The sequence below is a fragment of the Podarcis pityusensis genome (assembly GCF_964106645.2).
Source record: "Podarcis pityusensis genome assembly, chromosome: 4".
Taxonomy (NCBI): Eukaryota; Metazoa; Chordata; class Lepidosauria; order Squamata; family Lacertidae; genus Podarcis; species Podarcis pityusensis.
The window spans coordinates 37,004,251-37,148,429 of record NC_138027.1 but is presented as its reverse complement, the minus strand read 5'-3'; the positions used below and the strand labels follow the sequence as shown (position 1 = coordinate 37,148,429).

At 43.0% G+C, this 144,179-nt stretch overlaps 1 protein-coding gene and 1 long non-coding RNA gene across 8 annotated transcripts; one reads left to right on the top strand and one right to left on the bottom strand.

Moving 5' to 3' along the window:
* Window positions 1-42,059: 42,059 nt before the first annotated feature.
* On the top strand, window positions 42,060-91,901 carry CD47 (CD47 molecule). Of its 7 annotated transcripts, none has more exons than XM_081002759.1 (11): window positions 42,061-42,273; window positions 46,222-46,575; window positions 60,050-60,139; window positions 68,865-68,966; window positions 72,067-72,159; window positions 72,999-73,094; window positions 75,386-75,478; window positions 78,867-78,898; window positions 84,369-84,393; window positions 85,031-85,058; window positions 88,224-91,901. In XM_081002759.1, the coding sequence occupies exons 1-10, from the start codon at window positions 42,225-42,227 to the stop codon at window positions 85,054-85,056; spliced, it is 960 nt and encodes a 319-aa protein (XP_080858885.1). In that variant the 5' UTR covers window positions 42,061-42,224; the 3' UTR covers window positions 85,057-85,058; window positions 88,224-91,901. The 7 variants fall into 7 exon arrangements, with proteins under 7 accessions (XP_080858886.1, XP_080858885.1, XP_080858884.1 ...); XM_081002758.1 differs by having other exon boundaries at window positions 85,031-85,062; XM_081002756.1 differs by lacking the exon at window positions 85,031-85,058 and having other exon boundaries at window positions 84,369-84,397.
* On the bottom strand, window positions 80,256-84,234 carry LOC308475636. Its single transcript, XR_013985320.1, has 2 exons — window positions 83,245-84,234; window positions 80,256-83,199 (listed from the first exon to the last, which is right to left on the bottom strand). It is a non-coding gene; the product is annotated as an uncharacterized lncRNA (long non-coding RNA).
* Window positions 91,902-144,179: the final 52,278 nt, after the last annotated feature.

Sequence of the window (144,179 nt, the reverse complement as noted above, 5' to 3'; positions counted from 1 at the left end):
ATTCAATAAAAAAATCGCTTCTGATCACTAAAGAGACCAAAGACCGGTTTTCTTAGTCATTAACTAACACACACACACACACACACACACACACACACATTTTGGGTGTTTTGGCATCTCGTTCCATTTTAATACCATTGAAGCATGAGATAATTTATAATTTTGAAAGGTTATTCACTTTATCTTGGTTCTGGGCAAAATTCCAGTTGGGGTGAGCTACATAATTATTTTCCAAATTCAAAACAATTATGTCACGCAAGTTCAATGGACTTATGCTCTTATTGATTCTGAGCCTGTAACACTCGAAACATTCAGAAGCATAGGAAGTTGCCTTGAACTGAGTCAGACTATTGGTCTATCTAGTTTAGTACTATTGACACTGACTGCCCAGGGTTTATGGACAAGAGTCTTTTCGAGACCTATGTGGAGATGCTGAGGCTTAAGCCTGGGACCTTTTGCATGCAGAGTTCGTGCTCTGCCACTGAGTTCTACCACTAAACTATGACCAGCAATCGACATCAGCTGGGGAAATGATTAGTATGGCATCTTGGTAGTATGGATAGAGCCTCCAGATGATTCACCCCATACTACAGTGGTACCTCAGGTTAAGTACTTAATTCGTTCCGGAGGCCCGTACTTAACCTGAAACTGTTCTTAGCCTGAAACACCACTTTAGCCAATGGGGCCTCCCGCTGCTGCCACACCGCCAGAGCACAATTTCTGTTCTCATCCTGAAGCAAAGTTCTTAACCCAAGGTACTATTTCTGGGTTAGTGAAGTCTGTAACCTAAAGCGTATGTAACTTGAAGCGTATGTAACCCGAGGTACCACTGTACTCCTGTAATAGATAAAAACAGGAATGGCAAACCATGTGAAAAATTCCCAAACAAGCCTACGAGCCTTGTGGTTAGTACATGCTTCCCACGTGATCCCTCCCTTCCCTGTGAACTCTTCGTTTCAGAAGTGGAAATAAGTGGCACCCTTGAGCTAGTCCTAGAGACTGGGTTGGGAGGGATTGTTGTCAGATGCAACACTGCTTTGAAGAAAATGGCAGTGGAAAAGAAAATTCAGGGGTTAATAGAACGGGAGAGGTGGGATTCTGTGCTCTCACCAAGAACACAACTCATTTCTCTGTCCCTAGGTAAGACAATATCACTAGAGTTTGTGGACACCAGAAAAGATTATGCTACAGTTATGTAAGATTATTGGTGGCATTCAATGTGCAAAAGGATTGCCAGTAGTGCTCCTCATGCATGTAAAGGTAAAGGGACCCCTGACCATTAGGTCCAGTCACGGACGACTCTGGGGTTGTGGCGCTCATCTCGCTTTATTGGCCGAGGGAGCCGGCGTACAGCTTCCAGGTCATGTGGCCAGCATGACTAAGCTGTTTCTGGCGGACCAGAGCAGCGCACGGAAACGCCGTTTACCTTCCCACCAGAGCGGTACCTATTTATCTACTTGCACTTTGACGTGCTTTCGAACTGCTAGGTTGGCAGGAGCAGGGACCGAGCATCAGAAGCTCACCCCATCGCAGGGATTCAAACCGCCGACCTTCTGATCGGCAAGTCCTAGACTCAGTGGTTTAACCCACAGCGCCACCCGCGTCCCAATCCTCATGCATGACTACCACCAAATCTGTTCCAAAAGGTTGGAGGAAACCGCAGAAGATATTTAAGAGCTGGGAACAAGGGGGGGGGGGGAGTGTCATTATGCAAGGAGAAATCCTTCCAATTACAGAAAATTAGCCTAAGATTGAATACAACCTAAAAATCTGTGCTTGGGTTGTGTGTTGCGGAAGGGGCGGAAATGGGAGAATATATAGGAATGCAAAAGTTTGGGGTGAGCATTGTCTACATTCTCTGGAATCTCCTTAGCCGCCTTTGGGAAGGAATCACAAAGACTGGGTGGGGGGTGCCAAATTTAACCTCTACAAGGCTCCATAGTACCCAAGCCCACCACTGCTGTTACATGTAACTTGCTGAAAGGTTTGTAAATCTCATGGGTCTTATGTTATTATTCAGCAAGCACAGCCATGACTGGATGGAGGGGCCAATATGATATAGTGGCCTCAGTTACTCTTCTGTGGGGGCTGATTCAGCACAATTTTATGGCATTTCAACGTATTGCCAATAAAACTGAAATTTCTGGTAAGCTATTCGTTCCTGGCTGCTTTGCCACCATAAGTTTTCCCTCTTAAGATTATTCTGTTTGGGTACTTAGTGTTTTCACAGCATCTCTATGTTGCCAAGAGCTTTAAAAATGCCGTTATTTAAAGACTGTTTTAAAAGGTCTGCATACTATAAAGAGGCCATTCTGTGTTAATAAGTGGGAAAAATGCACTTCACATGCTGTACTGGAATTCCTGCCAGCAACAGGCTAGCTCTCACTTTCTGCATCCATATACCAAGGCACAGTTTTCATTTGTTTCAACGAACTAGCATTGCTCACACGACTGTCAATGAGTTTGGCCTGTCAGTAAGAAGAGCTCTCTTTGTATCCCATTCATCGGGTCCAGGCACTGTTTTAGTTTAGAAAGGTGTGTTGCTTAATTCACATGGGGAACCCTATTGCAGGTATTAGTATTGCACAGTTTGAAGCGACTGGAGGCATAAAAACTGAGCCCTTTTGGAAATAAAACATTGTTAAGGCCCATGAGTTTATTTCAAAACTTTACTTACAGAACTTTCTTCAAAACAGAACGGAAACATCAAACAATACATCCAAACAGTTCCATAAGACATATGGCAGCTCAAGGCATAGGCTCAGCATCTTAATGAGAGAGCCAGTGTGGTGTAGTAGTTAAGAGTCTCGTAATCTGGGGAACCGGGTTCACGTCTCCGCTCCTCCACATGCAGCTGTTGGGTGACCTTGGGCTAGTCACACTTCTCTGAAGTCTCTCAGCCCCATTCACCTCACAGAGTGTTTGTTGTGGGGGAGGAAGGGAAAGGAGAATGTTAGCCGCTTTGAGACTCCTGAAGGGGAGTGAAAGGCAGGATATCAAATCCAAACTCTTCTTCTTCTTCTTCTTCTTCTTCTTCTTCTTCTTCTTCTTCTTCTTCTTAATAATTCCAACAGACCTAAAAGCAGAGGTGGTTCTCTTCCGACAGCCTGCATTCGAGCCTGCATCCTAACTTAGGCTGTTTACCTGGAGATCTTCATTTACATCCTTACTCTCACAGAGCCTGGGAACAAAGACCTTCAGCCACCTCCCTTTCTAGGTGGTGAATTTGCAATTCAATACCTCTCATGTGAGCTAAGGTTAAAAGCCACATCAGAGCTACCAGAGAACAATAACAGTTAATTATCAACCCATCAAGGCAGCTCAGAGAGCCCTTTTTGCTTTCATTTGGCTTCAATTGAATCTTCCAGCTAAACCCTTTCTGCAATACACACAGGCATTCACATTTCAGTGTGAATTAAACCAATTACAGTGGTGCCTCGCAAGACGAAATTAATTCCTTCCGTGAGTTTTTTCGTCTAGCGAATTTTTCGTCTTGCGAAGCACGAAATCCCATAGGAACGCATTGAAATTCAATTAATGCGTTCCTATGGTCAAAAAAAGTCCAAAGAAAGCCAAATTTGGTACTACAAGAGTTTATTAAGTGCTCTTTAAAGTCACACATACTGTAAAGAGCATTTCAAAAACTGAAGGAACAATAAATTAAGTTTCTAAACATGACAGAAAAACATTTAAAAATCAACAAAGTGTACAGTACATTTTCTAAGACTCTGGGGGACAACTCGAAGAAGGTTCCTCTTCCACTCTTTGCTTCTTGCTGAAGAACCCCCTCCCCAACTGTTCCCCCAGCCGCCCACCACACAGAAATTCAAATCCAGAATTTTTTTAAAAAAACAGCAGAGTGGCCCAATGGTCACAGAAAATCATAAAAATGCAGAAAAAAACACACAAGCTTCCAGATTCTTGCAAACCCCTCCTCAACTGTTCCCCCAGCCACCCACCACACAGAAATTCAAATCCAGATTTTTTTTAAAAAAACAGCAGAGTGGCCCAATGGTCACAGAAAATCATAAAAATGCAGAAAAAACACACAAGCTTCCAGATTCTTGCAAACCCCTCCCCAACACCAAGTCCTTGAATTCCAAACACCCCAACCCAAAATCCAAACCCCCCCAAAAAAAGTTTTAAAAGTTTAAAAGAAGTTTTGGAAAAGCTTCAAAAATCACCAAAGTTTTCAAAAACCTCAAAAAAGGCTACCACACCGCGTTCTATGAGTTGCTCCTTGAAGTCAAGTCGCAACTGTATTAACGGTGTTAAGAAAAAGGAAACAAACTTGCAAGACGTTTTCGTTTTTTGTCTTGCGAAGCAAGCCCATAGGGAAATTCGTCTTGCGAAGCAGCTCAAAAAACGGAAAACCGTTTCGTCTAGCGAGTTTTCCGTCTTGCGAGGCATTCGTCTTGCGGGGCACCACTGTACGGTGGTACCTCGGGTTAAGTACTTAATTCGTTCCGGAGGTCCGTTCTTAACCTGAAACTGTTCTTAACCTGAGGTACCACTTTAGCTAATGGGGCCTCCTGCTGCTGCTGCGCAGTCGTTGCACGATTTCTGTTCTCATCCTGAAGCAAAGTTCTTAACCCGAGGTAATATTTCTGGGTTAGTAGGGTCTGTAACCCGAAGCATATATAACCCGAGGTACCACTGTATACATAACAAACCCCGCATCAGGGTTACTGTCATAGCCCATGCCAATTCCAGGCTTGGGGCAAGATGCTCTCAGTGGGTCCTCCTCTCTGCATGGGCTTCTTTCCTCCATGGCTTGTGCTGCCCCTGCAGAAGTTGCTCAGTGGTAGATAAGGAAGGGAGGGCTTTGGGAAGTAGTAGTGATGTATGGAAGTGAGAGCTGGACCATAAAGAAGGCTGATCGCCGAAGAATTGATGCTTTTGAATTATGGTGCTGGAGGAGACTCTTGAGAGTCCCATGGACTGCAAGGAGATCAAACCTCTCCATTCTTAAGGAAATCTGCCCTGAGTGCTCACTGGAAGGACAGATCCTGAAGCTGAGGCTCCAATACTTTGGCCACCTCATGAGAAGATAAGACTCCCTGGAAAAGACCCTGATGTTGGGAAAGATTGAGGGCACAAGGAGAAGGGAACGACAGAGGACAAGATGGTTGGACAGTGTTCTCGAAGCTATCAACATGAGTTTGACCAAACTGTGGGAGGCAGTGAAAGACAGGAGTGCCTCCCTGTTTTAGCAAGGGGTGTGGGTAGGGGGCTGGGGGGGGGAAGGAATTAGGCCCATCAGCCATAGTTTTTAAGGAAAATAGCCTTGGCTTGCAGTCTGTGTAGGTGCGTATTCCCACAGAAATGCTCTGGCAAATCTGCAAGCAGTAAAGTCAGTTTTAAAAGTGAGGGAAAACATTAACATCTTTTTTTTCATCTGTTCTGGCCTCTTCCATCTTATTTATTTCTTGGCCTGTATGTTCATCGCTCCTCTCTTCTTCCATATCTGGAAACCCTCAGGCACCAACAAAACTCCACTGATATCTGAGAAACAGCGCACTGACTGATCACACCTATAATAAAACCAGACAGATCTTTGTCTACCCATGAGACTTACAAACCTTTCAGCAACTTACATGTAGCAATTTTTGACTCTGGAGATGGAGCGAATGCTGTTCAATTCCATCTGTTCCAATTAATTTGGATTAATAACAACAAAAGCAACAACAAATAATAATTGCCTAAATTAGAATTTTGCTGGAAGACAAAGTGGGTGATTTTCTGCTCCTAATTCATAAATGGCACGCAGGTACCCAAGTTGCTTCTGAAGTGAGAGAAAGATGCTGAGCTGATGGATTTGGGCAAATATATATTTTGGACTAGTGAGAAACCATTGGCACCTCCAGTAATTACAGGATGCTGTTCAACTTTATATTTAACTGAAAAGGGGTAATAATCACCATGAGTTCTCAAAGGTATATTTCTTAACCATCGCTGTATATTCTAAGCCTTTGTCTTTCATTGCTTTCAGACTGTAGCATTTTCAGAAATTATGTGAGCCTGTTCAGGAAACAGATTAAGGCGGGACCTGGATTGAGCATGCAAGTTTTGCCCCACAATTCATATTACTGTCTGTGAGTTGGGGAGTGCCTGTTAAAGTGAGTCTCTATTATTATTATTATTATTATTATTATTATTATTATTATTATTATACTGCCCTATACCCGGGGGTCTCAGAGCTGTTCACAGAATAAAATCAAGATCTAAAACCACAAAATACATAATAAAAATAAAAACAACAACCCAATAGCTCTATTCACGGAGGCTCCTTGCACATTTTAGAATCCTGAAAAATCAGGGTTCTAAAATGAGCTGGAAGGTTCCATGAGCACGGGAGACTCCTTGCTTTGCAAAGTTGCCCTCCAGCTCAGGGAAGTTGATGGGAATACCATTGCATTGGAGGATGGTGCTACCATACTTATCCTCACAGCTGCCTGCTCCTTGTATGTTCATTTAACATGCTGATGGGATGCCAGAGGAGGGCTAACTTGTGTAGCACTTCCAGGATTATTATCTAATCAGGGGTTAATTGTTTTTTCACCATGCCATCCTGTGTTTTCAACTGGATGGGCACACACATATTGCAGACAATGGTGCCATTGCTTATCTGTTCCTCTTGGGCATGTGAAAACAAATGAAACACAAACAGACTTCTGTTTTCTAGTGCTGACCAGGTTAACCCTGAATGCCACTCACTGGTGCCTTTCACCCCATACTGAAATACAGCTGCTGCCGAAAGATCAGGGTTTATCTTTCATTTATATTTGGCTGGCCAGAAGTACGAGATAGGCAGGCTATCTGCTGACTGACAGGGACTCGATTCTTGCAATACGTATTATTCTGTTTGCTTGTATTTTTGATGGCATTAAAAATAACTTTTTCCAGATGGAACAATTAGCTGCTGAAACAATGGTTGTTTTAAAAAAAAATCAGTGCAGAGGCTGAGTGCAATGCTGTTTTACTTGAAAACTTCACTTCCTGATGCCCCTGTGTAGGGGAATGAATGGGAAACGAAAGGCACCCTGCACATGCTCAGAGGCACCATCACCCTTGTTACTGTGTGAGTCCTCTTTGGTGCACATACTTAGGGGTCCCCTTGTGAAAATAGTGTAATGTGATATTGAACTTAGATCAGGGGTAGGCAACCTAAGGCCCAGGGGCCAGATGCAGCCCAATCGCCTTCTAAATCTGGCCCACGGACGGTCTGGGAATCAGCATGTTCTTACATGAGTAGAATGTGTCCTTTTATTTAAAATGCATCTCTGGGTTATTTGTGGGGCATAGGAATTCGTTCATTCCTCCCCCCCCCACCAAAAAAAATATATAGTCCAGCCCACCACATGCTCTGAGGGACGGTGAAAAAGGTTGCTGACCCCTGACTTAGATCGAAGAGCTCTGGTTTTGTATTCCTGCTCAGCCATGAAAATCCCTGGGTGGCATTTAGTGAGCCATAATCTTTGAGTCTAAGCTACTTCACATACCCCACAGGGAAAGTTTGTGTGTGTGTGAGAGAAAGAGATGGAGGAAGAGTCGGAGTCAAGAATAGCAATTCACAGGTTTTGTGAATGCAAGAAAGACCCTGTTGGATCAGACCAAAGGCCTTTCTCTTCCAGTGTTCTGTTCTCATGGTGGTCACCACCAGCATTCCTCCAAGAAGCCCACAAGCAGAACCTGAGGACGACAGACCTTTCTAGCTCTTGTTCCCTAGCAACCAGTATTCAGAAGCTTTGTGAGTGAGACGTGGCACCCAAAGTTCACTGGATGTCCTCTATACCTCAGACAGGCGCAAGAACAAAAAGAGGGCACAGACACCTCCAAGTGCACAACACAAGTTGTACGCTCGGCAGAGACAGTGGTGATGGTCTTGTTGGTGGCCGGGTGATATGGAGAAGTAGGCCGCAGGTTTAAGAAGCCTCTGTAATGGCTTCAGAGCAAGCATGAGGCAAAAACAACTCCCTTGTTTTCAAACCAGGAGGGGAAATAAGTCCATGCAGTTTCTCAAAAACCAATCCCCGTTTCTCCTTTCTTTTGCAAGCAGGTGTTTCCTTTCTTTCCCTTTTCAGGTGTTTGTTTTCAGTGGCGGCTAGTGTTAGGTTGTGGGTGAACATATCAGACGATACAGCGATTCTTCAAACAGCTCTTCTTTATTCTGAGGCCAGAACTGAACTGAACTGAAGGGCTCAGTCAGCCTGCTTATATAGAGCTCCAGTACCTTGTTACTGTAACAACTTTCTAAAACTATCCAATCACTGAACGTCACTTTCAATCCTTCATTTGCATTCAAACTATCCAATCACTGAACGTCACTTTCGATCCTTCATTTGCATAACTATCTACAGTATCCCCCTGCTGGCCCAGGGTGAGAACTTCAGTACATAACAGCTAGCATCTGTTGGAGCTGGTAGGGAACCCACCCAGTAGGTGGAACCAGAACCAATGACAGGCAGAACCAGCTGTGGCCACATTCATACCTTGCAGTGATACCAGTTTAAACAGTCGTGGCTTCCCTCAAAGAATTCTGGGGGCTGTAGTTTCTTAGGGGTGCTGAGCGCTCCTCCCACAAAGCTACAATTTTCAGAGTGGCTTAACATTTGATCCCTCTTCACAGGGAACTCTGGAAATTGTGAGGGGAATGGGGGGTCTCCTAACAACTTTCAGGACTCATCACGAACTACAGCTCCAAGAATTCTTTGGGTGTAGCTGTTTCTGTTTAAAGTGGCATCATAGTGCTTTAAATCTGCAATGTGAAGGTGGCCTGATTCTAATTTTGTCCCTCCGCCTCCTTTGCTGAGTTCTACAATGGGCAACACTGGATTTAAGGAGGAGGAAGCTGACAGGCAGAGCCACCCTCGTATTGCTTGTAAATATGATGGTGGGGGCTGGCTGAGGGCAGACAGAGGTTGCCGGGGCAGTGCCCCATTCATCCTCAAGGACCAGCCTCCACTTCTGCTTGCGCTTGAGCCTAGTTATACCTTCAGGTTTACTGTTCTCTCTTCTGCTGAGAGTTCCATTGCTCCTTTCCTTCCATGTCTCTTCCCTTCTGCCCTGCTGCAACCCATTATTTAATTCTATTTGTCCTTTGCCAGCAGACTTTTTCTGTTGCTTTGTTTCCAGGGCTTTATTCATCTGAAGAACTATCATGACCAAATTGATCCCCTCGCCCAGCTGACGTTAGCAATTCATGACTTGTTCTAATCCCATCTGTTGTCTAATCCTGCCCTTGTCACTGTTTGTCGAGGCTCTGTTGTTGTTCCCAACCATATTCACAACCCTTCGCTGTTTTCTACAATGTGTCACATTGACATTTCCCTTGCAGATCTACATTCCACAATGAGAGATGTTCTGCATCATTCACACTCAACTATATTGTTTCTCCTTCAGTTGTTGAAGGTCATTTCCCAATATGTTGCTATTTTTAACAACATGAGTTTTAGCATTATGTGAGAGGGAGAAGAACCTCCAACCACTTTCTTCAAACCATTGTTCTTCAACCTTGGGTCCCCAGATGTTGTTGGACTACAAATCCCACCCAAGAGTGTAGCGTTCTGGGGTTTCAGGGGGTTGAAGATCCATGACTATTTCTGCAGCAGGGTCTCTGTCTACAGCATCCAAGAGCCATCCCGTTGGCATGAAATGGTTCTTTTTAGCCACCATATGCTGCAAAACAAAGAATTTCAGAACACTGAAGGTGCTTCAGCTTCAAAAGAATGGTGTGCAAGTTCTCTTACACACAACGGAACTTCACAAAGAATACAACTTAAATCACTCTGAAAAATTATATTGGAGCACTCCAAATCATTTCCCAGGTGCCTGTGCAGAAGATCCAGCTGAAAGGCAAAACATGGAGATCTGCATTGAATGTTGCAATACATCCCTAATTATTGTTATTGTATGTTGTTGGCATCCATCTGTCTTGAAAGACAATGGAGTGCACCTCCAGGGGTGAAGTGAAACTGCAGTGCTAGCAGTACCAAAGTGACCTCCCCAGGGTGCAAGCCTGGGCAGTGTATATGGAGATCCTGGGTTGCAACCCTATCAGCCTTGCTGATGTGATCCAAAGGAAAGCAGAGCAAAATGTTTGGCACCAGCTGGCTGCAGAAATTGCCAGAGGAAGGTGTACAATGGTGTCATGAAACCATCTTAGGGACTTCATTCCAGATTTGTATAGGGTTTATTCCTTCACCTTTTCCTCTCATGCAATACAGCAGAATTTAATATCAGAGTTTTCCTTCTCCTAGATGGACTACCTTCCCAGGTTCATGAACCCCATCTGCCCCTCATTTCCCTCTATAGCACATGCAGAAACTGCCTTCTTGACCGTTGGGCCCACTATTGGTCTTATCCATTCAGTCCACTGGAGCTTGTCTTTGCATGCAGGGGAACTGCCGCATACCAGCAGCTTCAAGGAGCCATATGTGTAGAGCTAAGTGCTGGGTCTTCAACATCAACTTCGTTGGACTGGTCATATTGTTCAGATGGCTGAATATTGTCTTCCAAAGCAACTACTCTATTCCAAACTTAAAAATGGAAAGCGTAATGCCGGTGGTCAACAAAATAGGTTCAAAGACTCTCTCAAGGCAAATCTAAAAAAAATGTAGTATAAACACCGACAATTGGGAAACACTGGCCTGTGAGCGCTCCAGTTGGAGAACAGCCTTTACCAAAGGTGTCATGGACTCTGAAGACGCTCAAACTCAGGGAGAAAAGGAGAAATGTGCTAAGAAGAAGGCATGTTTGGCAAACCCTCACCGTGATGAACTCCCACCCAGAAACCCCACTGTGGGAGGATGTGTGGATCCAGAATTGGCCTCCACAGTCACTTATGGACTCACTGTTAAGACCGTGTTCCTGGAAGATAATCTTACTCGGCTATGAGTGATCGCCAAAGAAGAAGACCCCATACACCCCTTGTATTATTATGATTGTATTACTACATAATCTTAGAAGGGGTGTGGCTGTGAGGGGGATCCTGCACTTCTGAATTTGCCGCCACACTCCTGCTCCCATCATCCTTAGCAAACTTAGCCAATGGTCAGGGATGACGGGAGCTGTAACCTGACAACTTGTTGGTGATCCATTGTTGAAGAATATTGCTGTATGCCATGCTCTTCTTCTGTCTACATCCCTGACACCCATTTCCCTCCATTTCCAGTATTGCCTTTCCTGTTTCCTATTTTAGATTAGAAGACCCTTGGGGAAGAGACTGTTCTTATACTTTGTAAAAGTATCTGGTGCGATATGAATGAATAATAATAAGGTGGCAGAAGTCAGGAAAAGATACTTTGATCTGTGGAACAGAAAGCCTCCTCTGATCCAAAACAACGTATTGGTGAGACAGAGAGAGAGAGGGAGAGAGAAGGGCTGCAATGGTGCAGCTTTTTAAAGGAAGGGGGAAGGAAAGCCTGAATGAAAGGAATGGAGGGATGCACGGCCAACACAGCGAAAGCCAAGCACAAATTGGTGCAGTTCCTGTTTATTTCGATGGCAACTGCAGCAGAGTGCAGCAGAAAAGATTTTAAATGAGTATGAAAGAGAATGGTAATGAGAGAGGGTGGGGAAAATTGACGGGGTTAGGTTAGGACAGTGACTATGAGACATCAGAGAGAGACACGCAGGAGTAAAAGGCATAATTAAATGATTGGAGAAAAGAGGGGGGGTTGAAAAGCTGAAAACCCTGTAATAACGATGTTTTTCACACAGCTCTTCCAGCTCTTTTCTGTGAATAGCTGGAAATGTTCCAGTTGTTATGAAGAGGGATATTACATATCTGCTGCAATCACAAAGAGCCTGTTAAGATAAGTGTTGGCTGATACAAGCAGTAGCTTTTTTCCAGGGTCTACCAGCTGGGATAACACTCCCATTGTTTGCTTGATCCTTTGCCTTCTTATGTTCCTAAAAGGGGACAAATCCCACAGTAGCTCTTTCTCCTTCGCAGTGGTTCCCTCATGCTCCCTCCCAGGTCCTTCTAGGGATAGGCTGTCTGCAAGGTTTTTTTCTCTCCAAAGCCTTCGGAGTTGTGCGTACAGCAGCTTCACTGAGCAGCAGAACAGGATTTGAAAGAGTAGAAACCATTCAGTTCAGCGAGAAGAGCATCTTTTTGCAGGTATTCCTTGCAAAAAGAGACACCTCAGAACTACGTGAACATTTGTGAAGCAACCAGAGACCCAGTGTTGGACTATGACCTCTGAGACCAGGGTTTGAGTCTCCACTCAGCCATGAAACATACTGGTGACCTTGGTCTAGTCACCGTTTCTTAGCCTAATCTACACCACAAGGTTGTTGTGAGGACAAAATGGAAAGGAGGAGAACCTTGTAAACCACCTTGAGCTCCTTGGAGAGAGAAAAAGGTGGGATATATATATATGTAATAAATAAATTAAAATAAACAAGCATGAAGCAAGATTATGGTACCTTAGAAACAGAGGCTTCATCTTACAAAAGCCATGATCAGTATTTGTCTGAATTACTGCTCAAACCCTTTATCCTCATCAGCACCAAAAATACTGAAGAGTTTTCTGGCACCTTGAAGAATAAGAAATTTGTCATGGCATAAATCTCTGTGGACTCATGTCTACTTCCAACTTCAATTAGTATGGAAAAGTAAAATAGATTATATTATTATCCCCAACAGATATTAATCCTGGATTGTATGGATTTTGGTAAGACAAATTCTTGGTTTTTTAATGACATGGCAACCTCTAGTATTACTAGTTGCTGCCACATTTTTTGGGGGGGCACATAAGGTCACTTCTGCTGCCCATATGGCACCTCTTAACCTGCCACCTTGATGCTGCAGATGATTTGGGGGGGGATTTTGTTCAGTTCACATTTAACAGTGAGTAATTGTAAAGGGACCCCTGACCATTAGGTCCAGTCGTGGCCGACTCTGGGGTTGCGGCGCTCATCTCCCTTTATTGGCCGAGGGAGCTGGCATACAGCTTCCGGGTCATGTGGCCAGCATGACTAAACCGCTTCTAGCGAACCAGAGCAGCGCACGGAAACGCCCTTTACCTTCCCGCCAGAGCGGTACCTATTTATCTACTTGCACTTTGACATGCTTTCGAACTGCTAGGTTGGCAGGAGCAGGGACCGAGCAATGGGAGCTCAGCCTGTCACGGGGATTCGAACCGCCAACCTTCTGATCAGCAAGTCCAAGGCTCTGTGATTTAACCCACAGCACCACCCGCGTCCCCTTTAACAGTGAACCTACCTCCTAATTCACTCCTGAAACCATAAAGGAGATGAAGCACAGCCTTCCTTCAAGAACTGCACCTCTTCCAGTTTTGAAATGCAGTTCTCCAGCTGAGTAATGTGTACAAAACAGCATATACTTGGGTAAAGTGTGCGTTAAAAACTGCATATGTGAGTGAAAAATAATTGAACAGAAATGCATTGAATTGGCGGTGCGGCGGGGAATATGCTTTGCAAAAATGTGTAAATTGCACACAAAATGTGTCATTAGGAGAGATTTGCACGAAAAGTGCTGGTGAATTTTTATGAGGACATTAGATTGGTGTGGAAATGTAGATAACTGAATTTAAGATTGGAAATAGGAGATACTGACAAGTTCACCCATTCCTACTCACAGGTCAGCGTATACAGAAGGGAAACCTAAAAATCCTCTGACTTGAGAGGTAATGATGGATCTGTAATGGATGCTTTAGTTGAGATTGCTGCATTGCATTGGGGTCCCTTCCCACTCTACAATTCTATGATTCTATCCTATGATGGCAGGGTCCCCGAACCATGCATGGTGTCTGTGCTCAGACAGAGCCAGGATCTATTCGGTTTGCGGCTTTGGAAACAAACTCTGCAATGCTGATTTTAATCCAGTCACCTCCAGGCAGCATATGCAGAGAACGGAGCTGGAGAAATATGGTCACAGTTGTCAAAATCAGTAAAGTAAACAACTCTGATGCCACGTTCTGCGCAAGCTGCAAGTGGCAGGAAAGCACTGCTGGAAGCTCACTGAAGAAGGGATTACAAGACGTAACAGTGATACTTGGCACCGGGGCTTTGAAGAAGCTTCTGATTATAAATATAGAATTTGCACAAAGGGACACACATTGCTCCTGCTTCCTACAGGGCCCTTGCAATATATCTGCAGAGGACCTCTTGTAAGGTCCAGGGCCATGTTTGGTTGGGACAGGGGGGAAAGGTCGGGGGGGGCGCTACTCTGATGCTGCAGCCACACATTGGAGCGGCCTACCTAGGGTGGCTCCCACTGCCCACCCCTCCTTGCCTGCCTTCTGCTGCAGCACTCAGACCTTTTTTTATAAAGAATGGCCCCTTGGCCCTCAAAGGCTGGATATTATTATTGTAATTTGCAGTCAAACCTCGGTTGTAGAAATGTTTGACAACCGAAAACTGAAAGCGGAAGCCTCAATACAACAGGGAAACTCAAAACGGAAGCTCGTTTTGCTTCTGAAAATCGTTAGTTACTTCTGGGTTTTCAACATTTGGGAGCCAAAAGGTTCCAAAGCAGAGGCATTTGGAAACAGAGGTCTGACGATATTAAATTTCTATCCTGCCCTTCATCTGAGTTTCACAGGGTGGTTTACAATACAAAAACACAAAAGTACATAACAAACAAACAAGCAAACAAACAAAGTCCCACCCCTGCCTCCCGCCCGTCATACAGCTTCAAAATCCATAGATTGTTTAATTAGCCCAAGGCCTGGGAAAAGAGGAATGTTTTTTGCCAGGCGCTTGAAGAGATGTAATGAAGACACCAGGCAAGGCAAGCTTCCCCAGGAAGAGCATTTCACAAATGGGGAGCCACTGCAGAAAAGGCCACCCTCCGGGTCTTTTGTGGAGGAGGCACATGAATAAGGGCCTCAGTGGATGATTGCTTGCCTGCCATAACAATTGCCAATCCTTACCATTTTCAACAAATGGATTTTTTTATTTTGTTTTATCATGCCTCTTACTGCAGTTTTTAAAAATTGATGGTTGTGGTTGTTTGTTTGTTTTTAAGCTGCTTTGACCTATTCGAGGAAAGGCTAGGTAAAAACATTTTAAATAAATAAATACATTTGGTCTCCTTCCAGTCACTTTTCTCCCAGTGAAGGTCGTTGCCAGCTGTCTTGTTCTCTGCCCTAACAAGCTGGTGGTTGATATTCCCACTTCCCCTTCATGTTTTAACCTTAGCATACGATCTATCTTGAGTAGGCGCAAGTCAAAAGGGAGACCTCTCTGACTGCCATTTTTGAAATGACCCTTGAAGGAGTAACGCAGCATGTTATGAACTGAGGAGAAATATGCGTTCTTATGTATTTTACAACTGCATAGCATTCTTTCTCTTGTGCATTAGATCTAATTTTAGATTCATCGAAAATGCTTTATTTATGCATTAGATATTATTTAGCCTCCTTTGTTGGCTGCATTTCAAAGGCTTTGAATGAAGCAATGCAAAAGGAAATGGAGGAAGGAGGATTACATAAGCAGACAAGTGGCTTAAGGACTCCGATTTATATGCTTTTGAAAACATAGAACAGGGGTGGCCAACACATAGTTAGGGGGCTTCATCCATCTCAACAAAGCAGTCTTTTTCTGGTAATTCAAGACCCATTTGACTTTGGTAGTGGAAGCAAAAATTAAAAAAGCAGACATAACACTGGGGTGGGGGAAGCACCCTGAAGGGGTTCAAAAAACCCTCCTCGCCCATCGTCAGGCAACAAATCAGCTGAGGAGGGGAGGGTGTGTGTGTTGTGTGTGCTTGCAGAAGTGTGTAGACAAATATGGGGTAGCCACACCCACTTTTGGCATGCGGCCGCCAGAACATTGGCCGTACATGAATTCTGAGACAGTGAGAAGGGGGACCATCAGAACCATCAGAACCTGCTGAAGGTAAAGGTAAAAAGGTAAAGGACCCCTGGATGGTTAAGTCCAGTCAAAAGCGACTATGGGTTTGCGGCACTCATCTTGCTTTCAGGCCAAGGGAGCTGGTGTTTGTCCACAGACAGCTTTCCAGGTCATGTGGCCAGCATGACTAAACCGCTACTGGTGCAGAGAGTACTGTAATGAGTGCCAGAGCACACGGAAACGCTGTTTACCTTCCCACAGCAACGGTACTTATTTGTCTAGTTGCACTGGCGTGCTTTCGAACTGCTAGGTTGGCAGGAGCTGGGACAGCAATGGGAGCTCACCCTGTCGCAGGGATTTGAACTGCCAACCTTCCGATCAGCAAGCCCAAGAGGCTCAGTGGTTTAGACCACAGTGCCACCCGCGTCCCTAGAACCTGCTGAAGAGCCTGCTGGATCAGGCCCATAGCTCATCCTGTCCAGCATCCTGTTTTCACAATGGACAACTGCACTCAAAGAGGGGAGTGTCAGTTCCAGACTATGACCTCACTTGTGAGCAAAGAGCAAAATGAAAGTTATAGGAGGAAGCTTGAGCCATGTTGCATATATTGATGGGAATCCCCAAAGGTTGCCTAATTACAAGGGCTGACTCATGTAAATAGACATTTCCCCGCAGTGAATGACATCATGATTGTGTTCCCTTAATAAAAATCCCAGTCACAGCATCACATCCAGCGCAAACGATGCCTCTAATCCAGCCATTATTTATCCTCTGCAAGTGATGGGCTCCCTCCAGCAAGCATAGTCTGCCTCAGTTTAAAAGAAAGTGCCCACTTTTGCATTTTTTCAGAAATCTAAGCTCAGTCTCTGCCAGGGACAGGAGACACCTCTTGAACATGACCTGAGGGGCTAAGGAATGCAGGTGACTCTGCTGCAGTGTGAGACAGCGGCTGTACTTGTGCCAATTCATTACCTGAGCCTGTTGTTCTTAGTAACCCATCCCCAGACAGCAATAATATCCCCTTTCCCAGACAACAGTGAAAGACCCTTTGGCCCCCACCCTGCGTTCAGCTTTCACCTGTGGCTCTTAGAAGCTGTCAGCATGTGACAGCAACCACACCCCGGGAGCGGCTTCAAGTAGCCGGCTAAACCAGGTGAGGGCAGCCCAATGGGTCCCAAGCCCTCAGTGAGTTAGGGACTTCTGCTGCATGTGAAGACAGGCTCTGGCAGATTGAGCCAATAGTGGTTCCAATGGTCAAGAAGGTGGTTTCTGCACATGCTGTAAAAGGAAGTGAGGGGCAGATGTGGCTAGTCAGTCTGGGAAGGTAGTCCATCTAGGAAAAGGAAAACTCATATTGAATATTTACAGATAAATTGAAAACAGAGAAAAACATTGGCAGAGTTACAGTGGTACCTCGGGTTACGAACTTAATTCGTTCTGGAGGTCTGTTCTTAACCTGAAACTGTTCTTAACCTGAAGCACGACTTTAGCTAATGGGGCCTCCTGCTGCCGCTGTGCCGCCACCGCAGGATTTCTGTTCTCATCCTGAAGCAAAGTTCTTAACCCGAGGTACTATTTCTGGGTTAGTGGAGTCTGTAACCTGAAGCGTATGTAACCTGAAGTGTATGTAACCCGAGGTACCACTGTATTGTACTAACCTGCAGTTTCATAAGAGTATACAGTGGAACATTGTGGCGGCCTGTCCTTTAGGCAAAACGGGTCACTGGTAGAAGCGCCGTTGTGCACATGTGCAGACGGCGGTAGCCACTTCTGCGTGTGTGCAAATCACAGCAAACCCGGTATTTACTTCCGGGTTTGCCACAGTCGCAACTTGGATCAGGCCCAAGTAGAGATGGTCATAAGTAGAGATTCTACTGTATATTTAAAGAAGATGAATAAATGAGTAAATTGTTAATTTGGATATGCAGAAGATATTAAAAATAAATTTAAGGGACTGTAGAAAGAGGGGGAAGGAAGTCAAGTTTTGAAATGTCAAAATGATTGTAAAATTAGTGAAATAAACAAACTTGAAAAGTATAAATATTTTTTAAAAACACACACATGACATTAGCAACAACAAAAAAAGGAAAAGGAAAACCTCTGTTGCCTTGTGGGATAGTTTCAGGAGAAGAAAAGTTAAGGCGTAAACTCTACACAAATCCGGAGCGGAGGCCCTAAGATGGCACCTTGTACGCCTCCTTCTGGCAACTCCTGCAGCCAAGCTGGTACCAGATGGATTGCTCTGCTTTCCTTTTGACCACATCAGTGTGGTCGAGATTGGGGGTGGGTGTGTCTTGTAATCTGGGCAGCCCAGGACCTCCATACACACTGCCCAGGCTTGCACCTCGGAGAGGGCACTTCAGTGCTGTTAACATCATGGTTTGACTCCACCCCCAGAGGCACACTCCATTGCCTCATGGACAGACAGATGCCAACATGTTGCTGGCTATGCCACCCCACCTCTAGCACTGCCTCCTGGTCCCTAAAGGCAATGGCAGCAAGATCTTTTCCATCCATATTTCTGTGCTACGCTGGCTGTAGTTTGGCCTAGTGAACCGCCACTGCTACTGACTGCCACTGGTCTTAACAGGAGCTAAGTGGTGCCAGTAGTGTGAGAGACTCTCTTCAAACCTCTTTTCTAATAAGCAATTCAAATTGCAAATCATTAATAATAATAATGCCAGTTCTGCTGGAATGATTCATTTTGTAGATGTTGATGGGACAGACTCACTCACATTTATCCATGACATAAGTTGATTTTAGTTACATTAATCATGGGAAGATAACATCCGGCCTGTACTTTGTTCCACAGTTTGGCAGAGAAGGAAATGAGGAAGACATAAGGAACGGAAAGGGAAGTTTTGAAATGTTAACCTAATATATATGGCAAAGAAAGCAGATGAGCACATGAAATTCACCAAACAGTCTGGGTGTGTTTGCTCAAATACTTTCGAAAAAACAAGCCATTAATTAATTGCATCTGTCAGACAAAACTAATGGTTATTTATTAATATTTATAAACTGACACAAGAATGCTGGGAGACACACGAAAATTTCAAGCAAGAACAAACTGCATATTAATTCCCATGAATTGTGTTTCCCCTCCTGAAAATCTATTTCACAGCAAAAGGCACACAATCTTTAGCAACCCACTGCTAAAAAACTACCCACTGGCAGAGCGGAGGTACAGCTTCTTGTTGTTTCTTAAATAGTGGGTGAAATCTAACCTCTCAAAGCTGTTTGAATCTAAAAAGGAAGTTCTTTTTTTGACCAAACAAAGTAGGAGGGACCCAGAACCCTTTTTAGAATCAGATCAGGCTTCCAAAGGCACTTGTTAAGTCAGCCAAATTTAACAACAGAGTTAGAGGAGCGACTAAATTAAAATCAATAGTGCTTATAGCTTATGATGGGAAGATGCTATAGCTCAGTGGCAGCATGCATGCTTTGCATGCAGAAGGAAGCTGGCTCAGGCTTCCTTCCTGTCTCCAGTTATTAAACCAATCAGGTAACTGCTTGAGGGTGAAGACCCCTGCCTGGGTCCCTACAGAGCTGCTGCCAATCAGACAAGACTGAAATGAAACGCCATGGTGCATCTGCAGCAGCACAACCGGACACCTTTGTCTACCCCAGCTTCAACAAAACATATCTCTACAGCCACAGCAGGCACTGCAACCATCTAACAGCTTGACTTCACCCCAAAAAGCACACTCCCCCATTGTCTCCCAAGACAGATGGATATCAGCCACCCTTTCTCCATGAAGCTCAGGGTGGCATACGCAATTCTGCTCCAATTTATGCACACAACAATTCTGTGAGATAGAACAGATGTGCGTAACAGGCCCAAGGTCACCCACTGAACTATATGGCTATCAGGAAATTTGACTTTCATCCAGTTCCACACACTAATCGCTACACCATTGTTTGGATAAGAAAACTTACCTTGTATGCACTTGGTCTCACATGACTGGTACACCAAGACCATGGACCAAGTGTGTTTATATACAGTCTGCATGTAAAGCACAGGAAGCCGCCTACCACCAGGCCAGGCCACTAGTTCAGTACTATGTTTGTCAGATGTAGGGGAATCTTTGCCCCTCCAGATGCTGCTGAACAAAGCCACTTCCGGCCTGCCCAGGAGGTGGGGTTGCGGGCTTCACGCCCACCCCCACTTGAGCGGGGGCTGGTTTCAGCCCCCGCAAGAGCAGGGGAATCCCGGCCGTGTCTCCCCCCCCCAGCCAGCCAATCGGTTGGCTGAGGGGGGTGGCCTGCCCTATTTAGGGCCGGCGCAGAGGGGGCTCGCCCTCTTTTCGATGGCTAGCCCCCACGTTTTCCCCCCCTCCCTCCCTGTGGGTAGGCTTTAGGTAGGTCTCTGACTTTGCTATGGACTTTGGTCTGTCGCCACAAGGGGCATGGTAGGAATTTTTCCCAATTGGCAATTTACAGCCATTTGGTTTTTCGCCTACCTCGTAGCAACTCGTCACAACTCCTTGGCATTGGCGGTTAGGCATTGGTAAGAAGGGGTTAAGAGGATGTGGGGGGGGGAATGCCATCACCTCCCCCCAGTGAATGAAGGGTGGTCCGATAAAGGACTCTGGGGGGCGTGGCCCTGTCCGAAGCCTATGGAGGTGTGGACCAAAGGCACGCCCCCGAGCGGTGACCCGGGGGAGCTCCTAGTTGACGTGCCTCAGCAGGAGACTCCCCCTCTATGGTGTTAACCCTTCCCGTGTCTCCAGCAAATGGGCTGGAGCCGGATAGTCGATAGGACCAGTGCCTAAGCCAATGCCTCTCATTCCTGAATTCAATAAAGTTGTGGCCTAATTCGCCCATTAAACCTTAAATTTGGTGTCTTGTGTTTTTATTTACCCTGGTGGGGGGCGGGAACTCGCCACGCAACAACTCTCATCAGCCCCAGTCAGAATGGTCAGTGGTTGGGGATGATGGGAGCTGTCCTTCAGCAACATCTGGAGGGTCAAAAGTTCCCCACACCAGGCCTGACTGTCAGTGGCTCTCTGTCCACCCTCCCTGGAGCTGTGGGCAATTGGAACTGGAAGCTTCTACATGAAAGGCAGATGTTCTATTACTCATCTATGGTTCTTTCCCAATAATCATCTCAGTGTGTGGATGTCTGTATGAATACTCCCCAAATGCTCTGTCTCCCAAGCCCTTTATTGTGCAACATGGTGATCATACACGTTCCATCACCACATGCTGCCATTTGTCCCGGGGGAATTTTCAGCATGCGGTTACAGTTCTAGGTGCTCATTCATTTGCAAAAGCCAACCTGAACTAAGTTCAGTATGCAATAGCAGGACACATGGTTGCCTGCCAAGGACTGACGTGGCTGCGTGTTGGGATGGGTTGTGACTTCCCCCCAGCCGCCAGAATGTGCTGGCGTCAAAAGAGGCCCTCTGTCATGAGAACTGCTTCGTAAAGCTCTTAGTCAGACCACACTTGGAATACTGTGTCCATTTCTGGGCACCACAATTTAAGAAGGATGTTGACAAGCTGGAACGTGTGCAGAGGAGGGCAACCAAGATGATCAAGGGTCTGGAAACCAAGCCTTATGAGGAGCGCTTGAAGGAGCTAGGTATGTTTAGCCTATAAAAGAGAAGACTGAGAAGAGATATGATAGCCATCTTCAAATACCTCATGGGCTATCACATGGAGGAGGGAGCATGCTTGTTTTCTCCTGCTCTGGAGGGTAGGACTTGAGCCACAGGCTTCAAGTTGCAAGAAAGGAGATTCCGACTAAACGTTCAGAAAAACCTTCTGACAGTAAGAGCTGTTTGGCAGTGGAACAGACCCCCACAAGAGGTGGTGGACTCCTCTTCCGCGGAGGTTTTTAAACAGAGGTTGGATGGTCATCTGTTATGGATGCTTTAGTTGAGATTCCTGCATTGCAGGGGGTTGGACTAGATGATTCTCAAGGTCCCTTCCAACTCTAAGATTCTATGATTCAAGGTCTAGTAACTCTTTAAAAGGGATTTACTTGTTGTGCCCACATGTGAATGGGTTTGATTATTTGAGTGAACATTTAGAATACACGTACATCCCTTTGAAGCCCACTTGGGAATGTGAATCAGTACATGCAAGCCTTTGAAACCAACACGGCATGCACACACGTGACATCCATGTTTGCATGCACACCAGAGTTATACCGGTGCTTCCTCATCCAGCAAGAAATTGGTATTATGAAGCCTTAGGAAGCCTTAAACATGTTGACCTTCATAGCTGGATCAGAGACACCGATGCTGTAGGCGTGGATGAAGCAAAGTCAAATGGGTAATGGCATCCCAAATACCACTCCTCAGATTAGGTCTTTAAAACCTGGATGTTTTCAACTTTGCAATCACAGGAGTCATACCTTGATTGCGGAGGACATGGCCCACTGCTGTCTTATTCTTCAGTTTCAGTGACTTTGTTTTAACCCAGACCAAGGGTTCTCAAAACTCATCATGAATTGAACAGCACCAAGTGGAGAGAGGTTTTGGGGGGTAAGGAGAGAGTGGAAGCAAGTTACTAAGGCAACCTAAACAGAACTCAGCAGGCAGCACTTGTGCACATAAGCAGAAATGTGAGAGAGACAAGGAATCATAAGGAATTTTCATAATTAATCTGCATTTGTCCAAACAAACATGACTAAGAATGCACATGACTCCAGGAAACACACTGCTCTGCCTTTATTTGCAAATAAATAAATAAATAATATACAGCTTTTGAAAACTACAAAAACCATGCAGTTAATTTAATGCTCCAGTCAGGTCTAATTATAATTTATCACTATCACCAGTGGAAGGAAGCACAAAATAAAAAAGGAGACGGCGCAGCCTCCATAGCATGCTCTAAAAACCCCACGGGGAAGCAACAGCCTGAGAAAAGAAAGGAGGAAGGAAACAACTTGACCTGTAGTGACCTTCCCCAACCTGGTGCCCTCCAGATTCTTTGGACGATGACTCCCATTAGCTCCAGCCAGCACACTTGGGATGGCTGGCCCACAGTACACTTGAAAGACCTCAAGGGAAGAAGAAGCTTGCAGAAAGAAAGATGTTGACCCACTAGCACTTCATCCATCCATCAACACAAGTGAGAAGCCACCCGGGTAGCCTGGAATTGATGACATTGTCCAAGGTCAATAAAAGTCAGTATTGGGGTCAGCTGCCCCTATGAATCCTGCCACCTGTGGTGATCACTGCACCTTGCCTCATGGGTGGGTCTGAGGAAAATATGGCAGGCAGTTTTTCTGGAAAGCTTTGAAAGTGGTTCGGGCTCCTCCTGTCTAAATCTGCCAGTCAATCCACCCCACCTACTACCTCAAAGTCATGTACAATAAACAACATCCAAATGCATTATCATTTGCTGCTGCTCTGGTTTTTAAATCTGTAGCAAACAAAACAAAATCCTGTGCTGGTGCCTGGTTTCCAGATGTTTTCGACTATGGCTCCCATTACACCTGACCATTGACTATGCTGGGCCAGACTGGTGGAAGCTGTGGCCCAGGGACATCTGGGGGAACCTGGTATACACCACATCTGCACATTGTACTGTGGTGTACATGCTGTGTCCTCTTGTACAGAAAATAACAGCTGCCCCTTTACTTTGCTATCTGATCTGCAATTTAGTGTGCTGTATGTTAAGTTTTAAAACAACAATAACAAAAAACTTAAAAGTTAGAGCCTAGAATAATAGGATCTAATATTTGCTGGTAGGGAGCTCTATATTTTAGGTTTTCACACTTCTTTGGTGGGTGTGTCAGATGACAGAAATGGCCCCTGGTTGCATTTTGTGATGTACCACATTATGAGGGGCTACTTCCATCTGTCCCCCATGTTGGAAGTTATGCGTCTGGATTTTGGTGCAGGAGGAAATGAACCAGCAGTGAGCAGAATGATGTAGGAACCATGGCAGATGAAGGTGATGGACTACATGGAATTGGCGGAAATGACTGGCAGAATCCGAGACCAGGAATCGGTGGAAGAAGATTGGAAGAAATTTAAAGACTATTTACAGAAATATTGCAAAATTAATGAATGTTAGAATGATGTTGGAATGAAGCTAGGTGGTTTAAGCAGTAACGCTATAAAGGTGTATGTAAAAAAGGCTTGATAACAGATGAAAATTTAAAGTTATAGTATATTAAGTTAAAGGATCATGAGAAAACAAAGAGGGAAAGAAATTGCTGACTTAACTAATTGAACTGGGATACAAAAAAGGGAGGTATGAGGAGGTCAGGGAAACAAGGATATGAATGTAAGCTATGGAAAGATTGATCCATTATTCTTTTTTCTTCTTCTTCTTCTTCTTAAGTGTCTTTTATTCTTGTATTCTGTAGTTTGTATTTTGTATTTTTCCTGTATTTTTACTTTTTGTTTTTGTGTAATTCTTTTTTTCTATGAAACTTTAATAAATATCATTTAAAAAAACAAAACAGAATGATGTAGGAACCAGTGACCAGTGGAGCTTGTGGTTGTGGGCAACATACCAGCTCTCTTAACGGTTTGTTTCGCGGAAGTTCTGTGCCAATGTTCTGTTTTGGCACCATAGAAACTGTTGCCTTTTGCATACGGCATTTCCCCCTCGGAAGCTCATAAATTCTCATGAGTCTCCTCAATTCCTTAAGCTTGTAAATTCTCTTGGCTACCCAAGAAGGAACTCCTTGTTTCTTCTCTCTCACCTGTGAGCTCTTTCAAATCAGGGACAGTGCTATTTGAGTGTTTGGCAAACTTGATTTGAGTATATCCTGGGCTCCAGAAATAATAGCAGGTTGCTTTGATTTCCTGACAATGCACTCGCTGGCTGAGACATGCTGCTTGCACAGAGGGGTGCATGCTGCCTCTTGCTCGCTCCAGCTGAGCACCTCTCTGTTTGCTAAAAGAGAGCGAGGTGGAGACAAAAACCACCGTCTCGTTTCATATTATGTGTGTGTTGGCATGGCAGAAGGGGGTGTTGTTGTTTGTTGTTGCGTGGGTCTGTGCAGATAACCTAGTCCAAAAAGAGAGAGAAAGAAAAAGTTGCAGGATGCCAAGGTCTCCGGAGAACACTGACTTGCTAAGGGCGGTATATACTGAGAAACGGATCCATACAGTCACTTACAAGTACATGCATGACTAGAGACTGTTGTGTGGAGAAGAAACCAGCTGGGAGTGATTTCTGTAGGTGTAGTTGCCAACACTCATCAACAGAAAAACAAAGAGGTTTTAATCAGGAAATCTTCCCATAGCTGTACCTAGGCATGCACGAATTCTCTCACAACACACTCTTGACAGGCCCGACCCCTCCATCTGTCTCCTACTGGCGCTGTATCCATAGCATCAGAATGCCTCGTAATCTTTAACACAGTTATCCACTCAACATCACTCTATAAAGCTGGAAACTTCTATTTGCCTGGTTTATAAATGATGAAGAGTAAGTGGCGCAGAGGCACGGAGGCCATAATTGTGGCAGAGATAAGGGGCCGCATTTGAACATGGATAGGCCCCCATAGTAAGGGCTCCTTAAACACCTCCGCAAACTAACTCGATTTTATACTGTCGGCAGCACAGTTTCTGTACAGATATAGCTGCACCACTCCTCACACCTGCCCCACAACGCACACAGCTAAGATTCTCACAAGCAAGTGGGTCAGGACAGGAGTAGAACGACAGGCACTGGCAAGGCGGGCAAGAGCAGCATCCATAATTTAGGCGCTTCTGGAGATGTTGCTGAGGGAAGAAATAAGCGAGGAACACTAAAATGCAGCTGCCTTTTGATTGCCTCCTTCAGCTAGGCATTAGCGGAGCAGGAAAGCTGGTAGCCGATGAGACCAGCAGGACACCAGTCGCTCAGACCTTTCTTGGGCGGAATCATGTCCAATTAAAATCATCTCAGTGCATTGTGATCTGCTCAAGCTCTGCTCCCGACCTCCCAGACTCTTGCAACCATGCCAGCTGATAACAAATTACTTTGGTTCACTAGAATCTTAGGGCAGAAACAGAAGCATGCCTTTTAGACGAACACACACAGACTGCCAAGCACTGCAGGGGGAGGGATTGCTAAGAATAAAAGCCATGTACAAGAGGGACCCAGGAAGGCTCTCAAATAGAAAAGAGAAGCTTGCAGAGAGAAATGACAGGTCGACAGGTTGGGGTCGTCCAATGAAGCTGGTTTGCAGCAGTTGCAGGACAGACAACAATAAAGCATTTCCTCAGACAATGCAGGGTTGGGAAACCTTTCGCACCTACAGCACCCCTGATGCTGCTGAACTACAGCTTCCATCCTCCCTGACTGTTGACCGTGCCGGATGGGACAGGTGGACATTGTAGCCTGAGAACATATGTAGGACCACAGATTCCCCATCCCTGACAGAATGCCGGCTTAATCCAATGTAATTCTGTACAGGAAGATGTGGCAATGTCCCCTATCTAAAGTGATTGGATCGTTCCACGGAGGAAGAGGGTAATCACTGGCTATTAGTCACGATGGCTGCATGAAACTTCCATGTTCAGAGGCAGTCTATCAGTGGATATCAGCTACTAGGAAGCAGCAGTGGAAGAAGGTCGTTGCCTTCATGCCAAGCTTGTAGCCTTCTCAGGGGGTCATTTGCTTGGTCATTGCAGGAAGCAAGATGGTGGACTGGACGGATATTTGGCCTGAGCCAGGTTGGCCCTCCATGGTGAAAATTAAAGACATTATCCCATGCCTGAAATAATTTTTTTAAAAAACAAACAAAATTGGTTTTGGAATTCATCTTATGAGGCTGTTGAAGTGTAGGTGAGTTCCCACAAGGCAAGACACAGAGAAAATAGCAGGAACCTTTATTGAACTAACAGAACTGGACAACAGGGGCAAAGCAACTGCTTATATACATTTCTGAATGCCTGGGCCAATCCCACTTCTAGTGTGATTGGCTATCTAAACTTCCAAGCTGCAAATCATGACTCAGAGTTTAAGGGCCAATGGCAGAGTCCTAAATCCTGAAATGTTCTGTGATTGGATATCATGTATCGAATCAGAACGCGGGGGCTCAGAATCCTTAGTCCAGACTCAATCTCAGCCAAACACAGACCACTGAATACATAACAGCTGTAATCCTTTACCTTCTTTTCTGGAAATTTAGTCTCATTGACCTCAGTAGGATTTATTGTGGGGAATAGGATTGCTGTGAAGCTGCTATCTACCACTCCTCTCTTATCATGGGAATCTGCCTGCATGACTCAATCTTTTCCAGGTTTTCTTTTTAAGCCACAGGAGTTAGGTCCAGCTCGCTCACTATCCTAATGCAATTAGGTTGCCAACTGTCAGTTGCTAGAATCTGTGAAATATCTGTCCAGCTGAAGGCTTGCCTTTACGGTTCTTTTGTGATATGAAGGCATTAAACAAGGTGAATCTTGATATCTTGACCATACTCTTGTCCGCCTTTGCCCTACAGCCTTCACCAAGAAGCAAACAGTTCTACAAAAGAGAAATTCCTATCACATAAGAAATATTTTAAAGGGGAAAACTATAAAATACAGTCTCATCTTTTACCATTATGAAGCTATGAGCGGTTTGTTCTCTTCTTCAACAACAACAACCAAATCAATTACTGTACATGCCTAGCTCTGGAACTGCTAGATAAAACAGTGTTACATGCCACCTGTAATCCTGGCAGCCTCCCCCTTTTTTGCCTGATGCCAAACATCTTACCTTTTGTCAGGCTACTGACTCTGCTATCGCTTGTCTTTGTTCTTGAATGGCACCTCTCTAAGCCCAGCTCCTCAGGAGGCTGACTAGACTTCAAACCCCACAATTTAATAACTTCAGAAATTATGGCGAGAACCTGGCACCCAGGAATTTTAGGGGGACCTTGCACCCCGAAAAACCCACAACACTAATAACTACTGTTGTTGTATAAAGAGGATGATAGTAAGAGTAGCAATAGAAGCCAAGAATAAAATATAAATTGTTAACAGATCTTAAAGAAAGAGGTGGCTTCACCTTACCAGATATAAAATTATATTATGAATCCTCTTGCATTTGCTGGATCCGGGATTGGATATTATTAAAAAATACAGATTTACTAGATTTAGAAGGACATGCAAATAGATTTAGCTGGAATGCATATCTATGATATCAAAAAGCAAAAGTACATAAAAACTTCCAGAATCATATAATAAAGAATGCAATTTTCAAAGCGTGGGAAAAATATAAGGATACCTTAGAACAAAAAAAATCATGGTGGTTTTCACCTTTGGAAGCAATATCAATGAAAAAATCAAATACAAAAACTGATTGAGCAACATATAGAGAGCTGTTAATGGAAACTGATAATCAATTAAAATTGAAGAAATTTCAAGAAATAAGAGGGAAAGTAACAGATTGGCTACAATACTTCCAGTTAAAAGAGGTACAGTATTTAAAAATGACAAAAAAGGATTTAATTATGAAATTTCAAACTTTCGGAGAGAAATTATAGAAAATGATAATAAAATAATATCAAAAATGTATAACATATTGGTGGAATGGGAAACCAAGGATGAAGAGTTTAAGTGTGTTATGATAAAGTGGGCAATGGACGTGAGACATAACATTATATATTAGACTGGGAAAGACTATGGGAAAATGATATAAAATTCATGGCATGTACCTTACTTAAAGAGAATTTTATGAAAATGATGTACAGATGGTACCTACTGGTAAAATTAGCAAAAATGTATGAAACACAAGAGAATAAGTGTTGGAAATGTGAAGAAATAGAAGGTATGTTTTATCATATGTGGTGGGAATGTAAGGTTATCAAAAAATTGGGAAATGATATATAATGAATTGAATTTTTTTTTTAAAAAAACCTTTGTTAAAAAATCTGAAGCTTTTCTATTAGGAATTACAGGAACTGATTTAACAAAAGAGTATAGAACTTTGTTTATGTACGCTACAACAGCCACAAGAATATTGTTAGCGCAGCATTTGAAAGAAGAAGAAGTCCCTACAGAAGACGATTGGCAGACTAAGTTAATCGAATACGCGGAAATGGCTAAATTAACTGGAAAACTTAGAAATCAAGATGATAACAAATATAAAAAGCTTTATTGCATATTTACAAAAGCAAATTTTGTAATTTTTGCATATTTAAACAAGTCAACACGCTAGCAGGATTAAAAAAACACACACACTTGTAATGCTATGGACAATGTAATGTTATGGACAATGTTTAAATTAGGAGGTAATTAGTGATAAAGCTTTGTTGCTGACATGCAAAACTGAAAATAATACAAAAGAACCGGGGTGGGGGGAGTGGAGGGAAGTCAGGGGATTCAAGGAATCCCAAAATATGGAAGTGACATTCAGAATGTATTTAGAAGTTGTTTGTTTGTTTGTTTGTTTGTTTGTTTGTTTTTCTTTGTTCTTCTTTTTCAGTTCTTTTTTTTTGTTTGTTTTCAATGAAATGGTTGTTATTGTAAAAAAAATTTTAAAATTTATTTTAAAAAGATAATAAGAGTAACAACAACAATTCCCTTAAAGCAGGGATAGCCTGTGGTCCTCCACTGAACAATTTGTATCATCCGATCTAACTTGGGCTGATATTGGAAGACCCAGAGGTTAGATACCATTGTTTTAGTAATAATAATAATAATAATTTATACCCTGCCTATCTGGCCTTGATACAATCTGTATTCATGGTTTGTTTATTATTGTTAGCGGCTTTGAGACTCCTTCGGGTAGTGATAAAGCGGGATATCAAATCCAAACTCTTCTTCTTCTTCTTCTTTCTTACCTTTTATATCCTCCATGAAGTGCAAGGTGGCATACAGGGTTTGTCTCCTCCTGATTTTATCCTCACAACAACCCTGTGAGGTAGGTTAGGCTGAGTGACAGTGACCCTCCCCCCAATCACCCAGTAAGCTTTAGGGCTGAGTGGGGATTCGAACCCTACTCTCCCAGATCCTAGTCCAGCAGTCTAACCACTACACCACACAGGGAAGCAGCTCCACCCTTTGACATTTCTAGTTTTTATTGAATTCTGAAGGCTTCCCCACCAACATGTAAAGAAAGTGATAGGTTATCTCACACACCCAGTGAAGGAGGATCGCCTGCCTGCCTGCCTGGGTTCTCTCTTCTCCCTTACCTCTCTTCCTATTTTACCATCTAATTTCTTCAGGAGCTGGGAGGGAAATGTACTATGGAGCCAGGCTTATGCTAGGCTCTCCGTTTCCTATTTAAGAAGCAGCACGTGGCCTTTATTAGCCTGCCTTAGCTGCACAGCAAAGCCAGGCTTTGTCGACTTCTTCCATTTGACACAATAAAAAAACCCAGAAGTTTCCTAACAAGTGACTACTTTTACTTTTGTGGGGAGTAGAAAATAAAACCACAACGTAGGAGCTAGGGCTGCAGCCTGAGGAAAAAATTCAGCGTGGAAAGAGAAAGGCCTCCTAATTCTGATTCCTGCTCCAGTGTGAAGAGAAAATGAACTGCAAAAGTGAGCAGCATGGTTTTAACAGCAAAATGCCAGCCTTCTGTATGTCCTAAGGAGATTTAGAATCAGAGAACCAGAGGGTTGGGACACTCAGAATCATCTAGTCCAACCCCCTGCAACACAGGAATCACTGCTGAAGAATCACATTCCATTGTCAGGCAGCTTGAACTGTCAGAAATGGGTATCCTAATATTTAATCAGAATCTCCTTTCTTGTAATTTGAATCCGTTGGTTCAGGTCCTACTCTCTGGAGCAGCAGAAAAGAAGCTCACTCCATCTTCCATGCAACAGCCCTTCAGATATTAAAAGACAGCTATCCTATCACCTCTCAGTCTTCTCTTCTCCAGGCTAAACATATCAAACTCCCTCAAACGTCTCTCAGAGTAATGGCTTCCAGACCCCTTTTTTCATCACCCTGGTCCCTTGAGAGCCAGTGTGGTGTAGTGGTTAAGAGTGGTAGTCTCGTAACCTGGCGAACCGGGTTCGCGTCTCCACTCCTTCAGATGCAGCTGCTTGGTGACCTTGGGCTAGTCACACTTCTTTGAAGTCTCATAGCCTCACTCACCTCACAGAGTGTTTGTTGTGGGGGAGGAAGGGAAAAGACAATGTTAGCTGCTTTGAGACTCCTTCAGGTAGTGATAAAGCGGGATATCAAGTCCAAACTCCTCCTCCTCCTCCTCTTCTTCTTTTTCCTGCACACATTCCAACTCGTCAATGTCCTTCTTAAGCTGTGATGCCCAGATGTATCCTTAGTAAAGGTAAAGGGACCCCTGACCATTAGGTCCAGTCGTGACTGACTCTGGGGCTGCGGCGCTCATCTCGCTTTATTGGCCGAGGGAGCCGGCGTACAGCTTCCGGGTCATGTGGCCAGCATGACTAAGCCGCTTCTGGCAAACCAGAGCAGTGCACAGAAACGCCGTTTACCTTCCCGCCGGAGTACCTATTTATCTACTTGCACTTTGACGTGTTTTCAAACTGCTAGGTTGGCAAGAGCAGGGACCGAGCAACGGGAGCTCACCCCGTCACGGGGATTCGAACCACTGACCTTCTGATCAGCAAGTCCTAGGCTCTGTGGTTTACCCACAGCGCCACCCGTGTCCCTCAGACGTATCCTTAAAAACAGCTAAAATAATGTGGCACATCACCCCAATCTCTGAGCAAGGATCATGTTTCCTTTCAGACTGAGGGGCAGCGGAGACTGTGGTGACTTTATGATATATGGTTTATTTAGACATATATGAGCATGTGATGGAGAATTTCACAGCATTAACATGCCAAATTGGCCTTGTTTTAAAAAGATATATTGATATTCCACTCACCCAAGGTTCTTCAAGGCAGCTAATACTGAAATAACATGAGCAATTAGGAAAAATAAAAAAGTAATTTTGTATGCAAATCTACGTTTTAACTGATTCATTCAACTGATTAATTGGCTAAGAAAGCTTTAATTGGACAGCAGCCCTACATTAATTACGGTACTTCATTAACTAGAACAAAATAGTATCATCTTAACGCTTGAGGGTCAAGCTAGACCACTTGTAAAATGGGCGGGTGCTTTTTGTGCATGTTTTGGTGGCAAGAACAGGTAGCTGGGGAGAGAATTTTACTAAGTCAATGATGTGAAAGAAAAGGGTTAAACTCCTCCTCCCCAAATGTCATTGTTCCAGTCCTGATTCCTCCCCTCCCACCTCAGTGGAGACTTAAGTTTTTAAAAAAATCATTCATGTGAAATGCATTCATTTATTTCGGAAATCATCCAGTGTGGCTCTGAATCCTAATAACTATATGGCAAAATTAGCCTAAATTGAGAAGAAGTTCTAAACATAATCTCTGAGGGCGTCAAGCCAGGTTTTTTTCTTATTAAGTGCTGTTTAATATTTCTCCTGTGCTCCTCCCACCCCATTCTCCGTCAATTAATGAGAAAAGAAATTGCATTCAAAAATTATCAATGCAGAGAAAATTTCTGTGAAATTCTCATGGGTCAGGTGCAGGGGTTTTACTTGTGCTTACACTACTTTTGAGGTGGTATGGGGTATCTGTAAGTATCCTTTCTTCATTGCAGAAATCGTCTTACTAATGGTCTGCTCTCTGCAGCCTTCCCAGGTGCCTGGGCTTCAATTAAAGCCCAGGGGAAATGTCCTGAGACAACTCTTCCCATGGGGATTTATCCAGATGACAGAGGTCAGGTAGCCAGGGAGGCTGCAGAGTGCCAGACAAATATTTACTGGGAAGAAACACCTTTGGCCAACTTGCCACAATAAGCAGCTCTCAAACTCCTCACACCCAGCAAAATGGTAATAAAATACTAAAGTTCTAACAAAGTTCTAACAAAATACTAAAGTCCTAACAAAGTTCTAAAGTGCCCTGAGAATTGAGAAAACAGAGTTTGGCACAGCACTTACATTTCAAAGATTGTGCTGAACTGAAACAGGAAGCTAGGCTGATAATGGGTTACCGAAAAGCAGAAGCATACTCATAAACCATCCAAATTACCACCTCATATTACGGGCAACCAGAATTACTTTATTAAAAGAGGTTCTTGTTGTTGTTGTTGGAGTTTAGAGTTACAAACAAGTCCAACTGCTAGCTTTGTCTTCCAGGCTTATCCATATGGACCAACAAAGAGAAACTCCTCCTAAACATATGGCTTGCTATTTATCAATATTCTTAATGAGAGTGACAAAAACCTGTAAACCCATTAATCTGGACATAACCTTTTAAACGGGGGCAGTGAACCTCTGGCCTGTGCACTAGACCCAGCCTGCAAACCATTGTTAATGGGCTGTCAGCTCCCTGGCAATTCCCCCCCCCCCCCCCCAATTTTATTGTGAGTTTCACCTGACCAAGCTGTCACTGTTGAGAGAGCTCAGCAAAGCGCTCTGGAAACAGGACTTTGATCTGTTCCAATTGTGAAACACTGGAGCAGACGGGAATGCCTTTCCTTTCCTGTATGTACTCATTTTCACAACCTTAAGATATCAATGACTTCCCTTCTTCTCTTTCCACGGTTCATTTTACATATCACAAATCCCTGCATATTTTACAAAAACGATATCATTCAGTCTCCCATTATAGCATCCATCAAAACTTATTTACACTGTTGAATTCATCTTAATGCTGCCAGCATTTTCAACTGCACACAATTACTTCCTGTATATTCAATAAACATTTTCCAATCTTCTCTAAACTTATGTTCTTCTTGTTCTCTTATTCTATATGTTAAGTCTGCAAGCTGCGCATATTCTGTCAACTTAAGTTGTCATTCTTCTTTGGTTAGGACCTTGCTCGTTTTCTATTTTGGGTCTAACATTGGCTGCAGTAGTGGCATACATAAATAACCTTTTTTGACATCTGGGAATTTCAGTCTGAATTATCCTCAACAGAAAAGACTCTTTTTTGGGGGAAAGTACTTTTAAACATTTCCCCCCCAATTCATTATGGATCATTTCCCAATAATCTTTTACCCTTTTACAAGTCCACTACATATGAAAGAATGTTCCCTCCACCTCTTTGCATCTCCAGCACTTATCTGATTCAGTCTTATACATCTTAGCAAGCCTACTCAGAGTTAAATGCCATCTGTAAATCATTTTCAAGTAGTTATTCAAAGAATAGCATGCTGCAAACTTCAAGTCACTTTTCTAGAGTTTTCCCCAGATGTTAAAATCTATATTGTGACCTATACCTATTGCCCAGTGAGGGATGGTAGAATCTGTCAGTTTGTTCTCTGATTCCTATTTTTCCAGTCACAAATTCAGTTCTCCATATTTCTTCAACCATTTGTGGTTGCCTTAAAAAAAAAATCCTTGTGAAATCTCTTCAGCATTTCAGTGTGGATTTCTCCGAATAAACACATTTGTGTATGCAGTTTGGAGAAATCGAAGCAGTTTTTCACAATATGATGCATTTTTGTATGTTATTTTTGCTAATATTTTTTTTTTATGCACTCTTTCCCCTAAAATGTGCATCTTAGTAAACATTCTTTGTTTGGAGAACTGCATCACAAAATTCAGAAGTGTGCGATTTGGGTCTCATTTCAGAGGGTGCAGATTTCATAGATTCAATTTTAAATGCAAACTGAATCATATCTCCCTCCCTTCAAACCTGAAGGTCCTGTATATGTTGTGAATTTGTATTCTTTGTGTTGAGGGGGGTGGTGAGCATGTGGTATGTTTATGTTTATTGCCACATTCCCCCCTTTTCAAGAAGCTTAGGAGCTGGTTTACCTGTTCCTCTAGTTTAAACACCTGTTCATTGAACTGGAGACCTGCCAGCACTATATCTGAGTCCTTTGAGTAACCCTGGAAAGAAAGATTCAAAAGCACACACAGGATTATAATAAGCATTATTCTAGGGATCTGTGGGCACCTTGGAGCTGATTTAATCCAATTGGACGATCAGGGGCCCTTAGCTTAGTAAATATGCAATCTCCCAGTTGCTTGCTGCCTGAGGTAACTAAAACTACAGTAACAGGTATGTTGGTATATTGGGGGGGGGTGTGTGGAACAGACAGGGTATATGTGTGAACTACAGGTTCACGAGGCATAGGCTGGAATTATCTTCGGCCATGTTGCCTTTCACCTCAAGATGTATTTCCACCAATCATATACATCATTACCTCATTTCATGTTTAATACACATGCACAATAAGCATTGCTAACTAAGCTTTGATTCTCACCTAGATCAGTTACATAGTGTTAGTATGCATGTCGGGAACCTGTGTTACGTGTAGCCATTTGCACCATGTATCAACTTATGTTCTAGCTTATGAGCTATATCTTTGTGATTTAAATACAGTCATACCTCAGGTTACAGATGCTGCAGATTGCGTTTTTTGGGTTACAGACACGCCGAAACCTGGAAGTACCGGAACGGGTTACTTCCAGGTTTCGGCAGTCGCTCATGTGCAGAAATTGTGCTTTGCGCATGCGCAGAAGCACTGAATCACAACCCACGTGTGCACAGACACTGCGCTGCAGGTTGTGAACGTGCCTCCCACACGGATCACGTTCGCAACCTGAGCGTCCACTGTATTAGCTGTCCTTCTCTCCCAGTGGGGGACGGCATCTTGCAAAATCATCAGTTTCTTAAAGCAACAAGTTACCATAACTTCTCTATTAGAAGCATATTCAAGGATTTATAGTGGTTTACATTATTACATTCATTATGGCCCTTTAGGCCACTACCACAGCAGGTGCTCCCACACCTCACTGGGTTGTTGGGGGGATTAAATGAGAAGGAGAACTATGTACACCTCCTTGGAGAAAAGGCGGGCTCTAAACGCAATAAATAAATAATAATAAATATTGAGAATGATTGCATTTACAGTGGTACCTCTGGTTAAGAACTTAATTCGTTCCAGAGGTCCGTTCTTAACCTGAAACTGTTCTTAACCTGAAGGACCACTTTAGCTAATGAGGCCTCCTGCTGCCGCCGCGCCGCCGGAGCACGATTTCTGTTCTCATCCTGAAGCAAAGTTCTTAACCCGAGGTACTATTTCTGGGTTAGCGGAGTCTGTAACCTCAAGCGCCTGTAACCTGAAGCGTCTGTAACTCGAGGTACCACTGTATATACCACATTTTCCTACAAGGAGGTCATGGCTGCATCCCTAGATCTCTGCCCCACCCATTTTATCCTGGAACATAGCTGTCAACGTTTCCCTTTTTTAAAGGGAAATTCCCTTATTCCAAATAGGATTCTTCGCAAGAAAAGGGAAAAGTTGACAGCTATGCAACCCTGTGAGGTAGGCTAAGAGGCACAGCATGATGGCTGTGCGGGGATCCGACCCTGGAACGCCCTGCTGTCATGCAAATAACTTCAACTGCTATCTCGCTACTGTTGTGATGTTGCAAATAAGTGCTAATTTCCTCACAGAGCTACAGCTGTTAGTTAATAGTCCCCGTCCCCCCGTTGATGAGCACATTTGTTGCACAGCTGCTTTGCTGAGTGGCAAACCCTTCGGAGAGGCACGACCAGCAACTGGTTGTGTGTACGTGCCGCCGCTCGTCGCCGAGCGTGGGTGTGCTAGGCAGCCGGGAGTGGGTGGGCTCTGAGAGCCTGCCTTGGCAGCAGGGAGATGAGTGGGTGTGCTGTTGCAGCTGCAGCTATCTGGACCCGGCAGTACACCAAGCTTTGCACAGTCATCTCATCACAGACAGACCGTGCACTGTGTGTGACTGAGTGCAAGCCCAACGCTGCCACACACAGAGACACACAAACCTAGCTTCCTTCTCCTGTCTATTCACTCATTATCTCGGGAGCTGAACTGAGACTCCTCGCCTCCCCCCCGCCCCCAAATCCTTGTCTCCTTGGCTGCTTCTCAGCTGGGCTCCATTTCTGCTGGCTACAAATGAGCGCCTTTTGACTCCCACTGCCGAGAGGAGGCTGGCTGAGTCTAGGCATCAGCTTCCTCCCCGCCCGCTCCCCGCTTTGCAAGCTCTCCCCTTCCCATCGCATGGCCTTTTTACAGCCAGCTGGGCTGAATCGCTTTAGGGGACCCTGATCGCAGAGAGGGAGAGATCTCCGAGTGCTTCATGACTTTTCAGGCAGAAAACATAATTAATTTGGGGTCAGGGGGCAAAGAAGCCTCCATCGAGGATGGGAGCAGGGAAGCAAGAACCCCCCACCCCCCACATGCCCTAGATCACAAACTACAGAATTATACATTTTGTTGCTTGTATACACTGAATAAGGCTTCTAGCAGGATTTAATCTGAGCTAGTCTCAGTCCTGAAACCAGTTTCTTATTGCCAAAAAAAAAAACAAAAAACCTTGGCAGTGGAATACAAGAGAACTTTGGAGCATGTGCAGTGAGCATTTTTTCCCTCATAACACAAAAACCAAGCCCCTTAGGACCTGCAGCTTCTAGGCAGGCTGCACTTCCTGCTATCATTTGTTTTTATAAATTAACAACTGTACTTCTATTACAGCTTTGTACAATTGGTTTACCTTTGTTCAAATTGTATTTTCTGCAGTCTATTTATACTTCTAAGGTTTTGGCTGTGATCCTAGGCATAGCTGAATGAGAGAAAGGCCCATTCAACAGATTGGAATTGTCTTCTTGAGGAAAAATGCATTGTGTTGTGCTCTTTGCCAGCTTATTTTACAAAGGTGCCAGCAGAATGCAAATGCTGAAACCATATCTCTCCACTTAACCTATATACGGGCACAGTTATCCTCTGCAATAAGCAGAATGGAGTGAACAATATGTCTTGCATAATTTTATTCAATTTATATCCCACCCTTCCTCCCAAAGGAGCCCAGGGTAGCAAACATTCACAATAGAACAGATTTCAAAACATTCTAAAATCAGTTTAGAACATTTCAAAAACAATAATCTCAGAGTTGCCAGGAACAGTATCTTTCAGACATCAAGTACGTGAGTAAACAGGAATGTTTTAAAATATTCATTTATACCTCACCTTTTAGCCCCTGCCATAAAGCACATCGCTCATCCATTTCTTCCTATCCTAGGTTCAATTCTTCAGTTTAGGGGTACAATTTGCTCCTTGCTAATACGAGTTGCACACCTGTTCAGACCGTCTTCTAGAGCTTCATTCTATTATTTCAGTCAGTAGCTGTCAGGCAAACACCCATATTCCAATATCTATATATTATACAAAACATTTAATAATAATATTTCTTACCTGCCGGTCACCATGAGATCCCAGGGACCATTACAACAATCTAACAATACAATATTAAATATTACAATTAAGATAATAAGGTGGGCTGTAAAAAAAATTATGAAAGTTCCAGAAACACCTCTGTGGGGAGGGAATTCCAGTTTAGGGGTTGTCATAAAGAATGCACTCTCTCCGGGCCATCAACCCCCAAACTTATGAGAGGTGGTGGTGGTAAAAGTACCAAGCCCCCTCCCCCCATGATCATTTTAACACCTGAGAGGGCCTGTAGGCTAGGAGGCAGTCTTTCACATATGTGGGGCCTATGCCAATCAGGCCTTTAAACATTTTGAATTGGGCCTGGAAACAAACTGGAAACCAGTGCAGCTGTTTTAAAACAGGGGTTATGTGAGTTCTAAATGGAAGCCTGGCCAGTGTATTTTCATAGAATCATGGAATTGTGGAACTGGAAGTGACCACAGGAGTCATCTAGTCCAACCCCCTGCAACGCAGTAATCTTTTGCCCAATGTGGGCCCGAACCCATAATCCTGAGATTGCGAGTCTCGGGCTCCACAGACTGAACTATCATGCGCTTTGGACTAGTTGAAGATTCCAAGCCGTCTTCAAGGGCAGCCCCATGTAGGGTGCACTGCAGCAATCCAGACTGGTTTTTAACCTACTTTTCTATTTGAAAGATCACCAAAGCTTACAGTAGTGATGATGATGATGATAGGTTATGAAACATGATAAAACTACCAACAAACCAAACAACCAAAAGAGAGCAAAGCAGAGCAGCAGATTGCCTTGTAAAACAGCAGCAGAAATATTGGTCTATAAATATGGCATTCCACAACTGTGGCACTGTGACTGAAAAGGCTGTCTTGGAAAATGATATACCGGTGGTATTTAAATCCTAAGTTAGCAAAAATGTATAGGACAAGTTCAAATACTTTCTGGAAATGTAAAGAAAAAGAAGGTACCTTTGATAATATGTGGTCCACTTGTAAGGTAATAAAAGCCTTCTTGGAAAGGATATATAATGAAATGAAAAAGAAAGCTTAAAATAACTTTTGTTATGAAACCAGAAGCTTTTTTTATTAGGAATTACATGTAGCGTCATACCAAAGGACCCGAAGAGACTTTTTATGTACGGAACAACAGCCACGTGGATGCTACTAGCCCAGAGATGGAAAGAAGACGAAGTCCCTACCAGAGAAGATTGGCAAACTAAGCTGATGGACTATGGCAAAATGGCAAAACTGACTGGAAAAGTCAGAAAACAAGAGGACAATTTTTTTTATTATAGAATGGCTAAAAAATATAAGTAACAGTACTTAAGTGACCACTGTAAGCAGATGGAAACAAGAGCACGATTTTTATTCACTTGTAGTGTAAAATTTATTATGGACAATATGGTTTGATAGAAATTCTGGATCACGGATGAATATGCAGTTCCAGATGTTTAAATTGAGACTCCATGGGGGGATGGGGGGGAGTCCCAAGATTCAGAGAATCTCTTTATTTAGATATGTATTATTTTGTTTATTTACATGTTGCATTTGTAAAACCAATAAAAACAATTTCACAGAGGAAAAAAAAAATTAAAAGGCTGTCTTGGACTCACCTACTATACCTTGGGACAGGGGGACAGGATGGGACATGGGACAAAGCTTCTGATCTCAATCTGAGTTTTTGGGAAAGTGCGTATTGGAAAAGGCAGTCCTTATCATGACCGCTTCAGGCTTTAAAAGTCCAAACCAACGCATGGAATGGACTCAAAAACAAACTGAATCTAATGAAGGTGGAACAATATTGGGTGTACGTCAGGGGGGATAGGGAACCTGTGGCCCTCCAAATTTTGTATATACTATGGGTTGCCCTCTCCCTGACCACTAGCTGGGGCTGATGGGAGTTGGAGTACCACAATGTCCAGATGACTGCACTATCTAGATGACTGCAATGTCTAGATGCCCTTCCTATTCCTGGCATGCAGGGAACTCCTGTTTGTATTCTGGCAGTTACATTCTGAACCGGTAGAAGTTCCTGAGCACTCTTCCGAGTGAGCCCCATGTGGAACATAATGCAGTAGTCTTTTTTAATATGTCACTGTGACATGAATTACAGTGGCCAGCTTCGTCTTCTCAAGGAGGGGCGAGGCAGGAATACCAACTCTCCGGGAAGAGGGATTGAAAACTCTGAAAACTGTAGCTCTCTGAAGGAAATAGGGGTCTCCTGACAACTCTAACCCTTAAGCAGACTGCCGTTCCCAGGATTCATCCAGTTCCCAGGACACATGGATGTCTCCAGTGATATAAAAGTGCTTTAAATGATGCACTTTGATGCAGATGTGGCAAGAACGAGCTGGGTATCCCAGCCCTGGCATTGCCCACCCCTTGACGCACCCCGTTTTTGCCCTTTCCATCGGAATAACTTCCATTAGTTATGCTTGAAAGGACAGCCAGAGTGTTCCTGGCTGGAAGGGTTGGAAAAGAAGATAGCTTAGCAATGAATATATTGTGCAGTGTAATTAGATTTGTCTCTGTGTACTTAATTTACATTTTATGTTATGGCTGCAAAATGTCATTTGTGCACTTTTGTAAAATACCCTGGAATTACCGTATTTTTTGCACCATAACACTCACTTTTTTCCTCCTAGAAAGTAAGGGGAAATGTCTGTGCGTGTTATGGAGGGAATGCCTACGGGTGGCATGCCTACGGATTTTCCTCCGCTAAAAACTACGTGCGTGTTATGGTCGGGCGCGTGTTATAGAGTGAAAAATACGGTATATGGTTCCCCACCCCCATTTATTACGAGAACGGGGCTTAAATGTTAGAACGGCCTGAAACTTGTGCCGTGCAGCAGATGACCAACAGTCTCCAACGTGGCTGAGTAGCATCTAAATGAGCCCTAATTCAGCCTTGTAAATGAATGCATGGGGTGGGGGTGGTAGAGGAGCAAGAGACAGCACTGCCCCTCCTTCAGCAGCCTGCCGCATGTCCAGGCTGAGCAAAGAGGATTCCCTCCTCTAGCAGCCAACTAGGTTTCTGTGGCACAGAGCATAGATGGAATTTGCCCTTCGCCCACCAGTCCTCCCGTCTGCCTACCTGCAATTCCATGCTCTCCCCTTCCTACCTACCAAGGCTACTAAGTAAGTAGTATGCAAGGCTGCCTTAATGCACTGAAAAGGGTGTGCTTGTGTTAGATGACAGTAACAAAGTATCTGGGGAAAGGGACAATAAAGAACATAAATATCCCCATTATTTTGGTTCTGATGTTCCCCAGCACAACCTGATTGTTTTCAATAGGGGAAAAATATATATAGTTGTCAACGGGCGTAATAATTCCCCACATTTAACTTCAAACGTTTCAAAAGCGTTGGTTTAATTAAACTTTATTGATGATGATAGAGTCACAAGGCAGCAGGCAAAGCGAAGGTAGGCGAATTGGATGCGAGATTTAAAAGCTCTCATCTTCAATCTTAATTTCCCAGGGAATGATAAAGAGCGTATTTAGGATCGGGCCACTGAAGGTCCAGAGGACGGGAAAACCTTTTATCAGCATATAGGCTTCACGCAACTTTTTCCCCCCAGTGTTGAAAACGCTCGGCAGTCCTTCCCGCGCAGGCAAGGCAAGAGGCAGCGCCTCGACCAAGGCGATCTCCGCAAGCTGCGCGGACCAGCGCCCGTTCCCATCTCGCCCCAGGCTGCATCCACTTAAGACGGGCGAGGCGGTATCCTTGACGGCGCCCGCCTCGCGCAAGTTTCCGTGTGACTCAGAATTCCTCCTCGGTTCCTCGCCAGTTGCTCGGCGTTGACTCCGAAGCTGGCGCGCGGCTCGGCGCGCTAGAACCGCCCAGGACTCCGCCAACCGCCGGCTGGGAGACTCGGGAGAGCGGTCGTTAGCAGCGTCGGCTCCGAGGCGGACCCACCGGACTCACCCCCACCCCCAAAATCAACCCCGTCTGGGCAGCAGGTCCCGACCGCCCCGCTCGTTTCCGAGCCGAAAGGGAGAAGGGATTTGGGGAGGAGCGCGCGGCGGCGGCGGCGGCGGCGAGGAGCACCGGGCTCGGCTTCGCCTCTCTGGGGCCGCGGGCGCGGAGGGCTTCCGCTCTCCCCCGCCTCCTCCGCCTTCCCCTCCCGCGGCGGAGAGCGAAAGCAAAAGCCGCGTGTGGCCCCGCCCCGCGCGCTGCGGCTGGAGGGAGCAGCGGAAGCTCGTCAGGCTGCGGGTTGGGCGACTCCGGGTCCCCGCTCCGGCTCCTCCGGCGCCCCCGCCCGCTCCCTCCCTCGGCTCGCCAGGAAGAATCAGTGCAGCGGAGAGCGGCGGCGGCTTGCCCACCCCGAGGCTGGACATGTGGGCGCTGAGCGTGTGTTGGGTGCTGCTGGGCACTCTGGGCGCCGGTGAGTTGCCTTGGCTCTTTCTCTCTCCCCTTCCCCCCCCCCCGCCCTCCTGCCAACCCTCCGCGGGGCGTTTAACTGCCCGGACGACTTTCGCCCCTCGCGTCAGAACGCGGGAGCTTCGCCCTGCGCTTTTTGCGCTTCGCAGGTGGAGCAGGTTTGGAGTAGTGGCGGCGGCGCAGTTCTCTCTCTCTCTCTCTTTCCCCCGCCCTCAGGCCCCAGGGCAGGCAGGGGGTTGGGAGGGGGTGGGGGTCGAGGATGGACCACCCAGGTGCGCGGCTGGCTGTTCTTGGCAGGTGGGAGCCCGCGCCGTCCTTGGCGAGGGAGCCGCTGCTGGTCCCACCAAAGTGCGCAATGACGGGCAGGGCTTCGCTTTGCGCCACGTCCCCTCCCTTCGAGCGAGCCCGCTGTTTAGGCGGGCGCTGGGGTTGATGCGCGCTGGGATTGGCTTCCCCCCTTCCCGACGCCTGACGCTTTCCATAAGCTCCGCTTCAGGATTCCTGCTGCTCGGAGTGTGCGGGGAAGCGGAGCCGACAGCAGGCTCTCGTATGTGTGTGTGTGTGAATGAGACTACGAGGTGGGAACTGGGGCGCTGGCAAGCCTGGCACTTGCCGTGCCTGGAACCAGGCGGGAGACATGGAGGGAATGTCCCTTTCCCCTCTCCCCTCCCTCCGCCTGCTTGTTTCCGAGAAGCGGTGCTTCCGTGGCTGCTCTTAGGAGGGCCGGGCTCCCGCTGGCGTTTTCGCACCTAATCATCATCGGCGATGGCTGCTGCCCTTGAAAGTACCCACCTAAACTGCTGTGGCAGCGGGTAATCCGTCTCCCTCTGTGTGGCTGCTGTTCCCTGAAAACTTCGGAGGACATGTGCACAGCAGTTACGCACAGCTGTCGAACTGGAACGGGGATCCCGTGTGGAGAGAGGGGCATGGAGTGGGATATGGCAGGGAGAGCATTCCTTTCCCCTGGGCTGCTTCCTTCTCAACATGCAGAAGTAATCTGCGGAATAATCCATGCTGGGCCTTTGTCGCAGCCGGTTAATGGGGTGGGGTTAACCAACATGCCTTGTCAAGCAGCACACAAAAGTTGCCAGCCTGCAGGAAGAAAAATCTTTTTTCACTAGCCTATTGGGGGCTAGCAGAAGAGGGGGACAGAGAGCTATCTCTTTAGCACCATCCCACTGCATTTCTGTTCTGGGCACAGAAGAGGGCCTTGCCTGCTCACTCACCAAATGGTATTCTGTGCATGGTACTTGACTGCAAAGCAGTTCCTTATTGCCTGTGGTTTCCTCCTCCTAGCCTGTGGTTTTCACGCTGCTAGAGTTTGTGAGCCTGCCTCCATTCCCTTGTCCGTGAATTGCAGAGGTCGGAGGCATCAGGTGAAGCAAACTCTGCTGTTGAGCCTATAGCTTTGGTGACCCTTCAGAGGACCCACATCTGTTGGCCTGCAAGCTTTCCAAGTTGCTGGGTTACGCAGGCAGTGCAAGTGCTCAAGTTACACAACATGTGCCGCTGTCAGCCACCTACAGGTTTAATAAATTATATGCATCAACCTTTCGGCTCAAGCACGTAAGCAGTCTGTAGTGTGTGAGAGAGTTAAAGTGGGAGTTTTGAAGAGGAACAGAAAAGGCTAAGCTGGGTTGCATAGAAGATGGGGACTAGGTTAGCTCAACATAAAGACCTAAAAGTTAATGATATCAAAATTGAAATCTGTAAACAACTAGTGCACCTGCTTTTCAGACAGCAGGTAGGACACCTTCAAATCATGTCAGCTTTCTGTGGGCAAAAATTTCCTACTCTGTTACAAGATGTAGCAGTGCCCACCAACTTGGATGACTTTTAAAGGATTAGGCAAATTCATGGAGGATAAGGGTTTATGTTCTACTTTCACTGCTGGAGGTAGTATTCCTCTATATACCTGCTGCTGAGAATCATCGGTGTGGAGAGTGTTCTTGCTTTTGAGTCATGTAGGCTTCCCACTGGCATCTGGTTGGCCACTGTGACAATAGGATGTTGTACTAGATAGGCCTTTGGTCTGATCCAGCAGGCTCATCTTATGTTCTGACCAAGTGGTCTTGTCAACATTAAATAGAAGAAAAGAAAATTAACAGAGCAACTTTGTCTATGCAGATATGCCAAGAGACCCTTGCACTGGTGCATTTCCTGCATGAATTAACCTGCATCCTAATGGGTCCTGCCTGCAGGGGGGCAGCCCTTTCATTGACTCATATGGGGTCAATTTTAGTTGCACTTGAAGGTTTGGTGGTGTAAATTACACTAAACTTTGTCCGTGGGACTAGGAAATTTGGATGCAGAGTAACTTTGCTAATTCATTTCTTTGCCCTGACATGCTCATTGCATACGTTGGGCATACCCCTTCTTTGCCCTTTCCACCAGCAACAACTTCCAGCATGGCTTGCCCTTAGCCGGTGTTAATAGTTATGTTTGGATAAATCATAAATGCTGCTTTAAGGTCAGCTCAGCCAGGAGTGGGAAGTATTCCACAACCCAACCTTGCTCAGGAAGAATGATTGGAGATTAGAAGTGCACCACCTGAGTATTTTTTTGTGAGCATTCCCAATATCTTTCTTCCAATGACCAAGGAATGGTGCTTTAAGAGTTTTCAAATGCTGACAGTTGAAGGGAAATCTCAAAATAATGCTTTTAATTTGGTCCAAGATTCTTACTATCTGTAAAGGAGAGAAGGGGTTTAGGCTGCAGTCCTGTCTACTCAGAAGTAAATCCACTTGAGTTTGATTAGCGTTGTTGTTGTTGTTGCTGCTGCTGCTGTTCCTGTTGTTTAGTCGTTTAGTCATGTCCGACTCTTCGTGACCCCATGGACCAGAGCACGCCAGGCACTCCTGTCCTCCACTGCCTCCCACAGTTTGGTCAGACTCATGTTTGTAGCTTCGAGAACACAGTCCAGCCATCTCGCCCTCTGTCGTCCCCGTCTCCTTGTGCCCTCAATCTTTCCCAACATCAGGGTCTTTTCCAGGAAGTCTTCTCTTCTCATGAGGTGACCAAAGTAATGGAGCCTCAGCTTCAGGATCTGTCCTTCCAGTGAGCACTCAGGGCTGATTTCCTTAAGAAGGGATACGTTTGATCTTCTTGCAGTCCATGGGACTCTCAAGAGTCTCCTCCAGCACCATAATTCAAAAGCATCAATTCTTTGGCGATCAGCCTTCTTTATGGTCCAGCTCTCACTTCCATACATCACTACTTTACTCCTGGGGTAAATGGGGTTAGGACTGCAGACTTACTTTCAAAACAACTCTCTTCTGGGGAATTAGAATTATTTGAAACCAGGTGAGGCCTGTGACAGTACTATAGCCTTGGGGGTCTCAATAATTTAAACACCATTGTAAGCCACAAGATGATGCTCAGGCCTATGAAGTGCCAATAAGTCTTTGAGTAGCTAATAAATTGACACATAGAATTGTAAATCTCTGAAGTGTAGAAGCTTTGTGAAACTATAGGACAGCAAACTTATATTGTCTGATATTGGTAAAACAGAGATGTTCCTAAGCTGAATATTTTAGAAACTCTTGCCTGTTTAGGCCCCACCTTCTCTCTGATATGATTAAGATGGCTTGACAACAGTACTGGTACAAAGCAATCACAACAAATAATTGGGAGTGTGGGGGGGATTATCCCAAACATTGGAATATCAAATAATGCAGAGGAAAAACTGATAGCTGGCTTGTTTTCCCTTTCTGTGCTGCTGTTACCTGATGTTCTTCTGAGGCAGCGTTAGTGATGGAGTAATTAACAAAAGTTTCCACAATTTTGGCTAATAGTGGCACAGTACATCCAGAACTGTTCTTAAGTGGCCCTCATTCTATGAGTTTGTACAGGGGTAGTCCTCAGCAGAATGTACCTTCCAAAAGTTATCAACACTAGCATGGACTTAATTCTTTCTGTTCAAATAAGTAACAGTTGTTTTTCCTTCTTGCAGGTTCTGCCCAGTTGATGTTTAAGAAGATTCACAATGTTTCCTTTGATGTCTGTAATACAACCGAAATTATCATACCGTGCATAGTTACTAATCTACAAAGGTTCAGCAGAGATGAAATGTTTTTGAACTGGAAAATAGATGGGAAAGAGTTTTTTACTTATGATGGCTATGAGAACAGGTATTTCAGAAACAATACTTTTTTGAGTGTAGATCTACTGGATATAGCGAACCTAACTGCTGGTGTTGCATCAATCAAGATGTCTCTAAAGGAAGCCGTTCCTGGAAACTACACGTGTATAGTAGTAGAAAGAAACAGAGAAGGAGAGCATGTAATTGAACTTCGATATGGTACACGTAAGTTATTTGTCTTGTTTTTATCTGTTCTGTATCAAGACTGGTGCTTTTAAAGGCCGATGTATAATTTATCTGGATTCTTGGGTGAATGACAAAGTAGCCAGGGGTCCACACATTTTAGTTTAGTAGCCAGCTAGAATTGGTGCTGACAATGGAGTCTTTCCCTCCCCTGAGACTTCTGTGGCTGCTAGAGGAGGGCAGGGTGGGGTGGGGCTCTCTATTGAGCTTTACAATGGGCAGTGTGCCCAGTGTGGCTTCTCATGCTGTGTCTTGCAGACAGAAGTTTCGTGTTGCACTGAGTTTTGGCGAATGTGTTTCGGCTTGCTCAGCACAGCACAAGAAACGTTCCACCAAATCCTCTATGACTTGGGAAGAGCTTTGCTGGAGGTTGGAGAATCTGTTTCTTGGTGTTCTGCTTCCTAGAGGGCCAGGATCATTTGTAGCTGGCAAGCAAGTTTGTTGGGGTGCAAGAAGCCATGTTGGCAGGTAGGTGACAGCGGATTTATCTGAGATGGTAATGTTTCAGGCATGCTTGAAGAGCTCCAAAAGGATCTCCTCAAACTCGATGAATGGGCAATGGAATGGAAAATTACAGTATAATAAATTACAGTGGTAATAAAGTGCCATATTTTTCCGTCTATAAGATGCCCCCATGTATAAGATGCCCCCTATTTTGGGGGACTCAGATTTAAGAAAATGGGGGGAGATGGCCAGGTGTATAAGACACACCCTAATTTTTGACATTATTTTAAAGGAAAAAACCTAGTCTTATACACGGAAAAATACGGTAAGTGATTTTAATTTTAATTTTTGTCTGTGGCACAATGCCATTACAAAACATGGGATTAATGCAAGTACCTACAACCACAAATCTGAAGCCGTGCTAGGACAAACACCAGGGAAGCAGGCGTAAAACAAAGCACTAATAATATATAACACTAATAATCATCAATACAAACTGAGGTTAGGAGCAACATCAGAATACCATTGTCACTGGTCCTCTTTGCCACTTATCAGGAGGGGCAAGAATGTAGTGATGTCAGGGCTGTGCAGTCACACCAGTGGAACCAATCCAGTGCTCCTGCTGCTATGCCAATTAGCCCTGACCTTGCCTTCACTTTACCTCTCCCCATTCATGTAAACTAGTGATGACCCTGCCAGGAGACTGTTTCCTCTTCCCTGCCAGGGGAGCCACTCCTGCTTGCATCTTGATTTTAGACAGTTTTCTTTTATCCTTGTGAATTCCACAGTGTATTTAAAGTACCTGCACCCTTCGTTTCGTTACCAAAATCCAATGCAGCTCATAAAACGCATCCAGTCTGAAAACCACAAAACCAAACAGTGCAGCAGGTTAAGGTGGCTGCAATAAAATATCATAAACCTTTTCTCCACAAGAAGGCGGCATGCACTGGGTTGCAGAGTCCCAATGTCCCCATATGAGGTTTGTAAACAGCACAGTGGATGGCAAAATAAGGAAGGGACAATATGTATCTCCTTGTAAAGTTGGGCTGGATGGAGGAGAGGTTTCAGCCCCTCCCCCTCCCTGGCACCATGATTAAGATGAGCATTGTCCCTCTGTCATTCATTGGATGTTCAGTGTGGTAAGTGGAGGAGAGTCAAGCAAGCCATAGGCAAGGTGGCAGTGCCCACTTTTGGCAATGCTTGCTTCTGGTGGTGATACATCATTCAGGCTGAAGAGGCTTAGGCTGCTGGTTTGCATTCATGGTGGCTAGAATGGTATTTTCTCCCACACCGGGCTACCCCTTCCATATACAATATAGTAGGTGAATCTTAAGAGGTATCCAGAGCAGTGTCTGGTTCTTTTTGTTGGATGAGCTTCAGCTGGTATGTCTCAAGGATGTGGGAAAGGTGCTTGGATCAATGCAGGTGGCTACATGTGTCCTGGGCCCTTCACATTGGCAGCTATGGGATATGCTAGGTTGGCGAGAGCCAATAAAGTGAAGCTCAATCTGGGTAACACTGAAGCACTGTTAGCAGGTGGTTCCTTTGACTGGGTAGGTGGGATTTAAGCTGTTCTAGATGAAGTTGTGGGGGACACGGGTGGTGCTGTGGGTTAAACCACAGAGCCTAGGACTTGCCGATCAGAAGGTCGGCAGTTCAAATCCCCGCGACGGGTGAGCTCCTGTTGCTCGGTCCCTGCTCCTGCCAACCTAGCAGTTTGAAAGCATGTCAAAGTGCAAGTAGATAAATAGGTACCACTCCGGTGGGAAGGTAAACGGCGTTTCCATGCGCTGCTCTGGTTCGCCAGAAGCTGTTTAATCATGCTGGCCACATGACCCGGAAGCTGTACGCCGGCTCCCTCGACCAATAAAGCGAGATGAGTGCTGCAACCCCAGAGTCGGTCACGACTGGACCTAATGGTCAGGGGTCTCTTTACCTTTTAGATGAAGTTGCAGTCCCTACACCACAGTAGGTATTCAGTTCGGGGATACTTCTGGATCCACTACCATCACTAGAGGCACAAATTGTGCAGAGTGCCTTCATCATCTTTAGTTGGTGTCCCAGCTGTGACCCTATCTGGACAAGGATAGCCTAGCTTCTGTTGTCTACGCTCTGGTAATCTCTAGGTTAGGTTGCTGCAATGCGTGATATGTGGGTCTTCCTTGAAGACAGTTTGGAAACAGCAGCTAATGGAGAGTTCAGGAACCGGATTGTTGACTGGAAGTAGGAGGTTTGATTGTATAACTGTACTGGCTGCCAGTTCATTTCCAGACTTAATTCAAAGTGCTATTTTTGTGCAGCTCAAGACCTCAATATCTTAGGCACTGGTTTGTCCCATGTAAACCTACCTGAACCCTATGTTCATCACCTGTGTATTCCTTCCAGTGGAGGTGTGGAGGGTTGCAGCATGAGATGGGGCCTTCTCGGTTGTGGCTCCCTGACTGGAATGTTCCTTTTAGAGAGATGTGCCTCGCACTATCACTATTAGTTTTCTGTGCCAGGTGAAGATGTTCCTATTCACTCAGACATTTTGCTCTTAGTTGGTGCTTATGTTTTTATATATTTTAAAGTGTTTTAAAGGTGTTTTTACTTTTTACTTTGTTGTACCACCGTGAACAGTGGTTTTTATCTATGTATTTTTATTTTGTTCCGTTTTATTGTGGTTTGGGGTGGGGATTGGTTTTGTTTAGGTATAATTGTTTTTGGTTTGGTTTGTTTTTCTATTTTGTAAATGGAGGCTTGTATGAGGCTTGGGATTGCTACCATGGAGGGGCGAGGGAGGTATGGTGGTGGGGGCAGATGTTATAGGCGAAGGGGATCGAGATACGGATATGCTCGTACCCCTTCCAATCTGCGCCCCATCCCGAGGGACGAGGGTAGGGTGAGCAAGGATTACTCACCTCCGTCACTGGTGTTGTGCAATGCCAGGTCTATAGGCAACAAAACCGCCACTCTGCGAGATTTCTTTACCTCGCAGGGGGTAGACCTGGCTTGTGTGACGGAGACCTGGGTGCGCGAAGGGGCAACAGTTACCTTACGAGAGATGGCGCCCCTGGGTTTCTCCATCCTCCACCAGTCACGGACTGTGGGCCGGGGGGGGGGAGTGGTGGCATTATTAATCCGGGAAGATTGTTCTTTCAGGGCTCTACCATCGCCATCGATCCCCGGTATTGAATCTGTTGGCCTAGTGTGGGGCTCTGAGGTGAGCTTGGCTGTCTGGCTGGTGTACCGGCCACCTAGCGCACCATCAGCCACCCTGTCAGGCCTGCTGGAGGCGGTGGCCGGCTGGGCCTTTGAGTTCCCTAACCTATTGGTATTGGGGGACTTCAACATCCATGCTGATGCCACTCCCTCCTCACAGGCTCTGGACCTGGTGTCTTCCATGGCGACACTAGGGCTCTCCCAGTTTGTTTCAGGCCCCACACATCAAGCAGGCCACACGCTGGATTTGATCTTTGGTGCAGGTATAGATGTGATCATGTCTCCTTCGATGAAGGTGCCATGGTCTGATCACTGCGCTCTGAAAGCCATGATTGACTTTCCACCCCCACCCTGCTTTGGTGGCGAGCCAATTTGGGCTCGCCCGCAGAGGCTGATGGACCCTGATAGATTCCGTCAAGCCTTGCAGGACCTTGCTCCCCCTGGCAACTCATTGACTGAGCTTGTTGAGGGCTGGAATATCCAGCTCCTGGCAGCCATAGATGAGATCGCACCTAGGTGCCCTCTGCGACTCCGCAGAAACCGGGCTCCCTGGTTTACCAAGGAGCTTCGGAAAATGAAGCGGGACCTCAGACGGCTAGAGCGAGTATGGCGGGGTGCCCGTGACGGAGCCTCAAGAACATCTTATAGGGTTTTTACGAAAACCTATGAGATGGCAGTGAAGGCCGCTAAGAAGTCTTACTTCTCGGCCTCCATTGCATCCGCTAGCTCTCCCCTGGCGCAGTTATTTAGTATAATTAGGTCTTTAACGTCCCTTGAAGGACAGCCAAATTTAAATAACAATCTGACACACAGCTGTGAGGCATTTGCAAGCTTTTTTGCAGAGAAGGTCCTGTTGCTCCGCCATGACCTCCCTGCCAATTTGGATACAATAAAGGAACTGGAGGCCCCTCGACTGTCCTTGGGTCCAGTATTGGACCACTTTGACCGGATATCCCCAGCCGATGTGGACAGACTTCTCCGAGCTGGAAAGCCCACCACCTGCCCTCTTGACCCGTGCCCGTCTTGGCTGATTAGAGCGTGTCCAGACGAGGTGCGGGCCCCCCTGGGGGATATCATCAATTTGTCCCTTGGCACCGGGATATTTCCAGGGGAATTGAAGGAGGCAGTGGTGCGCCCGCTCTTAAAGAAAACATCATTAGATCCCTTAGATCTATCCAATTACCGCCCGGTTTCGAATCTTCCATTCCTGGGTAAGGTGATTGAGAGAGCGGTTGCTGAACAGCTTGGTAGGTTTCTGGATGAAACATCGGCTCTGGATCCATTCCAGTCCGGCTTCCGCGCTGGTCATGGGACCGAGACGGCTCTGGTCGCCCTAACAGATGATCTCCGCAGGCAGCTGGATCGAGGCGGGTCGGGGCTGCTGATTCTTCTGGACCTGTCAGCAGCCTTCGACATGGCCGATCACGAACTCCTGGACCACCGCCTTGCCGACGTGGGAATCCAGGGCACAGTCCTTCAATGGCTGCGCTCGTTTCTCTCTGGTCGGGGACAGAGGGTGGCGCTTGGGGGGGAATTGTCATCGCACCACTCCTTGGTGTGTGGAGTGCCTCAGGGTGCGATACTCTCCCCGATGCTTTTTAACATCTTTATGTGCCCCCTCGCCCAGCGTGTCCGGAGTTTTGGGCTGGGTTGCCATCAGTATGCCAATGACACCCAACTCTTATCTGTTGATGGATGGCCATCCTGACTCGGCCCCAGGCACACTGACCAGATGTTTGGAAGCTGTGGCTGGATGGTTACGTGGAAGCCGGTTGAAGTTAAATCCTTCGAAGACAGAGGTCCTCTGGCTGGGACGGGACGATATGGGGTTGGGGGGGCAACTCCCATCTCTTGCGGGGGTGCAATTAGTGCCAGCACCATCTGTTAAGAGTTTGGGTGTAATCTTCGATACCTCCCTCTCTATGGAGGCGCAGATTACAGCTATAACAAAGGTGGAATTTTTTCATCTCTGCCAAGCTAAGCAGTTGGCCCCTTATCTCTCTCGCCCTGACCTAGCCACTGTGATCCACGCGACGGTCACCTCCAGACTGGATTATTGTAACTCGCTCTACGTGGGGCTGCCCTTGAGACTGACCCAGAAACTCCAGCGGGTGCAGAATGCCACCGCGAGACTCCTTATGGGGTCTTTGCTGCAAGATCACATTCATCCGGTACTATACCAGTTGCACTGGCTCCCGGTGGAGTACAGGATCAGGTTTAAGGTGCTGGTTTTAACCTTTAAAGCCCTATACGGCCTAGGACCTTCGTACCTACGGGACCGCCTCTCCTGGTATGCCCCACAGAGGAACCTACGATCTGCAAATAAAAACATCCTGAAGGTCCCAGGCCTCAGAGAGGTTAGGCTGGCCTCAACTAGAGCCAGGGCTTTCTCGGCCGCGGCTCCAATCTGGTGGAACGCTCTGTCACAAGAGACTAGGGCCCTGCGGGACCTGACATCTTTCCGCAAGGCCTTCAACATAGAGTTGTTCCACCAGGCCTTTGGTCAGGGCCCAGCCTGACTCCCTCCTCTGGCAACCTGCACAGAATTTTGCTCAACGGTTGCCATTAATTTGATTTTAATTAATTTTTATAATGAAATGTTTTTAGAATGTTGGATTATTTGATTGTTTGATTATTTGATTGTTGTTAGCCACCCTGAGCCCGGCTTCGGCTGGGGAGGGCGGGATATAAATAAAATTTATTATTATTATTATTATTATTATTATTATCTTCTATTTTTTAGTAAGTGACAAATAAAATGAATAAAATAATCCTCACCATATGTTTCCAGAGGCAGAATTTTAATGAATTTAGTTAGGCACCCAGTTTGAGACAAGCCATAGATATGCGGGTGGGGGGAATCCTCTTAAGCAGGGATGGAGGGCCTTGTTCTGTCCATTTGTTTACCTGGCAAACTGACCTAATTTTTAGCTCCTGTACAAGAATTGGAGCATAATTATTTTTCAGATTATCCACTTCTTGGAATTGTGCAGTACAATTTTTGCCTCAAAAAAGTACACAAATCCATTATAAAATGTATATTTTAGAATAAAATATGCTTAGAAATGTGTGTGTTGAAATAAAATTTGCATTTAAATGTTTTTAAATGCGAACTTTCATACAGATTTGGGGGGTTTTTAATAGAAAAGTCAGGTTTATGGACAGAATGGATTTTTGAATGAATGGGTGTGAAATTGTCAGAGACTGGAAGTAGACTAATCGCTACTTCTTAGGAGACTGTGTAACTTAGCTAAATCAACAAGGCAAACTAATAGCATCCAGTATGAAGTAGAGTGAGGCAGAATATGGACAATCTCTCTTCCTCTGGGACTCACAACTCAAATAATGATGAAATAAGCTTTCACAGGCTAGTCTGTGAGGAACAGCCTTGGACCAGGTGTGGGCAGGATGTCCTCCCAAATCAAAGTAGAACAAAGGCTTATGAGAAGTCTAATTTCATTTTTGTTCGAGTTGGAGATCAACCTGCTTAGGGATGTACTGTAGCAATGTCCCTTGACACCCTGAGTTGGGCAACCACATTTGGACAAGAATGAGGAAGAGCCTTTGTGCTGAGAGTGGAATTAGCAGAGGTAGAAATGTCAGTTTAGTAGTGCTTTGCAAAAGTAGACACAGACACCCAGGAAGCAGCCTTACAAAACACCTTCAACAGGTGCAATTGAGTCCAAACTCTTTGATACTGGGCCTCTCTGAGTGAGACCATCCATCAGCCTCAGCCAGCATGGTCAGGGGTTATGAGAGCCATATTCCAACAAAATTTGGAGGCCTTCATGTTGGCTACCCCTGAAATACACAGGACTTGGCTAGTTGAATCAGTGGCCTCACTCGGTATAAGGCAGTTTGATTATGCCCTTATGCTTATTCATTTCATATAATTTATGTACTGCTTGATTTTTTAAAAAACAGCAAGCTCAATGCAGTTTGCAAAACAACAACAACCCAACAATAAAATTACAAGGAAAAGACTATTGAAAGCAGCTAACTAAATCATAAATCAGATTAAAGCGCATACAAACATTCTGCATGTGTGGGTAGCCTTGTGTAAACAAAAATGTTTTTAGCAGGTGCCGAAAGGAGTGCACTGGATGCATCCGCCAGATGTGAGTAGGCAGGGAGTTCCAAATTGTGGGTACTGCCACACTAAAAGGCTGATTTCTTACAAATGCGGAGCCTTATGGGGCACCAAAGGCCAATGTAAAGAGAGATGTCTTCAGCACATGGCGAAAGTTGTTTGATGAAAATACTAGACATGCATGCCTCTGTGGAAAGCGAGTCCCACAATTTAGGGGCTACCGCAGAAAAGGCCCTCTCGGGTCGTCATTCCTTACACTTCTGAGGGTAGTGAGGTACAATGTATCTTGTCTGTATTGAGCTAATGCAGCAGCAAGAGCTTTACTCCTATGTATATGTACATCTTTCTTCTCCATGGATATTGCTGTTTTGGCTACAGGTGCAATGCAACTTGAACTGGAATTAAAATATAGGCTGATTGTTCTTTTGGTTCTTGAGTTTTAAAATGTGTTTATTATTCAGTTCTAATGGAATTAATCAGGCTGAATTATACACATTTGTAGAACTATGGGATTTGAGATTATCGCTTGTGGTAAATGTCTTGATGAGTGTTGAAATTGATATAGAAATGTATATTCCTTTCCCCCCCTTTTGTTTAATTTTCTTTATTGTTGAAACGTTTCCACTTCCAGTTCTTGACAACAAAATTGTCCTTATTCTCAGAAGTGATTTTCCTGAATCTTAGACAAAACATACCTTTAAAATGTAGTTGTAAAAGCTGCCCAAGCTCACAAAGGAAGCGTAATGCCACCTTCTGGTTAGAAAGGAAATGGCAGTGATGCACGGGGGCATTCCTGAAAGCATGATACACCAAGAATTTCAAGAATGTTCAAGTAATGGCAACTCAGAATTCTAATACTTTGGTAATCAATTCTGGAAATGGAATTGACTCTAAAAGTCAATTTACATTTGGCCTGCAGCTTGTTTATAACCATTAGTTGAATTTTGGGATTTTGTTATTCAAGAATTCTGTGTAAGAAATGGCTAGATCAAATTATCCTACTCTGAACACACAGCATTATTTCATTCGTAGACGGTCTGTAATTGTCTGCATTTGTATAATGTAGCTATATGAAGTGCAGAAGGATAAGCAATTTTAGCTGACTAACATGATAGCTCAATTTACCTTTAACAATTGACAGTGTTGTGTCACGGTATGTTTCGAGAGGAAACTGGAGCCATGATTCAGTTCTGACACCTATTTGGGGGCAGAGAAAGACTCTTCAGTGCTCCTTAACTGCACTGTAACTAGCCATGAGCATTGAAGCATTTTTGTACTAGTGGGGTCCAAGGTAACGGTAAAGGGACCCCTGACCATTAGGTCCAGTCGTGGCCGACTCTGGGGTTGCGGCGCTCATCTCGCTTTATTGGCCGAGGGAGCCGGCGTACAGCTTCCGGGTCATGTGGCCAGCATGACTAAGCCACTTCTGGCGAACCAGAGCAGCGCACGGAAATGCCATTTACCTTCCTGCCAGAGCGGTACCTATTTATCTACTTGCACTTTGACTTGCTTTCGAACTGCTAGATGCCTGTAATAGTGACTCATACCTGGCCATTGGGCATGATGGCTGGTGCTGGTGGGAGTTGGAGTCCAACAATATCTGAATGGCCACAGGTTCCCCACCACTGCTAAAGATTCTCCTGGACTCTGTGGTTTGTTTTTGTTTATTAGGAGTATTTATTAAATTTGCATGCTGCCCTTCATCCGAAAATCACAGGTTGGTTCGCGACATGAAAATACAAAATGAGAACACAAAACACATAATAATAAAAACAACAACAAACCAATAACGCCCCTCCTTCCTCAAACAAATCAGCCAAGAGAGACATTTCCCCTGCAGTAGCAGTGCCTCAAGTGCCTGTTGCTACTATTCCTAATGAATTCTGTACAGTGGGTCTTTTAAAGAAAACCAAATGGAAGCAGCAACACTGCTACCACCAGTAAATATTTTAGTGGTTTGTCCATCCACTCAAAGCCTTTAGAGGCTGGTTCTGGGTCCCAGGCAGCTTGTTCCCCATCTGTATTCTGAACTGCTAATTTGGATGGAATTGCTAATTCTTCTTTCAAATGTTTTTTGATGTAGCCTAGTGCAACTAAATTGCCAGCATGAACTGATAAGAATGAAGAACTGTGTTTTCAGCTGGGTTTTCTTAATTTTGAAAAAAAATATGTAGCTAGATTTCTTTTAATAAAGTAAACTCAAGGTGGCTTCCAAAAAAGTTCATTAAAGACCTAAAGCACAGTAGGAGCAGTTCAATTACCAGAATGAGTTGCATGCAGTAAAAACCCCAAGGGGAATTCAACATAAAAACAAGGAGATTTAAATTTAAAACTCATATTAAAAACTTGCCAAAATCAAAAGGTCTTGACAGCTTGCCTTGAGCTTCAGAGATAGGGAGCAAACCAAGTCTTTTTAAAGAGGGAGTTCCACAAGTTGCTGGATGCTATAGTAGAATAGGCCATGTCTCACACTCAAGCCAGTTGTCCTTCTGAATGTGGTGGGATGCATTGTTTGACCTTGAATGTTGAATGCAGTGGGCAGACAGGATCATATGGCAGGATGCCAGAGATGCCTTGGTCCCAGATCTGCAGAAGCAGATGCTTTCGGAGGTAGCCCTATGTAGCATGTGCTACAGTAATCCAGTCTGGGCATGGCCAAGGCATGTATGTCACTGGCTAATCGGCTTTATCCAGGAAGGGACATAAGTGATAAACCCCCTGCCATAGTACTCCTAGCAATGGCTGCTACCTTAGCGTTGAGGAACAAGGCTGGGTCCGCAACCTCTCCCAGCCTTGTGACCTTATCATTCCAAGGGGATGCAAGAAGAAGACAAATCTCCATTCCCAGATCATGCAGATGTGTAGAGCAGACTTCTCTCTGCAGATGTGTTACAGACCGTTCCATAGTCTCCACTTCATGTATTGTTGATAAAGGCCTCTGCAAGAACATTCATTTCGCAGCCCTTAATGAGCTGTAGACCTTTTGTCTGTATGATTACACTCTTTCCACCAGTTCCTTTGCATAATTTTGGATGTTTCATGTTCCCTCTTTTCCATGTTTGTTTACTCTTGTAACTTGCAAGTGCTAGTTCAGTTCTGTTGTGGCCTTTAAAGTAGATGGAATCATAGAACTGTAGAGTTGAAAGGAATCCCAATGATCATCTAGTCCAACCCTCTGCAATGCTGGAATCTTTTGCCCAATGTGGGGTTCAAACCCATGACCCTGAGGTTAAGAGTCATGCTCTACTGACTGAGCTAGCTTAGATGTTGCTTTTTTTTTTTTTTTTTTGTCACTGCCGGTTCTTCAGTTTAGATAGATAGATAGATGGATTTAGCCTTTGAATTGAGCTTAATGGCTTTGTTGTGGGACCTGGCTTGTACTAAGAATTTAATGCCACAAATAGCACTGTTCATAACTAGTGAGTAGCTGACAAGCTGCTGAAGTGTACAAGCTGAATCTGCTCCTGGGTATAATCAGTTTGTTCCATTCAAGAAGTTTGATTCTTTCCTGCTTACTTGCATGGCCAGATTTATTCCATTAGAAAGAAGTAGTCATCACAATCTGGCAATAGCAGTTGTAGAAGTTAGGTCATGTTGTGCTCCTTGAATTGTCATTGTGTTTCTGCACAGTATTCTTGCATTTCAAGGACTGGCCTGATCAGAAGTAAAAAAAATTTGTGATCATGGTATCTCCCCTGCCAGGTAAGTCTGTCTGGGACAGAAACAAGAATTTGTTGGAAAGGAAAACACCGTGGTGGGTGTCACCAATTGATATGTTAACAGTTAAAAAACTGAACGTAGAAGGGAGAGGGGCCACCTATGAGGAGATTCTGATGAAGGCTGAAAAAGGTTGGAAATAGAAGCCTTATGAATGTATTGCTGGAAAATTGACAGGATGGTTGCAATACCATCAAGTCAATGATGTTTTTAAAGAGGACAAAAAAATAGGATTTGAAGACAAAAAATCGAAATTTCAAATAGACATTATAGAAAGTAAGTCTAAACTACTTTCAAAAATGTATAATCTCCTATTAGAATGGAATACAAAAGACGAACTTATAAAAGAGGCTATGATAAAATGGGCTATTGATCTAGGACACAACATAGACTATGATGTATGGGCCAAACTCTGGAATGAGAGTATAAAATTCACCGCTTGTTCTGCCTTAAAAGAGAATGTTATGAAGATGGTCTATCGTTGGTATCTTACTCCCACCAAATTGGCAAAAATGTACAGCACTAGTAGTAAAACTTGCTGGAAATGCAAGGAAAAGGATGGCGACTTCTTTCATATGTGGTGGTCATGTAATAAATTAAAAGAGTTCTGGGAATCGATTTATAACGAGTTAAAAAAGATGTTTAAGTATAGCTTTCCCAAAAAGCCGGAAGAATTCTTGCTAGGTTTGGTGGGAGAAGATATTAAGAAGACTGATCAAAGATTATATTTGTACACAACAACAGCAGCTAGAGTTCTGATAGCTCAAAAGTGGAAGCAACAGGAGATGCCGACAATAGGAGAATGGCAGATAAAGCTGGTTGAATACGCTGAGATGGCTAAATTGACACACAGAATTCGCAATCAGGAGGAGACAAAGTACCAAAAAGAATGGTGTAAATTTTTGATCTATATAAGTGAGAACTGTACAAATTTGAAAACTTTGGCAGGATTGAAGTAAATCTTATGTCATGTTGTAATATCTAATCAAAGAAACTGTGAACTATAGAATAGAATACGAAAACTGATGGAAGGGAAGGACGGAAGTCAACAGCTCTACGGAGCATAAAGTAGGATATATGTAATAAGATTTGATGTTTTACTGGTGTTGGTGGGTGATCTTAAATCTCAATAAAAATTATTTATATAGAAGTAAAAAAAATTTAAGTAAGCATGCCAAAGGCTAAAATCCATTGCAGTGTTTTTTATCTAGGGTCTTGCTTTTGTTAGCCAAATAGCTTTACTTGGCTTTGCAGAAGAAATGTGATATTATTTTTAGATTATGAAGTTCTATGTAAACTACCATGGTAGTATAGAGTCTGTAAGTATTTGGGATGGATAAGATGCCACTGTGGTACAACTTGTTCTGAGTCTCAATTTGCTAGTATATTGATCCAGATTTAGGCATGAATTAATTGACTTTGTGGTAGACATGAGATCAAAGAAGAATAAAAGTAACAAGTTCTTGATAACTTTTTAATAGCATCTTAAACTTGTTTCAATTTCCTTTGATAATAGCATACTTGAAGGCAATCAACAATTAAACATTCATATTTTAATGTGTGTGCACATATTTAATAACTTTACTCAGTTGTACTAGTGAATGGCATATAAAGATTTTTGATGTAATCTATCAATAGTCTGTTCCATGTCAAGGACTTTTGGAATGTCAAAATGAAACTAGAGAATAGTTTTCTAATGTTCAGTCTGTCCCCCTGGAAATGAGCCAGTCTGTTGAGATGGAGAAGCTGTTACTCTTAAGATACTGGGTGTAGGGGGGCATGCCCAAGGGAGAACAGTAAAAATACACAATTCTGTCATTTTATGAAAATGAAACTTAGAAAAATGACAGTTTGGACTGTGAGTGTTTGGTTCCTCCTGTGGTCTCCAAAGTAAACCCCAGAGCTAATGTCGGGTCAGTATATTAATTAATACAATAAGACTTGCTTGTTTTGTGTTGCTAAATCAAACTAAAATTTGTATTTTTTACTATATTTTTCTTATAGCATCTTGGTTTCGACCAACGGAAAGTTTCTTAGTCATTGGTGCAGCCATATTGGCGGTAGCATTGTTTTTGCTACAGGTTGGCTATGTTGGTAAGTACTAAATTCTTTATTCCTTACCAATGCTAAATAGTATTTTATCGTAAAATGCTTTGCATGTGCCCAACAATGGAGTAAAAAGAAGTAGTAGTTAATGCATTATGTTTAAAAAAATGTGTAAGATTTCATAGTATGAGCAGTTTATGTAGCTTCTAACATTTTCCATTCTTGGAAAATTACCAGGAATAAAAGATTCCATTGTAATTAATTTCAAGTCTGATACCCTTTAATATGTGACTTCTGTTGATGGTGATCAGTACCTTTTTCTGATGATCTGTTGTAGAAAGGAAACTTGTGGTTATCGATGACTGCTTGTTCAAGATCTTAGCGGTACAGTGAACACAGAACACATTTTGCTTCTTTCTAGAAGGATTATTATTTTGTAAAAAAAGAAAGCTAGCTCCGAGTCTGGGGGCCCTACCACCTGTTGACCCAATACCCCAATCTCAGTGGGCCTGGCTAGACTTGGAACATTGGAATGGCTTTAGCTTGAGGAACTGGTTTGGCAACCTTTCTGTCCCACCTCCACTCTTCATTGGGGTATTGGCTCTGTGAGCAAGAAATAGGTGACTGCTCCTCCCTTTCTTGATGATCCTCAACTTGGCCATTTAATTTTGGGGGAGTTATTTCCTATGCCTGCCTACAAATCAGTCCTACTGTGAACAACTGGATTGAAAAATAATCTGAAAATAGGTACTTGCACAGCTCATATCCCAATTGCATCTTGCTAGGAGACTTCCTAGACTGGCGTCTCATTCATCACTACAGGAAACAGGATGCAGTACTTGATAGGCCTTTGATCTGACCTAGCAGGGCTCCTGTTGTATTCTTAGTGCTTGAACTGTACAGCTGCGGATAACATTTCAATAAAGGCTTAAGCAGCACTAGCAAAATGCAGGGTGTGAAATGGAGGTGTCGGGAGATTTGGGATCTTTCAGACATGTTGAGGGGAGTCAGGGGAACAGAAAATTCATAGCAACTATGTGCTAGACATCTAACCTCAGAACTTAGCATTTCATGTTATTGAAATATAAATATAACAGGATTATTCCAGTGACAAATATGAGCCAGAACAGTGTTGTTGTTGTTTAATTGAATCCCAAGAGAAGTGCGGAAGCAACAGTAGATACGGCGTTGCTGATTGCATTCAGCCACAAATTCTGGTTTTGTTATCCTTTCAAGTGACACTACCCAACAAAATGCCCTATGCAAGTAACAATCAGCTCAGGGTGGAGATACAAAAGACTGACAACAAATGCCCACGCGCCACTTCATGCACCACTCGCCCTAAAACAAATAGTAACACAGTGATGCCTCAGAGTGGTACCATTGCGTAAGTTCACCTGGAGGTTTGAGGTAGAATATTCTCAACATGTGGGTGACACCCAACTCTGTTTCTACTCCACATCTAGTTTAGGTGAAGCAGAGGAAATGCTAAATCCAGCGTCTCGCTGTGCTAGTGGGCTGAATAAGGGCCAACAAATTGAAGCTCAGTCCAGAAAAGACTGAGGTGTTCATCTTGTGGTTGACTGGGTTGCACTCTGCTGACGGATTATGTTTGCAGTCAGTTGTTTCTCATTGATTCATCATTGTCAAGCACTAGTTGTTTGGTGCCACAGAATGCTTAGACCAGTGTTGTCTAGACAGAGATAGCCTTGCTCTGGTGAGTTCCTGGTTAAACAACTGTAGTACTTGGTGCTGCTTTTGAAGGTGTTGCTGCTAGTTTACTAACTGGGACTGGGTACCATGATCACATCATGCCCTTGCTGCATTAGTTGCACTGACTGTGGCTGTGCTGTGCTGAAATCTGTCTTCCATTCTTCAAAAACAACCACCCCCACCCCCGCAAAACCAACCCCCTCCCACTGTGAAATAGGCTTCTAGGGTGGCTACTTTTTTGCTGCATTTCTGGGGTGATTTAGAACTTCTTAACAATTTTGGTGGGAATAGGGTTGAGTGTACCTTATTGTTGTGAGTTTTTTTAGGAAGTGCAGTCACCTGGTGAGGTTTCAGAATGCAGACCACTGGGGAGACTTGTAGGATGAAAGAAAGCATGCTCACAAACCGCAGCAGCCACCGTGTAAATAAGGAAAGTGCAACAGAACTCTTGTCCCATGCCCATTTCCCCCCTTTGATAATTTTTGAATGCAGTTTATTTTATTATTAATTGTTATACAATGAGTTTGGTTTTTAGTTTGGTTTTCTTAAAGGAGGAGATATTTTCAGCACTCGACTAATCTCTAGCTCCAACTAAAAGGGCAAAACCAGCAATTAGATGAAAACCCTTCTTTTTGCATGGGAGAATTGAAGCATGGCCTGCCTCTGCATACACCTTCCTATGCCTTGCAACCAAAGGGCTTCTGTGGGTGCCCTGCCATCAGAGGCAAGGGAGATAGCTACCAGGAACAGGGCTTTCTCAGTGGTGGCTCCCAGTTATGAAAAAATTTCACAAGAGAAGCTTCCTTGACATTATCATTTGGGTATCAATCAAAGCCTTTTAATCCTTTGTGGGCTCCATTACTGTTTTTCTTCTGTTTATTGGTATAAAATTAGAGCAACCTCTTTAATAAGTAAATAAGCAAAGTTAATCGCTCAGGGCTTATGCAGACACACATATATAATAGTATACATAGCTCAAGACCAAGAACAGAGCATCAGAATACATGGTACATTGCCATGGTATGCTAGTTACAAGATTTCCCTCACAAAATCACAGCAGTATAGATTAACGCGTGATCTCCAGAGATCGTCAATCACTTTTGCTTCCCCATGGCCTATTTTTAAACATTGGCAGTCCTGTATGACATTTAAAAATCTGTAGCATCCAATAAAAATGGAGTGATGCTTAAAGGGGAGTTACTTCTTTCCTAGCAAGCATTCTTGCTGAATATGGCAGACTGTCTCTGATTGAACAAAGGCCTTAGAAGTAGATCTGGTTACTCCACCATTCTAGGTAATAATTTATGCTGTACTGATTCGTGTACTGTGATGTCCGAATGAGCCCACACCAATGCTCCATGTAGCATCTGGGGAAATAATTTACCCTTGTAGAGCTCTATTAAAGGACAAGGAGAAGCTCTTTGATATAAAGCTTCAAAGTTGCTGTAAAGAGAAGGTTACAGGATGGGGAGAGAAAGATTTAACTGAAAGAACTGAATTAAAGACACAGATAGAGTTACAGCTTTAATAGTTTCCCCCCTCAGTTATTCAAACTTACTTTAGCTAAATTGTATTTTTACACCGAGTCCTATTTTAAACTGCTGTGAGAATTTTAATGAATACCCATACTAAATAATAGATTAGTATCATTCGGTGTTCAGTAAAGTAACTTTTGGCATGGGGAGACAGCCAAGGCTGATCATCATTCCCAGATAGTGGAATACATTTTCCGTGAAGTGAAAACTTGCTGAACAGCCATATAATAAGGCTCTCTTTCTGTATCTGACCTTACGAGCCCATTTTATGGTGTCCATTAACATGTTTCTCTGAATGAGCCAACGTTTCCCCACAGGCATTTAGTATGGAATTGCCATGCTTCATTCACTCAGTGTTACAGAGCATCCACACAGCACCGTCGTTCATTCATTGTCATCCTGGATTTTCTCTGGGTTCATACGGAGTACTTGAATGGAAGGAGTACTTGAAACTTCACAGATGTATTTACCTTTAATGCACTCTTCAGTCTTTTCTAAAGGGTGCAGTTTTTCCATGACAGACAGGATAACTGACCCAAGCACACCTTGGCACACCATTACGATAACATTTGTGTTGAGCACCATTTTTTACTTCATTTTTAAAATACACCTTTATTTAAAAAGTGAAAGAGAAATATTCCTATGACACCATACTGCTGTGGAATTATTGTAGTAGAGTGTTACAGCGCTATAGCTGTATTATAGCTAATAAATTAGCATTATAGCAGTATGGTGTTTATAATGCTATACCTCTCTGTCATTAAAATATTTGTGTATGCGTGTTTATGATCATTAAACGATCAGTTTTAAGAAATGAATGGGAGTCATATAATGGCATCCACCACAATGGTTAAACTAAATGAGTGCTGGAGTCCCCACACATAGCAACTGGGTCATGCCCACTGGTGCACAAAGAACATAGCAGGATGAACATAGGAACATATGAAGAAAAAGAAAAAGACATAGTTGCAGGAACCCAAATAACGACAAAATAGATGTGATTACTGAAACATAAGCATGTGCAAGTATATATATATCAGATACAGAATATCCAGTCAGTGCCTGCTACATAAACAGCAGTGAAGCTGTTGTCTTGTAGTTGTTAATTCAATTTATATACTGCTCTTTATCAAAAGATACCAGGGCAGTGTACAACGTTAAGAACACATTACGGAGCATCAATAATAAAAGTATAATAAAAAGCATAATAACAAAAAGCATAAAAAATGATCATAATAACAGCAGCACACACATACACCCACACCCACACACACCGCTTTAACAGGCCATAGATTATTTAATGGCTAAAGGCCTGGGTAAAGAGGAATGTTTTTGCCTGTTGCCTAAAGACATGTGGTGATGGCACCAGGCAAACCTTTCTGGAGAGAGCATTCCACAGTCAGGGAGCCACTACAGAAAAGGCCCATTCTCATGTTGCCACCCTCCGGACCTCTCAGGGAGGTGAGACATAGGGAAGGACCTCCAATGACAAGTACAGGGTCCGGGTCAATTTGTATGGGGAGAGGTGATCCTTAAGGTGTTGAGGTCCTGAGCCATGCAAGGCTTTATAGGCTTTACAGGGCCAGGAAACTAATTTGAAGCCAGTGCAGCTGGAGCAGGATTGGTGTTATATGTGTGCTCAAACTGTCTTGTTCTGTTGAGCATTCTGCTCATTGAATTTTGCACCAGCTGAAGTTTCCAAACCTCCTTCAGAGGCAGCCCCGTGTGTATTGCATTGCAGTAATCCATCCTAGAGGTTACCAGAGCATAGGCCACAGAAGTTAGGCTATTCAGATGGGGGTGTAGCTGGGCCACCAGCTGAAGCTGGCAGAAGGCACTCTGTGCCACCAAGGCCACCTGGGCCTCAAAATGACAATATTGGATCCACAAGCACCCCAAGCTACTTAAGGATAAAATGGAGTATAACCCCTTCAAGAGCAGGCAGTCTTCTACCTATCCAGTCTAGTGAACCACCCACTAACAGTGCCTCAGTCTTATCTGAATTGAACTTCAGTTTATTGGCTCTCATCCAGTCCATGATCAAGGGAAGACCAGAAAATTCAGGATTTTCTCTTGTTTTGTGCTTCTTCAGAAACCAGTTGAAGAATTATATTTGTGGATGGCAGCCATTTATCCTCTTATTCTTTCTTTCCTTCCAGACCCCGCCCCACCCCCCAGACATACTTTATTCCTATACATTGTGATTCTGCTACATGTACCTAGGCATTTGAATCAATCCTAGAGGGTTGTTACTCCAAGAATGAAGAGCCCAAGTGAAGGGTTTTCAGTTCATAGGCAAGGGGTAAATATATTGAAATGCATGGCCTGCTGCTACTGCTGCTTATCTGGGGAACCCCTCCTTTTCGGCTATGCACATAGAAAAAAATGCAACACTGTACTCCTAATAATGTGGAAAGTCGATTTTAATTCTTTCTGTGGCTTACAAAAGAAGAGCAATGATTGGGTAGTGCTAGTAGCCATCTGTTTGGCAGTTGCCTGTCTCTTTTATTTGCAGGATTTAATAGGTAATATTTTCGTTCAATTTGCTTCTGAAAATTCCACATGCCCTTGGTACGTATGTTGAAGCACTTGAGAGAACGCAAATTGTTATTTATAATACTGTGTAATTTAAAATGTCATTCATAGGCCAGTGCCTGTTGCAGTGGGCATTGTGAACATTGAGGGAGTTTGTAATGCTAGATGTGGATCTTCAAAGCTTACTAATCACTTTAGACATCACTTTGTATACAGTACATATTATTAAGCTAAAAACAGTCCCATTGTGCTGGAGAGTACTTACATCTGTGTGATGTAATGTTTCTTGGGGATGCTAACCCAATGCCTGTAGGCATTATTTCATGGCACGCTGATTAAGTAAACATTCGACAGAGTAGCAAAACAGAGCATTTCCAATTTATTGCTGTGCTGCAGAGGTAAACTATAAGACAGCTACTGCTTTAATGTATCAGAAAACATGAGTATAGTGAGAGGTGATTACTGATAGCTGTTCAGCTTTTAAATGCTGCTCTTTAGAATTCTACTTACAATGTTTCTTTCTCTCACACACATGCTTTTTAAAACACGGAAATCATGCTGTGTCTTTTTTTTTTTTTTTTTACCACGTGCAACATCTACAAAGATGATTCTGGAACAGAGAAACGTACCTGGCAGTTTGTTAACAGTGCCTAGGGCAGAAGAGAGCACAGCTGGTGTTACTGAGCGTACAATTTTTCCAACTTCTTTTCTTTGGAAGGCTCCCAAAGTGCTGTATAAACCTATGAACCATCAGTCTTTGAACCAAACCACTTCTGTAACTTCGCTAATTTAACTGGGTGTCTTTAAAAAAAGAAAAGGAAGAAGACTGGCATGTTCTGTTGAATAGGAAGGAAGAATTTAGGATCTGATCTGTCTCACACATGAAGCTAACAGCAGACGAATTGAACTCTATGCCGAGCAATTCTGATTTGAAATAGAATCTTGGAGAATACAGCAACACATAGACAGAGCTGTAGATTTTGCTTGTGGCCAGTATTGTATGGCACAGGTGGAGTGTTTGCTGCTGGGATGAAGAGGAGTGCAGGAACGCAGCATCTCTGAAGTGGCCTCCTATTGACATGACAGAAAGTAGTAATGGGGGCAGGAAGTCTTGGAGGGCATAGTTGCAGTTGTCCCTTTTGATATTGCCAGTTTGAGTTGCTCGGAGTTTTATAGGTTGTGTAGATGATTGCTACAGATTTCACACAGCCGATCCTGAATCCGCTATTGTATGAACCTTTAGTGGAGGAGTTGGAATTTTTGTTTCAGTTACAAGTGTAGGATGAATAATGTGTGCCAGTAGTAGAAAGGGGCAGGCAAACCATTTGAATTTAACACAGAGGCATCTAAAGCAAATGAGAATGTTCATAGCAGGACATAAATGTATGGCAGCAGCATGGAGGGGAGTAGTGTTCATGGAGGCAGCCATTCTTTTCAACATATTCTCATAGAGCAATGGAAAGCCATCACCCCACTTGCATGTGCGTTCAAAGCGTGTAGCAACAAAGAGACCAGGCTTTAAGGAATCCAACTATCCCTAATTGCATGCAATAACAGAAGGAAGCCAACATTTCTGTCAGGGGACTGCCATCGGAACAGGGAAGGGAGGCAGAGGGGCAGTTGGGATACAGGGAACCTCCGAAAATCTTGCAAAGCAGTTCCTCTTCCTGCGGTGGGGAAAGCCACACCTCCAGTGGGGAAGAGGGGAAGGGACCAGAGGATGCTGCTGGGAGCCCCAGCGCCTTACTCCGTAGTCTGAGGTTGGGAAAGGCCACACCTCCAGGGTAAAGGAGGGGAAAGGGCTAGAGGATGCTGCTGGGAGCCTCAGCACGCCTCCTTGCCAAGCCGGCCAGGAGGGAAGCATGCCTTTTCCGTCGCCCACCTTGCGCAAAGGTGTAAAACGCAAAGAAGGAAGGAAAAGGCTGGGGGTGACTAAGCTCTTATGCTGGGGAAGGACCTGGAAACGACCACTCCCAGATTCTGCTAGCGACTGAGGCAGACATGAACTTGTGGTTCTGCACTGTAAATAGTTTTGCACCAAAATAAAACGTGTAAAAGACAGGTCAGAGTCATGACTGGTTACTCACGAGCAACCACCATTGCCATCTGACAATTTCCAGAAGCCTAAAAATACATTTTACAAACTCTTAGAATTGCGGATACCATTTCCGCTATCCTCGTCTCCCACTTCCGGTCTTGCCTCTTTAAAAGCCTTTGGTGGAATGCAACCAGTTTGCACTAGGCACATCATTCCCATTTGGCAAATATGTGGATGCTTTAGATTATGCATAAGTGTACAAATAAGCACCGTAGTAAATTCTGAACTGCAGATGCTCTTTATGACAACTCACACAGCCCGCCCCTTATAAGACTATTTTACAAAGCTGAACTTTTTACTGATGCAGACATTGTGGGTTCGGTAATAAGGCATTTCCCCTCCCCTCATACCTCTTTGAGCCTTTTCCTGAATTCCACCCTGATGAAGAGTTCTGGCGGACCTAAAAGCTTGCTCATTATTTTCTGGGAAATTGTTTGGTCATAAAAAGGGTCTTTTTCAGAACAATGGTGGCATTTTAGCCCTTAGTCATGCAAGCTAGTGTAACTTACCTTTCTTCTGATTAGCTTACTTGATGGGTTTCTCTTTGGGAGAAGCTGATTTATTTGGCATGCAGAAGATTGGCAGATAGCACCCCAGAAGATAATTACCTTTGTTGTGAAGTAGGTGGTAGTGCCTCATCCTTGCCTGTCCCTGCTTCACTGCACCTCTGTAAGTGTGGTATGGAATGATTACAGCAGCATAAACATGATTATGTAGTTTTATTTATAATCACTGCTGTCCAAAATCACTTGCAGAAACGTTCAGCATTTATATTCTGTTGATGCTTTTTCTTCCAGTAGATCATAGAATCAGATGAAATGTAAAAGCAGTATATTTGTGTTTAAGTACTTTAGTGTTTAAATTCTCCTCCCCTTTTCATTTTTACTTAAAGCTGTGAAGTTTGAGATGAGTCTTCTTAAGAAGATCAGCTTTGGTCTTGTAGCACTAATAGTCATTATTATTGTTGTGCCTGGTGCTGCTCTTTTGGTCAAAGGTAAGTGTCAAAAATTAATATCATTACTACTTTCCATCCTTCAGTCTGAAGGTTCCAAGGGCGGTACATGGTTAAATATCTCAGAACCATAAAACAATAATACAGTGGTACCTTGGTTCTCGAACTCAATCTGTTCTGGAAGTCCGTTTGACTTCCAAAACGTTCGCAAACCAAGGCGCGGCTTCTGATTGGTCCCAGAAACAATGCCAACAGCCGAAACAGACGTTCGGCTTCCAAAAAGCATTTGCAAATCAGAACACTTACTTCTGGGTTTGCAGCATACGGGAGTTGATTTATTTTGGAGCCAAGTTGTTCGGGAACCAGGGTACCACTGTATAGTCCAAACAGAAAAAAACAAAAATCAGAAATGGCAAGCAATCATGCATCCAGGACCTCTCAGCCTGCATTTTAGGCCTGGGGAGACAAGTATGTCTTCAGATGACATTTAGGGGACAAACAAACCTCTGTGGGGAGGGAATTCCACATCCGTAGTGTGCCACATTACTCTGCCATGATCTATGGATATCAGTGGTACCATGAGCAAGTCATGCAGATCTTAAAGCATGGACTGACCAGTAACAAGGGAGCTGGTCCTTCAGATAGTTGGGTATTAAATAGAGCTAGAGCTTTGTCTACCAGTGGGTGCACCTCAGATTGGTTCCAGTAGCAGGCAGATAGCCAGTGCAGATTCTTGAGGACAGGTACAGGGTGAGTCCTTTAAAAGAAGCCCCGTGGATACAGAGTACACATGTTCCATGGGGCCTCTTTTAAAAGACTCATGATGCCACTTTGCAACATCTGTCAGTAACCTGGCTGCCATGCTGTATACCACCTGCAGTTTCTGGACCACTTTTAAGGGCAGCACCACATGGGGCATGTTGCAGTAGTCTATTGGAGAGGTTGCCAGAGCTGGTGAACCAGCCAGAACTGGACATAACCACTGAAGCTACTTGGGCATCAGTAGAGCTCCTTCAAGCTTTGCAGAAGGTTTTATATACCAGGTACGGGAGATGAGAAACCTGTTCAAATAAAGGAAAAGGGGAAGTTATTACCTTCTGCACAGGGAAAGGGAAGGAAGCTTGTAGGCCTCAGATGCACCCTTAATCTAATAATAATAATAATAATAATAATAATAATAATAATAATAATTAATTTATTTATACCGCACCTATCTTGCTGGGTTTCCCCAGCCACTCTGCGTGGCTTCCAACTGAATATTAAAAACACAATACAGCATCAAACATTAAAAAACTTCTCTAAAGAGGGCTGCCTTCAAATGTCTTTTAAAAGTAAGATAATTGCTTATTTCCTTGACATCTCCTGGGAGGGTGTTCCACAGGGCGGGCGCTACTACTGAGAAGGCCCTCTGCCTGGTTCCCTGTAACCTCACAGCCAGGGAACCGCCAGAAGGCCCTCGGCGCTGGACCTCAGTGTTCGAGCTGAAGAACGGCACACAATCCTGCCCCTCCTCCAGATTTTGTTAATGCTAGGAAATAGTTCTCTCCAATTCACAGCTCATACCAATTCATACCAAGTAGAAGTGAGAGGGACAGTTTAATCTAATAGCACCTAGATTTGTATGCACAGGGCCAGCAACACTGGTTCATTTTCTGGTGCTCTACTTGGATCTGATTTAACTTGTTTGTTTGACTTTTATTTACTAAATTAAAGGGGGGGACTTACTAATTGTATTCACTGTATAAATATTTTTTCTAGTAGTCAAATATTTAAATCAAAGTATTCGGTTAGCTAAAAAAAAGTTAATAAAGCATACTTATTGTAGTTTAAATGCTACTTTCAAACAAGCCCAGAGCTTCATTTTGTTTTATTTAACACATGACAGTTCAATAGCATGCTCTTTAAAAAAGTAAAACATAAATGCATTGAAAATTGCTAACAGACTAATTTTAGCATGCCCAAAGAGCTGTGAATTGGAGAGAACAAAATCTGGGGGAGGGGCAGAATTGTGTGCCACTCTCAAACTTGAACAATCTGTGACTATACCAGATTGTGAACCGTGAGCCTAATTCTCTAAGTGATGCTTTTCTGCAACCCCTTTTAATTTCCATGGGAGATTTCAAGGACAGGCTTTTTATTGTTTGCATGCACTCACCTTCTTCCTATTGTTAATCCTTTTCTTGTTCAGTATAAATTAGTCATGTCAGAAATAGCTAGGAGTGGTAAGATGACTGAGTACTGTGGCCTTAGTTTGTTTTTGCTTTGATTTCAGATGTGGGGGATAGTTGGCCATCCAAATGTTGCTGAACTACAGCTCTCATCGTCCCCGGGCATTGGACATAACTTGCTTTGAATGATGAGAGTTATAATTTAGCAACACCTGGAGAACAAAAAGGTTCCCCACACCTGCTGTATTTCTTTCGCTGTGCAAGCATTATGTGTAAAAGATCAACAAGAATATGAATTAAGCTAAGAGGCTGAGGGGGGCATCACATGTTCCAAGAAAGGCCTGCAGTCTCCATTGACAAAGTTGGTAACAGTTAGAATCTTAATCTGAATGTTAGCTTTTCAAGTAAAAGAGCACCTTTTTTCTGATTTAGTAGTCTTGATATGAATGCTTTTGTTATGTGACTAGCTTGGGTGGTTCTGGAGCGCTGTTTATTACATCCTGTTATGGAAACAGTTCTAGTTTCCTCTTGCAGAGGGCATTTAAGTAGGTCACCTTCATAATTTGCTGCCTCTTTTAGGATATGGTAAACACTGTTACTTTAAAGGGGTAGGACTCTTGTGATTGTATCACTTAATTTTTATTGTCCTTGAGGCTGTCCAGTACTGTTCCTTTCTTAAGAACTAGTAATAAATGGTCAAAATAAAAAAATCCTTCCAGTAGCACCTTTAAGACCAACTAAGTTAGTTCTTGGTAATAAATGGTGTATTCCAAGAATACAATGGGTAAAATAATATATATTTATTTGGGGCACAAATGTGTTGGGGTGTTCTTTTCCTCTAAATCAATAACTTTATGGGTTGCAGGATTTAAGAGCAAGAGGTAACATAGAGTCTAGATCAAAGTAACACTTGGCTTGCTTTCCCTGAATAGTAACTGTTCTTTTCCTTTTTTATTTCATTTGGCTTCTTGCAGAGGGCTTTACATTAGCATCTCAATTTGGCCTTGGCTTAGTTGTACTCCCTACTATCCTTTTGGTGCCGCCTCTCTTCTTTGTGTTTCAATCAGGTGAGAATCTGTTACTAACTCGTGAACTTGTTTTCATAATCCATTGTGGTGAGGGAAGAGGAAGTAGAAAGGGAAGAACCCCTAAGATTTGTAGGGTTGTAGATCTTTTTAACAATGCTAGCTCCAGCCCTGTACTGGAGAACCTCTGGGAGAAATTTTAGCATTACAGTCATGCCTCGGAATTCAAACCGAATCCGTTCCAGAAGGCCGTTTGACTTCGTTCGGAAACAAAGGCGCGGCTTCCGATTGGCTGCGGGAGCCAAAATGTTCAAGCCACAAGGCGTTTCTCAACCAAGGTACGACTGTATTAAGGTGTAGCTTGTGTCTGCGTTGTGGCATTTCACTGCAGATGCTGGAGAGAGCGAACTTTTGTTTCCTCCTTTGCCATTCACAGAAGTGTGGTGATACTTGAAGCCAATAGATAAGTTGGCCTCATCTGCCAATGTTCCCTGACAGAGACAAGAAGCTAAGCTGCAAAGATTGTTTAACTTGGTAAAGATAAGTGGATGAATCCAATACTCTGATTAGCTCTGATATAAACATGTGTGCACCTAAGTGCGGAAAGTTAGCTGGATCGAGGAATGCAGCTACTTGTCTTTGGTATATCATTTCTGTTTCAATATACAGCGTTGTATGTACTGTGATGTAATAAGATAAATTAAACGAGACAGCCTAGCTGTGGGAGGTTTTTTGGTTGTTTTTACTTAACATTCCATGTAGCACACGTTCACACTGGTTTCAGTTACATTTCAGAAGGTGTTTACTTAGTTCCATTTTTCACTTATGTATCTTTTTGGTTTTGCCATTCTTTTCTCAATAACGTATGATTATTTCCCCAGTTTTCGAGAAGCCACCGCTCTTTGCAATTATTCTGATAATTCTGAAAGCGCTTGGATATTTAATTGCTGTGGCAGGTTTGGCTACAAGTTTGCCAGGTGAGCAATGTATTTTATTTTATTGAAATTCTTTACATTTTTTGTTCCCTAGAAATTACTTACCCTTTAGACTATCAAGGGGAATCAGCTTGCTAGCACACTTAACAAATATCCTACAAAGCAGCTTGTCTGCATTATGAAATGCACAAAGGGTTTGTGAAATCCACACAGGATTTCAATTTCATTGTTCCGCAAGGGACAATGACAATAAAGATATCGTAATCGTAATCGTAACAGGGTTTTATAGAACAGGGATCTATGAGGACTTGGAGCTACTATTTTATCTCTTGAACAATTGCCTGAAGGTGGTGTTACCTTCTAATTAGAATAGCTATGCCATGTACTGGGACGCGGGTGGCGCTGTGGGTAAAACCTCAGTGCCTAGGACTTGCTGATCGTAAGGTCGGCGGTTCGAATCCCCGCAGCGGGGTGAGCTCCCGTCGTTCGGTCCCAGCTCCTGCCCACCTAGCAGTTCGAAAGCACCCCTAAGTGCAAGTAGATAAATAGGTACCGCTTTATAGCGGGAAGGTAAACGGCGTTTCTGTGTGCGGCACAGGTGCTGGCTCACCAGTGCAGCTTCGTCACGCTGGCCACGTGACCCAGAAGTGTCCTCGGACGGCGCCGGCTCCCGGCCTCTTGAGTGAGATGAGCGCACAACCCTAGAGTCGGTCATGACTGGCCCGTATGGGCAGGGGTACCTTTACCTTTACCATGCCATGTACTGCTGCATTTTGTAAGTAGGAGCTAAAGGGTTTGCATTAAATTGTTAACTTTGTAATACTGCATATCCTAAAGATTCACTCAGAGCTACTGCTGACCTTTTTTGTAATTATTTTAATTTGTGCCCACATTCTTAGTGTGTGTAATGTGTTTGTGCGCCTGCCCGCGCGTGCACACACACACACACACACACACATGCAGTTTTCACTTACTGCAGCAGAGAAAATTGTGAACATAAATCTTTTCACATTTAGATGCATTTCTTTACTCTTAACAGCATTAAACATCAGCAAGATGACAGAATGTGTGAAATGACTGAGTTTCAAATATTTAAAGGTTGTCTTTCTAAGGGTGGCCAGCCAGAAATAATAATAGCATACTAGACATCTAAATTCGCGGTGCTATTTTGGTGGGGGCGTGGAGATTGTGCTTAGATTTGAGTTTAGAAAAAGCTGCCTCTGTGAAATTACATTTATTGCAGCCTTTTAAAAAATAAAGCAATAGAGCTGCTTTTTTTTTTTTTTTGTCCTAAAACCTTGTTTGAATAAATTATCTTTAACTGCAGGCATCCAGTCTTCAGCCCTTTCCACTGCTCTAAAGCAATATTCAATGTTTGGCAAATAAAGCGGTAGTAGCTCTGTTCTAATGGCTCTGTATGCTCGCCTCTTATCTTTCTTATTAGATAAAGGCTAGTTCAGGGTTGCAGTGACTCCTGTGGATTGCAGATACTCATTTGAGATCACAAAATATCTGAAAGGAGTTTGATTTTGCTATGCGGTTTCTAGTCTTTTCCTTTGGCATTAGTGAGAGGTCCACCACCACACCACACCACCCCATACCACACCAGCCCACAAAATTTGGGGTCTCTGATTAATGAAGAGGAAATTGATTGTATGCATTCTTAAATTTCAGCAAGATTACTAAGCTTTGTGTAACTGTGTATCAAAGTCATTGCATAGAATTTTGCAGAAATTTTTTTTTTAGGCTCACGGTGACTCATTTTAACACAAGCCTATTCAACAAGTTCGTCAAGTGTGTGAGTTGTTCTTTGGCATCCAGCATCTAAATATTTCCTCCACACTCACCATTTTGAGTTTAAAAATAATTGTGTTTGTATTGGGGGTTTTTCCCCCCTGTCCTAGATGGAAGTAACATCTGTTCTTCAGTCTCCTGTCAATAACTTCATTGTTAGTGAATAATATTTTAATTTCACTAAACTGCATATTATCAAAGAAGATGTTTGTGATCCAGGTTTTAGCATAAAAGCATTGAAATTATGAGTCTTGGAGACCAATGCTTGCAAAAAATTAAAATACAGCCAAGTGTATTTGTTTGCTGTTGGTTTTTGACCCACAGTTCCTTAATATTTTTCTGCATATTCCTTATGGTGGTTGATGCATGTAAAAGATACAGCAAAACCTGACACTTTCTGTAGCAGTTAATGTGCACATTGGTGCAAGATGTTATGGCTGTAGATCTTTTCCTAAGTGTTGTAGTTACACTGCCAGACCAACTCAGAAAATAGAAACAAAAATGCTAACCTAAATACTCCATTTTCTCTCTCTCAACAGAATGCCCACCAAAACAAACTTCTCTTGTGATTGCAGGCTTAGGAATTATGGATATTGTAGCAGCAATTGCTTTCATTTATATGGTTGTTATTGGTAAGTACTATTTACTTAGAGTATACGTGAAATGCTTTATCTTAAAATCAAATGAATATTCAAACAAAGTTCTTGTTTAGTGCCGTTTCGGAGAGGATTGACCAGAAGATCACAAATGCAGGTTGCCTTGTGTACGAGCAAGGGGAACCCTCACATCCAGGGGCCAAATGCAGCCTTTCCAGTGCTTCTTTCCAGCCCTCAGGACTCTCCCCAGGTCACACTGCTCACAGATCCTGTTCTGTACCCTCATTGAGGGCTCTTGACTGGCTGAGATGTGTCCTTGAGCTATGATAATGCCCCTTGCTTGCTTGCCTGGATGGAGGATGTGTATGTGGGGGGGGGGGTGTAGATAGAAACCAGTGTAGCTGAAATGTAGCCTCCTGTACAAAGGGAAGAGTTGCATTCTTTGTTCTACCTCTGGCTCCACCTACTTTTTGCCTTGGGTCTCGCCCACCACTGGCGTGCAGCCAGGGAAAGTGGCCCTCAGACTGAGAAAGGTTCTCCATACATGGGGTGATATCATGCAAAAAAAGTTCCTTTACCACACGAGTAGATTTGGGGATGGCACATGGGGAGAGGAGAGGGAGGTGAAGTACCAATGTGAAAACAGAAATCCTTGGGCTAATGGAACTACTTTGCTGGATATTGCACCTAGCCTATCAGATAAATACTTGGGGCACTGTGTAGCATTGTTTTGAAGGAGGGATGGCAGTTGACAGTGGATCTCACTGATTTGTCTCTGTTTGCAAGGGTTATATTGGGCTGTTTTTAAGTCCTGTGCCATGAGTACAATGAGCTGCCTTCCATTGAGTGGTGTGGAGCCTATCATTCTCCTTTCTTTCAGAAAAAACTTTTTACGGGAAATAGAAGGTGCTGATGTTGATCAGTAGGGGCACATATCCAGCAACTGAGTTCTATAAGGCATCTTGTGATGCATTCTAACACAGATCAATATTTTTGGTCTGGGGGATCTATTGATAAAAGGAAAGCAATCAGCAATCAAACTTGGGGGCACATAATCAGGTCCCAGGCTTACTTGTAGTAGAACTGTAGTTCAACATTGGGCCCCAGATGTTGTTAGCCTACAACCCCCTTCATACCTGACCATTCATTCAGCCGGGGATGATGACAGCTGTACTTCCAATATCATTTTGGGGACTCAAGACTGAAGAAGCAGTATGCCTGCATTGTAAATGAAGGGAAGGTGAGTTTGCTGATTGGAGAGAAAATGGGGTTGGGTTGGGTAGGCAGTTGTTGTCTATGTATACCTGAAAATATTTGGTTTGGATTTTCTATGTGTGAGTTATGTGGATGAAGAATGTGAGGGTTGCTCTGGCACAAATGCTGCTTAATAGGTATTCAAAAAATAAATGAAATGAAAGTTTGCAAGCTAGACAGTAATAATACATCTGTGCGTATCTTGCACATAGGCCTTGAAGTCTTTGAGCTGAAATAATAGATATCACATGGTTAAAACTATCCAGAGAAGCATGTAACTTGGCCCATGGATATAACGGGGCTTTCTGATTCTTAGCTGCCCCCCCCCCCCCATGCACAGCAGCATCACTCTTTGAAACTATGCCTTGGAGGCTGCTGTTCAGAGGAAAAGGTTAAGCCCTTTAAAGTTTTTCTAAGCTTTGTGGGTGCTTCAGAAGGAAGGAATGCTTCTGCACTTCTTTCACAAACTTATTGAGGAGGTAAACATGAAGAGATTGGAACTGCATTCACACAATCTATTCCAAAAGTGTTTTGTGTACGTAGCTTTTTGTTCTATGTATCCATGTCCCACAGTTGCTTCTGATACAGGTGTGAAGGGAGAGGACTAGTACTGTGTAATTGTGATCTTCTCGGCTGGGTCATGCACTATGACCATGATTCCATTGTTTTGTCTATGTTTGTGTGTGAGAGTGCATCTTTTTTTAAATTTTTAGTAAACTTATGTCCTGCCTTTCCACCTGAAGACTTCCAAAGGTGGCTAACAACATAAAATTTTAAAAAAGCAATTATCTGCTGATAGTGATAGATACAAGAGCTGAGCAGACTTCTGCTTTTTGGAACCACTTTGTGTTTTGTACTGGAACTCCAGCCTATATGTCCACCTCTAGTTAGTGTTAAAGGACCATGGTTCATTTTATGTCTAAGAAATTGTTCTCAGTGACAGAACTGATGAGGTCTCAGTCCTTCAACACAAGTGCACTCCTGGTTCCTTGTTAGCTTTCTTCATTTCAGCAGCCTAATTTAGTTGCGGGAAGTTGTTGCTACTGTAAAAATAAAAATCGAGCACCGGAAACCCTTGCCAATCTAATGTCAATTGCCCATGAGTCTACTAGTACATTGTGCTCTAACTTCTAACCATCACTGCTTTAAAACAGGTAAAGTGGGCGGTAGCAGGTTTGTTTTTGTTGTTTTTTTAAGCCCACAGCAGCAGCCAAATAAATTAAGAAATGGCAGTTGGAATAAATAAGTCCGTAAGAAGTGGTGAAAGATCGTTAGTGGTGAAGAAACAGCCAGGGACAGGAAGGAAGGAAGGAAGGAAGGGAGAGGAGGATAGAAGGAGAGACAAATATAGTCACACATTGTAAGATAAAAGCCAAAGTGGGTCTTCCAGGCAGGTGTGTGTTCTGCATCTGAAAAAGCTGAAGGCTACTGCTGTGGAATCCATGCATGCATGGCTACGAACTCTGCTTCTTGGCTTTGGGTCGTAGAGGTGGAAAGTCCTGCATGTGTACCATTTTCATTCTGTATACTGCATTCCAATAGCAAACGTGAAAAGGGAAGGAGGGACATGTGGTTTTAACCAAAGATATAAATATTGAATCCACACAATTCGTGCTTTGAACATGCACTCCTGGAAAGCTTGCAAGAATGCAGGTCTGGGCCAAGAAAGTGACTTTGCACGAGCAACCAGAAGAAAAGCTTTGCTTCTGTCACACTCCTGCAATGTTTAAAAGATAAGCATGGGAAAAGCAAGGAGGATGAGACGGAGACACAAGTTAAGAAGTAGAAAGGAAAAGAGAACATATTAGACAATGGCCTCATTGCAGGTAATGCTAAAACCATGAATTGTCACATGTTTCCCTCTTGCCTCTCCTCCTGTGTGATTGGAAGGAGTTTGCTAGCCTTTACTTTCTGTTTCACAGCATCTCTCAGCAAACATCACGTACCAGTAGGAGGTGCTGGCTTAAACAAGCTGTGCTTCATGCGCAACAACTGAAAGTAAATGTTAGTAGCCATGTAGGAAGAAGGCAGGAAGGGGACAGAGCATGAGTCCAAGGCTTTGGCTGACATTCTTTCTTGGTCGTCTTATGTCCCTGCATAGTGGTGATTAGATTTGTGTGCTTTGAGTATCCAGTAAGAAATTGTGCTATATTTTTACTTGTAACCATAGGTACCAGATTCAAAGATCATCAGCCTCCAAAGGTAAGCTTAAAATTAATGCATACGGGGTTGCTGGATGACTCAGGTGATACATAATGTGATTCTGAATCTTTCACAATTGGTTTGATCAGATTGGTAGCAAGTAGAATCACGGCAATGAGAATTCTTGCCATTTTAATAGGTTATGTAGACATGCAACCCTGGCTTGCCTCATTATTCATTCAACTCTTTATTCATTCAACATCTTTTCCCATCTCCTTCATTATACAAAGACTACAGAGTGGAGACTTGAATTGCAGCTTTACCACTCATACATTGGAATCGTTAAGAATGGGAGAAGTAACCTTTTTTAAAATAAAAAAAAAAGCTAGAAAATTTTGAAACATTTGAAAAATAAAATCAAGGCAATGCATTTCAGGTAACTTGTATACTACAGCTTTGAACGGTGAAATGGTAGTAGATTAAAGCCTAAAGATTAATCTCAGGCCCCAGTTCAGCACTTCAGAGAGTAGTTCAATTTGACTCTTGATTCCTTCAGAGGCTGCTCAGTTCACCTCAGGTCCCATTTTCCATTTGGTGAAACCAAAGCTTTGCTGGGTTCATTTTCCTGCAAGGACAGCTTTTACAGTTTTGGAGTGGTTAAAAAAGAATGAATCCAATCTCCTCTACTTTGTTGTGGTAAATTTGTTAGGGGATACTGTGTCTCTTCAAGAGATATGTGCTTCCCTAAAGGTGAAAACCTGCCAAATTTCAGAAACATAAATGCGGGAGGGGGGTTGTGCTAGGTGCCTTTTAAAGGGATTTGCTTTCCTCCTTGTGGTTTTGGGGGAAGTTATTTTTGTATGAAAATGGCATACTTTCCTAGGAACACCTCTACAGCGTAACATGCAGAATTTCAGAAGGATGGGTGCTTGGGCTAGGGGGAGAAGAGGAGTGGGGGGGGGGGGAGAGCCCTGCTTCAAGCTTATTGCTCTGCTCAGTTGACCCCAGAAAGTCTCAGAATCGAAGTACAAAGCTGTGTGTGCACGTGCCAGAGGCCAGCAGCACTAGAAGAACTAACAAGAACAAGGATATTTATTTCTTCAGCATTCTTACCCCAAAACACTGCAGTTAGAGTCCACTAGTAAAGGATCATTCCCCCCAATTAAAACCCAACCTTGTCAGTCACAAATATATTCTCCCCAGCCCCCCCCCTTCCTTACTCTGATTTTTTTATTTTCTTATCAGCTTGGGGGGAGAAATTTACTGGAGGCCCATTAAACTGCTCAAGGTTATTCGGAGGGGCTCACTTGAGCTCAGCTAAGTTTCTGATCTTTCCAAATTGTTCTGATTTGGCTGAGGATTTGTGCATATGCACAATGCTAATAAGCCCTCCTCCCTATTCTTTTTTTTTTGGGGGGGGGGGAGGTGCTTCACCGCTCCTGCAAGCTCCTTATCAGCTGCGACACTAGTGTTGGCTACTTTCTAATGTGTAAAGATCAGCCCAAAGAGGGATTGACAGGAGCCAGTGTGGCTCTCTTACCCTTCATCCCTGCTTCCTTATATAGACGCACTGTCACTCAAATATGACTGGAAGGCAAAAAGATGCTGCGCTTGAAGTTTGCTATTAGACTGTTTCTCATGAGCGGCGGATGGGTTGGTAAAGCTGTTTATTCACTGTGCCACTTTAGACTGCAGATGGGGCTAATATGATTGAATGCTCTTCTGTCAACAACAACAACAACAAGAGCCTTGCACAAATAAAAATTAATGAGAATCATTCTAAACTAATCTTTTCCCTGACATGTGAGTTCTTTTGGCTGATGGTTGGGGGTAGCAGGTGGGGAGGAGGAACATGGAAAAGCATTCAGTTTTGTTAGCTGCTTGAAGTGGTACAATATATAAATGGATTTACCCCCTTTTTTGCTATGTTTGACATCTAGGCCTGCATTATTTTTTTTTACTCTGGTCTATACCAATGGAACCGGGATATATCTATCTATCTATCTATCTATCTATCTATATATATATATATATATATATCCTGAAAGCACACTTGAAAGGTAAAGTGAAACGGCAGGTGCTTCTAATATTTCTTCATCTGTCAGACTTGAGCCCTTGCTTGAAGTTTCATTTTCTCCCCCTCTGGCAGTAGGAGAAATTGATAGCCATACAGCTACTGTTAAAAGGAGGAGATCCAGTCCTTTCCCCTGCAAATTGTAAAATCCGTCTGTGCAGGACGGCCTTTGATCTATCATGTAAGCTGCCTGGGTTGCACTTCACACTGTTATGGATATGTCAGGTTGCAAATAAGACACCTGCCCTATGCCCTAGTGCAGACCTAACATTTATGCCAGTGGCTAGGAGATCAAGAATGTACCTTAAGCTTCCACACACCCTCTTTCCATGTCCCATTAGGCCCTAACCACAGTTCTTTTACAATGGGAGTTTTCAGACTGGCTGCAACACAATCATGTTAACCATGGTTTGTTTATTGATTTCTTTTTTTTAAAAAAATGTACAGACATTCTCTCCCCACCCCATGCGTGTCCTACTCATGTGCGACGGCTTTTACACGGGTTGCTGTGAAATAAAGAAATAAAATTATTGAAATGGCGCACCTTCCCTCTCTCGGAGCTGCTGCCTGCAAGTTGCTCAGGTGTTACTGCCCGGGTCATCTTCCCTCACTTGGTACTACTGCCTGGAAGTCACTCTCAGCTGCTCGCTTGCTGCGATGGGAGGGATTGGAGGGAAGGCTGGGAGCAGCAGCCCCAAGCAAGAGAAGGCACACTGGGCAGTGGCCCCAAGCAACTTCCAGGCAGCAGTTCCGGCAGTGCACCCGAGTCTCTCCCTCCCCACCCCACATGCCCTCCCTATAAAAGTTGGGTGCTCCTCACTTTTTGCGATTTCAGTTATGTGCACGGGGGCCCCACATAACTGGTGGGATGCCTGTATACATAACCCTTTGGTTAAAATCATTTGAGGTGCATAACTCTAAATAAAAAACAGTAATAACAAACCCCATAAACAATTAAAAAGTGTTGGGAAATGCAACCTTTAATATAGCCAGCTGAGAGAGAAACATGTATGCAGCGAGTAGTGACAATCCTGGCCTTAATTTTTCCTTGTATCCATTGCAGATAATACACTTTGGCTACTTTGATTGGTCTTTTATCAACTCCTTGCCAAATTTAGTACACTTCAAATGTATTTTCCAAGTCTGACGCAGTTTTCCTGAAACCCTGGGGTTCTTTTTTTCTTCTTCATACCAGGCAAAATTTATTAGTATTTTTTTACCAGTTAATGGTTATTTCAGAAGATACTGGCAGTGGTATATTCAAAAAATAAAAACTGTCTTTGAGACTACTGTAATTTCTGGGGCAGACCTTTTCCTCTTGCAAAATACGTTTAAACATCATGCATGAGTTTTTCATGATTAACTTTAGTTAGCTTTTCCAGACTTTGCATAAATACTTAATAGGGAAGTCTCTCCATTAAATCAGATATTTTGTTAATTTTTTGTTTGTTGTCTTATCTAAGTTAAAACAACCCATCCAGTTTGTAAAATTAATTTTGTAACAGAAATCACATTAAATTCCTTAATTGGGTACAGTAGCTTCTCAAAAGAGTTATTTGAATAATATATAAATAATGCCACAGCATCTGCTTATGAATTAATTTTAAAATCCTACTGTCCCATCTTAATGCTACTTACTGCCTGCTTAGACCCTGGCGCTTTGGCTCAAGGATCAATAGTTAGGGGGAAATGAATTTAAAAATAGGGTAAACTGAACGTACACCACTAACTGAGACAGAAGTATATGAGTTAGTATATATCTTCAATATTCCTGTGGAAAATTTCCCTTCCAGATCAGCATTTTCCAGAATCAGGTACAAATAGCCCTATTCTAAATAGTCAAAAGCTTTTTCCACATAAAAAAATATAACCCTCTATGGTTTTTAGATTTAGTAATCACATGAATTATATTCAAAAGATTCCTTATATTCATTTCTAATTTATGTTTTCCTTAAATAAAACTTAACTGATCTTCTGCAGTATACTTCCCAATGATTGTGTTGCCCAGATTTTAAACTCTTGTTTTAAAAGGGTGATGGGTTGGTAAGATTTGATTCCAGAAGCATCTTTATCCTTTCTTAAGGATAAAGAAGCCTATGTTTTCGGAAAGGTTTGTTCTTGCATATCTGCATTTAATGCCCCCAGAAGAAGATATGACAATGCATTTCAAGAAAATATTATGATATTTAGTAGCAAAATCATCTGTTCTTGTTTTAGTAATATTTTAATTCAACAACAGCTGTATAGAGCTCAATAACTTTAACTGGCCTTTGACAATTTTCAATATCTGTTTTTGTTAAACAGGACCGTTTAATGTTTTCTAAATAGGAACTTATTTTCTTTCAAGAGGGAGAATCTGAGGGCTACATAACATTTCCTTAATTCATATGCAGTGTCCTTTGGCTTTGTCTGAGCCCTATCCCTGTTCTTCAATCCTGAACCATGTTATTAGATTATTTTACATCCATAGATGAAAGTAATCTGTTTGGCTGGTAGCCTTCTTGAAAAAAAATGCCTTGAAATGTTTTGGGTGCAATTGATTAGGCCAATTTGCTTTCTTGGGACTTCTATCTTGCCTACTTTTGTCTTAAACATAGGCATATTCTCCTGCCCCTAATTGTTGAATTTGACTGATAAGATCCTTCAAATCCTTTCCCCTTTTGTTATTAAATAGGCCACACTATGTTATCAAGACCCTCATCACTGATTTTGAGGCCTTCCAACCAGTGACTATAGTAGTCTCAGAAGAATTATTATTTCAGAAATATTTCTGCATCTTAGCAGTCACAATCTGATATTGTAGTAATAAATTCTTGACTTGCCAACAGCTTTTCCTGATTGGGTCTTATCACATGTCTGCTCTGTTGTAATGAGAGCATATCTTCATATGTGTAAGTTCATAGGTACAGATGATCAGAAGAAGTTGAGAATGGAAGGATGAGTAGATATCACACCGTTGTATAAATACTGGGAGAAGGAATGCTTAATGTTCAGAAGCCTTGGAAAGAAAAGCCTACTTTTAAGGCTGGGGTCTCATAAAACATCCTCTTTGCTCCAGTAGGCTCCAAATGGAGGGTTAAGTGTACACTCCTCATTGCACTGGGATCTACACTCCATGTGTTCTTTCTCTCTTGTCCAAATCAGCTCCTCTGGGAGCTAAGGGACTAGCAATCTTGCAGTTTGGGGGAGGGGGGATGAGGCTGTGAGCCAACCTGTGGGACACATTTTCTCTCTGCTCTTGACTACATGTTGTCATTACTGGCCCTAGAGCTAACAGCCTGCCATTAACCTAATTAATGTTTTGCTGTTTCTTGTATTTGTTTTGTAGAATCATTATTTATTGTATATGTCAATTAGAGTCATTTAATTTGGGAGATCCAAGCTAGACATGAAGACATTTATATTTATATATATATATATATATATACACACATATATATTTTAAATATTTTACAGAAAGCTGTCGAAGAACCACTTAATGGTAGGTAGTAATTGAAATTTTGATCTATATTCAGGGACTTGGTTTTTGTTCCAGTCCAAAAATTAGTTTGTGGGGCTGTATAAAAGATGTATACAAGATAATGAAAAAATATTTCTGACCTTAAATTATTGGTTTTTCATAGATCTCTTATGGGTATTAGAAAATAGTTTATGGCTCTGTAATTCTTGGTTTATCTGGACCTTTTCAAAGTTCAGGTGGCTTTTTTTTTTTTTTTTTTAGGATAAATACCACTTTGATCTTATAAATTCATTTGCCAAAAGGAATTAATTTCTTAATGAAAGATTTGTTCCTTCTGAAAAGTAGATATGAGTTATCTTTTGCATGGGGTTCACAAGTTTCTAGGATAGTGCTTAGCAAAACTTGGGGGTTTTTTTTGTTTTTTGCCTTTTGGTCTCTGATTTCCTCATTTGATCCAACTGGTATGGGGGGAAATCCCACTGAATGCTGATGTAGAATCAAGAGAAAGGCTGGTTGTGCATCAGACCCTCTAATTTCTTTTCCATTACATGGAACTCTTGCATGTCTTAAATTACAATATATTTTAACACTGTTCCTACTAAACTGCTGTTTACTCCTTGCTTCTCTAACTACTAATGTTTTGCTTGGTTTTGCAAAGATGCGAAAGGAGTGATGTTAGAATGATGGTAAGTTTTGCCTGTATTTATTAGCTTTGCTTTTCAGTAGAGCTATGGGATTTTTCCTTTGTTTTGATTTTTTCCCTTTTTCATGAAACAGGAGGCACACTTCAAAGCATTAGTATTTCTAGTTATTAGTTTTTCTAGTAAGACACAATCCTTGAATGTTTCATCAGAAATAGTCCCTGAGGTCCAGTTTTTCTAGCTATGAAATAAGGTGTGTGCGGGTGTCTCCAAACAGTGGCGGTTTATAGTCACTTTAAAGCCATTGGCAAACTTCCTTATTTCCAGCATCTTTACAGATTTTAGTTTTGCAGCTGTGGCTCCATAAATCCATTTGCTGCATCAAATGGCCCTGGTCCCTTATTAAATCAGGCAGGGGGCTTTGCAGTCCACAGATTGCCCTCCCAAAATTTCAGTCAACTGCTGAGCCCCAGAATGCAATGCAACGGAGAACAGTGATAGAAAGGAGCTTCTTTCTTCTCCAAAGCCAATAACAATATGAAGCAAATCTCCTACATCTTCCCCAGCCCCTTTGGCAAATGCGGATGACTAAGGAAGGAGTCAGCAGCGGGCACAAATATAGGCTGGTTACTGAGCCAGGGTAAAACTTGTAGATGTCCGTTTGCCTCCCTTGAGAGGCTCACAGCCTTGTAGCAAAGAATGCAGTTCACAAATAGAACATATACTAATGGCAAACATATTATCTGAGTGTGGAGCTTGTGGAGCCAAAATTACGACACCCTCACACAAGAGGGAGGTTATTAGCAGTCCCAAGGTTTGAGAGAGAGAGAGAGAGAGAGAGAGAGAGAGAGAGAGAGAGAGAGAGAGAGAACCTGAAAAGGGAGAAGAGGGGAATGAGACAGAAACAGTCCAATGAGTACACAACATGCTAAATGGCTAAAGTACCGTATTTTTCACTCTATAAGACGCACCAGACCACAAGACGCACCTAGTTTTTGGAGGAGGAAAACAAGAAAAAAAAATATTCTGAGTCTCAGAAGCCAGAACAGCAAGAGGGATCGCTGCGCAGTGAAAGCAGCAATCCCTCTTGCTTCTGGGATAGCTGTGCAGCCTGCATTCGTTCCATAAGACGCACACACATTTCCCCTTACCCTTTAGGAGGGAAAAAGTGAGTCTTATAGAGCAAAAAATACGGTATATTGAGTGGAGGAATTGGATTGCAACATCTTGAAAGAAGGTAGGACTGACTGGAAAACTGAATGAGAGCCTTCTACTGTGCAAGGATTGCTGCAGATTCCACTTGGCTGCGAATGGCCTACAGGCAAAGTTGCCAGGCACACACACAGGGTCAGGGGGAAGAGTTTCCTGCAACATTGCTTAGCTGGTGGTCAGGAACCCTGACCATGAACACCCTTCCACACTTCAACATTTTGAATTGCCACTTTATTCCTGTTTTTTAAATTACGTTCCTTCCTTTATAAATAAAGGCAAAATAGTATTAGTGGTGGATGTGATCAGACAAAATGGTATTGGTAGTGGATGTGATCAGTCTGTTAGACTAATGCTTACTAAAAATACTGATTTTCCTAATTTTGTCATTAATCCACAGGGAATTGAGCGGGGTAGGAAATAATTGTTCATGTTTTACGTACTTCATTAATCTCTGGCTCGCTATTTAGTTCAGTGGCTTCTGTATTAATCTTGATTTCATGGGAATCGAGATTAATTAATCTAGGACTGCAACTGAACTTGCAAGTAATTAGGTCTTAGTCATTCATGCAATTCATCAATGAGATAATCATGAGTGTTTAATCTGTTTGTTCCAACTGTTTGTGCATCTTCTTAATGCTAGATTCAATGAGAATGTAAGTAAAATTCATTAAACCCCACTTGTACTGTGTTAAAGAGTCGATGGGGATACTTGAAGTGTAAAATAAGAGGACATTATTATTCAATTTATATCCTACCTTTTTTGCAAGGAGCTCAAGGGTTCCCCCCTCCCCGTTTTTTTCTTCACAGCAACCCTTTGATGTAGGCTAGGCTGAAATACTCAGTCTGGACTTGACTGTCCTCTTCACACTCTCTCGTTAGTACTTTGTCTGTCTTTATATTCCCTTCAGTCAGAAGACAGTTCAGCTGCACAAAAATTATGCTCTGTCATCCCAATGTCTTGTTGATTTTTAACTAAGAATGAGCGAGTCCAAATGGAATGTCCACTAAAGATCTGCCACAGTTTGACCTTTTTGGTTCCACTACCCTGTCTTAAGAAGCTGGTCTCCAGTGTCAACTGACATCATGGAAAGTCTTGCAAGGCATATAGACACCCCTTTTATTAATTGTGTTAGCATAACTCTTTCTTGTTATGCTAACTGAAGAACAGCTTTTATGCTCCAGGTCTCTCTTAGAAGTAAACTGCCAATCTTTTTGTCTCATTCAGAACTATCTACAAATCAAACCCTTTTTATAACAGAACATCATTCATTCACGTAACCTAGCCATGTCACTGTTTCTCCACATGGACATACAAACCTGCCTTGTACTGACATCTCATTTGCACATAACAGTAAGCCATGGTTAATTAAACTACGGTTTATTAAACCGTAGTTTGACCATCCAAACCCACCACCTTAACAATTGTTTGTTTGGTATCAGCAAACCACATTCTCAAGCCATGATTTATTGTTGGCTTGTGAAACTGGGTTTGTGTTAAGGAAGGCTTGTGAGTACACCAAGCCATAATTAACTCTGGTTTGTTTAGCCACCCCACCCAAGATGTTTGCCAAGCTACAAAGGAATAGCTAGAAAACACTAGATCTTTACAGGACACCCTGAAGAGCCACTGGCAGTCAGAGCCAGATGGACCAAACACATCATGCTAAGCCATGATTTGTTTGGCTCTCCAGGGTGTGCTGTAAAGATCCTTTGCATCACATGACAATTTAAGGGTGGAACTTGGGACCTTCTGCATTCAGTCTTACACTTCAAATACATTTGCACATCCTCGAATCGGTTTGTGGAACTGAAAATAGCTGCAAAAACCAATTGATGCTGATCTTTCATAATGTTTATTGTGAATGCCTATTATTCCTATCTCAAGCAACCTACCTTAAGTTCCGAAGGCACTTACTTGATTTATCAGATTTAACTGTTTGTTTTTAAAGTGTCCCAAATTTCAGATAATAATTTTGTGATTTATTTTTCCCTTCCCAGCAAAGTAAAGCAATCTGGCAATGGACATGGAAACAAGTGGAGAAAGACTTTTGTTGATACACCGTGGCCTTGATGATGCACTACTCAAAGAAAAAGAAAATCAGGAAATTAGTTGTTTTGCATGTGTGGAAAAGTGCTGTAATGACTTATGAGGTAACTTTATAGTCACAGGAGTTGTGGTAATGTTTAAAAGAGAAATGAGTGTATGCACGTGAGTTTATTTTTATTTCTCTCCTTTTTGATTAGATGAGGGAAAGAATACAAAGGACTCTCTCTCTCTCTCTTTTTTTTTTTTTACCCACCGTTTTGTGTCTCTTTAGTGCTGCACTGTTGAACTGCCACTTTTCATAAAGACCAGACTTCATGAAAGGACTACTTTCCAACATAACAGTGTTTGGCACATTAGCGCCTTTCTGTCCTGGGCCAATTTCTGTGATGCTATACAGCAGCTACTTCTTACATGAAGTAGCACTCCTAGCCTCAAAACTGGGGAGCAGTGTTGAAGGAAGGGAAGCAGAAGAGTTGCTCATGAGTCCGCAGTTCTCACTCTTTCTTTTTTTACTTTTTAAAAAACTTTTTTGTACATATAACTGTTCAGTGCTAATGTATTTGCTCGACCTCTCCCTACCTAGTTGTCCCTCAAGTGTGTTGAACTACAACTCCCCATCAGCACCAGCCACACAACCATGCTGGATGTCGCTGACAGGAGTCACATTCCAAAACATCTGGAGGGGTCCTGGGTCGGTGAAGGCTGATTTATATTACGAAACAAATGGTTTTTTTCCTGGTAGCCTGCAACATGGCCAGTACCGGCCCTATATTTAGAAGAGGTTAAGCTTAAGCTAGCATTGGTATGACTGAAAGTTATTGCAGGGTCACAGAAGATAAATCAATGGGACCACTTACACAAATCTTTGTACTGCATGATAAACGATTCTATTTTTTCCATCTTGCTTTTACACACTGACCTGGTTCACATTACAAAAAACAGTGGCCAAGTGCAATGACCTGGGTATGCAGGCTCCCAGGGAGGAGACGATAGCTGCCTTGCTCTTCCCTAGTTGTTTTGCTGCTGCATTGCACACCATGGTGTGGCTTAGCATGTTGTCCCATCTCAGGCTTGAAGGCTAGTTCTGCAGGGCAAACTGCAAACCAAGAACACACTTTACTTGCAGCTCATCATTAGTTTTGATAAGAGTTAAACCAAGAGCCTGGGTTAGATGGCATGGTGAGTCAAAACATGGCTTAGCTCAGTGTGGTCCAGCAGCAGAATGACCAGAGGAGGGTAAAGTGGCTGTGATCTCATGTTCGCTCTAAGCCAGTTTGGCACAATGTGCAAAAACTGCCTAATTCCAATCTTACCTTTTTGACGTTTTCTATGACAAATACAGAAACAATATTCAAATGAGAAAACTATTTATTAAGCACTGTTCATACCCTATGTGGTGTGAATGTGAGTGGATACATTACAAGATGAACAGATATTGTTTGTATTATAATATTTTTGAAAAACGATCGTCATTAGTCTTTTCTAAATAAGAGCCTGGTTTCCAACTCTCTCAGATGATCACAAAAGTCCCATCCACACACTTCCTGTTAGTATTCCTGCTGTATATACTGTAATTCTTTGTGTGCTTTGGTGATCAGTATTGTAGTCAAAGTAACTTTCTCTTTTTTCCTATTCTTTAATTAAAATGCTCTTTAAAATTAAGGACCGAGTTCAGCTTTCGTGGCACAAATCCCAATTTCTACACTGCTGAATGTAGTAGTCCTTTAATGTTCATGAGGCTGAGAATCATCCCATAACACTTATGCTAATTAAATCCTATTTCTTTTCCATCTCCTGCAGTTGCCAGAAACTTATGCGCAGAAACAGGAGTTGTTCTTTTTTGGTCTATAGATTGCCAGCATTCCAAATTAAGCTGCAATTTTTTTTGAAACTATGATTTATGTGATCTCATCTTTCAGTTATTTACATATACAGGGTTTATTATTTATTTTTATTAAATTTTGTATACTGCCTATATCCATAGATCTCAGGGCAGTTCACAATATATAATTACAATATAAAAACACACAAAATACATAATAAAAAAGGACAGAAACAAACCAATAATCCCCGCTTCATTCAAGAGTATTTAAGGAACTCTGTTCCTGTTTCCATCCCACTAAAATATTCTGTGTAGACTCCATTCAAGAAATTGCATTAAAAAAGCATTGTGTGCTCTTCTGCACCTTCCCAATAAGAATCTATCCACTTTAAATGGACTGCAAGATTAATTGTATTGAAACATAGCGTTCTGAGCCCCTAAATTGTGGAGTTTCCCTTTTGGAAGTTCAGGTCAATTTTGTGAAATGCTCTTTATTAAAATGTTCAGTGGGACTTTTGCTCAGTCTCCTGATAGCCCTCTCCCCTCAAATAAAACTGCGTTTCACATCTACATAGCTAAAATGTTTTATTTTAATCTAGTTAGCTGATTGTTACTACCTGAACAACCACCACCACAATGAAGGCTGAGAGCATAGACTTCTTGAGTAGCTGAAGGCCTGATGATGCTAAAGGCAAGTTCCCCACACACCCCACTCATTGCCACATTCAGTACAGCAGTTAATGAACAAAACATTTGCCTGAATAAAGGGGCTTATTAGAGAGATCTGATGCAGTTTGGTTCTCATTTTTTAAATGGCTGTGCTCCCTGGGAGCAGGAATATCATAGATTGCCTCTGATTTTGAATATTTGCCTTTGCTTCTTTTTTTATTATTACTCTGGTAGCGTTGTTCAGTGCTCATATTCCTGCACTGGTTTCCAAAATTTATTCTTAGATTTCTGGGTACTATTGTTTGATCCTCTGATAACTACCACACTGGGTAAAAGGGCTACATTCTCATGTCTGCCCCTAACTGAGGTAGGTATTTGAAGATCATAAATATTCATGTAAAGATGGCAGGATTAGGTGGTAAGCTTGTACATTGGCTTTAATTCTTAAGGTTTGGGATCTTGGATCTCTCTTTTTAAAAATTATTGTGCATGTGTTTGAGGTCCGCCATCCTGAATGCAAAACAAAATTCAATATATCCCATTAGTTGGTTATCGGTCCACGTGTTCCGTAGCATCGTAGTAAGTTGATTCATTGCTGATGCATCTCATTTCTGGAGCATGCAGAAAATGAGAATTCTGCAAATTCATTCCATGCTATATTTGAATTTGAAGTCTAGTCCTGCTGTTTGCCTTGCAAGACTATATGATTTTGTTTGAAAAAGCACTAAAGACAACTTATGTATCCCACAAATGGGTAAAGCCAAATTCTTTCCTGTAAATAAATATTCCTTCGTCTTACAGAAAGACTTTGATTCTGATTATGCCCGTTTGAAAATGTCATAACATGTACAAGAGGGTCCTGTGCTTTAAATTTCATATGGCCATCATTCAGAAGAGAAAGTTTTCCTAAACTAGTCCTTTATTTTCCCCGATGTTTAAGAAACCAAAGTGGTTATGCCTGTTTTAATACTTGTGATTGGGGTTTTCTTTTTCTTTTTGTATAAATATAAAGCCAAATCTTTGTTGTTTGACCATTTGGAAAAATCTCCAGTCTTTTAAACATAACAGTGTGTTTTTATTTATTGAACATAGCTTTGTAAATCAACTATATAATTAAAATAAAAGTGTTTTAATTTTTTGAGGGTCTTTCTCCTTGCGTTCTCGAAGTTACTATCAATTATTTTTAGGCCAGCTAGGCTACGTTTCTTTCAAATTAACCCTGAAAGGTTTGTTGCAAATAGTTACTAATTCAGTTTTTCACAGTATGCTTAACCATGCCCCCTTTTTTCCACTGAAAATATATTAACATTAAAACAGAAATGTCAGTGACACAGTTTTCAGCCGGTGAGTTCAATGTTATGTTCTAAATTAGCATATTAGCACTAAATGTTGAAATTTCTTTAAAACCATGCAAAGAAAAAAAGCTTAAATAATTAAATTTCTGGGAGCTAGTGTAAATATAATGGAAATAACTTAGCAAAATGTAAAATGCTCTCTTCTATTCTGTGGAGAGATCATGGTGAGGTGCATTTTAAGACATTGAAGTTGGTACTATACATTAATCATTCAAGGCATGTTATAGTATTATGGGGGGGGGGGAGTTGGCTAACTTTTTAATTACTTGACCTGAGAAACGTCAGCAAGACCTATGAAGGAAAAATTATTTTCAGATCAGATGCTTGTCAGATTCACACCTTTTAGCAGTTACTTTTATGGCACATCCCTTCTCAGGTTAAAAATTATTCAGAAGAGCTTCCATAGAAAGCAAATATTTTATTATGTCTGGGACATCTTGGTGTTTTTGTAGGCAAGGTTTGAGGAGTTCATATAGTGACAAGAAGGTCTGTTTGGGTGGGGCATAATTTATTGGTAGGAAAATGGAGGGAAGGCAAATGAGATTTCAAAGATAGAATGCCTGATGTTAACAGCTGCAGATCCATTAGCATTCCAGTTTTAAATAAAATTGAGTCTGATTCACCTCATGCTTCAGAATATGTTGTTTGAGACTGAACAGTTTACATATTTTACAAGGGAAAATATAAGGTATGTGAAGTGTAGGTGACCTTGTAACCGAAGCAACACAGAAAACGCAGGTGCATGTTTCCTGAACTTCTCCATCCTCTTGGCATTGGTAGTACAAAAGCTTCCTTAGAATTCTAGATTTAAAAAAACACACAAAAAATCCTTTGCTGCCAAGAGCAACAAAATAATAAAGCACATCTTGATGTGTTTTGTTTGTAAAAATTCAGCCCAAACTGTTTCTAACCTTCTGCTGATGTTTCTCTTTCTCCCACTCCCTCCATTCTTGTTTTACACTTGACTGTCTTATATTGCAATTTTCTGAATTCCCACTTCACATGCTTACATTTTCTGCCTTTACTTTCCTGTCAGGCATGCAGCATTAGCATATTACCATAAGCATACATTGGACTTGGTTAATCCAATAAATTATCTATTTATTTCATATATTTATGTATCATTTAATAACAGAACAGTTTCCAAGTAGTTTACAAAACCCCCCACAAATTAATAATGAAACTATAAATTATTATTATTTCTCCAGCCACTCTGGGTGGCTTACAGCATATCTGAAAACATAAAACATCAAGAGTTAAAAACCTCCCAAATAAAACAATAAAATTCTCAAAAAGCATAAACTTGACAGCGCATTTTTAATACATCTTGAGAGTCAGGGAAGTGACTAACTAGCCTGACCACAAGCCACCCCTTTTTCCAAATGCTGCTGCTTTCATGCTAGACCTTGCTATGGCCATTGTTGGCTGCCATGTTCAAGGCTGGGCAGGAGTTTTTCCACTTGACAAATTGGCACCAGCCACTTAGTTTTTGCCCACCTCTTAGAAGTCATCACTACTTTGTGAGGTTAGGCATTGGGTAAGCCTTAGTCTTGGCTGGAGGGGAGGTTGTAGCCTCTGCTTGCCCTCCTTGGTTAAGGGTATCCCATTAAAGGGATCTGTGAGGAGTTCCTTCTGTTTGACACCCAGATGGGAGCTAGGGCCACAGAACTCCAGCAGGGACCCCTCAGGGGGTACCCCTATTTGATGTAGGTCATAGTGTTGCGAAGGTTACCTGGATACATGTTTAAGGTGTGCTCAAAGACTACAGACACAGCAACTGGAGAAAAGAAAGTAAAATTTATTGCTGACAGCAATAGGTCCAGTGGAGTTCTCTCCCAAGGACTGGACCCTGATCATTTGTGCTCTGAGCTTATATACCTTTTTCCAGATAGCGTTAGGCATTACATATTCATTGTTGTTGTTGTTGTTTAGTCGTTTAGTCGTGTCCGACTCTTCGTGACCCCATGGACCAGAGCACGCCAGGCACCCCTGTCTTCCACTGCCTCCTGCAGTTTGATCGGACTCATGCTGGTAGCTTCAAGAACACTGTCCAACCATCTCATCCTCTCTCGTCCCCTTCTTGTGCCCTCCATCTTTCCCAGCATCAAGGTCTTTTCCAGGGAGTCTTCTCTTCCCATGAGGTGGCCAAAGTATTGGAGCCTCAGTTTCACGGTCTGTGAGCACTCAGGGCTGATTTCCTTAAGAATGGATACGTTTGATCTTCTTGCAGTCCATGGGACTCTCAAGAGTCTCCTCCAGCACCATAATTCAAAAGCATCAATTCTTCGGTGATCAGCCTTCTTTATGGTCCAGCTCTCACTTCCATACATCACTACTGGGAAAACCATGGCTTTAACTATGCGGACCTTTGTTGGTAAGGTGATGTCTCTGCTTTTTAAGATGCTGTCTAGGTTTGCCATCACCTTTCTCCCAAGGAGCAGGCGTCTTTTAATTTCGTGACTGCTGTCACCATCTGCAGTGATCATGGAGCCCAAGAAAGTAAAATCTCTCACTGCCTCCATTTCTTCCCCTTCTATTTGCCAGGAGGTGATGGGCCCAGTGGCCATGATCTTCGTTTTTTTGATGTTGAGCTTCAGACCATATTTTGCGCTCTCCTCTTTCACCCTCATTAAAAGGTTCTTTAATTCCTCCTCACTTTCTGCCATCAAGGTTGTGTCATCTTCATATCTGAGGTTGTTGATATTTCTTCCGGCAATCTTAATTCCGGCTTGGGATTCATCCAGCCCAGCCTTTCACATGATGAATTCTGCATATAAGTTAAATAAGCAGGGAGACAATATACAACCTTGCCGTACTCCTTTCCCAATTTTGAACCAATCAGTTGTTCCATATCCAGTTCTAACTGTAGCTTCTTGTCCCACATAGAGATTTTTCAGGAGACAGATGAGGTGATCAGGCACTCCCATTTCTTTTAGAACTTGCCATAGTTTGCTGTGGTCGACACAGTCAAAGGCTTTTGCATAGTCAATGAAGCAGAAGTAGATGTCTTTCTGGAACTCTCTAGCTTTCTCCATAATCCAGCGCATGTTTGCAATTTGGTCTCTGGTTCCTCTGCCTCTTCTAAATCCAGCTTGCACTTCTGGGAGTTCTCGGTCCACATACTGCTTAAGTCTGCCTTGTAGAATTTTTAGGATAACCTTGCTAGTGTGTGAAATGAGTGCAATTGTGTGGTAGTTGGAGCATTCTTTGGCACTGCCCTTCTTTGGGATTGGGATGTAGACTGATCTTCTCCAATCCTCTGGCCACTGCTGAGTTTTCCAAATTTGCTTGCATATTGAGTGTAGCACCTTAAGAGCATCATCTTTTAAAATTTTAAATAGTTCAGCTGGAATATCATCACTTCCACTGGCCTTGTTATTAGCAATGCTTTCTAAGGCCCATTTGACTTCACTCTCCAGGATGTCTGGCTCAAGGTCAACAACCACACTACCGGGGGTATACGAGACATCCATTTCTTTCTGGTATAGTTCCTCTGTGTATTCTTGCCACCTCTTCTTGATGTCTTCTGCTTCTGTTAGGTCCTTTCCACTTTTGTCTTTTATTATGGAAATCTTTGTACGAAATGTTCCTTTCATATCTCCAATTTTCTTGAACAGATCTCTGGTTTTTCCCATTCTATTGTTTTCCTCTATTTCTTTGCATTGCTTGTTTAAGAAGGCCTTCTTGTCTCTCCTTGCTATTTTTTGGAAATCTGCATTCAATTTCCTGTATCTTTCACTATCTCCCTCGCATTTTGCTTGCCTTCTCTCCCTCGCTATTTGTAAGGCCTCGTTGGACAACCACTTTGCTTTCTTGCATTTCCTTTTCATTGGGATGGTTTTAGTTGCTGCCTCCTGTATAATGTTACGAGCCTCCATCCATAGTTCTTCAGGCACTCTGTCCACCAAATCTAAATCCTTAAACCTGTTCCTCACTTCCACTGTGTATTCATAAGGGATTTGACTTAGATTGTATCTTACCGGTCCAGTGGTTTTTCCTACTTTCTTCAGTTTAAGCTTGAATTTTGCTATAAGAAGCTGATGATCTGAGCCACAGTCAGCTCCAGGTCTTGTTTTTGCTGACTGTATAGAGCTTCTCCATCTTTGGCTGCAGAGAATATAATCAATCTGATTTCGATGCTGCCCGTCTGGTGATGTCCATGTGCAGAGTCGTCTCTTGTGTTGTTGGAAAAGAGTGTTTGTGATAGCCAGCTTGTTCTCTTGGCAGAACTCTATTAGCCTTTGCCCTGCTTCGTTTTGAACTCCCAAGGCCAAACTTGCCAGTTGTTCCTTTTATCTCTTGACTCCCTACTTTAGCATTCCAATCCCCTATAATGAGAAGAACATCCTTCTTTGGTGTCATTTCTATAAGGTGTTGTAAGACTTCATGGAATTGGACAATTTCAGTTTCTTCAGCACCAGTGGTTGGTGCATAAACTTGGATTACTGTGATGTTAAAAGGTCTGCCTTGGATTCGTATCAAGATCATTCTATCATTTTTGAGATTGCATCCCAGTACAGCTTTCGCCACTCTTTTGTTGACTATGAGGGCCACTCCATTTCTTTTACGGGATTCTTGCCCACAGTAGTAGATGTGATGGTCATCTGAACTGAATCCGCCCATTCCCGTCCATTTTAGTTCACTGATGCCCAGGATGTCAATATTTATTCTTGCCATCTCATTTTTGACCACATCCAACTTACCCAGGTTCATGGTTCTTACATTCCAGGTTCCTATGCAATATTTTTCTTTACAGCATTGGACTTTCCTTTCGCTTCCAGGCATATCCGCAACTGAGCGTCCTTTCGGCTTTGGCCCAGCCGCTTCATCAGCTCTGAATCTACTTGTACTTGTCCTCCGCTCTTCCTCAGTAGCATGTTGGACGGCTTCCGACCTGAGGGGCTCATCTTCCAGCGTCATAACTTTTATATGCCTGTTGTCTTTGTCCATGGAGTTTTCTTGGCAGGGATACTGGAGTGACTTGCCGGTTCCTGCTCCAGGTGGATCACGTTTGGTCAAAACTCTCCACTATGACCTGTCCATCTTGGGTGGCCCTGCACGGCATAGCTCATAGCTTCTCTGAGTTATTCAAGCCCCTTCGCCACGGCAAGGCAGTGATCCATGAAGGAGTACATATTCATAAACTGCAGCAAAATTAAACCAATAAGCTTGGACACCACCCTTCCTATATCCTCCTATGTCCATATAAAGATTACTTCTGCTTTCCATATAATCACTCATTATTTTAGTAATTACTCATATACTGTTATCAGCAAGCAAAGCAAAAATCCTCAATGGGCAGACAAAGCCCCAAAACTGCCTCCGGTTATCAGACATCCTGTGTACTATGTGGAAAGCACCCAACTTGGACATCCTGTTTCACTGAACATTGGGTTATGATGACCGTCCCATGGCTATGATGGATGTCTTCCTTACAAACTGCAAACACAGCTAAATGCATTTATGTTTTCTGCTAACATAGCAATAAGGCTAAGAGAAAGGCACAGCATTTGGCTTTTTAGAATTAGGCACTTGGGGCACTATAAGGTAAAGTGAGGCACAACAATATATATAAGGCCCAATGATATAACTGTATGCTTTCTTTAGGGGGCCTTGCCACAATAGCTCCTCGCCCATGATGTGGTTGACCCTTAGGCAGACTCCCAACAGACAGGCTGGAGTTAAATAAATGGCTTCACCCAACGCCTACGCCAAACCACATCTGTAACCAACAAAGTTGTACTGTATTTGAACCCCCGTAACACTATATGCTGCTGTCTGGTCTGCTTATTTCATTACACTGGGAGCAACTGGGTCTCTGGGCTTTGGCATGCAATTAATTTTGTTTTCCCAATGTTTCGTTATCTGTTAATTTCTGTATTGTATTTGACTTCTGTGCAATGCAAAAGCCGCTGCTGGGAATATAGCCAAATATGGCACAAGTTTAGTACTCATTTCCATGTTACTTGTTTCCAGGGAAAAAAATCCTCTTGCAGATAACATGGAAATGAGCACTAAACTTGCACTATATATTTGCTCAAGTGGCTTTTATGTTGTGTGAAAACTCAATGCAGAAATGAACAGGGAAACTTCAGGAGAACCAAATAAGCTGCCACATGAATACAACCTCTGTGATCTTCAGCCTTGAAAGGCTCTTAGCACGTTTTTTACAATGGTACGACATACGCACTATACCAGGTATAGGAAGGTACAACTAAATATCCTTCTGTGAAGGGAACAGGCATTTCTTGCCTCGCTTTTACCTTTTCCTTTGCAGTCCCGTGTCCCCCAAAATCTGTTGCTGGGGTTCAAGTGCCCCTTGTGAATGGTGATGGGCAAGACACTTGATGGAAATCACTTTCCCTTCTGTAAATAGAGGGGCAGCATAGGATCCAAGCCAGGCTTCCTCAACCTCGGCCCTCCAGATGTTTTGAGACTACAATCCCATCATCCCTGACCACTGGTCCTGCTAGCTAGGGATCATGGGAGTTGTAGGCCAAAAACATCTAGAGGGCTGAGTCTGAGGAAGCCTGATCCAAGCACATCTATTTAAAAGGAGCAAAATACCGGCAACAATTTAATAAACCTGCCCAGCATTGGTCAAATCAGATACTACCTGTAGTTAGAAAAACGGGGGCAAATTATAGAGTTTCATTTTTAGAGGTATTACATAAATGATCAAATAGACTTTTGAGTAAACAAGGAAAGTGATTTCATTTTTTTAAAAAGCCCCTTTTGATAGAGATGACTTGGGAACCATGTTTTGCAAGATGTACACTTCATTTATTCTTAATGAAAGAAATTAAAGAGTGTTCATAGTTTAAATGCCTGCCTCATCAGAACTTGCGTCTGCCTCAGCAGGTAATGTTCAAATCCATTTGGAATTCTGCTGCTCTTCTTCATTTCCCCAAAGGGAAAAAAATAATCGTATACTTGAAGATTATGCTAAAAGCATGAAAGCCTTCTTTCTGGAGGTGTCAGTTTCAAAACCATAATATATTAAACTGGTATTGCCTTTGTGTGTAACCACCATTCTCACATGGCCCACCCAACGTTGCTGTAAGGGATCATTGAGGTCACATCCCTTGGTACTCAATTAAGCACAATTTTATTACATGCAGTGATATATCAAAACTGTGGAAAAGCAGAGAACATTTTCATCAGTATTGTTACTAAAATAAACCAAGTTTGAATTTTGAAAGCACTGAATCTTCCATAGAAACTGCATCTGTAAGACAGCAGAAGTCCCCCCCCCCTTTATTGAGCATGCTGAATAGCTTTTTCATGTTTATGTGAATGCAGAAAGTTGTTAGCTGCATTTGCAGGAGAAGTTTGGCATATGTCAGTGTCGCACACTACATCAGTAACAGTAAATCAATGCTTTAGAGACCTGTAAATTCATATGCCAATGCACAGTGTCATCCTGTGGATAATGGAGTGACCTGAGGTTCAAGTCAAAGCTTGAATGTCTAATGATGTTTTGCCATTCTCTGCTGTTCAGCAAAACGTCAGGAGGAGAAGCTGTTAACCAGAACAGTAGATACATAAACTTCCAGATCTGGCCTAAAAAGTGTACCCCATTTTCTAATGGGGCGATGCCAACATCTTCCTTGTCTTCTAAAGCTTCTCTCTGGTAATAGTGCTGGTGGGAAGTTGGTTCATGAAAAAGCTGTGATGATGGCTGCAGAGTGTACCCTGATTTTAGCTGATGTGAGCAATTTATCTAGATAGATGGAGCGAGTGAGCCAAAGCTTCACTGGCTGACTACCTCCTTTCCTCTTAAGTGAGGGTATCCCTAAAGCGAAGTTCAGCTCATGGGAAGTCCACATCCAACCCACATTTTCCCTTTCACCGAGTACTGAATGTGTGATATGCACAGCCTTCCACCAGAAAGATGTATTGCTGCTTTTGTCCATTTTATCTCCATACCGATTGTGTATAGTGAAATGTCTTGTTTGTTCAGCGCTTTCCTTGCCTTCCCTGTTTCTCAAAGGGAACGATTTGTGTAAGCTGCAGTAAGAACTCCAAGGGGGAGGGACGGAGAGACTGTTGTTTGGGGTGGGTGGCTGTTTCCATCATGCCCCATCCTCCTCCTAGGAGCCTTCATAAAGGAGGAGTAAAAGCAGCCAGAAGAACTGTGAGCCGGATTCTGATCTTTTGAGCTGCGGACAATGTTGACGAAACAGCAGCCTCTGTGAGGGAAGTGATAAAAGTCCATTTGACGGGGGGGGGGGGGAATTCAGGGCCTAGGGACAGAAAGAGTTGCAGCACACACCAGAGGAAACCTGTGGTTTGAGAGGGAACAAGAATGGCAAAAGTGTCACACGCAAAAAAGTGGCTAAAGGCCCAAGAGGCTCTAGGTTTGAGAGAGGAGTGAAGGAGGCTCCGAGTTGAGAGAGAAACTCACACAGACCTTATAAGATGAGCTGTGCACTGCAGGAGTGAAAAGGCAATTAAGCTCTGGAGTAGAAGTTTTGGTATGAGCAGCCAAGGGGTGAGCCAGGGGTCTAGTACTCACATTCAGTTTGAACTAACAATCCAAATATTTGGCAGTGGCTTCCCAATTTATTATACCATTGCCATAGTAACACCTTGAATTACAGGCCTAAATTAGGTCCCCAGATGGCTTGCTACAAACACGTAATGAAACATATTTATATTAATTTTAAACAGAGAGCAATTAGTATAAAGGGAGGGAATGGAAACTCAAAGTTGAGTGTTATTAATTTAATATTAATAGGAATAGGAATACTAGCATTGAGAGCACAGTACTATATCCATGAATGGCTTCTAATGACATGTGAAAGGGTGATCAGCACAGCAGCAGTGAGCTGCCTATAAAGATGAACGATATCTCAGTGTCTTACTATATATATATTTCTACTGCTTTATGAAAGGCACTTTCAGGAAGGCATGTTTCCTACCTGTAACATTTCCACTGTCTGAAGTAGAAATTCTTGTGGTGCGCTTAGAATTTATGATTCAGTGTAGGCAAACCGGAGGCTTAAGGTTGTAGTGGTGGCAGCATATAGCCTGGGGAAGGCAGGCAAGGTCTTGGGCTGGAGTGAGAAAGGAAAGTGGGAAGGGGGCAGCTGGAGGGGAAGGAAGGCAACCTGCAGGAAACAAGTTGTGTTTTAAGAAAGAACCCAACGGGTTGCCTTCCTCACAGAACTTTTCCACCTATGCCCACAGCCTAATATCTACTCAATGCTGCAAGTTGTCTCCTTGGCTGGAGTGGGGCAGGGTGTCTCAAGCAGTGTTAGAAACCGAGATATGAAAGCTAGAAGCTAAATGGCACCTTAAGCCTAGGTTATGGGCACAATAATGGACTGTCTAGGCACACTTTTTTATAACAAGAATACAAAGCTGAAAATGAATGAACTGCAGCTAAAGTCTTATATTCATTTTTCACATGGTCTAGTGAAGACTTCAAAAAACAAAGCCATGCTTCCCCTGCCTGCCCCCCTAATATTCTTAAGTGGGTCTCTTCTCCAGTCTTCAGAGAGTGGCTGGAAGGGGGGAGGCAGAAAAAGGTCCTCCTTTCCTTCCCCTCTGCAGTTTTATTCTGAAATCTTAGGCACAGGACTGTACCCAGAGTTCAGAAACTGCTCACGTTAATGAAATTTCCTATCGCAAAAGGTGTCCGGAACAATGGGAGTTTCAAACGCTGATCTCAAGAGACCAAGAAATGGCCAAAGCTCAACATAAGGTGTGAAGATGGGTAGCCCTTACTTAATACCGTGGTACCTCGGGTTACAGATGCTTCAGGTTACAGGCTCCGCTAACCCAGAAATAGTACCTCAGGTTAAGAACTTTGCTTCAGGATGAGAACAGAAATCGTGCGGCAGCAGCAGGAGGCCCCATTAGCTAAAGTGGTACCTGAGGTTAAGAACAGTTTCAGGTTAAGAACGAACCTCCAGAATGAATTAAGTTCTTAGCCCAAGGTACCACTGTATTCGTTATTTAAACCAAAATTTATACCTAAAGTCTTCTAATTATTTCCCTCATTCAGTTGCCTTTCCTCTTATACTGCCTAATATTTTTTGTCAAACTGGCATCCCTTATTCCTTTCTTTCCCACCCCACCCCCATATAAAATGCATAGGTTTTAATAGAGTGGGAGAATCTATAATAAATGCAAAAATACCCACAAACAAATATGGTACATTTTTAAATTCCTATGCTTTCTGGTGGAATAGAAATAGTGATTTATCAGTGTGTATCAAAAGATCAACATTCCCTAAAATTAAATTAGGCCTGTATAATAAACACAGTGACCAGAATCCAATGAGTTGCATGCGTGTATCCGGGGGGGGGGGGGAATTTTGATCCCTGCGCTCCTGCCCTCCTTTGCCCCACCCTCACTTTGAACAGATCTCTCATATTATACATTGCCTTTGAAAGTCGCTTCAGTTTCAAAAGGGGCTTGTCCAGTACATGCCATAAAAGGCTGCTGTGAGAAAAACACAGGCTCAAAGCTCTCTCGGGTGCAAGGCACTAACGGTATGATTTTTAAAACCTGTAACTATTCTCTCCATTCAAAATTGATAGCCTTGAACCGTGCCACCCACAGCCTAATGAGCAGCATTAGACGAAGGGAGCCAAGCTGCTTTCCTTAATGCATCATGTGTTTGTCTGTGGAGGGAAGCTCTGCATTTTACAAAGTGATTAGTACCATCTATGAAGAACAAGCTCTCCTGGTGAATGCTCCACTGATCCATCTTCCTTTATAAAAATCACAAGAGATGTTGATTTCCTAGCCCCACTTGCATCAATACTAACAGTGCTGCAGAAAATACTTACCGTATTAAACTTCTCTTTATTAAATTGACTCAAATATGCTATAATTTGAGGAGGTTTAATAATTCAGCAGCCATTTATCAATATTTCAAAAGCTGTTCTCTGTAGGCAACGATGAACATGATTTGGTGACTCTGAGCCAAGCACAAATATTTGAAGAGTAAGTTCTTCAGCTGGAGAGGAGTGGAATTATTTACCACTGTATGACAAGGAACTGAACGGATGTTAACAAATAAGTGAAGGGTGAATATCAAGACTAATCTACCCGACGCTGACTGATGCACTGGGATTGGACACTCCTTGTTTTCAAACAGCATCTAATATAAAGACCTTTGTTACATCAAGGCTCTCTGCTGTTCCTACATCAACAGAAGTGGTTGCATTAACTTCTGCTCCGATAAAGGATTTTCTTTTCAACGTTGCTTCAACAAAAATGTTAATCCTCTATTAAATGCTGGGATAGACAATTGCCTAGTGTTGCCTTCTGGTCAGGCAAAGTAATGTGTGACAAGTATGTTGAAGTGTTTATTGCCCCAGCTTCTTTTCATTTTTTAATATTAGTATCTCTGGAAGAAATAAATGGCATGGGTTCTCTCCCCCCCCCCCCCAGCTCCACAAAACCATTAAGTTGCATTAGGCTCAAGGTTTCATTACTCCTCTCTCTCTGTTTCTTGTGTGTTAAGTGTTGACGTTTTACCAGCATTGCAGCTTAAAAGTTTTCATTATAAAAAAAGAAAAACAAGCTAAAAAAAGAGATATAAAAGGAAGCTAAAATCGACCAGATTCCAACAAAAAACCACAGGCTGCACAGAACTACCTGCCCAGCAGACTGTCAGCTGTTGCTCTATCCTTTAAATCCTGAGCTGAAAATCTCTGTATTAATAAAATAATAATTTAAAAACTTGCTAACTCTTACTGTTAATGAGGTTTGTTATTTTATTAATACAGAAAGTGATTGGCTAGTTGTGTGGTGCAACTACATTATATATATATGCGTGCATTTTAAATGTTTTCTGTCTCCTGTTATTTTACCTTCTCCAACCACACAATTTATTTCCATCTTCTTGGGGCTGTCTATGCTAAGCATGAGTGATGCCCTGAGTAATAAGCAGTGCTGTTTTTCTAGCAAATGGCAATAGCGCCGAACTGAGAGGTGCCGAAACAGTTCTGGCAAGTTCTGGCTGAAAAAATGCTCCGGTGATAAGGGCCACAAAGCTCAACTCAGTTTCAGAGCCTTTCTGTTGTTGGAGAGCCAACACCCATTGCATGGTACAGAAACGAGCCAAGTGGAGGCAGGGTGGCAGCAGGATAGAACAGAGTTTGAATGTACACCTATTATATTGGCTGCTATGTACTGGAGTGTGTGGACCAGATTCCGTTCTTACTTTCAGGCAATTAGAAAACAAGATGTAGTCTGGCACTGGAAGCTACAGAAGAAAGTACATTATTCATCACCCTAGGTAGCACCTGCTGTTTCCTGGTCTAGAATATTAAGGACACACAATTGAGCATGGAAGAAGTCTGCCCTTTCACAAAGCCTGTCGGTTCCCTTGCAAATAACAGAAGTTCATGCACAGCCAGCAGTTCCACGTCTGCAATGTTGTTTTGTGGTGAACAAAAAAAGAAAACAGCATCACATTATTTTGTAAACTCAACAGCAACAATAAAAGATTGGGACTGCTGGTGTATTGATTGCACACAGATAGAGGCCTGAGATCTTGAATGCTAATTGTCCTTATTCAATGCTGAGTGTGCTTCTTTAAAATGAACAGTTGTACTGTTCAGTTACTTGCATCTGAGTGTATTTAAGCTGATTTTGGTGCAGCTAAATTGACATGAACAGCACCATGAATGATAAACTGACTTGCATCACACAGCTTCATTTTATTGGTTTATAGAGGAAACTGTAGTGATACAACTGTCAGCCCATAATAATTAGCTGTTTAGTAACTTTAGCATGGAGATGGAGAAGTGACACAATTATTGCACATTCTTGACTTTTCTTGACTCTCCATTATTATTTTTAAATGGGCAGTTCTTACTTAATTTGATGGATCATTCCTCTGAACTTGTATCAAAATGGCAATAGAACATCAAGGATCATAAAGTTTATGTCCTTCATAGTTTACATTGCTTTTAATTTTAATCTAAAATAAATACTTTGGTCCATGAAATAATAAGGTAATGTTCCTACTACATCACTGGTTTAATATGAATACTGAGCTGTTAGGTATCAATAACAGCAAATTATGGTTTCCACTAGTGCACTATAATCACTGCCATGCTGAGGTTTTAACAGGCCACTCACTGAACTCTTCTAAGAGTTTGCCATATCTTGTGCATCATATGCCTTGTGCCAGAAGAAGATTTGCAACAACTGAGTTTGAGCTAGTTGCAGTGCTTTTTTGCAGCCTATAATACTCCTAACTTCATTCCCTTTTTTCTGGTAGACTCGATCCCCTTTAGCTGATGCACAGACTAGAATCAAAGAAGCACATCTATATAAGGCTTAAGAACACCAGAGGAGCTCAGCTGGATCACATCAAAAGCTCATCTGGTCCAACATCCTGTTCCTCACAGTGGCCAACCAGAGGCTTATGGGAAATCCACAGGAAGGACATGAGGGCAAAAGCTCTTTTGTTGTTCCTAAGTATTCTAGGATAAGATGTCTCAGATCGTTGAGGGAATATATAGTCATCATGATATCCATCATTTATTTAATCTTATTCTATTTGTATGCCACCCATTTTAAAGCCTTCTGCATTCATGGACATCATATTGTAACAGTGAATGAAGGAAGTATTTATTTTGTGTCTCTGAACCTCCCACCATTCAACTTAATTGGGTTCTAGTATTAAGAGTATCATTTTATACTCTTTTTATCCATCATTTTATATACCTCTATCATGCCTCCTACTAACTTTTTCTACACTGAAAAGCCATTTCCCACCCCCCCCCCCTTGTATTTATATCCCACCTTTTCTTCCATCACAGAATCCAGGGTGACGTAGATTTTGTTCCCAAGTGATCACACATCCGTTCGCTGACCTCCTTAGCTTCAGAAGTGTCTGCCTTCAGACTCAGACCTTTCCTTTCCTTTCCCTAGAGAGAAGTTGCTCAAACACCCTGATCATTTTGTTTGCCCTTTTCTGCACCTTTCCCAGCAGTACATTGTCCCTTTAAGAGCTGCAGCAACAAGCAATGTACACAGAATTGCAGTTATGGCCGCATCGTCTAATTTGATAAAGACATTAAAATCTTGGCAGCTTTCTTGGTAACCCCTTTCTTAATTATCCCCAGTATGGAATTTACCTTTTAAAAAAAATAAAAAATATTTATTGATTGAATAAAACAGAAAAAACAAAAAGGGAAAAGAAAAAGCAAAGAAAAGAAAAGAGAAAACATAAGATTAACAAAATAAGACACAAACCATTTAAAACACAGAACAATTTCAATATCTTAACTTTCTTTCCCTTATTTCCACGACCTCCTCACACCTCCCTTTTTGTATTCCACTTCTATTAATTGTTTCAGCAATTCCTTTCCATCTTCCTCTGTTTTGTATCCTATAATTATCTTAACATATTCTAATCTTATTTTTCCCTTTAATACTCTATTAGTCTATTTATACTTAATTCCTTATAGCATTTCTACTAGAGCCATATAACTTCATTCCAACATTTTTCTAACCTTCATTATTTTTACAATATTTCTATAAATAGTCTTAAACTTTTTCCAGTCTTCTTGCACCGACTCTTCTCCCTGGTCTCGGATTTCTGCCAGTCGTTTCCACCAATTCCATATAGTCCATCAACTTCATCTACCATTCTTCCCGGATAGATAAATCTTGTGTCTTCCAGTACTGCACAATGAGTATTCTTGCTGCTATTGTTACATACGTGGAAAGAGTTCTATCTTTCTTTAACACCAATTGGCCAACCATGCCCAGGAGAAAGGCCTCTGGTTTCTTCAAAAAGGTATATTTAAATACCTTTTTCATTTCATTATGAATCATCTCCCAAAGTGTCTTAATCCTTGGGCATGTCTACCAAAGGTGAACTCTAATCCTCAAATTCGTCTGTTTTTCTTTAAGTTCAGTCATAGCAAGCGTCAACTTATATTCATCAAGTTGCTTCTGTAGGGCTGGGGCTCTCTTGCTCTTTCTCTCCAGTTGTATTTCTTTACATTCAGCAACAACAGCTTTTTCCCTGGCCTCCTCCGCAGTTTGCCGTATCGAAATAGGTTCCTGTGTCAATTTCTGGGTAGTTTCTATATTAGCATTATTTATACTTTCTATATTTAAGTTAGTTTTAATAGTTGAAACATCCACTTTCGCATTTATCATGTCCATTTTCCTGTGAAGCTGATCCAATGAATCATTTATCTTAAATAATGCAGCCACTAGAGCCTCTTCTGTCAACATTTCTCTTGGTTTTACATATACTGGTACAAAGGCTGCAACAAAAAAAGCAGGGGGGCCTGATGGTGAAGCTCTCCTGGATTGTTGCCAAGTCCTCCCAGACCTTAATGTTTTGTCAGCAGTTGACTGGTCTGTTTTTCCTCTTCCATTAAACATAACACTTAAAAGATTCAAGGTCAGTCCTAGAGTCTCACGGTTTTTAACTTGCAGCTGGAAATTCCCCTAACCCAACTCTTGTAAAGCAACCGGTTTCAAAGGCTTCCACTAGGGGGAAACAGTTTCTATTTGTAATAGTCAATAGTATCCTCTTTTAAACAATCCAAAAATTAGTTTCAAGTTAGTTTCAATTTTCAGTTACTTTTACTCCTTTTTAAAGCAGCCGGAAACAGTAGAAACAATGTATTTCTCTTGTTTAACTAGCTGTCAATGAACGTTCTAAACGCTGTCAATGAACATTCCAAAAGACGTCAGTCCTACTAGCAGCCCATTTCCAGGGTCAGAGCGGTGGTGTTTTAGATCTCTTTGCTCTCTCCTGCAGGCATATTCAGTCCACAACTCCCCGCCCCCTTCTCCTGCCTCCAAAGGGGGGTTTTGTTCTTTACCGATGGAAATTTAATCTTTTACAAAAGACTTTCCAGGACTCCAGCTTGCAACTTCATTGCCTCAGTCTATTTACAAAAGGGGAAGGCGGACTTCCTCTTTTGAACCTCCCTGCTTCGATACCAAATTATACTTTTAAAAATCCAATTCTCCCGTTTCAACTCTACTCACGGGTAATTACTTTAAAATCAAATTGTCCACAGGAAAAAGTCAGCGCTCTCCGGCAACGGCTGTGCGGCTTCGCTCCGTGGAAGAAGCAGACGATTCGAAGCACCGCACCGCTCACCCCACGTCGCTCCGGAGCCCCGAAAATGGGTTTCCCCGCGAGTAGGGGAGGCGCAGAAGGTGCCCGCCGAATCCCACGTTCACAGGCTTCTCCCGCCTGTGATTTTTACGGGTCTCCGCCTTCGCCGTGGCGGCCAGACCCAATTTCCCACGGGGCAAATTCCTCCCGGTCAGAGGAATTCCGCCATTGCCGATGGCGCCAACCCGGAAGTCCCTGGAATTTACCTCGTTCACAGCCTTCACACACTGGGTTGACATTTTCATTGAGCTGTCCATCATGATGCTAGTCACTTCCAACATAGATTCCACCAGCATGTACATGGCTAGGAGTTTTTGCCCCAAAGCACATCACTTTGCACTTGTGTACATTGAATCACATTTACCATTTCATTTCCTGTTCACCCAGTTTGGAGAGATCCTTTGGAATTTCTTAGCAAACCGCACCTCTCCCAAATAATTTGATGTTGCCCACAAAGTTGGCCAACTTAACAGAATATAGACTTAGTTAAGAACCACAGTTTCATTTCAGACTTGGGGAACCCTGCTACTTACATTCATCCCTTGCGAGAATACATAATCTACTCTGCTTATTGTTGCTGTTTATCTATTTCAAAGATACTTTAGATACAGCTTCATAATGACAGTTTCTAAGCGGTTAGCTAAACAACAAATGCAATACAGTGGTACCTCAGGTTAAGTACTTAATTCGTTCCGGAGGTCCGTACTTAACCTGAAACTGTTCTTAACCTGAAGCACCACTTTAGCTAATGGGGCCTCCTGCTGCTGCCGTGCCACCAGAACATGATTTCTGTTCTCATCCTGAAGCAAAGTTCTTAACCTGAAGCACTATTTCTGGGTTAGCAGAGTCTGTAACCTGAAGCGTATGTAACCTGAAGCGTATGTAACCTGAAGCGTATGCAACCAGAGGTACCACTGTATGTATATATAACAAATAAGGAAACAGAGCAACTACAATGTAATACAAAACTACAAGGCAAGGCAATACAAAGCAAACAAAATCCACTCAAAACAAAACCTTAGCAGCATATTTTGAAAGCATTTTAAGAGTCAGGCTTCTCTTCCTTCTTCAGCTTCTCTCTTGCCATGGCTCATAATATAAAACAGTCACCCCACTAACACATACACATAACACCCAAAATTTGTCTTACATCCACACAAATCATACAATGCTACCCATTCAATATCTCTCACCCCAGTCTACTTGCAACACTTCGCACTCATGCACCCAATCACTCCAGTATCCTTCCAATGAACTAAAAATCTATGGCAAAAGCACCAGGATACAGACAAACTGTTCACTGTCAAAATTGCATCAAAAACAAAATGAATTGCCACCCTTCAATCAAAAAGATGTAGGGTTCCCAACATTAATTTGGCTCTCATCCTGGTTGCTCTCTCCCACCAAAAGATTCCTTGGTAGCATCAGACATTTCAGCAAACACAAGAAGCACTAAAGAAACACTTCAGAGGGTACCCTCATTGCAATCCCAAGTTCCCTTTGCCTCAGCACTGCCGTTTTTGTAGCAGTCTAACTGGATGGCAACCGTCCACAACAGCTTCTGCTCACTTCATAACATGGTTCTGCTCCAACATGACAACACTGAGGGTCAGCAGGACTACCAGGGAGCAAAGACAACAGGTGTTCTTACCTCTCTCCCCTGCCCTTGCTCCCTTCCATCCAGTCTAGATGTCTTACAGTATTAACACTAACCGTTTGTGCTATTTTGTGCTGGTGCTTCAGAGAAATATGCCAAGGGAAAGCTAATGTCTTGGTTGCTTTTCCTAATTAACTAATTAATTAGACAATGCCTATGTCATCTTTCTGCCAATCAATCCTCAAGGTGGTTAACACCAATAATTATAGACTGTTCATTTATACATGGACAGGAGCAGAGGTGTACAGCACACAAACATGAGTTTAAGGGTGGAGATGGGGGACCGCGGTCTGCCAAATATTGTTGGATGACAACTCCCATCAGCCCTTGCCAACACTGCCAGAGGTAAAGGTTGATGGGAGTTGCAGTCCTGAAGCATCTATAGGGACACTAGTTCCCCAGCTCTGATACAGAGCAAGTTGGCTCCTATTTAGCAACTCTGGCAAATAAATTTCCATGCAAAGCTATACAGAGAGCAGAGGGGGAAAGACACACACATGACAAGGCAGATAAGCAGCCCCAAAATAACCCAAAACAGCACTCCCACCCAAGCTGGTAGCCAAAATGGCCTGAATGAGTTTTGTGTCACCGCCCCGCCCCCCACTATTACGATGATCAGTCAAATGCTGGATTTAAAGCCAAACAACACAAGCCTCTCATAGAGAAGAACCTCTGGGTTCAATAAAGGTATTGTTCTGCTTCAGAAGAGATTTGCACAGCAACATAAATGCACTGTGTCCAAATATCACCCCAGCTTTAAGCGAACAGTACATCCATCCAGTTTGCAGCACAGTTAATCAGTGCTGCTATTTGTCTCCAGAGTTACAACTGAATCTTCCGTTATACTGCCCTAAATATATCTCCCTTTTGCCACTCTAAAATCAAGACAGATGCCATCTCTGCCTTTTGCTCAAGGTCTAGTTTGATTTACCACTGAGAAAACAACACTTAGTTAAAATGCTGGGTAGATTTTCAATTGGCTGGAAAAGGAGGAATTGAACAAGGTGGTTTGTTTGTTCGATATAGAGCATGATAGACGTGCAAACTCCTCACACCGCTTTGCGCTGTTTAACATGAGAATCGTGAATTCAAAAAAGGATGAAAGACTGCATTGTTCGTCGGTGAGTAGGGCACACATTTTGCCTATATATGTCCCAGGTTTGAACTCTGGCAGGGTTGTGTGAATGACCCCCATCTAAAACATTGCAGAGCCACTGACTGTATAGGCAACACTGACCAATGCTTTGACAATGTCCCTGGTCCTGTGAGAGCTATCCATAGACAATCCTTCCCCTCTCCCACATCAGTCAACATGTCCTGGCTCCAGCTTCAAAATGAGAACTGGTGTACTTTCTTGTAAGTAAAGAAGTGGATATTTATTAGAGCAGACTCATGGTACAAACTCAGTGTTGTGGAAAGAGCAGGATATAGTATGGATGCTCTTAAAAAGCAAAGGGAGCACAACAGTCAATAAAGAGTTCCTATGTTCACGTGCCCAAGATCAGTAACAAGGCTTCCAAGACTGCACAGGAGCAGTGAGGTTGTTCTAATGAGTTTCCCTGCCTACCTGCCAAGCAGAGGCGGTGAATGCCCAGTTACTGATGAGAATCACTTTCTCTGCAGAAATTCTTGGTCTGAATACAGGTGTTCTGCCTAAGAGGAACAAGCTGCCTCTTCCTTTCACTGTGCTGCCTCTCCCACAGCCAACCTTCCACTCTGAATCTTGCCACTCTGTCACAGCAGAGTCTTCCTCACCCTCTGGCAGGGATATGGCCTCCCCAGTCTCCAATGGATCCCTGTTCTTCACAGGTGAAGGAGAGGCAGCCTCTGGAACGCCTGCCTCATCAGCAGATCCTGGTGCATCGGGGGGGGGAGGGCTGTCAAAAGGTTTTGCACTGCTGTGTCATCCCCTCCCTTTCCCATTCAGAGTCCATTTCCTCAAGTGCCTGCCACGCCTGGTCTGAATCAGACTATTTCACGACACAAAGGCTACTGGTGTTTCTGTCATAGTCTTGTTGCTGAGCAGCTGCATGCAGAACTCAGGGGAAGTGAGAGGCCAGCCAACCAGAAGAGTCTCTGATATGTACCTGCCTGGAGGCAGAGGCAGCATCCAATAGTTGGTAAAATCCTACCCATAATCTGTCAAATATACCTTTAGCTAACTATCTTTTAATACTAATATGTCTTACAGGGGGGGGGGAGCGGGTTGAATAAGGGACTCAGACTTGCTCTAAAGTTAGCAGTGGTGGGGACTGTCCCATTTGAGGACCTAATTAGGACCAACATGGGTCCTAATATGGCCCATGAAGCAGTTTTCTCCCAGCCATGCCAATTTGCCCCACATCTGACATCATATGTGACATCAGGTATGATGCAAAGAAACAATCAGGTGCCTTAAAGTGTACTCTCCATTGTTCTTTGGCAGGTAGACTTGTATTTGGCATATTTTACATTAGGCACCTGCTGGGAAGTTTTTGCCTCTGCACATGAGTCTGAGAATGTTCTGAACAGTTCACATTGAGTTCATGAAACATCACACCCTGACCTGTTCTTAATGCATTGTTGACCACATCTACAGACTGCGATTGTTATGTTCTTTCAAGTCATGCAATATGTCACTAGTAACCATGTGTTCCCTTTCCCAACCTTCATGATTAATGCCCTTGCATTGTATTCATGTTAACCAATCAGCAACAAGCACGTATGTGGAAATGCTGTAATATTCAATAAAAGGGACTTCCCGAGCACATGCTCGAGAGATGCCTCCCGTATGACACCTTGCCATTTGTCTGTCACTTATTTCAACCCAACAGGCACCCAATGCAAGACCTGGTCAGATTGGTTCCACTTGGGAGCTCCAGGTGAGAGTTCCTGAGTGCAGCCAACCCTTCCCTAGCAAAGCAGCATAGTTCCACCCAGGCTGAAAAGGAAGAAAGGTGATTAGCAGTTGGGCAGCCCTACCCACATGTCAAAGTGGCACATGGGGTGTTGGGGGGAGCTCAGGACCCAGCCTTCCAATCAGATCCCACTCGCCACACCGTTAGCATTTCCATACTAAACTGTAAGGATTTCTCCCAAAACCATTTTGGGAAGGCTCGTAATGTAACTTCAGTTTTGCAAAATGTCAGCTTGTGGTCATCACTGCCCATGAGGTTGGCTGGGAGCTGGGATGAAATGAAGGTCCAGGCCTGTAGGGACTGTAAGTGCTTGATGTGCACCAAATGCCTCTCTCCTCAAAACTGTTATGTGGGTGCATCATAGAGATTACAAGAGAGAGAGATTGCAAAATAGGTTTGTCCCACCTGCAAAATAACTGGAGATAAGCATTCCTTGCATCCTCTCTGGTGCCTTGATTCTTTATAAAGAGAACATTATTGCGCATGTTTATTTTTACTCTTTACTTCTGATGAGGATGAGGATGATCAAACTCTTACGTTAATGTCAGGGCAGCAGACGGCAAGAAGTGTAATATGCTCTCACAGCCTTTGGAACAATAATGTTTGGTGGTATGTGTGTCGGCAGAATTGTTAATACTAGTTGTGACAGGGGATGCAGACAGTGGCACCCCTAATATAAAGCAGGCTTAAGCTACTATGCTCCAGGCATCAAGACTCTGGGGGTCTTATTAAGACATCCCTCAAAGTTGAGTACTTGAAAAATGGCAAAATGCCCTGGTAGATGTTTCTCCAGAGATGCTGCTGTTGCTGGCTCTCACTGCTAGTCTTCTTCATACCTTGAAGGAACAGTGGGTCAGGTGGCTCTTAAAGGAGAGATGACCTTGACAGCTCCATTCACCATCCCTCCTCTCTGCCTTTTGTGGGACTGATGAAACTCACTGAAGGAGCATGGGTGTAAGGCTTTGCAGCAGAAGGGACAAAATCCAAGTGAATAAGCAGAAAGCAGGAACAGGAGAGGCAGGGAAGCAGTGTGTGTGCAGGGAGGGGTGTCAAGGTGAGGCAGGAAGCCATGTTGGAATTAAGCAATGATAAACAGAACATAGGTTCAGAAGCAATTCACAGTGATAGAACAGCAACACAGTCGGAGGTTGCTGGAAATAAGATAAAGTTGCTCAGTGACTACTGTAAGAATAACACAGAAAAGAAAGGAGCACAGTCAGGAGTTGGGGACACTAGTCAAGACTACTGGAGGTGAGTGGAAGAAGCTGTTATGTACAATTCCAGGGAAGACCCAGGTTCAAAAGGGCAGGGAGAACTCTGATAGGTGTACATGAGAATCATCCATCCCTGGGATAGCTCAGTTGGCAGAGCGTGAGACTCTTAATCTCAGGGCTGTGGGTTTGAGCCCCACGTTGGGCAACCCTCCTGGAGGGTTTTTGCCTGGTTGGACTGTGCCCTTGAACTGATCATGCAGCTTGCTTCGCTGGACAAGGAAGGCAGAGAGAGGTGTGTGAGTGTATGTAGGATCTAGTCTACTGCACAGGTAGGTAAAGTAAAATCCACATTCATTTCTCTGCCAGCTTTTGCCTCCGGGGCTACCTACCACTGTCAGTTGGCCCCCAGAAGGTCATCCAGAAAGGAATGTGGCCCTCTGGCTATAAAAGGGTTCCTGCTCTAGGATTAGGGCATCAACACTGTTTTACTGATACATGATACACATGTAACCTATGCTAATGCAGGAATATTAGGATTTTGCCCTCCAGGGATGCATACATGCTTTTGGAGGGATGTTTTAATTATAAGGGCAATCAGATCTATCAGCCATCTTGGTGGTGCTGCCTGGTTGGTGTTGACAAAGGATGGGGCCTTTTTGGCGGCAGTTCACCAATTGTAGGCTGCCCTCCATGGTGAGGAGCATGTCTCTCTCATTATTGACTATCACAATGACTTTAAAAACATTCCTGCTTATTCTGGCAATGTTGAAATCACTGGTTGAGATACAATTTTAAACTATTTGCACATATATATATATATGCATGCGTTTACCAGTGGGATATAAATAAATAACAACATATGGACTTAGTAATAGTGATTTTAATTTACAATAAAACTATGTGCATATACATTTTTTAGTTATGAGCATTTGGGAAAGCAAGATCTGTGCTGCAGTTATGGCTGTTTATTGCTCAGAGAGGAAACTGAACAAACAAGTAAATAAAATAAAAACTCCCTTGATCAGCATCACCACCACCCCACAGTTCAGGATACAATTTTTTTCCATTGTGGCTTACATCAAGATGCATGAAGGAATTCATAATAAACAATGGCAAATTACAAGTTGTCAGGATCCTGCCCACAGGGCAGTTGGCCGTGCAGGGTAGAGAGAAAGGAGGGGTCATCTGGGCACAACCAGTATGGCAAAGCGTGTTGGATTTCTATTTAAACTGCAGTCAGTATTTGTAAATTTGCATCTTGTACATATAAATTAGCCTATGTATTCTTTATGCAAAACTCTATTATCTCCCCACCCCACCCCCGCTGTACTCTTTATTGGCATTTCATAAATGGCCACTTTCAGCTGCCAGCTCCTCGGGGTGGCCAACTGTCCCACTTTAATAAAAACTAATTAAAAATAAAAAAGACGTACTTGTGCTACAGATTAATGGGGGAAAGTACATTTTTCGTCTCCACTTTCAATTCATAAAGTCTTTTTCACAGTTCATTTACATGTAGTGAGAGACATTTTTGTCATAGGCATCTTGCGACTGGGGGAAAAGGGAGGAGGGGAGGAGAAAGAAAGAGAGAGAGAGAGAGAGAGAGAGAGAGAGAGAGAGAGAGAGAGAGAGATGGGGAGCGTTGTTCTTTTGTTCTGATGCATAGTGTTAGTGTAGGGTTTGTGTCAGCATCACATGGATAGCAGGGGTGTGGGTGTGCATTTTCATGTGCTCTGGTTTCCATCACAGTGTTCCGTTGCACCAGAAGTGGTTTAGTCATGCTGCCCATGACCTGGAAAGCTGTCTGTGGACAAACGCCAGCTCCCACAGCCTGAAAAGCGAGATGAGCGCCTCAACCCCATAGTCGCCTTTGAGTGGACCTAACTGTCCAGTGGTCCTTTACCTATATTTACATTACAGTAGTATCTCAGGTTACATACGCTTCAGGTTACACACTCCACTAACCCAGAAATAGTGCTTCAGGTTAAGAACTTTGCTTCAGGATAAGAACAGAAATCACGCAGCGGTGGCGCAGCGGCAGCAGGAGGCCCCATTAGCTAAAGAGGTGCTTCAGGTTAAGAACAGTTTCAGGTTAAGAACGGACCTCTGGAACGAATTAAGTACTTAACCCGAGGTACCACTGTATATACATACAGAGGTTAAGGGGTCCCAAGATCAGTTGGTTGCGTTCAGTTGGTTGCAGTATGGATTGTTTGTTTGTTTGTTTGTTTGTTTGTTTGTTTGTTTGTGTGCAGTAGGTTATTGGGTCAGGTTAGTCATATTGATTTGCATGCTGTTGGGGGAGGATAGGTCATTATCCTTTTGCGCAGTGTATGCGATAAAGAGGAACCAAACCGGGGGGAAGGTGTCCTCCTTTGCTTGTCCCTGTGCTAGTTTAAGAAAAGTTGACCAACAAACTGTCCCAACTTTATGAAGGATGGTCCTCTATTTGAGCGCTATCCCATCGAAGCCAGGTTGAAAGATAAGGAATCATAAAAAGAGCTTTAGCAGACAATTACCTAATATATTAGGACACGGGTGGCGCTTTGGTCTAAACCACAGAGCCTAGGGCTTGCCAATCAGAAGGTCAGCGGTTCAAATCCCCGTGATGGGGTGAGCTCCCATCGCTCAGTCCCTGCTCCTGCCAACCTAGCAGTTCGAAAGCACATCAAAGTGCAAGTAGATAAATAGGTACCACTCTGGCAGGAAGGTAGACGGCGTTTCCGTGCGCTGCTCTGGTTTCGCCAGAAGCAGCTTAGGCATGCTGGCCACATGACCCGGAAAAACTGTCTGCGGACAAACGTCAGCTCCCTCGGCCAGTAAAGCGAGATGAGTGCCACAACCCCAGAGTCGTTTGTGACTGGATTTAACTGTCAGGGGTCCTTTACCTCTTCTACCTAATACATATTGTTATTGTTTTAATTACAGTCTTTTACGTCTGTATTGCCACATGCACATAGGATGCAGATTGCAGCCCACTTTTGTCCACTCTTTTGCCTAACCGGCCCCCTTGCTGCTCCTGCCACTGTTAAGGCTACTTGTGAGAAGGGGAAGTGATGTTAGACAGAGACCATCGGGGGCACTTTTCCTGACTGCCTCAGTCAGAGGTTCAGCTGGTCATGGTGATGTTAAGAGTCTCTGCTGAGTTACAGCCAGATACGTTGTGTTGGCCCTGTGAGCAGGAAGCTGCCTTCTGACACTATGACCCTTCATGCTTCTGTGACCCTCCATGCTTCTATGACCCTCCATGCTTCTTTGCTGATATGATAGAAACACAGGAAGCTGCCTTATACCGAGTCAGACCATTGGTCCATGTAGCTCAGTATTTACCCACTGACTGGCAGCAGACAGGGTTCTCTCCCAGCCCTCCCTGGAGATGCCTTCGACCTTCTGCCTACCAGATAGATGCTCTGTCCCTAAGTGATGGCTCTTCCCCGAGTCTTTTGGAGCTAGCCATCAAAATAATGTGCTTTTGAATATTTTTGTTCCAGCTTATTTTTCACTTATCACTATTTTATTCTGCTCACTCTGCTTGCTTCTCTAAATACTCCTGGGGACATCACTAGCAAAAAGAGAGAAAAGGGATGATGGATTTTTAATGATGAAATGAAAGCCTGGAAGTTTCTGTAGCTTTCAAAGTGAGACATTTTATTTGCTGTTCCTGGTATATAAAGTTGAGTTTGTATCAACCCTTTCCAAAGTTTTTTTTTTTTTTGTTTTCTTAAAGCACCCAATAGGAATAGAAAAATGAATTAAAATATATTACCTACCAATGTATTTATTATATTTCTTACCTGCCTTTCACCATGAAGGTCCCAAGGCAGGTTAAAACCATTTAAAAACACAGTATTGAAAACCATTAAAACACATTATAATCAAGCAAATAGAGTGGGTTCTAAAATTATATTTCTCAGGTATCAAAGGCCAGTGTATTATGATTGTCATTATCATTCTATAAATATATTTATTTACCCCCCAATGCTTTTTCCCCTGACTGGGACTCAAGGCAGCTTACAAGTAAGAACCACTAAAACATACCTTGATAGATTTAAAACTAGATACATATATTAAATATATTAAAACCATACAAACCATTACAATAGAAACAGCACAGCACCAGCCCTTTCGTTAACAGCAGTCAGTCCCCAAAAGCCTGCTGGAAGAAGAAAGCCTTCATGTTTTGGTGGCAGGAGAAGGAGGGATCCAAGTCTAGCTTTTCTAAGGAGGGAATTCCAAATCTGGAAGCAGCCACCAAGGAGCTGTATCTTCAGCATATGATGGAGCCTATATAACAATGATGCTAGACACCTTCTGTGAGGAGGTAGTGCCACAATTTTGGGGCTGCCACAGAGAAAGCCCTCTCCTGGGCTGCCACCCACTGAACGTCTTAGGATGGTGGAACTATCAAAAGCCCCCCCCCCCGCCCCCCCGTCGATCTTAAACCCAAGAGGCTCTGAAGAGAAGGAGCCACTATTTCAGATACTTGGACCCGGAGTCATTTAGGGCTTTAAATGCTCATGTGAGCACGTTCATGAGCCCAGAATGAGCAAGAACCAGTCCCTGGCTATGTCATCACCCCATCCTATTGACACCCCTATTGACAAGGGCTCTCTGTGGCTCTCACACACACAAGGAGCAGCACTTTCACCTCCATGAAAGCATCAGTTTCAGAGGAAAGATTTGCCAGAGGACTGCAGCAGTTCATGCCTGCCATGATCCCAATTACCATCAGCACTGCCGTCACCCCTCAAACACACAAATTCATGCTATTTGCACTTTAAAAACCCAAAAATCTGCATGTTAAATGCAAAGACAATTTTAACACCAATAGCATTTTATCTACTTGGCCTTGATTTATTTGGCTCCTAAAGCCAAAGGGGGTCTTTCCAAGGTTAGAAAGTCCCTGTGCAATAGATCTGCCAACTGCCCTTTAGGCTTGTCTCTCAACCTCAATGCTTCTGGTACAAATATCTTCCAAACGGTATAAATGTGTGATTGCTGATACTGCACACGCATGCATGAGAGCCAGTGTGGTGTAGTGGTTAAACTGGATGGCGCTGTGGCCTAAAGCACTGAGCCTCTTGGGCTTGCTGATCAGAAGGTCAGCAGTTCGAATCCCCGTGATGGGGTGAGCTCCCATTGCTCTGCCCCAGTTCCTGCCGACCTAGCAATTTGAAAGCACACTAGTGGAGGAGATAAATAGGTACCACTGTGGCAGGAAGGTAAATGGCATTTCCATGCACTCTGGCTTACGTCACGGTGTCCTGTTGTGCCAGATGCGGTTTAGTCATGCTGGCCACATGACCCAGAAAGCTGTCTGTGGACAAACACTTGCTCCCTCGGCCTGAAAGTGAGATGAGCGCCGCAACCCCATAGTCACCTTTGACTGGACTTAATTGCCCAGGGGACCTTTACCTTTTACTGGTTAGAGTGTCGGACCAGGACCCGGGAGACTAGGGTTCAAATCCCCACTCACCCATGCACCTCACTGTCTAACCAGTCGCTATCTCTCAGCCTGAACTCCCTCACATGGCTGATAAAATGATGGGGGTGAACCATGTATACCACCTTGAGCTCTTTGGAGGAAAAGGCGGTATATAAATGAAATACATAAATAAACGCAAGATGATTGACTTGTCCTGCAGCCTGTCGCTTGGGCCATTTGCTTTCCATCACCTGACATGTTTTGTTCTGCCCGCACTCCATTCATTCTTGCCTTCTGCTGGGGAAGCACCTGCAGTCTGCATTGTGTTGAGTTTAGCTTTGGGATTGCCTGATGGGACTGCTACTTACTTGGCAACAGGGAACACCGAGAATAGATGAACAGGAAGCCTTTGCTCCTGCCCCTGCTCCCAACACAGTCCATCCACCAAGCTCTGGTGCTGGCCCCAATCCAGGATCAGCAGTTTTGAATTCAAGAATACCAGACATAAGTGCCAGCACTGCAGGAGCTGCTGAGGTCAGATGAGAAGGGGGGGAAGGGGGGGGAGAGAGAGACAGGCATACTAGAATTCACAGCTGCCAAAAGAACTAAAATAAAACCCCCAGAATAACTAACCCGTTTCCTAATTACTGTTTAGGCAAAAAAACCCACACGATTTTATTAAAATACCATCCTGCATTTCGAAGGAGGGGGGCTCTTCCTGCTCCTTTTTTGAGATGGAATGAAAAGTAGAATGTCTAAATATGATGTTTATGTAGATAAGATCTATGCAGCCCAGCAAGAAAGATGCTCACTGCCCACCCGTGTGTGGTGCTGATGCAGGTGTGGGTCTGGATATAATGAGGATGATAATAATAATAATTTAATTATAGTGATTTTATTCATTATACCCCGCCCATCTCGGGACGCGGGGGGGCTTCCGACACATATAAAAACATAATAAAATGTCAAACATTAAAAACTTCCCCGCGTGCATCCCCATCTGTATGTTGGGAAATGCCAAGGCCCATGCCTCTCCCCCAACGCAGCGCCCCGTCGCGCGCTGATGTGACCCATATCCAAGGACATGAGCACACATTAGCAGGGAAACAACACCAGCAGAAGCCGGGCTCTGGGGTGTGGGCACTAAGCTACTTTATTTATAGACAAAATCAGGAGAAAGGAAAACATGGCTCCTCTCCTTCTTGCTCTCAGAGAGAAGGGGAAAAAAAAGCAATACAGAACAGAGCTTCCGTTCACAAGACTCCAACAATCAGTGCTGGAATGTAAAACAGAGACATGTGATTAAAACAATCCCACATGTCTGCACAGCGAGGGAATGGAATACCGACACTGTATTGCTAGGCTCACCCGATTCCTGCTGAACTGTCTGGGTGCATATTTGGATGCAAATGGGGAGGTGCATTCACACCTGGGTTGCTTATGTGTGGCAGAAGGGTCCTGTCATTTGGCAGAGTGATGTAGTTGCCCAAGGTGATGGAGGTGTTGGAGGGCCGAGCAATGTGTATATGCTGGCTGGGCCGCTCAGTGCCCTGCAAGCCAGCCTGCTGCCTTCAGGTGTAGTGAAGGACGCTGTCCTGTTGCCAGTGTTGATAGAAGATTCAGTCAGGTCTCTTTATGTACAATGAGGAAGAGGAGCCGGGCTCTGCCTTCCCATGATCACTGCTTATTTACTTGTCCTCTCATTCTAGGCCCAGTCGGCACCATTGCCAGAACAGCTGGCAAGGTCAGTGGAGGCTGTTCTTCCTCCTATATTTGGAGAAGGAACTTAAGAAACTGCCTTATATGGAGTCAGACCGCTGGTCTATCTTGCTCAGTGTTGTCTACACTTAGTGGCAGCAGCTATCCAGGGCTCCAGACAGGGGACACTCCCAGCCTTACGCTCAGAGGATGACCTTCAAACCTCTGCGAGTGCGGCTTTCTCCCGATTGTAGTGCAGAGTGTTTGAGGATGGGAACATTCACAGGGAAACCAAAATGCTTGTTTACAAAGCTATTGTACTACCAACCTTACTGTATGCTTGTGAAACATGGACCACTTATAAATGCCATCCCCAACTTCTCAAAAGATTCCATCAATGATGTCTCCAAAAAGAATCACACATCACTTGGGAAGAGAGGCAAACTAATACCAGTGTACTGGAAGAAGCAAAGATCACCAGTGTTGAAGCAATGATTCCTCAACATCAACTTCGTTGAACTGGTCATGTTATGCGGATGCTTGATTATCATCTTCCAAAGCAACTAGTCTATTCCAAACTTAAAAATGGAAAGTGTAATGCTAGTCAACAACAAAAGAGGTTTAAAGACTGTCTCAAGGCAAATTTTTAAAAATGTAGTATAAACACTAACAACTGGGAAACACTGGCCTGCAAGCGCTCCAATTGGAGAACAGCCTTTACCAAAGGTGTCATGGGCTTTGAAGACACTCGAACTCAGGATGCAAGGGAGAAACGTGCTAAGAGGAAGGCATGTTTGGCAAATCCACACCATGATCAACTCCCACCCGGAAACCAATGTCCCCACTGCGGAAGGATGTGGGATCTAGAACTGGCCTCCACAGTCACTTACAGACTCATTGTTAAAACCGTGTTTATGGAAGACAATCTTACTCGGCTACAAGTGATCGCCAAAGAAGAAGATTCCCAGCCTTGCCTGGACATACCAGGGATTGAACCTGGAACTTTCTACATGCAGAGCAGACATTCTTCAGATGCAGGTGAGAAAGTAGCAACAGCAAGAAAGAGCAGTAGGTTCAGGGAGCTGCAAGCATCAGCAGCAGGGGCTGCAATGTTGGGGGCTTCAGATGGTGCCCTCCACTGGTGCTCAACAATGATTATTTCTCCTCCTCCTCCCTATTAATCTATGTGCCAAAATAGCTTCTAAGTGGTTTACAACTATAAAATCAATACATAATTAAATGACAAAGCCAATCCCCTGATGGCAGCTCTGACTGCAGCCTGATCAGGGTTAGATTATTTATATTCTAATCAATAATTTGATGGATCTGGTGGACATAACAGAAGTGTCAAATATGTTGTTAACAAAATATAAATACTTCCAGGCCTTCAGTGTGAGCAGTAAACTTGGTTAACACTAATTTTGTAATCTTGAGCGAGGGACAGTTCCTTGATTCTCTCCCTTCACCTTTTCTGGACAATTTTTTAATTTTTTTTATATATTCCATCCAGAATGTTGCCTTTTAACTGAGATACTCATTTGGGCAAAACTCACATTGAACCCACATACATTAAATATGATCTGAGCCAAGGAGTGTTACTATAAAAGTGACAGCAAGAAATATGCTAAAATATTCACTGCGAAACAGATAAAACCCACATGCAAAATAAACCTTTCCTTTCAACCTGTCATAGGAACGAAAAAATATTCACCATACAACAGAGAAAACCCTTTTTGTTCCAGCAGCCCTCCTGAAATAACCTTTCTGGCAGCTGCATCCCTTGAAACATGCTTTAACAGGCCATCATTCAAGTGGTGCAGCTTTTTCTAGCAGGGATGGGGGGGGAGCCACACTCTTGGGTCTCTGCCTGTCATCCAGCTTTTGAAAGCACATTGGCCTCTGTCAGAAGAAGAGGCTACACCCCTTCACGCATTACAAAATAATCATAGCTGACGTCCCGGTTGCCCAATTTTCTCCAGGGATATTGACCTCAGCCACACTTTTCACAAGGCTACTGGCACCCTGGCTCTTGATCTGCAAGTTAAATCGCTACCCTTGCTATGCTACTACAATCCTCCCAGCTGTGCTCATTTCTCCTGTTTGGGCTTCACCTCATGAGAACATTTAGATAATAAATTGTGACAGCTGCTTTCTTCCCAGCCAGGTCCTATGGTTTACTTTTGTTCACTTTCGCCATTGTGGAAATTATTTATTATTATTATTAGAAGTAACAGCTGCTGCTGCTGCTCCTCTTTTCTTGGCATCCCCCCCACCCAAGGTTCTGTTCAGGGTCCCTAGCAATTCTCTCTCTACACACACTTTGTTGGTGTTCTGATGAAACAAGCTCACTTTTCAACATGTTTTAGAGAATGGAGAGGTGGTGCTCCGTCAGCTTAGCTGAGAGAGTCCAGCCACTTTTGGCTCCTCCTCTCATTGATTCCCCCCCCCCCCCCCATTATGCTTGATCATTATAAGAACTCTGTATCTAAGAACTACTGCTTGAGTTTGATTTCCCCCTTCTCTCCCCGCAATCCCTTTTCCATTTGTGTCATGACTTTTGAATTGTCTTATTAATTATTTAATAAGCTGCTCTGGGAGCCTTTTTTTTTTCCAGCTGAGGAGCGCAAGTAAAATGGCTTAAACAAACAAATAAAACACATATACAGTGATAATCCTTGCCTATCTCTCCCAATCTTAGGTTTTTCTCATGTGCTCAGTGAATATGTGAGGGGAATGGGATTGCTCCACCCCACCCCTCAGTGCTCACACCCCCAACATTGATATGCCTTCTGGACATGCCCTGGGGCAGGCGCATTGGTACTAATCTGAAAGGGTGCCTACATGTGTCCAGACTAAAGATGGTGGAGAAATTTGCAGTCATCAAACTTTAACATGACCCATACTTTGTTTGCTCATTCACCAACAGTGCAAGCCAATTGGCTTTCATGCAAGCAGCAGCTTTAGTTAACAATATGCTGTCATGAGTTTGGGGTGTTAAAATGTGTGCCAGACTCCTCTAATCCCTGGATCCAACAAGTGTTAGAATTTAATCAAGGCTTCTAATTTTTGGGATTAGAGGCAAAGTGATAGCCCAGGTGATGAGCCATTAAAGGGCTCGGTGTGAGATGGCCATTGGATGCGGGCCCTTCCCTCAATAGATAAAGCCAGAGTTTAGAATAGAGAGTTTGAGGGCAGTGATGTGACCTGGAAGAAAAGCAGAGAGAATGAGAGAGAGAGAGAGAGAGAGAGAGAGAGAGAGAGAGAGAGAGCGCACAGTGCTTGAGATCAACTTTTGATTTCTGCTTGTATCCAAGATGGCGACTATGGGAGAAACAAGACTCTTTTGGAGTGTTGATGCTGCGAATCCCTCCAACACAGGCTCAGGTTGCATATTTATCATGCCTCATTCCAAAAGGAATCTCACACTACTTGGAAATAAGGGTGGCAGACAACAATACTGAGATACACGCACACACATCAACAGTGCTTTATAAGCCAGTTCATTATACTAACAGACTCTGCTCATGTTCATTGTTTCAAAGTTACTGTCTGATCTGATGTGCCGAAATGTGTATTCCCTTGAACTCTCTTTTACTGAGGCCATGATGGGAGCCATTAACATTCATTCTTATGCTTCTTACCTTATCATAAGGCTCTCCATTTACATGACTGGCAGGGGATGGGGGTAGAGTAAGATAGAAATACTTAGAGGTACTAGTAGCTTTATAAATACATAGGCAAATAAATTTTACAAGAACGATTCTCTGAGCTTCTCCCAGAGGAATTTCTATCAATGAAATGGGTCAATAATTTGTGCAAAAATGTTGCTTAGAAATCTGTGCCCTGAGGCTAAATGAACAGGCTGAGGGGAGGGGAATGGAGTGGGGTTGTGGAAACAAAACTATTACTTATACCAATTTTTTTCTACACTGGGTGGTAGATTGAGCATTATAAATTTTGAGTTGGATCACTGCAACTGCATGATCAAGAGAGGAGTACACAAACTGATAAGGCTTAAAGTAGAACTTTAAGACATGAGACATTTCTCAGCATTGCCCCAAAAATATAAGAATAAATAAAACAGGGCCAGCAACACAACTGAGGATTGAGTTAAAAAATAATAATAGCAAAGTAGTAAAGCAAAGTATTTTGTTCAGTCGAACGCACAAATCTCATCATAGGAGCCAACTCCTAGAGGCCAAGGTCTCTTTTGCCCCCCAATAAAATATTTGATGGGACCAGGTACCCCCAAAGTTGTTGGGAATTGCCATTTAAATGGGGTGTGTGTGTCACATCTTGTGATCAATGATATGGGGTTGGGCTTACCTACCCCACAATATTTTATTCACGTTGGCACCCCGAACCTCATTAAAATTCTTTTTCAAATGTAGACTGAGGCAAAGAGCATGTCATACTTAATGTGGCACCACAAGACAAATGCATTACAATACCCCTGAAAACATACAAATGGCTACTTGATGGTGGGCAACTGGGAATAACTGTAAATAGCAATATCCATTTTGTAAACTAGGCTCACAACATTATTCGGAGGATGAAAAGCAATCATTCTATTTTTGCAAACCACTAGAGTGGGCCAAGATCATGTATGTTTAACAAAATGTGAACCACGACAGATGAGTTTGAGTTATGATAGCGTGATCAAAAGCTGAACGAGTACAGAATAGCAAACCCAAATCCCGGTACAGACATGCACCAGTCGGGTCTTGAATTTCAGTGGCACCCTGTGCAACGCTAAAACCCCCCACTTCTCGCACTCCATTCTAAATAATAGTTGCAGTTTTCCTTGTGGCATCCCTGAGGCTCAGTGCCCAGTGTGACCAGACTGGTTGCGCTCCCCTAAATATGCCTCTGCATGAACATGAAGGATGACTCTATGTGAGTGAGAGTGCTGGCCAGTCAGGACTCCTGGTGGTGTTAAGCAGATGCACACATGCATCTGTACACCTGTAGGTCCCTTTCAGACAAACACCATGGATGCAATCCTGCTTCCCCCTCCTATGCCCACTGAATGTGAACGCATGACACCTTCTGTCTGAACTGCCCATGAGGCCTCGCCTTTGGAGATGCAAGAGCAGGTGAAGAAAATAGTCTGGGATAGAGACTTTTTGTCAGACAGCCTTCCAACAATATTTCTGTTTGGATGTTCCATCTCAAATTCAGAATATCCAAGCAAAAATTCTCATACATTCAACTCAGTTTCCCTCTCCTTTACTCCTTTAATGCACAATCAAGTCATTTGCTTTTGCTTTTAAGAACCCACCCATTCTTCCTCAACCAAAACCCTGGCGCTAGCCATCTCTGACCTTTATTCACTGCAACTTTGTTCTCTAGCTTCTCCTTTGCCACGACTCAGTTTCCCTGCTTCTGTCCAGAAACGCTGCTGCAAAAAAATATTATCATCTTCTACCATTATTTAGACTGTGTTACACACACACACACACACACACACACACACACACACACCCTTCCTCAAAGCCCTACTTTGGCTTCCAATCACCTACTACATCCAGCACAACCCCTTTGCCCTTTCTTTTTAATGGGATGTCCTAGGTTTTCCAGGACACTTGCAGGGTATGCCATGGGCCTTGCTTGGGCTTATATGCTTGGACCACACTTCAGCCATGCCAAAGACCCATGCCCACTTAAGAGTACGCCACCAATTCTCCCTTGTTGCCCAGCTGCTAAATGTAAACATAAAGAAATTCATGAGTGTGGCAGACACCATTAAAACCAGGGGGCAATCTTCCAGAAACAGGAGGCCCCAAATCAATATGTAAACCAGACTTGGTGTTGTAGTCTCATGCTGAGCAAAAACAAGCAGAGCTCAGTGGACTGGGAGGCCAGTCAACCAGAAGAGTCTTGGAGGTATACTTGCCTGGAGGCAGGGTCTGTATCTAAAGTCAGGTCCAGTCGCAGGGTTGGGCAAACAGCAATCCACATGGTCAGATGAATCCGATGGTCAGGATCAAGATGAACAGGAAGCAGCAAGGTAGGACCAGGAACTACTAGTGTTGTTACCAGCAAGTGACTGCTGTTGGAAGCTCTGCTTAGGAAGGCTGAAGCCAGCTGATTCTCATCAGTGCCTTCTCCTCTGTGTCCTTGAAGGCTGATCAGCTGCAGGTGGACTCACTCTGCCTTCTCCCCCTTCAGGCTGCTGTTCAGCAGGTGAAGCTGATTGCTGGCCCAGACACGTAGGCAAAGTTGTTGGACTACAGCTTCCATTATCCCCATGCTGGCCTGGGTTGATGGGAGTTAGAGTCCAACTGCAGGTTCCCTGTGCCCTTAAAATATATACTGAGAGTTCACTTCAGGGCTTGGCAGTCTGGGGTTTGTGTCAGGGCATAAGGAGCTGCTGTTGGAATCTAAGGGAAATATCTAACTCCCAGGTTGAGAAAAGCTGCCCTACAGACTGTCTGGTGCTTTAGCACAGAAGTGGAAATGAAGGAAGCATTCCCCACAAAAGTACTTGGTGCATGAGCTGAGGGTGGGTGGGATGTGAGAACTTGCATAACCTTTTATCAGAAATTAATAGAAAATAAGAACTGTTCAAGCCTAATGGGATACCGTTGTGCAAATATGAATTGCGGTGTAAACAAGCCATCGGAGTACAGTCAATTTGAGTGAAGCTTGTATTATTATTCTGTCTAACATTGAGATCCACAAGTGTACATGCTTATTAAATATCCCTCCCCTCTCAAAGCACACAAATCAAATTATGTCTATTTATTTTTGTCTCCCTTCATCTGCTCAAAACGCCAGTTTTTGTGTGTTATACAATGCTCCCCACCCCCAGTGGCCTCAAAAAGATGGCTTGTTCCCAAACAAGACCCCCATTGAAGGGTCCTTCAGACAGACAAGTGTTGTGCTGGCCAAGATAGTGAACTTCACTAAGACCTTTTGTGACCAAAGTAGAAACAGACAACTGTTAGCACAGATGCTTTTGTCCTCTGCCTATACTCTGCTACAAGCTGACACAGGTTATTGATTTCAGTTACTTAAATATCAGCTGGCACAAACAGAGCTTTCTGAGTTCCACCACCAGTGCTTAATTCTTTTTAAAAGAGAAATCCTGGGGCTCAAGACTTCCTTCAATCCATGCCATCTGCTAGGTGCATTTGTTCCCTAATCCTAACTGTGTGGTGGTGACAGGTTGCAGATATTCAGTGGTGAAGTGAAAGGCACAGTGAACATAATTCTTATCCTGTCACACACCCGCAAAAATAAACCAGAACATTCGTGGCATAAGAAGTTACTGGATTTCAGTGGGAAGTTAAGGAGACAAAACAGTATGTCCACCCCAAAACTTCTGCAGTTGCAAACTCAATTAAAAGTAGGATTGTGTATAAATGCCCTGATACCATCATGAGCACAAATCATCCCAAATGTACAATATTTATAATACAATGGTACCTTGGTAGTCGAACTGCTTGGCTCCTGAACAAATCGGCTCCTAAACACCGCAAACCTGGAACTGAGTGTTCCGGTTTGTGAACATTTTTCGGAAGCGAAACGTCCAACACGGCTTCTGGGGCTTCCAACTGAGTGCAGGAAGCTTCTTCAGCCAATCGGAAGTCACGCCTTGGGTTTCAAACCATTTGGGGAGTCGAACGGACTCCCGGAACGGATTAAGTTCAGGAACCAAGGTACCACTGTATTTGAAGGGCTCTTGAAGTTTGACAACATCTAGAGGGCCACAGGTTCCTACCTCTGCTTTGGAACATTTTATTTCATTTCCTGGAGAGGAGCAACTTAGAGTATTTCCCCAGATGATACTAAATGCACTTTCAAGATTTTTCTTCTTCTTGCAATTTTTATATATGTGTGAATGTTGTTAATGTGGGATGAAATGTGGAAGACAGTTAAAAAAAACCACCCAACAGCCTCAGTTTTTTAAAAAACAAAAAACCCTTCAAACCTCGTCCAATGTATATTCTAGCTCTTGTACGTTTTACAACCACAATGTGGAAATGCAAACAGCATTTTGGTATCATGTGAATGCCCTCAGGTGACAGTCTTGGTTAAGTGGAGAGACAGAAATGGCCGTGAGGCTGAGAGCCATATGCTGTAAGCAAGTACTGTAAACATACAGTTTAATTATTTAATGTTGTATCTAATGGAGGGCAGAGATTTCTTCAATGTCAGTTCTCCATCTATTCATAGGCCAAGGTGGGTGATTTTCTTTCCTTTTTTTTTTTTTTTTTTTGGTTGCTATTGGTTCATCTCCCACATGACTATGCCCTAAGGTCTTGTGGGTGACTGGTCTACAAACAGGAATTAAATCAAGACATCCAGACCCAAAAAAGAAAACCGCCCTGGATTTGGGCTTATAGAAATTCTCAGGTTGTGCAAACTAAGCACATAATAATTACTTTACTGGATCAGAGCAAGGAGCAACTAGTTCAACCCGTCCAGAATGAATGAGATAACTCTCAGTGCTCACAAGCAGTACACCAAGTAGTCTTCCCTTATTATTGTCCCCAGTATCTCCTGCTGCTTCTCAACATCAAATTTCCATTCAGCTGTTACTGGTAGACCTGTTCTCTGTGAAATTCTCTAATCCAATTTTTGTCAACCAACCTGTTGCCCTCCAAATGTTTTAAACTAAAACTCTCATCAGCCCCAGCCAGCATGGCTGGGTTGAATGGAGAGCTGTTTCCCAAAACATCTACAGGGCACCAAGTTGGTTAAGGCTGATCTGTTTTTGAAGGTATCTGAGCAAGAAACTGTGCAAATGCACAACACATGTGTACTTATAGCAATATATAGTGTTCAAATGGTGTTCTTTTTTGTGAAATGTTAATAAAGTGTTTCATCTAATCTCCTATATACCTTCTGCTATGGGCTGATATGCTAAGGTTATCTTAAACTCTGGACACTTAAAATATTTTATGGAAGCTTTTGCTTCAGCTGAAAGGATGAGTAGTACGTATTTGGAAAATGCAATTCACATAGGCATGGATATCTCCACTTAGGGCACCTAAATGTTTATGAAACCTTTTCCTCCTGTTGTAAGGATGAATAATATGTATTTGGAAATTGTAACCCAGAGAGAGGGGGAGGGAGAGAGAAGAGGAGGAGGAGGCCAAGCTGACAAAAAGATTGAAGGCTCTGCTGAAAACTGAACACCAAGTCAGATCTGCTGCTTTTGAATAGCAATTGTGCCAAAGATGAGACCTGACCAGCCCACGTACATTGGACTGGTGAAAAATTACTATCATTTTTAAACTCAAGCACTATATTTATACTCCAGATGTTATCTTAATGCAGCTTTCTGGGAACAAAACAAAAACAAAAAATAGCATTCTTGATTACAGCTTAAGAAAGCAACGCAATTTCAGGTCTACCATTGTGCGTACCTGATACCATCCGCCCACCCGCATATAAAGTGTGTGTGTGTGTGTGTGTGTGAGAGAGAGAGAGAGAGAGAGAGAGAGTATTCACACACACTTAGGCTGCAATCTTACACAAACATACTTGAGAGTCAGTCTCGTTGGCACTAATGGACTTCTGCCAGAGCAGATGTGCCAACAAATGCAGCCTTAATGTTTAAAATGAAAGGCCATGGATATTGCTACTGTTGCAATCAAGTACAGAAATATAGACACAACACATAGACTAATAACTGTTAAATCATATATAATAGAATAATGATATCATTCAAAAGGTAGAAATAAATCTATTAGAGTTCATATATACAATGTAACAGACTAGTGGTGCAGAAGTCATGTGTTCAAGATAGGCGTTGAAGGTCAGTCTCACAATGGTTATTCAAAGGTTTCAACAAAAGACGTCTCAAAAGTCTAAAAAGTAAAGTTTTCTCAATAGTTTTTCATAAATTTCAACGGAAGACGTCCCAAAAGTCTCTTGTGAAAAATATTGGGTATGTACCTTTCTTTATAGACTTTATTTTGTATCTTCTGTTTTATTATACAATGTGTATGCAGGTAGCTCAATTCTGTTATCATTCATTGGCTGTATGCTTTGTATTGTATTTTCAGTTGATTAAGACTATCACGAAACAGTAGTATCATTCCGGAAACACTGTCCTTGAGACTTTTGGGACATCTTCCATTGAAACTTTTGAAAAACTTTTGAGAAAACTTTACTTTTTAGACTTTTGAGAAGTCTTTTGTTGAAACCTTTGAATAACCATTGTGAGACTTATCTTTGATGCCTATCTTGAACACATGGCTTGACGTTCTGCGCCACTACTCTGTTACGTTCTGTGCCACTAGTCTGAACTCTGAATGATATCATTATTTTATTATATATGATTTAACAGTTATTAGCCTATGTGTTGTGTCTATATTTCTGTGATTGGTTCTCATTGCAACACAGGGGTTTGTTTTTGACTGCTGCAATCAAGGGCAGATGAAGAAAGAGGCAATAAAATATTTAGATGCCTTCTTTTTTGCCATATCACCTTAAATTCAAAAACGTTTTGGCAATATGGGATACAGATGTCTTCATCTCACTTGCTGAGAGCAGGGTGAGGGCAGGAGAACCACACTTCCAAGTGCTCTAATCATAAATTATTGTTGTTGCTGGCACAGGGCATGCACACCGTACATGACTTACAGCTGTTTAAATTGTGCAGCCTTCTCCCAGAGAAGTCTGGGAACTGAAGTTTAATCAGGATGACTTGAATTCTCTGTAAGAATTCTCATTTATGGTTTTGTGAATTCTGACCTTCCAGAAATGAGCTCAGAGAAATTAGCTGAACTGTAGATTTCTGATTCTGTGGCATGCATTGTGTGAAAACCTTCTTTGTAGCAGAATGTTCCAGAGGTGTGAGAACCAGCATGAATGTGCTGCCAGGAGTGTCTGTAGTAGGAATATGGGAGGGCTGGAAGAGAAAATATTTGTCTTATTATTTACATTCTGCTATACCAGACAGTGTTCTTGAAGCTACAAACATGAGTCTGACCAAACTGCGGGAGGCAGTGGAAGACAGGAGTGCCTGGCGTGCTCTGGTCCATGGGGTCACGAAGAGTCGGACACGACTCGATGGCCCTTGTGGTCTCTTCCAACTCTAAGATTCTATGATTCTATGATTCTATGACTAAACGACTAAACAACAACAACATACCAGAACATTCAGTTCAGCAATATTTAAATATAAAGGATAATTTTGTAAACCCTGGAAATAAGCCTTACTTCATTCAGGGGAACTTCCTTTCATTTCAGCACTGCAGTCTTAAAATGCAGGATCACATCCTTAAAATGATACCTCATAGAGCTGTTGTTCTGCAGATAAAAAGGGAAAACATGTTCTGAACTCCTTTGGAGGAGAAATATCTATGACAGACCTATTTCTTGATCCATTTCTTGCTCTGTGGCAGGGTTTCCCAAACTTGGGTCTCCAGCTGTTTTTAGACTACAACTCCCATCATCCCTTGCCAGCAGGACCAGTGGTCAATGGTGGGAATTGCAATCCAAAAACAACTGAAGACCCAATTTTTTTGAAACCCTGCTCTGGGGTAAGCATAGATAACTCTACCTCAGGACTTACAGTAGGCAGACAAGGAGGAAGGGAATCCTGGAAGAAAGAACACTAGTCTACATGTCTACATAAGAAGAAGAAGAAGAAGAGTTTGGATTTGATATCCCGCCTTTCACTCCCTTTAAGGAGTCTCAAAGCGGCTAACATTCTCCTTTCCCTTCCTCTCCCACAACAAACACTCTGTGAGGTGAGTGGGGCTGAGAGACTTCAAAGAAGTGTGACTGGCCCAAGGTCACCCAGCAGCTGCATGTGGAGGAGCGGAGACACGAACCCGGTTCCCCAGATTACGAGACTACCGCTCTTAACCACTACACCACACTGTAGTGGTGCAAGGAAGTTAGTCTGAAATAAACCTGCTACCTAGTAAGCATCTTCCAAGTCCAGGTTCTTCACTTCTAAAAATCCCAGGCTTCTGAACACAAGAGGAGAGAGAGGAGAGAATTGTTGGAAAATCCTGAAAGCCAGGACCCAGGCTGGGGGCAGCTCCTCTTTGGTGAGAGAACTTCAACAGAGATTTAACATGGCAAGACATGCAGCAAAGGAAAGCATAGAAATATAGGCTGTGAAACCTTTAAAATGTGCTCTTTGTGGTGAATTCCAAATTATCCCACTTTTAAATTTCCTTCCAACGTTTCCCCTTCCCCAGCACACAGATAGACCGCACATTTGGTAAATTATAAAAATGGTTTATTTAGAGACTCGCCGAAGGTCAGGTTCGTGTGTTTTTCTATACAGCAGTCAGAAAGAGTTGCAGGGGCAATAAAAGGTTGCTTGGTTACAAAATGGTAAAAGTTGCTTAGGATAACACTAGTTTCAGATTCCATTCTTGTCTGAAACAAAAAAGCCTGGCTAAAACCATGTGGCTGGAGGGAGCAGCTCAGCACTCCTCACACACCAAAGTTCACATGTAGACTGAGGGAAGAAAAGCTTGGTTATTTCCTCCCAAGGTGAGGGGACATGACCTAGGCTAAGCCTGGCAGGACAGCTTACTCTATGGCAGTAACCTCTTCATGCATTCAGTAGACTCAAGCATGCTGCTTATATGAGGCTGGTTTAGCCTACAAGAATAACACTTGGCACATACCAACACAGAGCATTCATTACAGACAGTAGTCTTGGTTTTGTATTGAAAAGGCCTCAAGCCCAATCCAGGTCCACCAGGAATGGCCAGGGAAACCCCATCTGAAACCCTGTAGAGCTACCATGACTAATGGTCTGCTTCACCATAACAAGAGTGAGGAACCTCAGGCCCAGAGGCTGAATTCCTCAGGCCTCTCTACCCAACCCTCAGGCCTCTCTTTAACCAAGGTATCTTTCCCTAAGCCACACTTCCTTTTTCTCAGGTCCTATCCTTCTCTGGCTTTGTCCTGCGTCCTCCTTGAGTGCTTTTGCCAGGCTGGGATGCATACTTAAACTGTGACAATGCCTCTTTGCTTACCTAGATGGACAAATGTGAACAAACAGAGACCTCTCCACCTTTTGCAGGCATCCCTCATCTGGAGACAAAAGTCCTTCTCTACAACTTCACATCCTTTCCCCCCACCCCACCTGGGAGATAATGCAAACTCCCTGTCTCGTGAAGGCAGACAGGCTCCAACTGTCTCGGCTGCTTATTGCTTGAAAGCTTCTACCAAGAAATATTCAGTCATTTAAGAAGAAGAAGAAAAGCTTTATTCAGGTTCACAAAAATTACACCTAAGCTCTGGTCCCATTTTCTCAATAGTATATACACTCGGTTGATTCCACAGACTTAGCTATGTTTCGGAGAGACTCACTGAAATGAAACCATGAGTATTTTAAGTCCCGTTGATTTACACGGGTCTGTTCTAAACATGGCTTATGCTGTGTCCCTAGCCCCATGTACCACAGAGTAAGCCTCACTGAATTCAACAGAAGAAGATATGTCTGGGCAGACATGCTCAGGACTACACCGTTAGTCTGATTTTTTTTTAAAAAAATAATATTTATTAAAAGTTTAAAGATTACAGGAAAAGAAAAAGAGAAAAAAATAAAAACAATACAAATCAATACATTGCTATACATAAAAAGGAAAAAACAAAAAACACAATACATCAAAACAAAAGCAAAAGCAAAAACAATTAAAAACACATCCAATATTTCCATATCTTTGTCTTTCATTAACTTGTTTCATCGACCTCCTCCCACCTCACTTTTTTGTATTCTAATTATTAATTATTTCAGCAAATCCTTTCCATCTTTCACTATTTTCTGTCATATATTTGTCATAGTTTATTTTAACCTTATCTTACCATTAATACCCTGAAACTTATTTGTACTTAACTCCTTGTAACATTTCTACTAAAGCCGTGTAATTTCATTCCAACATTTTTCTAACACTCATTAATTTTAACAATGTTTCTATAAATAAATTTTAAACTTTTTTCCAATCTTCTTCCACCGTCTCTTCTCCCTGGTCTCGGATTCTGCCAGTCCTTTCTATCAATTCCATATGGTCCATCAACCTGGTGATCTTCTGTCCGAGGCTCTTAACTCTTTTCCATGTCCCTTCTGCAGATCTTCTTCATATTTGTACATGCACTTTAGTTTATCTTCTGCTGATCTTATTCTTAATTTCCTTCCTTTGACACTGAGGAGTAGATCTCGGGGAAGCTCCAACCTAACAATGTCTTTATTCCTTCTCGTCAGGTCAGCCCATTCTCCATAGTCCAAACTAGAGTCCAAAAGATATTTCAGGACGTGTTTCAACTGGCTTTCTTTAAATTCAATCGTAGAAGGCAACAGCTTATATTCATCAAATTGTCTCTGTAAAACTGGGGCTCTCTGCACTTGTATTACTTGAGGTTCTACAACAACTTTCTCACTCGTCTTCTCCACAACTTGCCATGTTGAAGTAGATTCCTGAATCGATTCCTGAATAGTTTCTGTATGGATATTCACTTCTTGTCCCAAATCAGTCGTTTTTTGTCCCAAATTGTCAATTTTAATAGTCATCACATCCATCAGTGTCCAAGAAGGACACTGACAAACTGGAACGTGTCCAGAGGAGGGCAACCAAAATGGTCAAAGGCCTGGAAACGATGCCTTATGAGGAACGGCTAAGGGAGCTGGGCATGTTTAGCCTGGAGAAGAGGAGGTTAAGGGGTGATATGACAGCCATGTTCAAATATATAAAAGGATGTCACATAGAGGAGGGAGAAAGGTTGTTTTCTGCTGCTCCAGAGAAGCGGACACGGAGCAATGGATCCAAACTACAAGAAAGAAGATTCCACCTAAACATTAGGAAGAACTTCCTGACAGTAAGAGCTGTTTGACAGTGGAATTTGCTGCCAAGGAGTGTGGTGGAGTCTCCTTCTTTGGAGGTCTTTAAGCAGAGGCTTGACAACCATATGTCAGGAGTGCTCTGATGGTGTTTCCTGCTTGGCAGGGGGTTGGACTCGATGGCCCTTGTGGTCTCTTCCAACTCTATGATTCTATGATTCTATGATCTTCTCATGAAGTTGTTCCAATAAAGCACTTATCTTGCAAACTGCAATCACTAAGGCTTCTTCTGTCGACATTCTTGTCCAAGGTCAATCTCAAATTCTCACGATCTTTTATCTCTGCAGCTGGAAAATTCCCCAGCTCCACTCCTGCAACAGTTTCAAAAGCTCCCTCTAGAGGAAACAATTTCTATTTGTATCCGTCCTTTTAAATGCAGCTCCAGCAACAAAGTTAGTTTCAATCTTTCAATTACTTTTGCTCCTTTTTGAGTGCAAAAGGAAACAATTGAAACAATATATTTCTCTTATTTAGCTATCTGTCAACGTACATTTTGTTCACAGTCAATGAACTTTCCCAGAACGTCAATCTTAGTGACAGCCCGTTCCCAGGTTCAAAACGGTGGTAATTTGTCTTTCTTCACTCTCTCTCCTGCAGGCTTAGGCAATCTAAAATTCCCCACTCTTCTCCTGCTTCCAAGGGGGGTTTGATAATTTTAACCGATGGAAATTTAGTCCTTTACAAAAGGCTCTCCAAGACTTTAGCTCGCAGCGTCTTTGCTCAATCTATTTACAAAAGAGGAAGGCGGACTTCCTGTTTGAAACCTTCCCGTTTCGGTGCCGAATTAAGATGTTTAAAGATCCAATTTTCCGTTCTACTCACGGGTAGTTGTTTAAAGTCCAATTGTCCACAGGAAAAAGTCAGCGCTCTCCGGCAACGGCAATGCGGCTTCACTCCGTGAAGGAAGCAGTCGATTCGAAGCACCGCGTCGCTCACCCCCCGTCGCTCCGGAATCCCCGAAACCAGGTTTCCCCGTGAGTAGGGGAGGCGCAAAAGGTGCCAGCCGAATCCCACGTCCACAGGCTTCTCTCGCCTGTGGTTTTTAATGGGTCTCCGCCTTCGCCGTGGCGGCCAGACCCTGATTTCCACGGAGCGGATTCCTCCTGATCAGAGGAATTCCGCCGTTGCCGGAGGTGCTAACCCGGAAGTCCCTACACCGTTAGTATGATTCAACCCTCAAGTGTTACCTGTATATTGGCATATGGATGGTCAATTTGCAAACCAAAGGCTTTCTTTCAGTAATGGAGAAAACATTTATTTCCCCATACACTTCATTATTTTATTAAATTTCAACTGAACCAGGACAGAAAAGATTGTTCTTGCCTGCACAGGAAGATGACCAGCTTCTATGCACTGCATTCTAGTGAGTCCTTGAACACCATTCAGGTTCAGATAAATGTGGATAAGAAAATGTTTTATTAGTAACAAAACCCATATTGTAGCCTTGGACCAATAATACGCATTTCTTTAAAATGAAAGACGACAATGTGGACATCTGCAACAAAGCTTTTTCTCTTTTTCTCTTAAAGAAAGTGGTGAGGTATTTACTAGTGTGGCATTCATAAAGGCAAGTAAATATAGAATTATTTCAGCTGCCAGTGCTTATTGTGGGAAGACACTCAGCAAACTTTATAAAGTAATTGTAAGCTGCATCACACAGGAAAGGTCTTTATACCAACTAATGAAATGCAGCCACCTCTTCATTAAAATCTGTGAGATGTTTCATGGCAATTCTCTATGTTGTAACCATGGAAATAGGATAATATATAGCATCAGAATGAAGTGATATGTAGAAATAAAACACTCTTAGTCACATTGGAAGTTTTCCAGAACACCTTTTTAAAAAAAAATAATCACATAGCTTGATGGCTATTTCATAAACCCAAGGAGCTGGGATTGCATTTCTATGCCCACTTACCTGGGAGTAAACCCCATCAACACACTGAGACTTAATTCTGAGTAGAAAGGTATAAGATTGCACTGTTAGTCCCACTGAGATGGGAATACTGAATACTGAAGCAGCACACACACACCCCCACACACCACAAACTGGTCAGAATAATCTCCCCAGTATAGTTCTGATAAGAAAATGAGAAAAGCCTGCTGGATCAGGTCCATGGTCCATCCAGCATCCTGTTCTTACAGTGGCCAAGCCTGTGGGAAACCCATAAGCAGGACTGAAATGAGCACTCTCTCTTTCTGTGGTTCCCAGCAACTTCCACTTAGATAAATATATCAGTACAGTCATACCTTGGATCTCGAATACCTTGATACTTGTACGTTTGGCTCCCAAATGCAGAAAACCCGGAAGTAAGTGTTCCCGTTTTTGAACTTTCTTTGGAACCCAAACATCTGACGTGGCTTCCACAGTTTCTGATTGAGTACAGGAAGCTCCTGCAGCCAATCAGAAGCCACGCCTTGGTTTTCAAATGTTTTTGGAAGTCGAATGGACTTCCAGAATGGTTTGCGTTCGGGAACCAAGGTATGACTGTATTATCTTCTTCTTCTTCTTCTTCTTCTTCTTCATCAATCACTCGTAGCTGAGTAAGATTGTCTTCCATAAACATGGTTTTAACAATGAGTCCATAAGTGACTGTGGAGGCCAATTCTGGATCCACATGCCCTTCCACATTGGGGACATTGGTTTCTGGTCAGGAGTTGATCATGGTGTGGATTTGCCAAGCATGCCTTCCCCTTAGCACGTTACTCCCTTGCATCCTGAGTTTGAGTGTCTTCAAAGCCCATTACACCTTTGGTAAAGGCTGATCTCCAACTGGAGCGCTCACAGGCCAGTGTTTCCCTGTATTATGTATTAATTACATAATACGACCGTATTATGACATAATAACAATAATAATAGTTTTAAAGAACAAATACATTGGATACATAAAATATATCCCTATACGCATCAGAATAAGCTCTGCAAGTTACTTCAGCAGACTTTTCAAAACATTCCTAAAAAATGCATATGGATCTCCATTTCTGTGCAGTTTGTTTCACCAATACATGGCAACAACACTCTGTTTTTCAGCAAAAAGATTGGCACCTTTAAATGAAAAAAATCTCTGGCTTTTCCCTCCGTACTGACAATGGCTGCGCACACACCATATATTTAAAGCTTGTTGCCTCCCACAAAGTATCAACAGAAATCTAGTTTACCCCTTCACAGAGCTATACCTTCCAGCACCCTTAACAAACCATGGTTCCCAGGATTGTTTGCATGGGTGTGGTGTCATCCGCTTCAAATGTGCTTCAATTGTATGTTGTGAATGCTCCCAGGTATGAATCCTATCAACGCTTCCATATGAAAGAGTCTCACTATCTGAAAACCTTTGCTTATTTACGGCCTATTTTTAGGTTCAGGCAGCAACGCAGAATTGAGAATTCTGGTCAAGGATCATATTTTCCACTCCTCCCCCCCCCTCTTCTTTTTTGCTTTTAATCCCACTCCTTGTTAACAGCTGCTGGTTTCAGTATTATGGGGAACAGAAGCGTGTGTGTCCCTGCACGTCTCAGCACAGTGGAAGACAACATTCTGCCTGTCTCCTTTCAGAGCCCACGTACTGCCTTTGACACTCGCTCAGAAAGCAGACTTTGGCTAATGATCAAGCAGCGTACAGGCTGTGGTGCAGTCATCATCCTGGATTTGTTGTAGGTGCTGCTGCATCGCTCCTTCTCTCTAGCTGCAAAGCTCTCTGATGTGGCACTGCATCCAGAAAAAAAATAATGGGTAAATAACAGAGGGCTTCACTCCCAGTATGTTTTAAACGTGTAAAAATGTCACTTACAAATGTTGAACTGATTACTCGCTAATTATAACTGACATTTTAACAAATTGAAACTCTGCTTCCTTGCGACACTTCTGGGCTTATGGTGATGCCTGTGCTGTTATGTTTGGCCACAAGGGGAAGTGTGAGCATGTCTTCATGGCACAGCAATTTTTATACAGAGAGGTTCAGCCAGGGCAAGCCCAAGATATTTTGATGTCTGAGGTGGAGCAGCAAAAAAATGGCCCTCTCTACAAATTAATGGTTCCTAATGGTATTCTGCCACCCAAGGCAGAAAGCCCCCCTCTCCCTGGCAGAAGAAATACAATAATAATAAATTAAACAGTCTGTGACCCTTTCGTAACATCCATACCAACTCCCTCACTCTGTCTAATGATGGGGCTGGTTTGTTGGACTACAGTCATACCTTGGTTCCCGAACGGCTTAGTTGACGAACAAATCGGCTCCTGAACACTGAAAACCCAGAAGTAAGTGTTCCAGTTTTTGAATGTTTTTAGAAGCCAAACATCCGACACAGCTACCGCTTGAGCGCAGGAAGCTCCTGCAGCCAATCGGAAGCCGCGTCTTCTTTTTGAATGGTTTCAGAAGTCAAATGGGCTTCCAGAATGGATTAAATTCGAGAACCAAGGTATGACTATATATGGAGCTTTGTCCAAATTGTTGTGATGTTTTTAAGATCATGGTATTAAACTGCGCGAGAGAATGAAGTAAGACATTGAAAAGAGGGTGGCTGCTGGGCATCCTCTTTGCTCAGTTTCTCAGTGGCTTCTGCAAACCCTGGGTTTCCCCTGAGCATGCTGGTACCTCCCTCTTGTTCCTCAGTGGCTGTGTGTTGCTTGCAATTATGTTGGCACTCATTGGGTGAGTTTGCTATTAGAAGGTGTGATGACTTACCCCAGATCTGTATGTTTTCTTTTCTTCTCGCCTTTCTAGTCTCCACACCAACTGCAGCTTTTCCTCATTTTGTCATTAGTGGCAGAGTTAAATTGATGTGATTCCAGAGAGTGAGCACAGACTAATAATAATATATTGTTCTCATGTAGAATCATGCCTCATAAATTCCTAACCAGACTCCTTGAGATGCAAACAATTGAGAAGAGAACCCATATTTAAATTGACCAGCCAGAGGCTAATAAATAGCATACCAAAGATAGGGGACTTCAGCACTGATGATATGTCATTAATGTCTATTTACACAAATATATGCACTGCATGAAACATAGGAATAAATTGGTATGGAGTCAGCCATGTTTAGAATAGACCTAATGAAATGAATGAGACTAATTTAAGACTATTTGATTTCAAGGAGTCTAAAAGCATGATTAAGTCTGGACTCAACTTGTAGTTGGTAATTAGCAGTGCAGATAAAAATATTGTGTTGGCAAATGAAGATAATATTTTAAACAAAGTCTAAAGCAGGGATGGGGAATGAGTGGCCCTCCAGAGTTGCAGTAACATCTGCAGGGCCAAAGGCTCCCCATCCTTTCTTTAGACTTTGGATATTTATTTGTTCATGCAAGATTGCTATCTGCACTGCTACATCATATATTCCCAAACAGATCCATACCCGCATATGGAATTAAATGCATATTGTAATGAATGGGAACGTACTTGAGTTGCAAAATGTGGGAGTTGGTCCAGAGACTACAAGTGAAATTTAGCAATACAGAAATGGTGAGTTTTGCTTGTCATGAATGATGTACTACCTTTCTCAAAGCACTCAGGCTTGATTGTAACCAAGGGAAAGCAATCCAGATTCTGTGTTCCTAAGGCAATTGAAACAATAATGGAGTTGTTCATTTGTTTGCTTGTTGCATTTATAGCTCACCTTTTCCACCAAGAAGCTTTACCTCCCAGGAGCTCAAAGTGGCACACATGGTTCTTGCCTTCCTCAATTAGCCTCACAAGAACCCTGTGAGGTAGGTTAGGCTGAGAGGTAGCTGGCCTGAGGTCACCCAGTGATCTTCATAGCAGAGTGGGAACCTTCATAGTTAGGCCCTGATCTCCCAGGCCCTAATCCAACACTCCAACCATTGTACTACATTGGCTCTCATTGTGGTACTTGTGTTCTCCCAACACCACATTTCCAGAGAATGTACCTGATTCTTTGAAGCAGAAGGGTTGCGTACAGAGAGAAGTATACCTGGGCACCTTGGAGCCCTGGGCAGATAGTGTACAGAAATAGGTTGGCAGGTTGGTATCTTTCAGCCACCTGCAGTGTTTATGAAGCCATTTGCAGAATTATGACAATGGCCCAAACCTCGCTGGCAGTGGCTGTTCAGGCACTCCTGCATTCATCTTTTCCACGCTGTCACTGGCTCAGGCTTGAATGAAAGACCACAGAAATGTGAAGCATATACTTAGCTACAGAGCCCTGGGCATGTTCAGCAGAAGTCGCAGCTGCATCACCTTTGAAAACAAGGCCAGGTTACCAATTACTGTGTTTACAATGCTTAAGACAAAAGTGTTCCCCTATGCCTCCGAAAAACCAAAGTTCATTAAGCAGTTTATTAAATGTACCACTTCTCACATTGCTCACGGGACCGTACTTGAGCGATGTCCTCCATCACCCATCTAATTTGGCTTCACCTCTGCCTCCTTAAGAGGTGCATATCACTTTAATTATATACATTAAGGCAGTGTGACTCACGTTGGTGGAGGTGGCAAATGCAGTTCCTTCTGGCCTTGGCTAAGAGCTGTTTTGGAAGACGATTCCCTCGGAGAATATTGTCAGCTAAGCTAACCTATCATCACCCCCTTCCTCATTATAATCCTGAAGGCAAATCTGTTTCTATGGTTTTAATTAATATCTTCATAGACCATCCTCTCTAACATACCTGCCAAAACCCAGGAGATTTTATTCTCTGCATTCTAAAAGCCAATCTGAAAGAGCAGAGGAGGTAACATAGGTCTGGACAGTTTTCAGCATAATGGTCAAGGCAGCAGGCTTTCCTGTCTCTAGCATGAAATTTAGACAGGATTTTGTGCAGAAGCATGTCACTGATTGTAAGAGAAGTGGAATGACGACACCATGAGACTTGCTTATGTTACTGGGACATGCCTTGCATTTTACACTAGTTTGTTACTGTCGGGCGTACAATTGTGATTTTGTAGCTGCCGTTGCTTTTTATCCAAGATAATAAAAATCCAATCTAATTTAAAACTTGCATCATACTATGCATGTATTGAAATAATGCCTTTTTCTTCTTCTTCTCTTTGATGGTCCCCAAGGAGTGGAATCCACAGCAAAGCAATTTATACGAAGGGTTTGGACACGTGATAGGCCATCACACATTCAGCAAGCCCAATTTGATTTAAGTTACAAAAGGCAGCATTAAGGGGTTTGAGAAAACACGGGTATGTGGGGGCCTTTTCTACATCTAGTTCTTTGTGGAGCTCAAGAATAGTCAGTATTTCATAGTTCTATTTTCGAAAGCTATTGTTATCCTAGTGCACTTCTAAACTTGTCCATTCTGAAGTCTAACAGAATTCCACAAGGTGGGCACAGCCATCCAAACCTAGGAACTCAGGAAGCCGTCTTAGGCTGATTCAGACCACTGGCCCACGCAAACCAGTATTCCCTGGTCTGATGGGCAGCCGCTCTCCAGAGTTGCAAGCAGGGGTGTCTCTCTGCCCTACCTGGAGATGCCAGGGTTTGAACCTGGGACCTTCTGCATGGGAAGCCAACATGGTATCACTGAGTCACAGTCCTTCTCCTGATCTTCTGTGTTCTAGGAGGTTTGGATGAGGTAGAGGTAGTCCTCTTCACAGGCCTGCCTGGCTCTATCAGCCTCTGCCATCAAGGCACCCCTCTCTCTCTGAGGTCCAAGGAGTCTCCTCACCCTTCCAGTGGCCATAGGAATTCTGGACCCATCCTTAACCATTCATCATTAACCTGGGATCAGGATGTGTTCTGATTAGACATGATACAAGTATGCAGAGGGATGCGGGTGGCACTGTAGGTTAAAGCCTCAGCACCTAGGACTTGCCGATCGAAAGGTTGGCGGTTCGAATCCCCGCGGCGGGGTGCGCTGGCTCCCGGCCTTTAGAGTGAGATGAGCGCACAACCCTAGAGTCTGGCAAGACTGGCCCGTACGGGCAGGGGTACCTTTACCTTTACCTTTAAGTATGCAGAGCTAAGCAGGCTTGGTCTGGTCAGTGTCTGGATGGAAGACATACCTGAGTTGCATGATGGAAAAATGTTAGTGTGTGTGTGTTTATATGTGTGTGTTGATGGATTATGCCGAAATGGCAAAAAATGACCGGAAGACTCAGAAATCAGAAAGACCAAAATTTCAATAAGGAATGGGGGAAATTTATAATTTATCCTAAAAAACCATTGTAAACAGTTAAAATCGTTAGCAGGATTGGAATAACATTTGTAGTTTAATGGTGAATTTAGGATATGATGGAGATTTAAAAGATTTGGATTATA

Bases quoted from the DNA above. Each gene is read 5' to 3' on its own strand.
- CD47 (XM_081002756.1), top strand. From the start codon at position 42,225: ATGTGGGCGCTGAGCGTGTGTTGGGTGCTGCTGGGCACTCTGGGCGCC. The intron at 72,160-72,998 runs GTGAGAATCTGT...TTATTTCCCCAG, and splicing joins CTTCTTTGTGTTTCAATCAG to TTTTCGAGAAGCCACCGCTC. The intron at 75,479-78,866 runs GTAAGTACTATT...TTGTAACCATAG, and splicing joins CATTTATATGGTTGTTATTG to GTACCAGATTCAAAGATCAT.